This window comes from Lycium barbarum, chromosome 5, assembly GCF_019175385.1.
Source record: "Lycium barbarum isolate Lr01 chromosome 5, ASM1917538v2, whole genome shotgun sequence".
In the NCBI taxonomy this organism is placed as follows: Eukaryota; Viridiplantae; Streptophyta; class Magnoliopsida; order Solanales; family Solanaceae; genus Lycium; species Lycium barbarum.
The window spans coordinates 139,514,976-139,643,354 of NC_083341.1; the positions used below are offsets into that span (position 1 = coordinate 139,514,976).

Below are 128,379 nucleotides of genomic sequence, written 5' to 3' on the forward strand. Positions count from 1 at the left end.
TGGATAGTTCTCTAAAATGACTGATTTACAGTAGTCATTTCAAAAAATTAGATCAAACTGAAGGCAGAGGCGGAGCCAGGATTTGAGGTCTGGGGGTTCGGAATTTTAAGACAGGACACCGACTTCAAGCTAATGTATAACAACTAAGGGCGTCTCAATAAAATTAATGGCCTAAATCTAAATTTTAGTTCAAGACCTTAAATATATACACATACATAAAAAAAATCTAGTCTTGCCTTTTTTTTTTTTTTTTTTTTATAATTGTTGCATTTACTTGACATAGTAACATTATTATTAATATTTATAATAGTGAGGATTATTAAAGTTAATAAGATGTTATTCATGTGTTTTAAATACATTACCTTAGATGTTGTTGTAAAATTTTATTTAATAATATGAAGATTTTGAGTAATTTCGTTCAAAGTTCTAAAATATTTCTCTTAAAAGGTACATAATTTTTTCCCTTCTTTTATTATATAAATTTTGTACTTCTTTTTACAATCTTCAATATTGTCTAAGAAAAAAATAAAATCATCAAATTTATCCGTGAAAAATTTGGGTCCTCAAAAGTTTGGGGACTAAAGCAAAGATTTTACTAGCTTCACCCTTGAGCTACCCCTGATAACAACCATCAAACTAATGAACAAGTATTAGTATTTAATATATTTTGAAAATCTAATTTTGGGTTTGGCTCTGTGAAAAAAAACGATGAAAAAAGAATGAAAGCAGCAAGTATCGGGAGAATTCAGTTTGCTTTTTGCTTATTGATTTGTCAATTTTATATTTTGTTTTTAAAATATAAAGTGATAAAAGAAATTCTGTATAATATTATGTATGATAGCAAAAAGGGAAAAAGTTAGCCCCAAAGGAAAAGAATTACACGAGTTCAATTTAAAGCACAGGTGGAGTTTCGAGCCCACATCTCTGGAAAGAGAGCTTCTCTAATTTCTGCATTACCACTAAACCGCCCGCTTATTTGTGTATGTGGATTCGCATACCTTTACTGTTTTTTCTATATTAAAAATATAGGGTCTACGCAAAAGCTACTGGGTTCGCCCGAACCCCCTTTAACACTGTAGCTCCGCCCCTGACTGAAGGCATCAACTGGTGTGTAGCATCAAAAAACAGAATAAATCCATAAGAAACATGAGATTACTACATAATATGCTGTGAACAACAATGTTGAATTTAATCGATAAGAGTTACATAGCAGTGCTACCTGTTGAAGTAAATAAATTCATGCTAACTACAAAACCTCCTGGCAATTTTTTCAAGATTTGAGAAAATGCTTCACGATTGCTACAGTAATCTCATCAAGTAGAGAATTAACCCACAACATACTTTAAAACAAACCAGTGACAATTCATGTCATGTTTCATTTCATATATCAATAACAGGCATGAAATTTAAAAACCATTTCAAACTTAGCATTATGAAACAGATTAGTCAAAACGTTTGACCAGATTCACTTATGGGAAGGGGAAGACACAGCCTTAGCACTGCATCAACATTCATTTCTATTCACACTTTCAACTTCCAAAACATTTTAGCCAAAATTCATGATCTGATTGAAGACTTGTGATCGAGCAGGATTATGATATGGATACTAATCTACATTATACACGACTTGGGCTTTAGATGATGCCCGAGGAAAATTTGTTATCTCCGCGACTACTTTGAGAGATTTTCTATCTTCCATTCTACAAGGCTTGATTAACATTCTGACCAGTGCCGGGGACTTAGCCAATAAAACCTTGATAAGCTGCATTTCAGCCTTGGTTCCTGCTACATTGTAAATATTAACTGTCCTGAGGTGATTAAATGTCATATTTGAGAAGCTTGCAGGAATCTCATCAACAGCATCCCGGCGCACAACTTCATAATAGATCTCATCTTTAAGAACACACACCTAAGAAAGATCAAGAAAAACCCATCAGTCTGAAGTTGAAATTGAAGATCTTATGAGCATTGCAAAACAAGAAAGTCATTACATCCAAAACACACGTATAAAAGAGAGAAAAATACATCATTAACTACCTCAATTTCTATTTCTTCTAAATTTGGGGAGCTTCTTATCAAGCAAAGAGCAAATGAAAGCACAGAGAATTCTTCCAGAATAAACCAAGATAGGCAAAGACGTTTAAGACAGTTAAGAGCAGAGGGAAGCCTTGTTGGTATAACTTCGGCTTGTCCAACATAATCGTCCTAGGAAGAAAATGTCAAAAATCAGGATGACTCCCAAAAGATGGTACATCTATCAAAATGCAAAACAATTAAGTCATGAAGCAACATTACCTTGACATTGTCCTGATTCCAGCAGAGATTCTCGAGAGCAGGAATAGACTCAAAAATCTTGGCAAGATCACATTCTGCCGCTATAAAAAATGCTAAAGGCTTATATGAAACTTTGGAAAGAAGAGGGACATTTTTTAGATGTAAAAAATTTATACCGCCTATGAAGAAAAATGACCTCAGCTTGGGAGCACTAATTTCAATATGGCCTGAAACATCATCTTGTTTGTCTTGTTCCAGCACCAAATGCTCAAGCAACGGGCAATGGGAGATTAGACTTCCAACCAATTCAGAAGAAATTGTGACTTCAATTAGTTCTAGGCTAATTAACCTATCAAATCCCTTAAAGAGCGGTGGAGGACGTATTAGACAATGCGCAAGAATTAGATGCCTCAATTGCGAACAAGTGAAAATTGAAGAATGCAATTTGTATGGTTTACTCGTGAATGGAAGTTGAACAACAAGATGTTGAATGTCATTCCTAGACAGGAAAGATATCAAGTTGTCAATCTTAGGACATGTTTCCAGATCATGAATGTCGAGGGTAAACTTGCTAATTTGTCCTGTATGAAGGGTCAAGAAGTGATGGACAATGTTAGTAAATCCAATTGTAGGGGACATTAAGTCCTCAGTTGTTTTCCAAAGTGTTCTATCAAGTGTTAACTGTGGGAGTCTGCACCAATTACATCTCCATTTCTTTGATAAGATACCTGTCCTCACAGCATCTCGTAAAGGCAACCTCATTAGAATCTCATCTATTACACTATCGGGAAGGTTGCTAACTACATCAGGGGGAGGTAATAGTTGCTTTTTTCCATTTGGAGGCATAATACTAAATGACTGGCAACAACAATCTGCAAAACATAAACAAGAATACAATAGGTAAGGAATCTCCAAACTGTCCGGTCAGAGTACACAATGCACAGAAAGCACACAACTGCTATTCACATTGTTAAATTAACATGCCACAACTGTAAGAATAAAAGCAAAGGTGCATTATATTAAAATCACTCATCAATCTCTCTAATATGACTTTGCATTATTTTTATTTTTTTTGAATAAAATATGACTTTGCATTATTTACAGCAAGAATCCCATCAATACCTTATGCATCCAGAATATTATTAAGATCTATTATTCAAAAGGGAAAACCAAACAAACATAAACAAGGTCGCATTGCTTATCAATTGAAATAGAGCTACAAGACAAGGAGAAAGAAGTTGTCCAACTCGGCTAGATTTGACATCAAGCTATACTAGCTGTTTGAAATGGATCAAACTAATAGCAGCTTTACTACCTTTCTGTTTTATTTTTGATTTTTCTGTACTTATGGCTTTACTACTAAAATGTTGTTTTAGTTATTTTAACTTTAAAACGGTTACCAAAAAGTGGCGTACACTAGATTTGTGGTAAGCGGTGCCAAGCTATTGTCACAATTCGACTTATATATATACGATTTTGGTCAGGGGCTGTGAGTTCTAATTTCACATTGATGATTAGTTTGCAGTATTTTTTAACCGGTGTCAACTTATTATATGTACAGACATAATCTTTTGAAAAGATATTATTTATGTAACAATTTCTTTCAGCAAAACAGTATCATATGACACAGCTTGGTTCATTGTGCCTCTATCACTGCCTAGTCTAGTGATGTCTAGTGAGGAAGACAACTTGTTGAAGGGGCGTCATCCGACACCACTTCATCTAAAAAAATCACTAAGGATCCGTTTGGCCATAGAAATTATTCACTTTATTTGAAAATCAGCTTTTGGCCATAAAAATTCTAAATCCAACTTGAAGTTGTATTTCAAATATGGAAAATCCAACTCACTTTTTATTTTTGAAGTTGTATTTGAGTACATTCAAGCATAGATATTATCCTAAATATTCTTTGCAAAAATACCAAACACAAATCCATCTTCAACTCCGACTCCATAAATTCCCAATAAAGTGACAAGTACTGGGAATCTATGGCCAAACACCTACTATATATATACATATATAATACTTCTACCAACAACCCCATCAAGTTTTAAGCAAACCCTCAGTTCAGTTTCATCAGATTTAATAATACCAAGAAGATAAAAATACAATCTTGATTTCAAGATTCAACAGAAAGCATAAAAACACATGAGTTGTGCTAAAAATGAAAAAAGAGAGAGGAAGATGAAACCTATTTGTTGCCAAAAATAAAGCTTCAACACTTGACAATGGAAATGAGGTGCTACACACTCTAAGCTGTATAATAGTAATGTTTTTGGGCCTCAGACACAGAGCCCATGTGTTTCTTCTATTTGGAAATAACAGGTATGCAACAGCCCAGACACAAGCAAAAGCCCAATTGATGGGAATTACAATTAGAATTGACAGGTTTAACGTTGGAATAACAAAGTTTCGTGCCAGACATTAAAATAAGTTGGCGTTTGTCCATGAAAACCAAATATTTGTTACTTTATTTGGAATTTAGAAGTTAAAGTTGGAGTTGCGTTTTTGCAAATAATATTTGGTTGTTTGAATGTACCAAAAGTGAAAACAAGGTTTGGCTGTTTTTCAAATTTTAAATACAAATTGAAGTTGTATAATTTGGCATCAACGGGCAAATATGTCTTCCAACTTTGGGCCTGCACAAGTAGGCACCTCAACTTGTATAAAGTTGAACACGTAAACACAAATGCCGACGTGACACATATATTTTGAAGGTGTCTAGGTGATCATTTTGTAAGTTGGAGTATTCAACTGACAAAGTGGAAACAAGTTAAGGTGGCTATTTGTGCAGACCCAAAGTTGGAGGGCATAATTGCCAACTGAGGCCAAGTTTGAGGACCTATTTATGTATTATGCCTTTTTTTAATTTCCATCCCGGTGTTCGGTACCCGAATGGGGCCCGACTAAAACCAAGAAGTCGCACATTAGGGGACAAGGCACTCTCTAACGAAGATCACTTCTACCCAAGGCGACTCGAACTCGAAACCTGATGAAGGAGTACTTGTCACTCCGCCACAATCCTTGTTGAAAATTTCTGTAATATCCCAAATCTAAAGAGGGTCTCTTTTGATTTTCTATTCAAAACATTATTTAAATATTTTTAAACTTGATCTTGATTTAATGGTATTTGATTTAATTCAAAGAGTTAAGAGCTTGATCTTGATCTTGATCTTGATCTTGATCTTGATCTTGATCTTGATCTTGATCTTGAATTGGTGGAATGAACTTGTACAATCACGAATGTGGAGACATGTAAGAAAGGCTTCTTGATCACCCTTACGAATTAAGGAGATGCGCATTCAGGATTTGAAGTTTATGGTTCCAAATTTTAATGATCTCAGATTATAAAGAAAAAGAGAGAGAAAATAAAGACTTGCATGATTTTTTGTTAATGAAAATGATAACAATAAAAAAACAGGTTAATTATGGCGCCCAGAGAATGCAAACCCTTGTCAAGGAGGGCACATCAAAGCTTAACAGGGCTCCACATTTGTTGCTGAACCAATAACCCACTTTTATATTGGGTTTTCAACTAGAAATTTATTATATATTTAATGAATATATATTTAATGGATTCTCAATATAAATACATGACTGCAACAAAAGTTAATGAGTTCCCGGGAACCCACCATGCCCCTGGGAATAAATTTCCCAATCACCACCAGAGTGAAAGACTTCTTGATGTAGGTATTTCTTATGCCTTTTGACCAATATTTAGAGTTGTTGCATAAGGGACTTTGTGATGAACACAAACATTTTTCATTGCTTCTTGATAACCCTCGGGAAATAAGGCTAAACGAATGACTCAAAAGTCGAAGTTATTTTTATCATGAAATTTTTTAGACTTACCAAAACAAAAACTACAAATCAAAGTAGATACTAAAGATAAAGAATTGACTACTATATATCATATTGCTGTTTGTACTATAAAGAATTAAATTTTATTGAAGAATTTGCTGATTTGAAGTTCTTTTTTTGCATTTATATATCATATTGCTGTTTGTACATTCTTAATTTTTCTCTCTCTACTTGAAATGCTCTCGGCGCACGATTAGACTCCTGCTAACGTGCACCTTCGAGCTTCCATGGCTAAGAGAGGGAGACCAAGAAAAGATACACTACCTACAGAGCAAGGATGCACTGTAAACATCAGTAATGTTGATAGAGGCAAAGGAGTTACAGCTAATCCACAAGGGCATACAGTTGGGAAGACACCTATGCAAAAGGGAAGTGCAACAGTGGCGTCTCAGAACCATGTTCAACTATTGCGACGGGAAACAATCGAGACAGAGATTACTCCGATTCCAATGATGAACACATCTGTTCCTGACTCGGAGAAATCGATTCAGCGCAAGGAGGATAGATCTGAAGTGGGTAATCGAAAAACACCAGTTGAGCTGGAGATGAAGGATACTAGCCAACAAGCAACTCCAACGGAGACTGTTCAGCCTCACGAGATTCCAATTGGTGCTGACGAAGGTAAGCACAAAACGCCGTGGACTAATTTGTTCTCTCAAAATAGAGTTGCTAGCAAGGGTATGCCGCTTGCCTATGTAGCCCCAACTGTTGTCGACGGGAAACCTGTGGTTTATGTGGAAGAGGATGAAGTTAAGCAACAGACTCAGAATTGGATGAATGCTTTAGTAGTCTATACAATGGGTGACACACCGAGCTATACTTTTATGAGTAACTACGTTGCTCGCAATTGGAATACTGTGGCCTGCCCCGAGGTATATTACCATGACGAGGGATATTATATCGTCAAATTTCAAAGTCCAGAGGATAGAGATGAGATTATGTTTGCTGGCCCTTATACAATGAACAGTATACCTCTTGTATTGCAATTTTGGACTCCGGAATTTGATTTTCATGAAGAATATCCTCGAACAATGCCGTTATGGGTGAAATTCCCTACCCTGCCTATGATCTATTGGGGACCTAGAACACTTGGTAATATTGCAAGTAGATTGGGTAATCCTTTATTTGCGGATGAATGTACAGCAAAGCAGAGTAGGGTCTCTTACGCTAGGGTACTGGTTGACATGGATGTTACGCAAGAACTTCCAAGAGAAGTGCAAATTGTAGATTCTAAGGGCAATTCCTTCAGGCAGGATGTGGTATATGAATGGTGCCCTAAGTATTGTCCTAAGTGTCTAAAGTATGGGCATATTTGTGCAGATGAGATAAAGCGAGGGTCGCCAGCTCCACATAACAAACCAAAGCAGAGAGGCAAAGCACATCAGAAACCATATGTTCAGAGATGGGTAGGAAGGCAAATGCACACATCTGATCCCGGACCATCCACTAATACTCAGCAGCCCATTATAGCAGGGACTGAGCAGCAACAAGAGATAAATGATACCAGTCCGAGCATGGAGCCAATACAACAACCTGCTGATAAGGATCGATTGGCTGGTCACGCCCAAGGAGGAAACCGCAGGGGCGTTACTTATGCTTCAATGGTTCAACCTAAAGCACTAGGAGGTGAAAAGCAGCAAGCTGGGAAACCACAAACTCACATGAGTAAAAATCAGCAAGGGGTCAGTCTAATTGCACCAATACATCAGGACCATCAGGTGAACACAGATGGTCCTACAGAGGTTCATTCAGTGGGCACTAATCACATACCGAATCAGGGGACGCAGATGATCAGTGTCAATCCCTTTTCACCTTTGGCTGATAGTATTGAGAGTACACAAGCAGCAGCTAAGCCTCCCGAAGGGAGGAAGAAATCTAAATGAATTGGATCGTGTGGAATGTAAGGGGCATGAACAAGCCCTTCAAACAAAAGGAGATGAGGAATTATTTGGTGCAAAATAAAATTAACTTTGCTGGTTTGTTGGAGACAAGGGTTAAGGAACATAATGCAACGAAAATCATGAACAAAATAACTAGAGGTTGGAGTTCGGCAAATAACTATTTAAAGGCGATTAATGGCAGGATCTGGATTTTATGGAAAGCAGCTGATATCCAAGTAACTATTGAGGAAACTCATGACCAACTTATATTATGTCATGTACAGGATAGGAAGACTGATTTTCAAAGTCATATTGCAGTGGTGTATGGAAAGAATACTATTGAAGAAAGGAAGAGTCTATGGGCAGAATTGGGCAGAATAGGCAGTATAATTACCACCCCTTGGTGTATTTGTGGCGATTTTAACACTCCCCTTTCAATTGAAGATAGAGTGGGGGGTCAGCAAGTGACACAATATGAGACCAATGACTTTCGACAAATGGTTGATACATTGAACTTGACTGATATGAAGGCCACAGGCAGAGTGTTGACGTGGACAAACGGGCATGTATGGAGTAGAATTGATAGAGCCTTGTGTAATCCAGCCTGGAACTTGACGTACGGAAGGATCACAGCTGACTTCAAAGAAAATAATTTCTCTGATCATTCTCCCATTCACCTGGCATTCTCATTAGATGAAGCTAGAAAGAGGAGACCATTCAGATTCCTGAATGTATTAACTGCTGATGAGAGATTCTTGGGTATAATTGATGAAGTATGGAAACAACCCACACAAGGATCGTTTATGTTTCAAGTGTGGCAGAAGCTGACTAAGTGTACAGAACCTCTCAAGGTACTTATGCAAGCTGAGATGGGGAATCTTGAACATAAAATCCAGGAGGCTCGAGATAGGGTACAAGCAATACAAATCCAATTGACAAAACATATTGATGAAACATTATTGTTACAAGAAAAAAATGCTATGCAGGAGTTGAACAAATGGTCAGACATCCAGGAAAAAGTATTTAAGCAAAAGTCAAAAGCTCACTGGATTAATGTCGGGGATAGCAATAACAAGTATTTTTTCGCTTGCATGAAGGCTAGAGCAAATGCAAACAATATATCCACTTTGAGGAATGCTCAGGGGAGAACACTGTTGAAACATAGTGACATTGAGGAGGAAATCCTTAGTTTCTATCAAGGACTGTTAGGTACTGCTGCACCTACCCTACCTTGTGTTGATATCACCATCATGAGACATGGCCCTAGCTTGAATGTGCAACAACAAAGGGAAATGATTGCTGTTGTATCTCAAACAGAAATTCAAGAGGCTTTATTTGCCATTGATGACAACAAAGCCCCAGGCATAGATGGATTTAATGCTCACTTCTTTAAAAAAGCATGGGGAATTATTAAAGAAGATGTCACTTTGGCTGTCCAAGAGTTCTTTTTGGAGAGTAGAATGCTGAAGGTAATTAACAACACAGTGATAACACTTATACCAAAATCCTCCCATCCTGAAACCATTAGGGACTTTAGACCTATAGCATGCTGTTCCACATTGTATAAGATCATCTCCAAAGTTATCTCAGCTAGAATCAAGGGAGTGATAGATGGGCTGGTAGGAAGTTGCCAGTCTGCATTTATCCCAGGGAGGGTAATCTCAGACAATATTTTGTTAAGTCATGAGTTGGTTAAAGGTTACACAAGAAAACAGATCTCACCTAGATGTATGATAAAAGTAGATCTTCAGAAAGCATACGATTCTGTAGAATGGAGTTTTATTCAACAAGTATTACAAGAGCTTGGTTTTCCCCATAAGATGATAGCATGGATTATATGCTGCATCTCAACAGTGAGCTACACCTTTCTAGTTAATGGAGGATTAACACACACTATGCAAGCAAAGAAGGGACTTAGACAAGGGGATCCCATGTCCCCTTATGTCTTTGTGCTGATTATGGAATACTTGAACAGGTGCCTAGGGACTCTGCAGTCAATACCTGATTTTAATTTCCATCCAAGGTGTGAAAGACTAGGAATCACTCATTTATGCTTTGCTGATGATCTCCTCTTGTTTGCAAGAGGAGATACGGGGTCTGTCATGCTCTTAAAGGAGAAATTCGACCTCTTCTCGGCTGCTTCAGGATTGAAGGCAAATCTGTCTAAAAGCCAGGTGTATTTTGGTGGGGTGTCTAATAGAGTCAAAGAGGAGATTTTACAAGTCTTGGGGTACGAGATAGGGGAACTACCTGTTAAATATCTAGGGGTTCCTTTATCAACTCGAAGACTCAATATAACCCAATGTATGCCACTAGTGGATAAGATGACTGCTCAGATAACATCTTGGATGGCCAAGGGGCTCTCCTATGCCGGGAGAATTCAAATGATCAGATCTGTGTTGTTTGGGATCCAATCTTACTGGGCCCAAGTGTTCCTACTTCCACAAAAGATCATTAAGCTTATTGAAGCAATATGTAGAAGCTACTTGTGGACAGGGCAAACAACGGTATCAAGAAGAGCTTTGGTGGCATGGGAAAGAGTGTGTTTGCCTCAGGCTGCAGGGGGTCTAAATATACTCAACATGAAACTATGGAATCAAGCGGCAATTAGTAAACTTTTATGGGCATTGAGCCAACATAAGGAGAAGCTTTGGATTACTTGGGTGCACACTTATTATATAAAAAATCAGAATATGTTCACAATGGCAATACCAAAACAGGCATCATGGATGGTGAGGAAGATCCTAAATATGAGGAAGTATTGGCACACAATCATAGCTAGCCCCACTTTGGTCAAAAAAGAGAAATTTCACATACAAGCAGCTTATATAGCTTTGAGAGGACCTGTAACTGAGGTAGCTTGGAGTAGTCTGATTTGTCACTCAGTTGCAAGTCCCAGGACAGTGTTCATTCTCTGGTTAACTTTGCTTGGCAGGCTTAGAACACAAGATTTACTGATCAAATGGGGCATTGATGTCAACGGAACATGTGTGCTATGCAACAATGGGCTGGAAACACAAGAACATCTGTTGTTCCATTGTTGCTTCTCTAAGAAAGTATGGCAGGAGATGTTAAGCTGGCTAGGGTGGAGCAGAAATGTGGGAAACTGGGAACAAGAGTATACTTGGGTGCAACAGGCTGCTAAAGGAAGGAGGCCACAACATGTGCTACTGAAGGCTTGCTTTGCTACTACTGTTTATGGAATCTGGATTGAACGTAATACACGGCTATATCAGAATAGAAGCATAACCAGTGAGAAGTTAATTCATGAAACAAAAACTTCTATCTGTATTACAGTTCGAAATAATAAGAGGTTGTTTGAATATATCAGTACGTTGTAAATAGATTACTGAGAGGTATAGAAATCTTGAATTGAGGGCAGTCTAGGTAGAAAGTATCAGGGGTAATGAGTTTATCAGGTAGGGAGAAGACGAGGTTGCTTTGGTTTTGTTCAAAAGGTTGGCTGGTTAGCTAACAGTTGCTTTGTATAGACACACTTGGTGATTAATAAAATATCTCTTTAATTGCCAAAAAAAAAATGTGCATATACAGAGACATTCGATGTAAATTCATGTCTTTTAGCTGAATTTTATTAAACAATAGCATATTTAAATGGCTAGACCTCCATTTTTTGTCACAAGCTTGTGCACTCGCCAAAATGTTTAACTCCCTAATTCGTAACTTTAGTATTGCTGGAACTAGTAGCGGGACTGTGGGGTTGAAGGTGAAGTTGGTGTGCAAAACCCACCACAAATTCATGTATTTGTGTTGGGTCGGTTTTGTTGGATGGGTCGGTTTTTTTTTGATAGGTCTGTTTAATATGGATGGGTGGGGTTTGATTTGACCGAATTGTATTTGTGAGAAATAAATAGCCACTGTCACGACCCAGCCCCGTGGGCCGCGACTGGCACCCTACTTGGGCACCCAGACCGATTCACACATCCCATTTATCAAATCCAAACTGAACTCAAATTTCATATTAGCCGTTTTAAACATAATTTAAATCAAAACCTGTCTTAAGCGGTCGCACGTATCATAATATCATATCAGAACAGAAAAGAGCGGCGGAATGTACATCGCCGGTCATATGTACAAATATAACCATAAGGGCCGTGTTGGCCACCATAACAGACGGACCGCATTAAGACGCGAATCGGAAACAAACAAACTCATATAGGACCCTCGACCCACATATATGACTACAGGCCTTTACAAATCCAAAACGAAGACATATGACGGGACAGGGCCCCGCCGTACCCAAATAGTCAGATATACAGAAATATATACATAGCAAAAGATGTATGTACCAAAAGTGGACTCCGGATCAAAAGGGAGTACTCTGAAATAGCAGAAAGTGGAGCCTACAGTGGGGGATCACCAGTGTCTGTACCTGCGGGCATGAAACGCAGCCCCCGAAGAAAGGGGGTCAGTACGAAAGATGTACTGAGTATGTAAAGCATAGATGTACAGAAACATAAGCCACAACTGAAAACAAACAGGATATAAAAGGGGAAAATACCGAACAGTATTTCAAAATCTGTATCAAAATCATATATACATAATGCAAACAAAATCATGCAAAGCTCAGGAACGCGGTCACCACTCCGACGCTGGTGCCACACACAGCATAACACCAGAAGGTTCAAATCTCCGTACATCCCCGAACACACATATCATCATAACGCGTCACCAGCCATATCACAGCATAACTCCAAACGGAACCCGGCCCTATGGCGAGGTCTCGGGAACCGTAACACAGCATACAGCCAAATTTATCATAGTGCGCACGAATCATAACCAGCCCGGTAACCGGTGAACGAAGTCATAATAACGGCACGAGCGGAGTCGTGAGAAAACCATGCAATTTGTACGTCAAAATATTCTTTGGAACTTGATAAAATCATAAGTCAAATCCTTAGTCAAAGTAGTCGAACAATTAGTTAGTACGGAGTTCATTTCACAAAAGTGTTCCCGAAATGGTATTTATAGCCCAAAATATAGTTTAGCATATTGTGTTAATCGAAACATTATTTTATAATAGACAATTTCATAAACAAAGGTCTCTTATCAAAATTTTACAAAAAGAGAGCCTAATAGAGCAAACGAAGGCATCTCGGGGTTAGCGGGCCCACCTCGGGTCAAGTCGAGGTGGCGGACATGAATCACGGACCTTTGGGGTCTATGGGATCATACATGAAGGTTTCGAAGTGATCCGACTACGTTTGCATAAGTTTCAGACATTTTGTTACTTTCCAACCAAAATAAGAACTTTAAGGTTCAATGCGATTGAATGAATAGTGCACATTTTCTAATTCGGATTTCGAGGATCAAGATTGCTCCCGGGACCCCGATATTGACCTAGCATACTTAGGACATGCCAAAAGAAGGAGTGGGTAGCCTTACATACCTTATATGCGTCTTACGCTCGCCCAAAACTCAAGTACCGTTTCGCTCAGAATCTGCAAATGGTCAAAGTTACCAATTAGGGATTTCAAGGCTTAAGAATTCACTTAACCTCATTTTTGTCTACCGAAATTTCGGCAGCACCTCCTGTTGACACCCAATTTTGTCCCTCCTTTATTTAATTTTATTTACTCGGGCTTCTAAATTTAATGACGAACTAAATACTTTATTTTCACTACTCTTATTTTTAAACATTACGAGCATTACTTTATCACAAATTTTAAATGTTCGTCATCGTTTCATTTTCGGGTTTGGAATCGTTAAATTAATTACAAGACAACACTTTGCAAAATATTTATTTTTCTACATTTATTGTCTTTACATAATATATATTATACCAGTTATTAAATTAGAAGCCCAAAAATAATTAAAATAGCGGGGGAAGGACCAATATTTTTCAGCCAAATTAATGGCCCAAAATAGATACAATATTATTTCCCTACCCAAATAAACAACCCACATTTTAATACCCAACCCACATTTTCAGCCCAACTAAAATATCAAACGGACCAGCCCATTATCTATTTCCCAATGGACCAGCCCAACACCCCGACCGACCCGGTCCAACCCATTTTCTTTTCATTCCAAAACCTAATCCCTACCCTCTCTTTTCTTTTTTTTTTTTCTTTCACCACGCCGCCCCTTCCTCCTTTCTCTCTCTTCCGCTCCCTTTCTTCTTCACTCTCCTCCCATGCTCCCCACACCCGCTACTCACGACGCCTCTGCTCCCCACTTTCTCTTGTCCCCCACACCTGTCTCCTTTGTTCCCTACGCCTCATACGCTCCTCTCTCTCATATTTCAACGAATCAAGACAAAACTTGTTTCAGAAGATCAGATTCTGTTTGGCTCTGCATCAAAACATATTTTTATGTTTGTTTCTCGCTCTAGATTTGAATCCCAAATGGGACCCTAAAACCAATCTATAAATACATCTCTAATCTTCAGCAAAAGGGGGGGATTTTTCGGTATTTTGGGAGGATTTTCAGATTTTGAGAATTGTTTCAGTACTTTTGAGAGATTCATACCATTTCCCACACTTGATTTTTTCTTCCCGATGAACTTTAGCCGTGGGGGGGGGGGGGACAATTACTCTATTTCCATTTCTTCGTTTTGAAACTTTAATTACTCTAATCGAGTTCGGGTTCGTTCGAGTTCGAGCATAGATTCGAGACGTCGACACCCACTTCACTGCGCACAAAAAAGGTAAACTTCGACACATTTATCGCTTATCGTCTTTAATTTCTGTTTTGGTTAAGATTTTAGTTTATTCTGCCGTATGTCTAATGATTATATAGTTTATTTGTCGTCGCGTTATTTGTTTGATGTTTGGGGGGCTGTTAGGATAGGATATTAATCGTTAATCGAATTTGGAAGGTGTCTATTGTTGTTCGGATGCTTAAGACTAGAGTTCCAGGACTTAGGACACATTTAAAATCGAATATACATATGATATACAGTGGATTATCAAGATAAGAGAAGGTATGCATTCAATATACATCTGATATACACATCATGGTGTATATATCTTAGGTATATCACGTATATGATTAAAACAGGTAGTAACACATAAGGCCTACATGTTAAACGAGTAAAGTAAGATTTGCAGAATTGAGAGTACGAGTGCGATTTCGAACTTAGAATGGACAGTAGTCTCCTTTCATGTACTTTGATCAAGTTTAGTTTGTTTGTTTGCTGCCTGTTTTCCAGAGTTCGTTCTATATCCATTTTTACTACATGAACTTAGCTTTATGTTACTTTCTTTAGATTGGTTGCTACTGGTTTTATCCTTTGTTCAGCTATGGAGTGAGCTTTGTGTTCTCTATCTAATTTAACTATTTAATAGCTTTCTTCATCGTAAACTGTAAATCTTTGTTGAACTCCTATGTTGGGATTGTTTACTTTAGGGTTGGAATTCTGATTTTTATTTGAGATATTAACTTTGGACTAGGGAAATCAAGTCTAAAGCTATCTTAGTTTAAAGGTGGACGCATTCTTGTTGCATAATTGAATTCTATTTTCTTTTAAAATTAAAATAGATGTTGATCCTAGAGATTTAAGTTTCTTCTAGCTATAAACTAGTTAATTGAAGCCTTACTAAAGGGCCATTGTTTCTAATTTAGAATATCGAGAGAACTTTTGCACCTGCTGATTATTGAACCATATCGAACAATCTGCGTTTTCCTGGGTACTGTCCATTCAGAAATTATTAACCATGTGGATGAGTAATTTAAAGAATATTGTGCCAACATTAGTGTCCTGTTTAGTTTGAAACTACTAGAAATGTTTGGATGCTTAACTAATAGGCTTGGTGATTCATTTAATCTATGTAAGACTCAGGATTGTTATTTGATAGCATGAAGACATATCTAACTAGATATGCGCATTTGGTTCTCGGTCAGTAGAATTGGCACTTTCCACCTAATAGTTAAAGGGTCTAACATATGTATATGAAGAAATAGTGGTCACATAGATTGAAGAATATTAAATGTGATGCACTGTTTTGTCTATTGTGTTATTTTGCTCGGTACACTTCAGTTTGCTGCCACCCTTTTTTTTTTTTACATTCGCTGCTACTTTGAATTTTCATGGTGTTCAGTGTGCTGAAATGATTCTTTTTACTCCACATGTACCTACTTTGATCTTTGCTGTATATGTATCTTCTGCAATCATTTTAGAGCATATTTTCCTTTAATCTCCAATGTGTACAAAATGGGAACAGTTTCACCCAGCTGAGTGTACTGCTTCAGATGATATATTTTAGGATAGAGTATCATCATGCTCGAGTCTTGTCCTCCTTCCATTATGTGGAATGTTAGTTTACAGAATGCAAGTGATTTAAATGGTGGGACTGGTTCCTTTATATTTATAATGTCCCCTATGGTTGAAACACACGTCATTTTACTTATGTGTTATATGCAAGTCCTTTGATAATGAGAAAATCTTTCGTTCGGCATTACTTGACATGACATCTGTTGAAAGAAGGCAAGCTAGTCATTAATTTGTTTAATTTATGATTATACCTGTTTGGTGTTACCTCATGACTGCTGTGAAGCATTAGTTAAAGTCAGGAACAAAAAATGGACTGTTATGTTCAGATTCCTTCATGATAAATCTCTAGTATAAGGGAAATTATTTGCTTGTGTGCATAAGGATTAATTCCATTCGAGTTAATACATTTTCCTTAATCCGTTGCACTTACAAAGAGTAATATTCGCCTCCTTCTCTTTATTTGTTTCTCTTTCTGTTTAAAGTCGTAATGTAGATTTCAAGTTTGATTGCTAAGAGCTAGAAGTCCGTTGTTCCTGCTGAGTTTTAGTGGTTTTAGTGTTTTGTCTTGGCTTGCGCATTACTCTGTTCCTTGCAGGTTGTTATGAATCAGGTTTACTTTGGTATCTCCCCTCCCCAGTGATTAAGTGGGCTCATGCTGTGATAAATAAAGCATAAAACAAGATCATTTATTCTCTACTTAATATGGGAAAATCGAACCCTCTTCCCTTTTGTCGATGATCCTAAGCATATGATCTATTAGCAGTTTTCCATATTCCCTATCTGTTCATTGTGATTATGATGTAAGAAGGTTGGATCTTGTGCTGAGATTGTGTGTTCTTGTCATTGTTTGTTATGGAATGAGAGCATGCTCTACACTAAAACCTGAAGGGATGTCCATTACCTCCACTTAGCTTGAACATGCCTAGCCATTAATGTGAAACTAACAGTAACAAATGCCAGCCACCTTTGATGAACCCACTTTATCCTTCTAAACCATTGTGTGCTCTATTTGAGTTTGCTTAAAGATCTTTGAGAAAAAAAAAACGTTTAGTTTTAATTCATGAGTAATTTTGCTTCAGTTGCTGATTTTATTGGATCTCTGCTGGTGGTTTCATTTTATTTTTTAGGGAGAAAGCTTTCCAATATTAACCTTCTATATATCCTTATGAATGTGTATACATAAGATATATCTAAATATATACAGTATATACATAATCTACTGATTTGTGTTGAATGTATATTTGACGTGTTTAATCTTATTCATCGATTATATACTAATCCTTTTCTTTCACTTTTATGCATGATTATTGCATACGAGTCCCTCGGACTCGTCATCTCCCGCATTCGGCGTCGGGCCAAAGCCCAACATAACTTCTCTCGAGTCACCCCCATCAGCAACAATCCGCAACATTTATTTTCGCTGGGCCGAAGCCCAATAGCAGTGGACAGTGTCAATCCTTAATGAATGGGCCGAACCCACTCATTCTTTACTCTCTTCCTTATTTTTATTATTGTGTATTTTATTTGCTTTGTATGACTAACATTTTATTTTGTCTTACTAGATTAGGTGAACCGTAGTGAAGTTAATGAAACTAATGGGTTTGATTTTAGTAAAAAATGGGTAGGAAGAACCAATGATTAATTTCATAAGTTTCATGTTCCTCTTTTATGGTAAAATTAATTATAGCATCTATACCGTTATATTTTCTACTATTGGAATAATTGATTTGCAAAATGGCATGAAGATATATATTAAATCACGGGAATCATGTTATTCTCATGAACTTTCCAGACATCAATATATTAATACCTAAAAATTAATCCAAGTGTATTTTTATAAACATTTTCAAGATTTATCCAATTATACATATTGTTAACCAAAATTGGTTAAATAAAGAGTGATAAAAAATATAGAAAGAAATTCATGGACTTTTCATCATATTTAAGAACATAAGTCCAGGCATTTTTATATCATCATATTCATGTAATATCATTTTTACTTAAAGATCACTTTTGTCAAACTATCCTTTAAAAGACTATTATTCATAAGCAAATCATTCTATTTTTACCAATCTTATTTTTGAATGACATCACTATATTTTTCATTTAAGGCCTTAGCAATATCTTTCAGTCTCATTTAACATTTAGAATCTTCTTTTACGCAAATTATTATGCTTTCTATAAGTATTACTTTAAACAATACTATTATACTTTTATTTAAAACTTTAACAACATTTATAAGTCGTATTTCAAAATAGCATTAAAAGTACTCTTTTTATACAAATTATTATTTTTCTACAAGTTCTATTTTAAATGACATTCTTACATGTCTATCTATAACTTTAGCCATACTTACAAAGCTACTTTCTTTTTTCCATAATACTATATTTACATTTAGCCTAATTAATTGTAAGTCCGGTCGGTTAACCATTGTTAATGGGTCTTAAAGGGTGCCTAATACCTTCCCTTTAGACTAATTGAACCCTAATCCAGAATCTTAAGTTTCGCAGACCTTAAACAGAGTTCACTTTAGAAAATAACTTTAATAAACTTTAGGTGTCCTAATTCACCATAAATAATTAGGTGGCGACTCCTTAAAACAAATAAACAAAACAGGAATCTCCAATATGTCGTACTTCTAATTTAACTCCGGGGTTAAAAAGGGGGTGTGACACCTCCCCTATACATATGACATCCCCGAGGCTTAGCTCGACTCAAAATACATCAACCACAACAGCCCACAATACCATAAACATCATAAGTCACAACAAAATGAATCTAGCATCAATATTCTTCATTTCTACATAAAGCGACAACTTTCATTCGAACTTCACAATACCAAATTAACATCCACATTATTTTATTCATTTACTCATTCAAGATTATTCAAACACATCCCAATAATATTCCAAGCGATATACATGAATTCTAGTAGTCCGCCACTTTCCATATTCTATCCAAAACTTCTACGAATGCACAGAACTTTCCAAATCACATTGTTTCCTTCCAAATTCATCATTAACAACATTAGTTCCCATTCTAGCATCTTACTTTCATAATTATACCAAACTATATAAAAGTCGCCTAATTTCCCATAACAACACACAACCATTTTCAATACCAATTCAACTCGTTAAACATTCATTTACGTCATAAATGTCACAACGACGCAACTAACAAACTAAACAAAATCAAATTCACTATTCCTCCCTCACCAATATGGCTCACGGCCAAACACACCCTTCACACACACACACGGCCATGCTCAACACAACATAATTCCATAATCTTCATGCAACTTTAATCACTACCATATATATACCCATTTCATAACATAAAAACATAGAAATCATACCTTATTCTTGAAATTCCGACTTGCCGCAAACGTCGCTCTCTCGCATAACTAATTATATCACGTCGGAGAGCGTCTTGCATACTCTATGAATACAAGAAGAACAAGATTTTTAGATTGGAAACAAAGCTAGGAATTTTTTTTTTCTTGCTCTATAGGGTTCGGCCGAATGGGATTTTTTTGAGCTCAAGGATGAGTTTTATTTTTTGCTTCTTGAATTATCTATGGATAAGTATGCATATATACATGATTCATTAAGTGGTCACATGTATTTCACATGACCACTCAAATGGGGCTTGGGCCATGGCCTTTGGCCGGCCACCCCTAACACTTGGGCTTCAATTTTTCTTCAAAATTTTCTTGGCCCAATTCGTTAAAATCTCGTTTTTTGTAATTCCCGAGACTAATTTCCGAAATCCAAATTTGCCCTCGGCCTTCCCCGATGTCTTTACACCGATAATTTCATAAACGACATAAGCATATTAACTAAAATCAATTTATTGCCTTATAACATACAAGTCTTAATTATTTTCACGATTTTCCCAATTATGCGAAATTACGGGATATAACAGCCACGTAGGCACCACGTAGGATAATAAAGATGGGGACAAGGGAACTAACGGTGCAAGGGTAAATATGGCCCTAAAGTTGGACGAGAATGGCAAATATATCAAAAAAGTATAACAAAGGGCGAATATAACCTTTTTATGAGAGTACAGGGGCAAATATGAACCTTTTCCGAAAAATTTAATAAATTGCAATTGCCTTCTTTTTAGTTTGGTAAAGCTACAGTTAGGCCCTTATAGAATCTATTTTAGTAGGCGTTTGGACACATCTTTGATTGAAACTTGGAAAAAAAGTTTTTGAAGTTGAAGCTGAAAAAATGGTATTTGAAAGTTCAGCTTGTGTTTTAACATGTCTTTCACTTGAAAAAAGTTAGATAAAAACTAACAAAAAAAATAATTCTAAAACATAATCAGATAATGTTTTAGAAAAATAGTGATATGTCCAAACAATTCCTTAATGTTATAAGTGCATGTAAAAATTGAGTAAATTTCACTTAATTCTCTTAACCTTTGATGATTGGGAAACAATACCTCCTCCACCTTTTGAATATGAATGATAACCCACCTTAAGAAACATTTTTCAGTGAGCTGTAAAAATTTTATACAAGAAAAAAGATATTGCTATTTTATTTTATTTTTTGCTTAAATATTCAATAAAGCAAAGAAATTTTCACTAGTTTCATAAGATAATAAAAAACAGTTAGCTCTGAACGAAGACAAACAAAGGTGACCATGTCTGGATTTATATTTTTAGTCGTGGTGGAGCAACCCTTGTTCAAGCGATTTTAATTTACATCTTTTACTGGAAAATTATAGTGTACAAATAGATAATTTTTTTAAGGAGTTAATCGTTCACTCCCAATCATAAAAGATTAAGGGGGTTAACACAAATTTATTCTAAAAAAATTAAAAATATAATTAAGTGGATGCGAGATTTTATGTGTCTAAGTATCAACCATTAATTAGTACCTAGAGTTAGTAGATAAAATTAGAAGCAGTGCATGGAACCAAAGTAAAAAAGCAAGAAGAGAGACATCTAAACAGCAATATTGTGTGTTTGATTTAGTTTTTAACTACTAGAATTTCTTCTTCTGTTTCTTTTACATGATTCAAGGGTATATATATTAATAGTGTCACATTAAAATTAAATTTATAGATATTTTTTAAATCCTTTTATGTTCTTGGTTCTTTGTTTTTGTAACATTGATTTAACACTTTTGAAAAGACTTCTAAAATATTAAAGTACAGACGTATCTGAAAGTTAAAAGAAAATATTTTTCTTAATTTATATATTATTTTAAAAATAAAACAATTGAAAGCTCTTCTAATTTTTATTTTACTTAAAAAAAATTAAGATTAAAGTCTTTGATGATCCAAACCAATCTTTTTATATGTTAACTTAATCTCATTTGTTTCTTCGAATTGACCCATATTGGCAAACTTATTTTTTTACCAAAAGCTATTACAGTACCCATTTAATATAAAAAATATTTAATGCCAAAATATTGTCTTATGATGATATCAATAAAGTTAACTTATAAATAAATATAAATAATTAAAAATCTTGATACTGCAAGATACTTTTATAGATGTTCTTTTCAAATTAAACCACACAAAAAATACTGAAAAGTCAATATTAAATTGTTTATATTTTAAGCTTTCTTTTTACTTCCAAAAGATACATGTTAGAATTTTTTTTATTTTTCTTAATTTAATTAACTATTTTTTGAAATAGTCGAACTTAAATATTTTGTCCTAAATTATATAAAATATTGATTATCCGATATTTTGCAAAATAATTTAAGTGAAATCTTTGTTAATTACTTATGTTTCAGCATGCACGACACAAAATTATAGCAGAAAAAAACATACGTTTAATCGGACGAATGGAAATTTAAAATAGAAAACGATAAATGGTAATAACATCAATAAATAATATATAATATTATAAGAATAATATTTTAATTCAATAATTAAGCTTATATTAAGATATAATTTGAATGACAGGATAATTATTTACATATCTCTAATAAAAAACATTATTTAAAACAAATTAATAATATTTTCACAAAAAAGAACTCAAATATGTGTGAGTGTGGAGATCACTATAACCTTATCCATGGCATCATCATTTCAGTGGCATGAAAAAAGCCCTTAAAACTTTTAGAATTTACAAAAATGTGTGAATATTTACTAAGTCATAAAAACTTCAATTAGGGGTAAAAAAAAAAAAGACAAAAAAAATCATGTGATGACTACAAAAAATGGAGATTCTCCCTTATATATATAGTAGTAATGTACGCCAAATACTTTTTACTAATTGTTGCTACTCTTCAATTATCTAATCACACTGCATTAAATGGATAGTTCTCCAAAATGACTGATTTACAGTAGTTATTTCAAAAGATTAGATCAAAATGAAAGACATCAACTGGTGTGTGGCATCAAAAAACAGAAAAAATCCATAAGAAACATGAGCTACATAACAAGCTGCATATCAACAGAGGCGGAGCCAAAATTTAAAATTTGTGAGTTCGAGGTCCTAATTCTTCAAAGTTACTGGATTCTAAATTAATAATTTGTACATATTTGACAAAAAAATTAATACAAATATATGATTCGGACCAAAGTTACTGGATTCGACCGAACCCACCCCAAAGGGCTTGCTCCGCCCCTGCATAGAAGTGCTACCTAGTGAAGTACTAATAAATTCATACTACTCCGAAACCTCCTGGCAAATTTTTCAAGATTTGAGAGAATGCTTCATGATCGCTACAGTTATCTCATCAAGTAGAGAATTAACCCACAACATACTTATAACAAACAACCAGTATCAATTCATGTCACGTCTCATTTCTTAGATCAATCAATAACAAGCATGAAATTAAAAACCATTTCAAACTTAGCATTATGAAAAAGATTAGTCAAAACGTTCGACCAGATTCACTTATGGGAAAGGCAAAACACAGCCTTAGACTGTATCAACATTCATTTCTATTTACATTTTCAACTTCCAAGACATTTTAGCCAAAAATCATGATCCGATTGAAGACTTGTGAAGGTTAAGCAGGATTATGATATGGATACTAATCTACATTATACACAACGTGGGCTTTAGATGATGCCCGAGGAAAATTTGTTATCTCCGCGAGTACTTTGAGAGATTTTTTATCTTTCATTCTACGGGGCTTGATTAACATTCTGACCAGTGCTGGGGACTTGGCCAACAAAACCTTGATAAGTTGCATTTCAGCCTCGGTTCCTGCTACATTGTAAATCTTAACTGTCCTGAGGTGATTAAATGTCATATTTGAGAAGCTTGCAGGAATCTCATCAACAGCATCCCGGGGCACGGGTTCATAATAGATCTCATCTCTAAGAACACACACCTAAGAGAGATCAAGAAAAACCCATCAGTCTGAATTTGAAATTGAAGATCTTATGAGCATTGCAAAACAAGAAAGTCATTACATCCGAAAAACACATATAAAAGAGAGAGAAATACACATCATTAGCAACCTCAATTTCAATTTCTTCTAAATTTGGGGAGCTTCTTATCAAGCAAAGAGCAAATGAAAGCACAACGAATTCTCCCAGAATAACCCAAGATAGGCAAAGGCGTTTAAGACAGTTAAGAGAAGAGGGAAGCCTTGTTGGTATAACTTCAGCTTGTCCAACATAATCGGCCTAGGAAGAAAATGTCAAAAATCAGGATGACTCAAAGCCCAAAAGATGGTAATCTATCAAATTGCATAACAATTAAGTCATCAAGCAACATTACCTCGACATAGTCCTGATTCCAGCAGAGATTCTCGAGAGCAGGAATAGACTCAAAAATCTCGGCAAGATCACGTTCTGCCTCCAAAAAGAATGATGTAGGCTTATATGAAACTTTGGAAAGAAGAGGGACATTTTTTAGATGTAAAAAATTTATATTGCCTATGAAGAAAAATGACCTCAGCTTGGGAGCACTAAATTCAATGAGGTCCGAAAATTTGTCATTTTCCAGCACCAAATGCTCAAGCAACGGGCAATGGGAGATTAAACTTCCAACCAATTTTGAAGAAATTCTGACTTCAATTAGTTCTAGGCCAATTAACCTATCAAATCCCTTAAAGAGTGGTGGAGAACGTATGAGACACCTATGGAGAGTCAAATGCCTCAGTTGCAGACATGTGAAAAATGACGAAGGTAGTTTGTATTGGTCACCTAACGGAGGTTTAAGAACAAAATGTTGAATGTCATACCTAGAGAGGAAATATATCAAGTGGTGAATATTAGGACATGATTTAAGATCAGGAATGTCAAGGGTAAACTTGGTAATTGGTCCAGTATGAAGGGTCAAGAGGTGACAAAGAACGTTAGTAAATCCAATTGTAGGGGAAATTAAGTCCTCTACTGTTTTCCAAAGTGTTTGATCAAGTTTCAATTGTGGAAGTCTACACCAGTTATATCTCCATTTCTTTGATAAGATGCTTGTCCTCACAGCATCTCGTAAAGGCAACCTCATTAAAATTTCATCGATTACACTCTCAGGAAGGTTGCTAAGTACATGAGGGGAAGGTAAGCCTTGTTTTTGGCCATTAGAAGGTATCATATTAAATGATTGCCAACAAGAATCTGCAGAAAATAAACAAGAATACAATAGGTAAGAAATCTCCAAACTGTCTGGTGAAAGTAAACACTACATGGACAGCATGCAACTGTAATAACCCAATTTTTAAATAAGGGTTATTTGGTAATTTAGCTAAAAGGGGATTTTTTTTTTTTAAAAACGAAATTTAAAGGGGAAAAAATAGAAAAGAAAGAAAGTGGGCCAAGCCTAAAAGGAACAACAACAACAAGTCAACAACAACAACCCAGTGAAATCCCACAACGTGGGGTCTGGGGAGGGTAGAGTGTACGCAGACCTTACTCCTACCAAGGTAGGACGGCTGTTTCCGAAAGACCCTCGGCTCGGCCAAGCCTAAAAGGAAAAGGAAAAGAAAAAGGAAGTAAATAGTTATAAAGTCTGATGGACACCATCAGATGTGAAACAGTTTGCGTGTTGAGCTTTTCAAAACTTATGGCAGCTCTCTCGCCGGTTTACGAGTAATTATCCTATTTTTAGCCTTAATTCTTGATTAGCATTTCATTACTTTCTCTTACTCCATCCGTCCGTTTTTCCTCGTCCAGTATATAAAAAATAGATGTCCATTTTTATTGGTACGGTTTGGAAAATCAAGAGATCATTTACCATTTCATACATTTTTTGCCTTTATTATTAATTATTGAATTGTAAACTTCAATGAATTGTTAGTGGCTCCACAACTTAGTAATAATAAAATTGTCATTCTATTTATGGCTCCACAACTTAGTAATAATAAAACATTTGATGGCTTAGTCCATCCGACCTTATAACTATTTACTTTCTTTTCCTTTCCCTTTTGGGCTTGGCCCACTTTCTTTCTTTCTTTTCCTTTAAATTTCAATTTTGTTTTTTAAAAAAAATCCCCTTTTAGCTAAATTACCAAATAACCCTTATTTAAAAATTGGGTCATTACAGCAGCTGCTTTTCACATTGTTAAATTAACATGGCACGACTCTAAGAACAAAAGAAAAGGTGCATTATATTTAAATTATGGATCTAGTTTTCATCTGAGATCCGATGCAGATTCTTTTTTCTATTTGTAACATTATCTATCACTTGGTACTATTTGACACTTCCTTGAACATCTAAATGTTGTTTTTGATATCACAACAGTGGTGTACACTGGTTTTGTGTAAGCGGTGTCAAGTTATTGTCACAATTCGACTTATATATACGACTTTGGGCTCAGGGTCTGTGGGTTCTTATTCCACATTGATGATTAGTTTGCAGTAATTTTTAAACTTAATATGTGTATAGACCAGTGACGGAGCTAGAAATTTTGTCAAGGGTGTTCGAATTCATATAATCTATATATTAAAGGTGTTCAATATGTAACATATGTCTGTAATACGTAATATAGACATAATCTTTTGACAAGATATTATTTATGTAACTATTTTTTTCAGCAAAACAGTATCGTATGACACAACTTGGTTCATTGTGCCTCTACCACTGCCTAGTCTGGTGAGGGAGACAACTTGTTGACGGGGTGTCATCCGACACCACTTCATCTAACAAAATTCACTAAGGACTCGTCTGACCATAAAAATTATTCACTTTTTTTTTTTGGGAAAAGGGTCAAAAATACCCCTCTACTTTGGAAAAAGGGCTAAAAATATCCTCCGAACTTATTTTGTGTCAAAAATACCCCTTCCATCCTTAAAGTTTTCAAATATACCCCTGTCTTGACGGAAATTATCCCCCAAAATCATTTTTTAAACCTGCTCCATCATTTAAACCCGACCCAACTAAATAATAACTCATAAGATCCCCTTATTCCCCCAATATGTAGGTTTGAAGTTTGAGGGAATAAGGGGATGTTATGAGTTATTATTTAGTTGAGTCGGGTTTAAATGATGAAGCGGGTTTAAAAAATGATCTCAGGTTATTTTGAGGATAATTTCTGTCAAGATAGGGGTATATTTGAAAACTTTAAGGATGAGGGGATATTTTTGATCCAAAATAAGTTCGAAGGATATTTTTAGCCCTTTTTCTAAAGTAGAGGGGTAGTTTTGACCCTTTTCCCCTTTTTTTTCCAGAACATTTTTTCACTTTATTTGAAACTCAGTATCTGGCCATGAAAATTCCAAATCAAACTTAAAAGTTGTACTTCAAATTTGGAAAATACAACTCACTTTTTACTTTTGAAACTCAGCATCTGGCCATCAATATTTGGCATAGAAGATATTATCCCTAATATTCTTTGCAAAAATTATAACCAAACACAAATCCATCTTCAACTCCAACTCCAACCCCATAAATTCCAAATAAAGATAAAAATATTTGGAATCTATGGCCAAACACCAACTAACACCCCCATAAAGTTTTAAGCAAAACCAAGTACAATTTCAGGAGATTTAATAATACCAAGAAACTAAAAATAGAATGTTGATTTCAAGATTGAACAGAAGCATAAAAGCAGATGAGTTGTATTAGCAATGAAGAAAACATTGGAGAGGAAGATGAACCTGAGAATGAAGTACTCTGCGTGTGTTGCAGCTTCAACCCTCAACAATGGAGAAATGAGGCGTTACAGTGTAGTAGTAATGTTTTTGGGCCTCAGCACAGATCCCATGTTTCTTCCATCCGGCAAATAAAGGTTAATTTGCACGATTGTCCTTCCTCGGGTGGTCAAAGTTTTGCGCTCCGCCTAATATCTTTCGCCTAATATCTCGAGTTTCTGGGTTCGAATTCCAATATAATAAAAAAAAATAGAGTTTCGTAGCAAAATCAGGTCTATTCGAGCAAAACTTTTAGCCAAAAATTGGCCTTAAAGCCTAACTTTTGTCCAAAATTGGGCCTATTCAGGCAAAAGTTAGGCCTTAAGGCAAAGTTTCTTCGAAAAGTCTTATCTAGCGACATTCATTCTTTTTTTTATTTAGCAGGAATTCGAACCTGAACCTCGGAATATTTTTGGCTATTTTTTTAAGCAAATGGTAAAAATTAAAGACCAGCAATTTTAGGGGGGAAATTAAATACCAGTGCATTTAAAGGGCAATTCGCACAAAAAATAAAATGAAGAAATTGTACGAATTTCCTTTCAAATGAGATGGTTTTTAAGAGGGCATTTGGCTACGCTTATAAGCTGGTCAAACCTGCTTATACTCACTTTTTTACTTATCTGCATATTTGGTAAACATGAAAAGTGCTTATAAGTTACATAAAGTTATAAGTCATAAGTTGGTCATTCCTAACTTATTATTTTATAGCTTATAAGCACTTTTGGTTTGACCGATCCTTTTACAATTTTATCCCTAATATTCTCATGTAATCCCTTAAATATGTTTTCTTAAATCAAAACCCCTAACCCGTTAGCATTAGTTTTGCAAATTCTCCAAACAAAAATTATTCTCGAAACCTTAAACGTTAACAATAGTTTTATAGATTCTCGTTGGCATTATTTGGGGTAATAAATTTATTCTTCTTTTGCATATTGTTTTATGAAGATGCATCCTGGTGTATTTTGCAATTTCTCTTGAACCTCTCATCTCTTTTTGTCCTTCTTTATATATTAATGTCATATATGTATTTTTTTTTTACTTATGCTTTTGTTGCATGTATTCTTTTTATTTTTAGTATATAATTGCAGCAGTGATAAATAAGATACGTTTTTGTCGTGAACTTGCACGTGTGTCGTATTAAATGTTACATGTACTTAATATTGTATTTTAGCTAATTATAAGATAATTTATATATAAAAATAATTTTATCTAATCAATTTTTTATTAAAAATAAAGTGAGATATAAATTATTCCATATTTGAAATAATATAAGATTTTCTAAAAATTACGTTTTTATTATTGTAAATAACTTTAAGGACATTAAAATCATTTTAACGAAAAATATGATTATCAACACTTTTTTATCAAACACTTCAGTTGTTTCTTATCAGTTTCAGTACTTTTATTCAAACACGTAATTGCTCATTTATTAAGTCAGTTTCAACACTTAAAAGTACTTATTAGCTATATAAAATCAGCTAAGCCAAACGGGCTCTAATTTTTTCCCTTCAAAATACTGGGCATTACTTTTCAAGGGCACGCCATAATTTTGTGAGATATTATAATGATAATTTCAATAATTTACAATTCAGCATAAAATATTACATCCACGTAGCGATATTTTTTATTTACATGAGCATAGCCAACTTTTATTTTGCAACAATGTTTATACATACGATATATAATATTATACACTTACTGTAAACAATGTATAACCTTGTATAATAACGTATAAAAGGGCCATTTCGGATAATATTTCCTTCAAATAGACATAGAGTTTTATTTTCCCATATTATGATGCAAAAGTATATGTTTGTGCCGCGCGAAAAATTTATTTGCATTGAGGGAAAAAAATTAAAAGACCAGCACAAAATAAGGTCAAAAGTGCAAATGAATGCAACAGCCCACGCACTAACAAAAGCACAATTGATATAGCCGTGATACTCTATTTTCAAAATGATATACAAGTTGTAACAACAAAGTTTCGCGCCAGACTACTCAGACGATGACGTTTATTGCTTTAGACTATATTAATAAAATAGCCCTAGGTGGTACAAAGCCTAGTGGCCTTTAATTTAAAAAAAAAAGAAAAGAAAAATAGCAACAAATTGTTATATTTGAGTTCACAATTGATGGGAGTTACAATTTCTAGAATATATATTTTTTTTTTATTTTCCATCCAGTATTCGGTACTCGTATTGGAGCCCAACTAAATTCGGATTCGAGTAAAACTCGAACACGAGACCTCTAGTTAAGGATGAAGGAGTACTTGTCACAGTGTTTTAAAAAGCAGTTCCGGGACTCGCCTCGGGGCTCGTCCTGGGGCGGGGCACAGGCAAAACGTCTAGGGGCTTATGTGTGGGGCTTAGTTCTGTGAGGCTTACGCCATAAGTGCCAGACTGTACGCCCTAAGCGCCAGACTGTATACCCTATGCTCTAAACACGCTTAATGCCCAACGCTCGGGGCTCGCCTAAGAGTTCTTACACAAATTATGTGTCAAATTCCCCAGTTAACATTATTGACCCTCATAATTCTTTATTAAATGAATGATGGTTAATAATTTGCTTCATCTATAGAAATAAAACAATTGAGAATAACTCAAATAGCGAACCCTAGTATTGCATATTTATTATTTGAGAACACTGCGAGGGTAAACATCACTTAATATTTCTTTTAAAAATATAAAGTTGAATTTTACATCTTCACTTGCCATTAGTCTTCACGTTTTTGTCATGTGTCTCAAAATTATCATAGTTTATTATTTTGTTATTTGAAAGTAATTTTATTTTTATTCATGAAGGAGTGATGTTTTAATTATAATTTGATAAAGCTTATTGATTATTTTCTTTTAGGGAGGTAAATTGCATAGTATATATGATAGCAGTATGCGTTATAAATTGTGATTATTTTATTGTTTGAAAGTTAAGGAGTTAAAAATGGTTTGTATCTCATAATAACTTTAAATCATTGCAATTATTTATACTTGTAAAATCATGTTAGAAGTTTTGCTTTCTATGAGTTTCATTAATCATGTTATTAATTTTTTAAAACTATTCATATTATTTTATAATTTTTGTGTCATTATACTATTTTACTATATTATAAATAAATATTTAAAGATCCATGGGGCTCACGCCCCCTGCCTCGGGGCATACGCCTCGTACTGTACTAAGTAAAACGCCTCGCCTCACGCCCTCGCCTTTTAAAATATTGCTTGTCACTCCACTACAAACCTTACTCTTGTTGGTAATTTCTAAAATATCTCAAATCTAAAGGGAGTCTCTTCTGATTTTTCTATTCAAAAACATGATTTAAAGATTTTTAAACTTGATCTTGAATTTTTAATCAAGGAGTTAAGAGCTTGATCTCGGATTGGTGGAGTGAACTTGTTTGCCGGATTTGATCATGAATGTGGAGACATGTAAGAAAGGCTTCTTGATCATCCTCGGGGAGTAAGCAGAGACTGATATAGTGATATGCGTTCCCGATTTGGAGTTTATGGGTTCCAATGATCTCAAATTAAAAAGAAAAACAGACACCAAATAAAGACTTGCATAATTTTTTGTTAATGAAAATATATGATAATAAAAATAAAAAAAGGTTAATTATGGCGCCTAGGGATTTCAAACCCTTGTCAAGGAGGGCAAATCAAAGCTTAACAGGATTCCACATGAACCAACAATCCACTTTTTATACTAGGTTCCCAACTAGAAATCTGTTATATATTTATGGATTATTAATATTAATTCAGGGCCGCAACAAAAGTTATTGAGTTCCCAGGAACTCACACACCATGCCCTAAATCTGCCCCTGGGAATAAGGTTCCTAATCACAATAAGAGTTAAGACTTCTTGATGTAGGTATTTCTTATGCCTTTTTGCCTTATAGAGACCAATATTTAGAGTTGTCGCAGAAGGTACTTTGTGATGAACACAAACTATTTTTCCTTCAATGAAATGCTTGTTGATCACTCTCGGGAAATAAGGCTAAATGAATGACTCAAAGACAAGTTATATTTAACATGGAATTTTTTGTACTTACCAAAACAGAGACTACAAGTCAAAGTAGATACTAAAGACAGAATTGGACTACTATAACGGCGAACACCTAAATTACGAATTAAAAGTGCAAAAGATTAATATGTACCACAAAATTTTAATTTTATATATATGACTGTTTGATTCAAAATTTTTTGAGTAAAAACCAAAAAGGTATCAATTTTTTTTTTTTATCCAATTTGATTCGATTTTTCTTGAACACCCATAAGCACAACACTGTTTTAGAGAAGGGGATTGCAGATGTCATAGCTAAGGGAGCAAGTAGGACTTTAAAATGAACAAGGCACAGGTGCCTACTTCCGGGATCAGATAAGTTAAAGGGAGGTCTGGAAATATTTAGCACTCTTGCTTTTGTATTTGTTGATTTTGTACAACACATGTTCTGTCTTTTTACTGGGGGTAAGTTGCCCTTATTTATATTTCTGTTACACAGCCAAGGTGGTAGTTTAGCTCTAGGAACTAATGTATATACTGTAGTATGTAATAGTTGCACTAGTTTAGACTTTATTTTTTGGAAGCTGCACAGATATAAAGAGTTGAGCCTGTGTCCAACACTAAAATAGGATTTGAGGAGGTAATAAAGGTTGCATAATTAGTTATCTTGGAACAGTACATTATGGCATAAAAAGAAGAAGGGATAAACTCCAACCTGAAGAATGAGATGAAAATATTACTAAATGAATAATGATTTTTTTTGCATACAGAAAACTTGCCATTTGGAATTTGATTAAACCAGAGAACTAGTAATACACAAACATAACTTTGAGATAAACAACCAAAATTTGTCATTCAAGATCTTAAAAGCATGAAATGTAAAAACCCTTGGCGTTATGAAAAAGACTTAGCCAAAACATTCATCCAGATTCATTTGTAATTCCCAAACTAAAACAGTCTTCACACTATTTAATGGCAAAGGCATAACACAGCCTTACACTACTGCATCTGTATTCATTTCTATCAACGTTTTTAACTCAAAAACATTTTTGCCAAGGATCACGGTCCGGTTAAAGGCGGCTTATGATCAAGCAGGATTGCTAGATCGATAACAATCTAAAATTCATACATCTACAAAAACTCCTGGCAGCTTTTTCAAGATTGTTGAGAAAATGCTTCATGACTGTTACAGTGATCTCTAATCAAGTAGAGAATTAATTAATCCACAACATATCAATCTATAGCAAGCAGGAAGTTTAAACCCTGAGAAATGTCACAGTGACAAACAAGCTAAGTCAAAACATCCAAGTCTTCTCTCAATCCGTTTAATCGTCAAAGAGGAAAAACCACAACATTTGACTACTGCCTAGACAAATTTAATCTATTTCATCTTTAAATGCCAGAGCATTCTTTAGCCAAGATCATGGTCTGCTAAAAGATAAATGGAGATCAAACAGGATTGCAGTCTAAGTTATAGACCAGAGAAATTTTGTTAATTCTGCAAGTACTTAGTCTTGATTGTGGAGAGATCTGATTGAAGACTCATGAAGATCAAGCAGGATTGTGATACGGATACTAATCTATATTATACACAACTTGAGCTTTAGATGACGCCCGCTGAAAATTAGTTATCTCCACGAGTACTCTGAGAGATTTTTTATTTTCCATTTCACAGGGCCTGATTACCATTTTGACCAGTGCTGGAGATTTGGCCAATAAAACCTTGATAAGCTGCATTTCAGCCCCGGCACCTGCTATATTGTTAATCTTAACTATCCTCAGGTGATTAAATGTCATATCTGAGAAACTTGCAGGAATCTTATCAACAACATCCTGGGGCACAGGTATGTCATAATAGTCCTCATCACTACTACCATGCACCTAAGAAAGATCAAGAAAAACCCATGAATTTAAAATTGCAGACACATAAAAGAGAGAGAAAATAGACATCATTAACTACCTCAATTTCAATTTCTTCTAAATTTGGGGAGCTTCTTATCAAGCAAAGAGCAAACGAAAGCTCAAAGAAATCTCGCAGAGTAATCCAAGATATCCGAAGGCGTTTAAGACAGTTAAGAGCAGAGGGAAGCCTTGTTGGTATAACTTCAACTATTCCATTATCCACGTCCTAGGAAAAAAATGTCAAAAATCAGGATTACTCAAAGCCCAAAAGATGGTACATCTACGAAAATGCATTACAATTAAGTCATGAAGCAACATTACCGTAAATAGATTCCAGCAGAGATTCTCCAGAGCAGGAATAGACTCAAAAATCTTGGTAAGATCATGTTCTGCCTCTACTGAAAATGTTCTAGGCTTATATGTAACTTTAGAAAGAAGAGGAACATTTTTTAGATGTAAAACATTTATATTGCCTTCGAAGAAAAACGACCTCAGATTGGGAGCATTAATTTCAATGTGGTTACAATTACGTAAATCTTTCAGCACCAAATTCTCAAGCAACGGGCAATGGGAGATTAAACTTCCAAGCAATTCAGACGAAATTGTGACATTACATAGTTCTAGGCTAATTAACCTACCAAATCCCTTAAAGACTGGTGGAGGATGTATTAGACATCTTAGGAGAGTCAAATGCCTCAATTGCAAACATGTGAAAATTGAAGAAGGCAGTTTGTATGGGCTATAAGTAGGAATTTCAAGGGCAAGATGATGAATGTTATTCTTGGAGAGGAAACATATCAAATTGTCAATATTAGGATAGCTGACAAAATAAGGAAGGCAAAGGGCAAACTTTTTAATTGGTCCTGAATGAAGTTTCAAAATGCTGGAGATAATCTTAGTCAAGTTGCTTCTACAGTAAACTACAACATCCTTGGTAGTTCCCCAAACAGTATCATCAAGCATCAACTGTGGAAGTCTGCACCACTTATACCTCCACCTTTTCGATAAGATGCTTGTTCTCGCAGCATCTCGTAGAGGCAAACTCATTAAAATGTCATCGATTACATTCTCAGGAAGGTTGCTCAGTACATCACGAGGTAATTGTTGCTTTTTGCCCTTAGAAGGCATCATATAAAATGATTGCCAACAAGATTCTGTAGAAAATAAACAAGAATACAATAGTTAAGGAATCTCAAAACTGGCAGGACAGAGTACACACTAGTACACTACAGACAACACAACTGCTTTCACGTTGTTAAATTAACATGCCACAACTCTAAGAATAAAAGAAAAAGTGCATTATATTTAAACCACTCATTAATCTTCTCTTAATGTCCATGACTTGTATTATTTACAGGAAGAATTCCATTAATACTTCATGCATCCAGAATATTATTAAGATCTATTATTGAAAAAGGAAAATCAAATGAATATGAACAAGGATCACATCATCTTTTGTTGCTAATAAGCATAAGATTACCAAATGAAATCACTAGCTGCAAGAAGAAAAAGTTTTCCAATTCAGCAATATTTGACTTCAAGCTACAGTAGTTTCACCAACTTGCTGCTTTATTTTTTCTTTTTCTTTTAATAGCTTTGCTATTAGAACTCTTAGTGGCTTTATCTCAGTACTTTACATAATCTTGAGGTGACACGCTACGTGTATAGACTATAAACATATCAAAAATGAATAATCCTGTCATAGTGTCATACCTAGCTTTATTGAGTTCCTTTAACCATAATTTTAGAACCTATAGCCGCGCAAACATCAACAGCAGAACAACAACAACAACAAGCCCAGTATAATCCCACTATGTGTAGCCGCGCAAACATCAATAGCAGAACAACAACAACAACAAGCCCAGTATAATCCCACTATGTGGGGTCTGGGGAAGGTAGAGTGTACGCAGACCTAACCCCCACCTTGAAAGGTAGGGCGGCTGTTTCCGAAAGACCCTCAGCTCAAGAGAGGAGAGAAAGAAAGACAAGACAAGACAAAAGGTTAGATATGCTCAAGCGTATCGAAAACAATATGAAAGCAAGGAATAACAAAGCAAGAAAGTCATGGTAAAAGGAGAATTAACTGCTATAAATAACTATGAAAATGAAAACAATGAAGGTAAATAAGTCATTAAAAACCAACAGAAACTCGCAGAAATCAAGAGACAAGAAACTATATAACAACATAACTACTCTCAAGGGAGGATAAATGCGACTACCTACTATCCTTCTACCCTAATATGAGTCCTCCATACCCTCCTATCTAAGGTCATGTCCTCCGTAAGCAGGAAATGCGTCATGTCCTGTCTAATCACTTCCCCCCAATACTTCTTCGGCCTACCTCTATCTCTTCTGAAGCCATCACTGGCCAACCTCTCGCACCTCCGCACTGGGGCATTTTCATCTCTCCGCATCACATGCCCAAACCATCTCAGCCTCGCTTCCCGCATCTTGTCTTCCACTGAGGCTATTCCAACCTTGTCTCGGATGACTTCATTCCTAATCCTATCACTCCTAGTGTGCCCACACATCCATCACAGCATTCTCATTTCTGCCACTTTCATCTTCTGAACATGAGATTTCTTGACTGGCCAACACTCCGCCCATACAACATAGCTGGTCTAACCACCACTTTGTAGAACTTGCCTTTAAGTTTCGGTGGCACCTTCTTGTCACACAACACTCCAGAGGCAAGCCTCCATTTCATCCATCCTGCACCAATACGATGTGTGACGTCATCATCAATCTCCCCATTTCCTTGTATAATAGACCCAAGATACTTGAAACTATCTTTCTTCTGTATGACCTGGGTGCCAAGCTTCACTTCCACGTCAGCCTCATGTACTATATCACTAAACTTGCATTCCAAGTACTCTGTCTTGGTCCTACTCAACTTGAACCCTTTAGACTCCAGAGTTTGTCTCCAAACCTCCAGCTTAGCGTTAACCCCGCTGCGAGACTCGTCAATCAGGACTATGTCATCTGCAAATAACATACACCATGGCACCTCACCTTGAATTTGCCGCGTCAATCCATCGATCACCAAGGAGAATAAAAATGGGCTAAGAGCTGATCTCTGATGTAGCCCCATCACCACTGGGAAGTGCTCTGAGTCTCCTCCCAAAGTCCTTACCCTGGTTTTGGCCCCATCATACATGTCCTTGATCACCCTAATGTACGCCACAGGTACACCTCTAGCCTCCAATCATCTCCATAGAACCTCTCGGCACTTTATCGTATGCTTTTTCTAGGTCGATGAATACCATGTGCAAGTCCCTCTTCCTCTCCCTGTATTGCTCCACCAGTCTCCGTACAAGATGAATAGCTTCTATAGTTGAGCGCCCCGACATGAATCCGAACTGGTTCTCTGATACCCTAGAATCAGAGAGGTGATCGGCTCCTATGATACCCTATTCACCAGTGTTTTCATGGAGGTTTCATGAGCTTAAACCAGTGATTTCTTTGGTATTCACCTAGATTTCAACACAAATGAACTCAATAAGCAACCTAGAATCAGATCCAAACTCCCACAACCCAAAAATTCTAAGTCCGGACTTCCCGATCTCGAAACTCCCAAAAATCAGAAGAGAAAGAAGAAGATGCTGATTTTATTTTCAAATTCCCAAATTGTCCAGCTTTCTCTTCACCGTTGCTGCGAATTTTGCAAAATCTTAGTAAGCTGGAGAAGTTAATCTTTCTGAGAATGGCATGCACAATTTTGAGTTTTGAGTGGAATTCAAAAGGGGGAGAGAGAAAAAGGCGGGGGGGGGGGGGGGGGGGGGGGAACAGCCATGGTGGTGGTTAGGAAGACGGAGAAGATAATTTTTTTAACGATCAAGATGTTGGCTATTTTTTCAGACTGGTCGGGTCAAAGCACTGGTCTAGGGTGGTTATTTCATTTGAGAAGGGTATACATTTGGGCCAATCATCATGTAATAAATAAATACTATTTAATTATTTTATTTTAAGGGGACCGTTAGCAATAAGGGCAGATTTGAGCCAGAAAGTTAACGTCGATGGCATTTTTAGCCCGATAGATGGACAGGGGGCAATATTGCACCAAATCATAGGAGTACTTCACATTCATCCTACACATAAAAATAACTTTCAACTGTAACACTTGACACTTCCTTCAGCACCTAAGGGTGTGTTTGGTATGGAGGAAAATATTTTCCAATAAATCTTTTCCATTTTCACATGTTTGGTAGGTCAAAATTTTTGGACAATATTGTCTGTACGGAAACAAGTTACTTAGAAAAATGAAGTGGCATTCCACATTAATTGTCTCCTTCCCACACTCCAACACATCCACCCATAGCCCACATCCCCAGCACTCCCACACCCCAACCCCTCACTCCCATCACCCATAGCATTTGCATAGACTATATACAAATGCTTTTCGGACAATATTTTCTACTTACTTACCAAATAGAAGAAAATAAGTAAGAAAACCACATAATTTCAAGGAAAACATTTTTGGTGGAAACATTTTCCTTCATATCAAACACACCCTAAATGTTGTTTTAGTTATCACAACTTAAAACTGTTACCAAACCGTGGATCATACCGGATTACTTTGACTAAGAGGTGTTAACCTATAGTCATAAACCGGCTTATATATACCCGCAAGGGTGGCTCAGTTGGTTGAGCATGGGGCTTCCATAGGAGGTCTCAGTTCAAAACCCCCTGCGTACAACAGCAGGGGATTTGTCTTCTGGGTCAAGCTCGTCACACGAGCTTGCCTAGTTTGGGTTATTTCTCCTATGTGGTTTGCGGGCTATTGCAAAGGAGCGAGGTTTACCTTGTGCGAACCCCAAGGGTAGCGGCTGCAAGTTCCATTGTCATTTAAAAAAAAAAGAAAGTAATCCGGCTTATATATACTTCGGTTGTGGGGCTGTGGGTTCTTATTCCAAATTGATGTTTAGTTTCCATTATTTTTTACGGAAAAGGGCCTAAAATGCCCCTGAACTATGGGATTTGGTACAAATATTGCCCTCCATCCACCTATCGGGCTAAAAATGTCCCCGACGTGGCAACTTCCTAATGGCTGCTTTAGTGCACTTCTTCAATGGAGTTTTTCTCTTTCAAGTACACTCAATCACACTTGAGCGTAAGAACCAAATTCCATCAGATTCAGGTTCAAATCGACAACAAATCTCGAAATTAAATTTTCAAATCGATGTCAAAGTTCATCAATGGATGACCGGATATTATGGAGATTTCATGAGTTTAAACCAATGTTTTCTTCAGTATTCACCTAGATTTCAAATCGCATAGTTCAGGGGCATTTTAGGCCCTTTCTGCGTATTTATCACCACATTCATGACAACGTTAACCCCATCAAGTTTTAAGAAAACCCCAATACAGTTTCATCTGATTTAAGTATACGCAGAAATTAAAAATGCAATCTTGGTTTCAAAATCCTACAGATCCAGAACCATAAAAGCAGACGAGTTGTGTTAACAACGAAGAAAGCAGTAAGTGAAAAAGAGCAATAGTGACGAAGATGAACCTGATGATGAATGTCAAGTACTCCTATGATGCTCCGATCGATGGCTAATTCATTTTGTCGGCTCAATGGCGGTGTTGGAAGAAACTGAAGAGAGAAGCTTCCAGAGTTCACGCTTAAATAGTGAAAATCCAAAAGGCAGGATAAATTGCAATTGCCTCCTTTTCCTTTTGGTAAAACTACAGTTGGGCCCTTATTATTAAAAATATTCTATTTATATTTCAACGTTTTCTGTTTGATGTTAGTATATAAGTATAGGCCCAACTATAAGTGTCATCAGAGGCGGATCTACAGCATTCAACAGAATGCACCATTTTGCAGTTTTGAAGCATGAGAGTCCAATAATATTAGATCAATTATAGGAAACATGTACATAAAATAACTAACTTGGCAGAGAGACCATGGGTTGACGACTTCACGTGCACCGCAATTTAGAGAGTAAACCAGCCCGAGTGCGATAAATAGTTATTGGGTCGTATTTATTGCAATGTTGAGTGTAGGGTAAACCCGATGAGACCATAATAGAAGGACCCGTCAGAGTTAAACTAATTGCAGTTGTATTCCCTCTCTAGCTCTTATATAAACACACTATCAGATAATTATAACTTAGTCCTTCATCAATCCGTAGAACGGCTCAAATAAGCACACAATTATCCTTACTAATGTAAATATATTTTGTTTCCTAATATCATGTTTGATCATGATTTTATTGTGTTAATGTTTTTGCCATATATTCATCTACAAAATTCAAGATTTAACTAAGTTGACAGAAATTTTATGACTGTCAAGTAATGTATCAGCCATTAATGAGAATCTACAGTCCGGAGATAAAATTAAAAGCAGAAAATGGGAACCAAAAGTAAAGGGTGAGAAGAGAGACAACTAAAGAGCAATATTGTTTGTTCGATTTTGTTTTTAACTACCAAAATGTTTTTTTCCTTATGATTCAAGAGTATATACTAACGTCAAATACTCTTTTTTAGTCATGGCTGCAAGCTTAACTTAAATACACATTTGATTCCCGATGCTTCTTGTGATATCATACAAGATTTAAGATATTAGTTTGACTTATATAATAGTTTCTTTGTCCCAATTAATGAGATTCATTTTCCTTTGTCGTCTGTCCAAAAAGAATGATATTTATATGTCTTGTTTTATATTACAAATTTTAGAAATATTATTTTTCCTTTCTTAAACTCTGTGGGCATGGGGTGATTTTTTTATCAGGGCATGGGCGGATTTATAGAGCAATTTATGGTGCCTGTGAACCCATGGTCTTTCCGCCAAAGTATATATCTTATGTATATATTTTTTAGAATTAATTTAATATTATCTTCTGCCAGCCATGCTCCAGAAAGGCTAAATGGTGAACTTGATTAAGTGCTAAATTATTTACCTAAAAGAGCAAGGATTAATTCCCACTTGATGCTTCTTTTTTTCTGCTTTTTTAGTGGTGCATCCATGTTATAGAAATGCTAGATCCGCCTCTGTCTGTGGGGAGTATATAAGTGGTGGTATGAGGTAAATTATAGCAATAGTAACTGAAAAAAATAATTAAAAAGAAAATGTCATAAAAAATGTCCTTCAACAGAGGCATAGTGATGATGGTGATTTTAAAATCATGCAATTTCTCTAAAATAACAGATTCACATGCTGTGTTTATCAAAGCATTAGATCAAAATGTAAGAGGTCAACTGGGATAAGCATTGTGGGGCCAACAAAATACTAGTTTGGCATAAAAAAAGAAGAAATCTATAAGAAATGTATGAGATTTTTAGCCATATACTACTAAACACCATAAAGCAACAACAACAACAACATACCCAACATAACCCCACTAGGTGCGGTTTGGGGAGGGTAGAGTGTACACAGACCTTACCTCTACCTTTTGATGGGTAGAGAGGCTCTTTACTGTAGACCCCCGGCTCAAAGAGAGATGAAAAAGCATCAGGAATAATAAGCAGTAATAACAACAAGATAATAGGATAACATAGTACAAGAAATAATCAAAGAGTACTAGAGATAAGAACAAGCAACTACCAAACACCATACTGAATAATTAATAAAAGCTGCATAGCAGTGCTAGCTGGTAAAAGAAGTAATAGACTTGTACTACTAAAAAACTCATGGAAACTTTTTCAAGATGAAGCAAAGGAAAAATGCTTGGCTCTAACCTTGGAGGCATAAAATTGTTGAGAAAATGCTTCACCATGCTAAGGTGTTTAAGACAGTTAAGAGCAAAGGGAAGCCTTGTTGGTATAACTTCAGCTGGTCCAGCATTCATGCCTAGGAAGAAAATGTCCAAAATCAGGATGACTCAAAGCCCAAAAGATGAATTAAATTTAAGTCATGAAGAAACATTACCTGGACATTCAAGTGATTCCAGCAGAGATTCTCGAGAGCAGGAATAGACTTTAAAATATTGGCAAGATCATGTTCTGCCTCTGTCGAAAATACTGTAGGCTCATATGAAACATTGGAAAGAAGAGGGACATTTTTTTTTTTTTTTTGAAACTGGTACTATTAAGAAGAGGGACATTTTTTAGATGTATAAAATGTATATAGCCAAAGAAGACAAATGATCTCAGCTTGGGAGCACTAATTTCCATGGGGTTTGAATTGTCTGGGCCTTTCAGCACCAAATCCTCAAGCAAAATTCTCAAGCAACGGCAACGGGAGATCAAACTTCCAAGCGATTCAGAAGAAATATTGACATGTCTTAGTTCTAGGCTTATTAACCTATCAAATCCCTTAGATTGGTAAAGGACACAGCAAATATCTTTCGAGAGTCGAATGCCTCAAACCCGAAGTTAGGAAAATGAAGAAGGCAATTTGTATCGGGTTACCGAATAGAGGTTCAAGGACAAGATGTTGAATGCAATTCACTGCGAGGAAATATATCAAGTGATCAATAATAGGACATGTTTTTAGAACAGGAATGGCGAGGGTAAACTTGGTAATTGGTCCTGTATGAATGGTTAAGAGGTGGCAGGGAATGTTAGTCAATCCAATTGTAAGGGATATTAAGTACTTTGTAGTTTTCCAAAGTGTTTGATCAAGTTTCAGTTGTGGAAGTCTGCACCAGTTATATCTCCATTTCTTCGATAAGATGCTTGTCCTCATAACATCTCGTAAAGGCAACTTTGCTAGAATGTCATTGATTACACTATCAGGAAGGTTGCTAAGTAAATCGAGGGGAGGTAAAAGCTGTTTTTTTTCCCACTTGGAGGCATAACATTAAATGATTGGCAACAACAATCTGCAAAAAATAAACAAGAATACAATAGGTAAGGAATCTACGAACTGTCCGGTCAGAGTACACACTTCAGGAAGCACACAACTGCTATTCACATTGTTAAACTAACATGCCATAACTGTATGAATAAAAGAAAAGGTACATTTTATTAAAAGCACTCATCAATGTCTTCTTAATATCCATGACTTGCATAATTTACAGAAAGAATCCCATTAATACTTCATGCCTTCAGAACATTATTAAAATCTATCATGAAAAAGGGAAAACTGATTGAACATAAACAAGGATCATATTCTTTTACTCCTGATAAGTAATAGATTATCAATAGCTACAAGGAGTAAAAAAATTTCCAATTCGGCAAGGTTTGACATCAAACTACAGTAACTTTGCTAACTTTCTGTTCTGTTTTTTAGTTTTTGTACTAATAGCTTTACTTAGAATTTGCACAGCCTAGTTAATCTTAGTAGCTTTATCAGCAATGTACATAATCTTGAGGTGTCTTGGTACATGTAAAGACACAAAACACAACAAAAAACTAATGATAATGTTATACTAGCATTATGGAGTTCATTTTACCATAATTATAGAACCTATAGCTGCGCAAACATCAACAGCATAAAACTTAATTTGAAGAGGCGATCGACTTCTATGATCCCCTACTTGCCAGCTAGATTTGATTTACTAATCACCCTAACAAATGGCGGAACTCTAACTGCAAATCTAGTTTTGCTGACAAAACAGTCTTCTCCTAAACAGAAAAATAATTTTTACTGTAACATTATACATCATTAGGTAACACCTGACACTTCCTTCAACACCGAAATGTTGGTTGAGTAATCACAACTTACAACAACAACAACAACATACCCTGTGTATTCCCACAAGTGGGGTCTTGGAAGGGTAGGATATACGCAGACCTTACCCCTACCTTTTGGGGTAGGGATGCTGTTTCTGTAGACCCTGGGCTCGACAGAACAAAGCAAGATAAAAGGAAAAAGAAGCACGATATCACGAAAAAGTGGTGTACACTGAATTCATTTGAGTAAGTGGTGCCAACCTATTATGACAATCCAGCTTATATATATGACTTTGGGTCTGGGGCTGTGAGTTCTTATTCCAAATGGATGTTTAGTTTGCATTAACCCGTCTGGAACGTGGGGCCAGAACTACCCTTGTCCAAATGGAGTCAATTGACACCTTTCCTCAAAATAGTACAGTGTAGATAGGTCAAAAGGAACTTTTTTTTTTTTTTTTATGTATATAATATTATATGTTGAATACCTTTGCTTCTTTGTGAGTTTACTTCTTTATGTTTGAACCTTAGTGAAAATCTTCACTACGCCACTGCTGAACTCACCATTAGCCCCATCAAATTTTAAGGAAACCCCAATTAAATTTCATCTGATTTAAGTATACCAAGAAAATAAAAATGCAATCTTGATTTCAAGATTCTATAGAACCCCAGAACCATAAAAGCACACTAGTTGTGTTTAACAATGAAGAAAACAGTAAGTTAAAAAAAAAATAGAGAAGAAGAACCTGAGAATGAATTGTGAAGCACTGTTGGAAGAAACTGAAGAGTTGCGCTTACATTATGAAAATCCAAAAGGCAACACCAGATTGTAAAATGGATAGATTGCAATTGCCTTTTTTTTTTTTTTTTTTTTTTTTAGTTTTGTAAAACTACAGTTAGGCCCTTATAGAATCTATTTTTTTGTGTCATGCATCTTAAAATTTTAACCAAAAGTAAGAAACATTTTTTTTTTTAATCTTAGTTTATGAGATACATTTTTTTTTTTTAGTTTATAAAAATGATATCCTTCCGTTCTAATTTAAGTGTCTTAGTTTGACTACACACGAAATTTAAGAAATAAAAAGAAACTTTTAAATTTTATGATTTAAAATTAAAGATATGTATAATGTAATAAAATATTCTTTGAATCTTGTGGTTATAAATATGTCACGTAGGATGTTTGAATTGTGAAGTACTGTTGGAAGAAACCTCAGAGTTGCAATGCGAAGGGTAAAAATTAAAGACCAGCAATATGAGAGGCATAATTTAAAGACCACAAATATGAGAGGTAAAATTTAAAGACCACCCCAAAAGAAGGGTAATCCGCGCAAAAAAAAATGAAGTGATTTTGTGCTTAAAATAAGCTCAAAAAAATAATTGAACCCGTTTAGCTTAGCTTATCTAAAGCAGATAAGCTTTTTTTTTTGGCTTATCTGTTTTTTTTAAGCCCATCCAAATAGGCTAACAGTCACGCAAACATTTATGACTAATTTTAAAATTCTTTCTTTTAATATTCTTAAACTTTTCCAAATCAAAAACCCTAATATTTTTTTAAATATTTTTTTTATTATGTAGGGGTAGAAAAAGAGAAAATAGGAAGGAAATTATTAATTGGGTATTCCAAACCTTACTAATAATGGATTAGGCAGCCCACCTGAACTACTCTGTGCCTACAAAACCCAAATCCAAAGACCTAAAAAGAGGCAAAATTGGTCAACACTTGAAGACACATACAAATTAGTCCTCAGCTTCAAGACTAAAGTACACATAAAAGTATTTGATTCTTTCTTTTTTGGATCTTCCAATATTAGGTCTTGATAACCTTAAGTTTCTGTTTCCCTGTTCTCTTTTAAGTAAAAATCAAATCTTTCTCACTTGGGTGTTGTTAGTTTTATGAAACAAAGGCTGTATCCTCCTTTTTGTTACTGTTTTTTTAGATGTTGGTTTTCTTGAATCTTGGGTATGTAAAAAAGCTGCTTAATTTAGTTGATTTAAGCATTTTTTGTGCTTAACTTGGTTTTTGCAAGCATTCTTGATTTGCTTGAAATTTGTCATTAATGTGGATTGCTTAAAATGTTTTCCTATGTGAGCTTAAGTATCTGCTCTTTTTAAAAATCAAATCTTTATCATTTGGGTGGTGTTAGTTTATGAAACAAAAGGTCTTATCTTCCTTTTTGTTACTCTTTTTTAGATGTTGAAAAGCTGCTTTATTTGGTTGATTTAAGCATTTTTATCCTTATTTTGGTTGATGCAAGCATTTTTGTGCTTAATTTGGTTGATATAAGCATTTTTATGCTTAATTTTGGTTGATGCAAGCATTTTTAAGCTTAATTTGGTTGATATAATCATTTTTTTAATGCTTAATTTGGTTGATTTAAGCATTTTTTTTTATCTGTTTGAATCCTTAATGTGATTTGCTTAAAATGTTTTCCTATGTAAGCTAAATAGAAGAAAATAAGTTTGTTTAGGGTTTAAGTTGTTTTCTCATTCAAACTATTTGCTACTTGTCTGAGCTGTTGAAAGAGTCGGCCTTGAAAGCCGAAGTATTTGTGGAAATACTGGGGATTCGAATCCCTTTCCATCCACGAGGTCTAAGTTGCCTCTTGCGTTATCTATAGATAAGAACGAATTGGAGCGACTCGACTGATATGATAAGATGGAATGAAAGTTTGTGTTATATTTAGTTAGGACCTTGCCTCCCTTTTGTTAACTTCCGCTCTCCTTGTATATGTTTCCCATAGAGAAGACCGTAATAGGGTTATACGCATTCTCATTACGAGGAAGGGTCATTGCTGTTGTTCATGCTATAAGATATGGTTTTAGTTCTTACAAATTTTGTGGGACATGTGATTTGTGTGTGTCCGCTTATATGGGGTGGGGTGAGTGGGTTATAGTTGTGTGAGTAAAAATAGGGCGGATGCAGAGTAATATTACCAGGTTCATCTGAACCCAGTGCGTTCGAGGAGGCACATATATTTATATGAAAAAGTCCACAAAAATTGCAACAAATAGTAGTAGATATGAACCCATAATTTCAAAAATCCAATGGGTTCAACACTAAAAACCTTAAATATAGAACCCTATAAGTTTAAATCCTGTATCTGATCTGTCACTCTGTGTAAGTTTTTTGTAGGAAAAGTCTCTTTTGTCAGAGGAAGCTAGATCTACAATTGGAGTTGTACCATCAGTTAGAGCAGTGTTATCAAAAGCGAAAAGCGCAAAAAGCTCTAACGTTAGCTGGGGCTTTAAGCGCAAAGTGCAAATAAAGCGTGATCTTTAGTGAAACAAAGCGCAATGGTGCATTAGAAATATAAGTATGTTTAGTCCAAGACTTATAATAGTAAGCATGAATAACAAATATATGGACAAAGAAATTGTAAAACCATCACGATAAAGTGAAATATCAATCATATAGTGTCACCTCTTCAAGAGAGGCTCAATGGCAAGGAAAAGTATGTCTTGGAGCCTTGATGACGACACTGAAGCGCACATAAAGCGAGGCGAAACGCTCAACATGTTTTGAGCGTTGCTTCAGGGCTTAACCGCGCCTTTGACAACACTGAGTTAGAGTGTTAGTATATAAAATCAAGTTAGTGAGTATAAGGATCATAGAAGTATCCGCCCTCCAACTTATAAAAATCATGTTTAGATGAACATACATATTGATGTAAGGTGTGATAGGATTTGCATATGTAAGGTGTAAAATGTAATAAAGCTACTAAGCTTAAGTAGGCTATTCAAATTATAGTTGTAAAAATTACTAGCTTGATGTCAAAACTAGCCAAAACTGTGAAACTACTAAGCTGATTTTATGAGTGATTACCAAATATTTGATAATGATTTGTCCCTCATCTGTAACTGTAGATGTCAGTTGATGAAGCTTATTAGCAGTAAAACATCATGTCATTCGTTCTTTCCTTTTTCTTTTGATTTTCCGTTTTGAATAATGAATCTTAATAATTACTACATTCATGAAGTATAGATGAAAGGGGTTCTTGCTGTAGATTCAAGGATGTTATTAGGACTAAGATGAGTTGTTTCAGTTAGAATGCAGCCATTCTTTTTATCTTATTGTTATAGCGTGTTGACTAATATTGCGGATAACTGCTATGTGATCCCTGTTACTCTGTGCAGATAGTTTTGCCATTTGTTACCTTTGTATTATTGTGTATTTCATGCAGGTTCTTACAGGCTATTATTGTTATATCATGCCTCCAAAGGGCAAGAAGCGTAGTTCTCGAACTGTACCTCCCGATATACTTAGCAATCTTCCTGATAATATAATAGATGCCATTATGATGCATTTGCCTTTACGTGATGCCGTGAGGACAAGCATCTTATCGACGAAGTGGAGGTATAACTGGTGCAGACTTCCAGAGTTGACGCTTGATCAAGCACTTTGGGAAATGACAGATAACGGAATATCACCTACGATTAGATTTACAAACATAATCTTCCACCTTTTGACCCTCCATGTCGGACCAATTTCTAAGTTTGCACTCTCCATTGCTACTCTGGGAAACTGTCCGAAAATTGACAACTTGATATGCTTCCTCTCTAGGAATGGCATTCAAAACCTGGTTCTTCAATTTCCGAAGGATAATCTATACAAGTTGCCTTCTTCATTTTTCATGTGTTCGCAAATGAGACATTTGAGTCTCAATAATTGTATATTAAATCCTCCACCTGCTTTCAAAGGATTTGATCAGTTAGTTAGCCTGGAACTTTGTGAAGTCACAATTTCTTCCAAATATTTTAGAACTCTAATCTCTTGTTGCCCGTTGCTCGAGCAGTTGGTGCTGCACTCAAGTATCACAAACCACATTCAAATTACATCTCCCAAGTTGATATCCTTTGACTTCAGAGGCCGTATAAACTTTATTTCTTTAAAAGATGTCCCTCTTCTCGCAAAACTTTCACTTGTAGATACCGGATATTATGAGAAGGCAGGAAAATGTGGTATTGCCAAGTTTCTTGAGTCTTTTCCTGTTCTCGAGCATCTCCACTTGGATTATTATAGTGTCCGGGTAAATGTTCTCATGGTGACTTCATTGTAGTGCATTTTCATTTATGTCTTTTGTTGCCAAAAAATATGTGGCTTTGATTCATCCTGCCTTTTGCATTGTCTTTTCAGTTCTTTGCAGGCGAAGTACCAGGGCAGCTCCCCTCTGCTCTTAACTGTCTTAAACGTCTTTGCCTATCCGATATTTCTCTAGATGAACTAGATGTGGCTTCATGTACTCTTTACTTGATAAAAAGCTCCCCTTATTTACAACAAATCGAAATTAAGGTCCTACTTTCTTCTTTCTCTTATATATGTTCTTTTTGTATGTAATTGTTCTCTTAGTTTAAAGTTGATAGGCTTTTGTTCTTTTGCAGGTGTATGATGAAGATGAATGGGTTGAGCGAACGGTGGATGATGTTATCGATGCTATTCTAGAGCAAGTTGAAGGCTTATCAGATGTGACATTGAATCACCTCAGAGCTGTTAAGCTTACCGGTATATCAGGCACAGAACCCGAAATGGAACTTATCAAGTTTCTCTTAGCCAAGTCTCCGATTCTCAGTAGAATGCTAATCAAGCCCGGGCTTGGAGATGGATCTCCTGAAACAAGACTCGAGGTACTCGCAGAGATAACACAATTTCGGCGGGCATCACCTAAGGCAGAAGTTGATTATAAACTTACATAGATTACTATCGAGAATATCACAATCCTGTTTAACTCTACTTGTCTTTTTGCAAGACCATGTTCTATTGAATATTCCTGTTTAATTTCTTCTTTATTCACTATTGAAGAATCTTTTTAAAAGGCAATCAACTGCATTTCAATTCTATGACTATCCTTGTTGCGCAATTCTGGTGGTTGACTTAGCGCAAAATCGTTCACAAAGCAAATAGAGAAGAAGATGTTCAATTACGATCCCCTTTAAATACTCCAAGTGTTTACCAACCCACCGAGCCAATGGGCAACAAGAAATGAGAGAATATAGACTTGGAATCGCGATATCGCTCTGGTCACGCAAGGGTCGGGTGCCAATTCAGATCCACCAAACTTATGACATGAAGTAACGACTTTCATTTACATATTATAGAACTCTAAATTTACCTTAAAGTAGTTGTGTTAATACCAAATTCTACAACTTCCTACTTTTAGAAGAAGATTTGAAAAATGTAACTTCTTTGTAAGCTAGAATATCTTGATAGCTACGGAGGATTCTGTTCATTTGGCTATCTCCTCCCTTTTAGATTGTTTTTACAATCTCTTTTGTAGACTAGAGGCAAGGTTCCATGTCCCCCTCTAGTCATTGTAAATTACCTTTACTTATATAATACATGGTAGGGGTCAAGCCAAACCCCCCACACTATAGGTTCACAACCTAATGGCGATGGCTTAATATAAAAAAAAAAAGTGGAATGGAGTAGTACTAATTTTAACCTAGTACATTAGTAGTCACAGATACTAGGTGAGATTCTAATGAAATCACTAATGACATTTATAGTCTTTTGTATATTTTTCATGCTCTTCTGTTTACATGATTTTTGGAGTGACCTTAGAGAAAGCAAATGGGAAGAAACATGATTTCACAATACAATACCTTATCGACATAAAATTGTTAAGAAAATGTTCCACGCACTTCGACTGTTCCACCCCGGTACATGCTACCTGCTACAGACATAAGTACCGGTCAGCTATGTTCATCAGTGCTTACCTATGGAAAAAAAATCACTTCAACCTTTTTTTTTTGTCTTTGCGGCGAGCTTCAAGGTTTTCATCTACTCATTAACCGTTAGGCCACACCCTTTACAACAACTATGCCTAAATCCCGAATAAGCCGGGGTCGATTATATGAGTTCTCACTTCTCCGGCATAACTCGTCTCTCCTCCCTTTGCTGCTGTAAAAACCATTAGCATTGGGATGATGAAAAAACAAATTAGTCAAAACATTCATCCACATACACTTATGTTCTCGAACTGGAATTCTGTCTGTTAGATCTCTATCATAAGGCAAGGCCAATATACAGCCATAGAAAATTACAACATCCTGATTCATTTCTGTCTATTCACCTGAACTTGCAAAATTTTCTTAACCGAAGATCATGGTGTTATAAAAGACAAGTGTAGATACACAGGACTGTGATCTGGATAGTACTTATATAACTTTATAGACAACTTCTGCTTTAGGTAATGCCCACGGAAATTTTTATTAGCTCAGTGAGGAGCTTGAATCTTGTTTTAGGAGATTCTTTCCAGCGCTCGATTACCATTCTTACAAAGCATTAAGAGACGTGGCTAATAGAAGCTTAGTCAGCATCATTGCAGGCTTTCTGCCCGTGATCTTTAACTTTAACCGCTCTGAGGTGATTCAATGGCACATCCGAGAAGCCTTAAACTTCATGAGATTCGAGAGCATGAATCTCATAGATAACAGATTAACATCACCCGCTTACCAAGACTTAAAGAGTTAAGATTGCTGGAGTTGGAAAATCTAAAAAAGATTGAAGTTTTCAAGTCTTCATTCAAGACTTGAGAGTAATATTGCTTAAAATTTGCATGACTCTACCTTGTAGCACAATATAATTAAGACAGAGATTCGCACCATGGTGAATTGATCACAAATGAAGAATCAAACGGCAACAAAAATCTGAGTAAAATAACCAAAAATATGAATTCTGATACTAAATCCAACTTCATAGATCATTCAAGATGAGGCATCAAAACATCTAACAAGATTTAACTTATGTTCGCAAATTGCAAAACACAACCATATGCTGCTGCATCCACCTTAACTAACATCTATTCATCTTGGCTTACAAAAACTTATGCTGGTATGATGGTCTAATAAACGACTAGAGACCAAACAGAATTGTTATCTAATCATAGTCAACTTCTGCTTTAGGTGATGCCCTCGGAAACTTTGTTATCTCTCTAAGTAGTTTCAGTCTTGTTTCAGCAGATTCATTCCCAATCTTAGGCTGGATCAGCATTCTCACAAGCATCGGAGACTTAGCTAATAGAAGCTTGACAAGCTCCATCTCGGGCTTTGTGCCTGCAATACCTTCAAGCTTAATAGACCTGAGGTAATTCCATGTCACATCTGAGAAGGTTGCAGGAATTTTATTGACAACATCATTGGGCACAGGAAGAGAGAATTTATCACCATAACCAATCTAAGAAAGACCAAGACAAATTAATCCATCTGAACTTAAATTGAAATGAACATAGCAAGTCACTACATACAAAATAAAAAGACGCAAAAGAATTAAATTTCATTAGCAACCTGCATTTGAATATCTTGTAAATGCGGGGAGCTTCTTATCAAGCAAAGAGCACATGAGAGCTCACGTAACTCATCCAGACAAATGATAGATCGGCAAAGACATTTAAGAAAATTAAGAGGAGAGGAAAGCTTTGCTCGTACGCCACCTGATCCTGCAGCCAAGAGCTAAAAAAGAAATGTTGAAAATCAGGATGACTCAAATCCCGAAAATTATACATGTATGAAAACGTATTACAGTGAAGTCAAGATGCAACATTTACCAGGGCACCAGAATAATCTAAGTGGAGATGCTCGAGAACAGGAAAAGACTCAAAATACTTGGCAAGATTAGGTTGTCCAGCCTTCACAGAAGTTTGTGTATCCACAAGTGAAAGTTTCAGAAGAAGAGGTGCTTTCTTTAGGGAAAGTAACTCTATATTGCCTGTGAACTCAAATGATTTCAACTTGGTAGCATTAATTTGAACATGGTTAAAAATACTTGAGATATGCAGCGCCAACTTCTCAAGCAACGGGCTCCAAGAGATTAAACTTCCAAGCAATTCGGATGAAATTGTGACTAAATACAATTCAAGTCTAACTAACTCATTAAATCCTTTGAAAGCAGGCGAAAGCTGAAATGAACAATTATGGAGACTCAGATGTCTCATTTGCGAACATGTGAAAAATGAAGAAGGCAATTTGTATGGGTTATCCTTCGGGAATTGAAGAACAAGATGTTGAATGCCATTTCTTGAGAGGAAAGATATCAGGTTGTCAACTTTAAGGTAATTATCCATACTAGCAATGGAGAGGATAAACTTGGTAATTCGTCCGACATGGAGAGCCAAAAGGTGGTAGATAATGTCTGTAAACCTAATTGCAAGGGGTATATATTTATTTGTTGTGTACCAAAGTGTTTTATCAAGCGTTAACACCGGAAGTCTGGACCAGTCAGGCCTCCATTTCATCGATAAGATGCTTGTCCTCACAGCATCTCGAAAGGGCAAACGAATAAGAATATCATCAAGTACATTCTCAGGAAGGTTGCTAAGTAAATCAGGAGGTAAGGTGCTACTACAATTTTTTTTGTCCTTAGGAAGCATCATATATGACAATGTTCTCCCCAACAAGAACCTGCAGACGATAAACAAGAATAAAAAGGTGAGGGATCTCCAAACCTATCTGGCTAGAATTGTTCTTCATACAGTCAAACTTATAACAGAAAGTGCGGGTGTGTTCTAATTGAATCTCGATAAACGAAAAGTGCCAGTTTCAAAAAATGCCACATAAATTAGGACGGAGGAATCGGAGTAGCGATTTAATAATGTGACATTCAATGTTTGACAATAAAAAATAAAAAACATAAAATATTGCAATTTAAACTAAGATAAGACACCTGATCTTGAATCCGACCCGTTTTACCTTTTTTATTTTTTGGTCGTTACAAAATAAAAAAAAACTGATATGCAAAAAGTATATGCTAACTACTTTCTTATATATATTCTTCTTTCAATACATGACATCTCTTAATTATAGCCAAGAATTGCATTATTTGCAGAGGAGTATTCAGATTGTTATTCTAAAGGAAAAAACAAATGAGCAGAAAAAGGAATCACATTACCTTTTGCTTCTATTGAGCAATTAAACTGACAATTAAGTGACTAAGACGGATGACCATAAGCTTGGCTAGCAAGTACAAACATAGCAGAAAGTGAAAAATCATGTAAAAAATCTTGTCACCTTTAGCATTACTACATAACTGTAGGTAAACATAATTATAGAAGCTATAGCTGCAACAAAAGCTGATTTCAGTTACTGAACTCATGATCATATCCAAAAAAGCTAGCTAACATCTATTAAAGTGTACATATAGAAAATGAGAAGAAAAGATGAGAAGCACTTGTTATAATGCTTACCAAGATCCAAAAATATGGAGTTTAACTTTTCTCTTGCTTGTGCTTAAGAAATTTTCAGATGTTAGGCACTCACTATTTGTAGTTTTCAAGTTAAGTAACTTTCCTTTTTAACTCTTTGGCTTCACCACTCTTTAATCAATTCCCTCTTTTAAAGATTCAATAGCTATAATAGAACGTTTCAGTTCCCCTAGAAAAGAATGAGAATTAGATTTCCAATATCAAACTAACAATGTAATAAATGACCTGATTTGTATGCACACCTATCCTTAATTGAAAAAACAAAACTGTCATTTTTAAGACTTACACTGCCAGTAATTAATTGGCCTGCTTTTCTATTTTTGATTTTGCTTATTCGACTACGTGAAAAGTATTTTGGGATACATTTTTGTCTAAAGAATATAATTCAAACTCCTCGGGATGTGATTAACTTCCTATCAACTCTTACCACTTACTCCCTGCGTTTACTTTTACTTGTCCAGTATTCTAAAAATAAATTTTCACTTTTACTTGTCACTTTTAGCATATCAACAGAAGACAATTTATTTTTTCCTATTTTACTCTTAGTATTAATTACTCATTTCAAATCATTTTTTAAATCCAATAAAAATATGCATAAATTAATCTGGATATATTGGTAAATTATGTACTCCATTTATTATTTCTTAAATAGCGTGAAAAATCTAAAGTGGACAAGTAAAAGTGAACGGAGGGAGTATAATTTAAATACTATACTGAACTCCAATTTTTACCTTAACAAATGTGTTTATATCAATTGTGCACCTAGGTGGGGATGGGAAGAGTAAAGACTGTAAAATTCTTGTATTAAAATTGCTAATGTGAAGAATTACCAATGGCATTAAGTCGTTTCAAATAATTTTCTTGCTTTCCTGTTAACATGATTTCATAGTGACTTTACCTGGGTAGATGATGTCTTGTTTCAAGGATTAGCGGGGAAGAGAAATCTGAACTTCCTCTTTGAATGGTACCTAAGTTCATTACCTTTTCCTTCCAGTAATTAAAATACCCTTCAGTAGTTGTACTTAAACAAAATATCATGAGAATTGCAACAAAAACATTGCTTCATATCTAGCAGTTGCTCTAAATTCGTTAATTAGATCAACTATAAGACATCAAAATTAAGATCCAGGCTGTTTTACAGCCAAAATAGCACGCGAACATACCCACAACATAACTTTACAATAAAAATCACTTGACTGAACAAGAACAAGCATGGAACATCAACACTGCATCAACAATTGTTTCAATCTATTAATTTCATGGTCTGTAAGACTCGTGAAGATTAAAAGATGACGTCAACTTCTGCTTTAGATGATGCAGCCTTAGCTTTAGATAACCTATTGATTATTTTAGCTCTTGTAGATTCTCCAACAGGCCTGCAGAGCTTGATTAACATTTTCACCAGCACCGGAGATTTGACTAAGAGAAGCTCCATAAGCTACATCTCAGGCTTTGAGCCTACAAAACCTTCCGACTTAACTTCTCTGAGGTGATTAAATGTCACATTTGAGAAACGTTCCACGTGAAGAGATTCAGGAGCAGGAACATCATCGTAAAAGCTCACCACCTAGGAAACGTTAAAAAAAGCTCATCATTGTAAAAGCTCGCCACCTAGGAAACGTTAAAAAAAGCTCAAAGACCTTTATGACTGATGGAACAAGAGATTGTTGTTACACAAGAAGGATAACTTTAATATGATGTCAGTCTTTACCATTACTATAATAAAATAGGATCAAATATGACTCAATTGGGGCTAGATAAATGAAAATTTTAAACCTTATGAAGTAGGACAAAAACAAATGGTTTCCCTAAAGGATTTGGTGTATTATGTATGCGCCCTCTATTAGTTTAATTAATTAAAGACCTTCATTTTTTTTTCCTTTTTGTTCTTCCCGTAAATTTGAAATTAAAGGAAATGACCTTAATCGACCTGGGAGGATGTAGATTGTCGATCATAGGTTGGTGTCCCGCCTACTTAGCCATTCATACAGATGGCATTTTTTCACCAAGAATGAGGGTGATGGTCATCCAAGAAGGAGGTTGATTAGAGATCATGAGTTGATTAACGACCAAGAAGGAAGTTGATGATAGACCATGAAGTAGGTCGATTTATTGACTATAGGTTGATAATAGACCACAAAGGGTGGTTTATAATACGAAAAAAGGAGGGCCGTTTATCGATAATAGGATGATAATCGATCACGAAGGTGGTTGAGTATTGACGATAGGTTGATAATCAACCGCGAAAAAGGTCGATAAATGACCAATAAAGAGAGTTGATTACAAACAATAGGTTGACATTCATCCAAAGGAGGTTGATTTTAATCGAAACAACAAGAGAACAAAATTAGATATCTTACCTCTTTTTTTATTCTTTAATGCAATAAAAGGGTCATCCACCTAATTGAAAAACTTTTTCCCAATTGAAGACTTAAAAGCGGTCATTAACCGGATCATCCTCTTGTATCTAGGATAAAACGGAAAAAACAAAACAAAGACTCCCTCAATTAAGTTGTGATAGATCTGGAAATTCAATATTTCTAAATATAAAATTGTTGCACTTGATAAAAGACCACATGGTTAACCCTGCACAACAAAAACTATATCCAACCTAGCTGTTAGTAGGATGACTAGGATGACGCTTGCAACTTTTAGGATATTTGATGGATGCTTTTTTGTTCAGTATGGTAGAACAAGAATGTATTTTAAGTTTAGGGTGTAGTTGAGGAATGACCAAAAAATTGTACAAATGACTTTGATAACATTATTGAATATAAGAAAAAAAACCATTTAATCAAAAATAAATATTTGTGTAGCATGAAAAACAGGATAAACTCCGTATGATTGATCAAATAAGTACCATCCAACACATTAAAAAAACTAAAAATGAAGTTGCATAGCAGTGCTGGCTAATGGAAGATTAATAATTTTGCACTAGTATATATCAAACTACAACATAACAGAGAATAAACAACCAAAGTGTTACTAACAACTCGCGACGGATAAAAAGGATCAATAGCACATATGAAGCTCACCAAGATCCAAAGATAAATACCTTCTGCGTAGCTTTGCAGGCAACTTAATCCTATACTAACAGCAAGAGATGAGAATGAAATTGATTGGACAAATACTTGTAGTTCTTGCAGCACACAAAGTTTTAGAGGGACTAAGAGCTCATAAACAAAAGGAATTGACCCCTGAAAATATGTCTGAATAGCAGCTTATAATCAAATTTGAAGATAAGTAACATACAGGTTTCACAACCCACATACAAATAAAACCCCTGAAAATATGTCAGAATAGCAGCTCAAACGCATTATTTGTAAAGATCAATTCATTCAAAGCATCTTTTTTTTCCGGATATAACTAGTGAAATGTTTCTTTGGCATCATCGAATTAAACACATGGTCAGACCAGCATATAGAAGTTTGTTGAGCATCCCAACTTCAGCAGAAATTTAAAGCTGCGACGGTGCTTGAATAGCACTACTATAGGGTCACACGGTGTCACTGCTATTGCCCTGCTCTATTCCCACAATATGGATGACATCAACCAAGAAGTTTTACTACGTACTGAAAAATAATGTCATATTTAGCATTACTAAGTGTACTTCAGAGGGAGAAGCCTCGGGTTGAGCCTTGTGAATGGAGTCATCTTTGGTAGAAAATACTTTATCCCCAAAGTGGGACTTCCGGCGCGAATCTGGATCAGTTGACCTCTTTTTGGGTACCGGACACCGGGCGGAATAATAGTAATTATGTAACCAATAGCTGCACGAAATGCCAATACCAATTACTGAACGCATGCACATACCCAACAAAAGTATCTCATATAAAAGAGTACAGAAAAATAACATGAAGCCTTTGCTTCGTAAGCTAAAACAGAGAAGAAGATGAGGAACACATATTAAGCTTATCAAGATCCAAAAAAATGGAATTAGCTGTTAGGCACTATTTATAGTTTTCCAGTCTTCACCAAGTACCTTTTTAAATGAAATCATACTAAAGCATTACTGGTAGAGGATAGAACAAATGTCCATTGATCATAAACAATTCAGTAGACTAAGTAATAATCAGAAAGGAATGAACAAAAATATAATGCAGAATCCTTCAATTACCAAGAAAAACCATACATTTAAATGATCAAACATAAAGGTGACAGACAGGTTTCACAACCCGAAAACAAAAAAAAAAAAACTCCTGAAAATGTCTAAATAGCAACTAGAGTGCATCATCAGTTCAAGGCATATACTAATATTTTTTTTTGCATATAGCTACTAGAATCGTTTTTTTAGCATCGGCATAACACATGGTCAAACTAGAATACAAAAGTTTCTGGAGCATCGCAAATTCAGTAGAACTAGAACTAGTACTCTATACCTGCTCAGATTGCTTTGGGGAGTACTTCTCCATCAGCTTAGCCAGGTCGAGGTTGAATTTCTTCTCTAGTGCCATCTCCTCTTCCCAGAGTTTGCGTTTTCTCTCTTCATGTGCTCTTACCAGACTTTCCTTCTCTTCCACAAATGCTTTCATTTCTTTTTCCTGGAGTTTGATAAATTTCTCAACTTTCCCTGCCCTGACTCGATAATCCTCTACGGTTGAGGAAGCATTTGCAAAATATTGTTTGAACATCTCTCGCTGTTCCTGCTGCATCTGCTTAAATTTGTCCTCCTCAAGAATCCTGGCATCATAAATCATTTTGAACTGATTCTTGAAAAATTGCTCTTGATACTCCATCTCTTCTTTGTTCTGTTCATAGTGCATCTTCGTTTTCAGCCTGATGATCTTGTTCTCTTCCACTGTCTGACGGTGCTTTTCATTCACCAGACTAAGAGTTTCTTCAAGAGCTTTAGCTTTCTTTTGGTTCTTAGCGGCTTGGTTCTTGAACCATACGAGCAGTTCATTATCCTCCGACATCTGCCTTGTTGGATTTCGAACAGTTGCATTATACGACTTCATCTCGAACTTCAACATTGATTTCCCATGTGAATGCTGGTTGAAGTTGTCCATGTCTCTTTTCTGTGCCATGTAACCATAAAGCTTACGTATCCCCCCAGGATAAAAGTGAACTGGATTATATTCCCATGCGTCTCTATCTCTTCCTTCTTTAGAAAACTGCTCACTGAGATGCAGAGCCTCCATGTACCCCACGGCAGTGGCCTCAAAAACCAATACACTGATGCCACGATGGCCTCGTGGACCATATGAATGTCGAACATTCTTGACAGAAGCATAATGGCTGAAATAGTCACGCAGCTCCTGATTTCCCATTCCAATCCACCTGTCATTATAATCTTTCTCAAAAGCCGTGTTCATAATAATAACCATTGGTGGCCACACTATTTCCTTATCTTTGGATCCGATGCCGTCCCAACTTCCGTACATCTCACCTGGAGGTACACCAGAAGCTCCCCTCTGACGTAACTCCTCCTCCAAAAGTTGAGCTAGATCTCTGTGTAACTTAATCCTTGATCCACATTTCGTTTTAGTGTGGGACACCAATGAGTGTAACCCTGTAAACCACGCAATTGCACCCGGACCACCTTTGCAGGCAGGGCAGTGCCACTGTCGTTCAGGATCATTAATCTCAGTAACAGTCAAACTATTGAGACATTCAAAAAGTTTCTTAAACCAACGACTTTTCTTTCGTGCCTCATAGCTCATTTCTTTAACATCTGAGTGATCATCAATGTTGGCATCACTCAGAAATTCATCTTCATCACTATCGTCATCAGGAAAATCCAATTCATCAGACTCATAAGCCTTAACATCATCATCATCAGGGACCGGGGAATTAGAAGATGATCCAACATTGTTACGGAATCCCAATTTCTGGATAATATCTGGATGACCCCAAGTACTATTCTTGTTTTCAGACGATTCTGAAATGGGATTCTGAGGAATCCATGGCTTCTTGCTAGGACTGCTACTTCCATCCTTGTTCTTGGACTTTCTAGCACACACAACCCATCCATCATTTTGTTCGGAGTTGAAGCCCAATTCTCCAACACCTATGTTTATCTCATCAACTACACTTGTTTCAGAGATAGCTTTCTGCTTTGCTGATGAATCAGAAGACTTCCAGGCACCTTTGTTGTTGGAACTCATATTTGGAAGAAACTAAAATGATGGGACAAATTTGCTGGAGAAGGAAAAGTGAGAGTATGGCTTGCTGTTTCACTACTTTCGCTTATATAACTCTTTGGGTGCATCACTCTTAAATACATTGATTAATCGCCCAACTACTTCAAATCTTAGTTTACAAGAGCACAAATAGTAACAAATTATTCACAAATAGTAACAGATTAATTATGTAGAATTAAGAAAAGGAAGGTTATAAGATTTTGTGCATCTAAAGCTAGCGTTTGGTCGACGCTACAGTTTCATAACAGTAATATACAGATCAGAGGCAAAAAAAAGAAAAACAATATGTATAATAGATTAGAGAGGATTATCATAAACATTAGTCTATTAATTGATTTTTTCCTTTCATGACGCACAAATTATGTTAAGTGACCTATTTTCACTTTACAAGTGTACCTGATTTCTTTGACTCCTTTAAAAGTGACCTATTTTCCTAAACATTAGTCTAGAGTTTCCTCTTAATATTCTCATTTCTTTGACTCCTTTAAAAGTGACCTATTTTCACCAAATTAAAATTTATATTTTTGTTCAACAACCATATTGTTCAGAAGCTTGTATTATCATATATTCACTTTCCTATTTAGCGTAAATATATGTGAATTCCATTATCTTTTCTTTAGAGTTTTACCTGATGTATTAGTTCACATCGTCCTAATTGATTTACTTCAAGAGACATTAGTGATTACAGTGTCGTGAATACAACAGGGACAATAAGAACTTTGATTCAGCTTCAATCTCATACAATGGTAACTGAAATAAGAAAATTTATACACTGCTGTAAAGTAAGGAGATGTGCAAAACCGATCCCTAAAGCAAATACTCAGAATGTATACCCATTCAGTCTCACTTTTGTTCAACTACAAAAGAATGATCATGAACAATATATAGTTTGACAAATCGATAGGATTACTAGAAAGAGTAAAATCAAACAACGCAAAGATTGATGAATTTGCAGATTCAATATTAAGCTTAAAAATATAAAATCAATTCAGTTAATCAATAAGTCGTAATAGTCACTTGAGTCAGTCTAAGTGTACCTGATTTCTTGGGTTATGCTTGATGATAGCTTATCAACTCCTTCGAAAGGTACTTTATTAGATCTGTTCAATGACTATCCTCGCAAGTTTAGGAGAACTGGAAAGGATGACTTTTATTAAGTACATTTCAGTCCTTGTCCCCTTGAATTTTCTTAACTTCACTCTTCGAATCATATTCAGAGCTTCATGCACCTGTTTTCTGTCTTCGACAAGTAATCAAACAGTTCCGTTGTATCTCATCAACCTAACAGAAAGAATCATACTGTACCAAGTCAGTCAGCCTCCACTTCTGAAGATACATATATACATAGAATTGTACTTAGTGGCGAAGTCAAATTTTTTATTAAGAGTGTTCAAGATTTAATGAAATATGTACAGTAGAAATGTACCGATAAGTCAGAAATTTCAATAAGGGTGTTCAAGAATTGATATGTTATGTATAAGAAGTACTCCCTCCATCACAATTTTTAATATACTTTTCTTTTTCATTTGTCCAAAATGAAGAAAGGATTTGGCTAAGAGAAGCTTGGCAAGCTGCATCTCAATGATTGAGCCACTAGCTTAATTTCCCTGAGGTGATTAGTCATCATATCTAAGGCAAGTTGCACTCGTTGATATCGATGATCTGCTATCATTTTTGCAATAAGCCTCCTAAGAAAAATTAACAAAACTTAATTCTCTGAACCTTTTGATGATTTAAGTAGTATGAAAATAAAAAGCCAACAAGAAAGAGAGAGAAGAGTACCTGAATTTCCATATCTTGTAAATATGGGAAACTTCTTATCAAGCAAAGAACAGATGACACCCCAGACAAGCCATACAGATCAACATTTATGTAAACCTGTTTGACGGAGTTGAGATTAAAGGGAAGCCTTGATACCACTTCACCTGCTACTGCAGCAAATAACTAGGAAGATTTTTTTTTAAAAAAAATTAGGATGACGCAATCCCCAAAAGGTTGAAAATGGGTCACAATATAGCATATTTTTGTGAACTCACAGTGTACCAAAAAAGATCGCATGTACCAGCTTGAGGTACCAATTTCATCCCGAAGCTCTAGGAATTTATCCTATGCAGGAAGAATGCAACCAATAAGCTCAATTTGCTGCACATTCACACCTATATATTGGTCCTAAAGAGAATTACTACAATTTGTAGAAACTTTCTCTGGGATGGTTAGGAATTGAAGTTACTAACAGAACTCCTTGGTTTGCAGACCCAAGAGGGTGGGAGGACTGGGAACTACTTACTGTATAATATGGAATGAAGCAGCCGTGTCAAAATATGTATGAAATATTGCTCAAAAAACAGAAAATATGTGAGTTAAGTGGACTAATTAGTCATATCTACCTAAAAGGAAGACCTTGGTGGCACTACACTCAACTGACTCTTGTTGGTACTGGAAAATGATATGCTCCATCAGAGGTAAATTTGCACAGAATGGGAAATGTTCAATCAGTAGTGGATATATACCAATGGAGAAAGGGAAGTATGAAAGACTGGCCTTAAGTCAGGATTGTAATTGGTCGAATAGGGAAAAAGGTAAACAGGTTGAGTCTGGTCCTGTATTTTACATTGAGATAGAAATATTGGAGATAACACAAGAAGTGATGCGCCAAATGACCTTTAGAGCGGATTAATTTGAGTGAACTGTACGTCTATGCTTTATAATAAATATTGCACCGGTCTATATATGATCCGCTACATGAATGTTCGAGCTTAACCAGCAGATTTGCCTTGGGATCAATTAACTTGATGGTTCTTATGAGGTACATCGAAAATCATAAACTAAATGTGCTTGCACTTTTATTTGCTGAGTATTATTCCCCCTGGTTTAAAAAGAGTGTCCACTTAGTCTTTAATTCTTGGTTAAGAGGAGTGTCCACTCGGATCAATTTTGAAGCAAAAACGTGTAATTAAAATCTCTATCAGCAAGTTACGGTGATTGTCAGGATTTTTGGCGAAATCTTGATTAATTGTCAGTATTTTCAATCACAAATGCTGAAAGCAAAGGAAGAAAAAGTTTCCAATATTTGTCGTCAATAGTTCATATACAAGGATAGTTATAGTTTCTTCTTGCAAGAAAACCAAGAAGAAAGTATACAGACTAACACATTGGTTAACTTACCAAATGAATGGCAAGCAAACATATATTGGTCAATATAATATCACAAATTTTGATCGCTAGCTTTGTAATATGCACGAGTGAGTCCTTAGGCGGTTTTAAGATTTGAAATTTGGGGTTCAATATTTTAGCTGTTTTAAGTTATCGGGGGTCTACGTTAATAATTTGTACATATTAAATGATAATCTTAAACAAATGAGTACACGATTTTAGATCAAAGTTACTGGGTGCTGCCGAAGCCGTACCCGGAACTGTACATATGCTCATGTGATTTAGTTTGCAAGATAGTTGCTATATATTGATGTTTATACTGACTGATGGAATAAGAAATTGTTGTTACACAGGAAGGGTAACTTTTACATGATGTCTTCTTTACTGTTACCATTATATAATAGGATCAAATTTGAATGGATTGGGTGTATTATAACGGTGGTTTATAATACACCAAAAAGGAGGGTTGGTTATAGACAATAGGTTGATAATCAACCAAGAAGGTGGTTGAGTATTGTCGATAGGCTAATAATCAACTACGAAGGAGGTCGATAAATGACCAATAAAGATGGCTGATTATAGACAATAGGTTGATAATCATCCAAAGGAGGTTGATCCACCTGTCGATTTTATTCGAAACAATAACAAAAGAAAATTAGATATATAATATTTTTTTTGTTCTTTAGTGTAATAAAAGAGTCATACACCTAACTTGGAAAACTTTTTCCCAATGAAGACTTAAAAAGGGGTCATTAAACCAGACCACCCTCTAGTATCTTGGATAAAACGGAAAACAAACAAATCAGAGACTCCATAAATTAAGTTGTGATAGATCTGCAGACTCAATATTTGTTTTAAACATGAATCGATGCGCTGATAAAAAACGACATGGTTATACCTTCATGAAATAACAGAGTTAACATCTTGACAACAAAAGCTATATCCAACTGAGCCGTTAGTAGGATGGTGCTCACAACTTTTAGGATATTTGATAAATGTTTTATTGTTCACTGGGGTAGTACAAGAATGTAGTTCAAGTTTTGCGTTTAGTTGAGGAATGACGAAAAACTCATACAAATGACTTTGAATACCTTATTGAATATAAGAAAAAGATCATTTAACCGAAAATAAATATTTGTGTAGGATGAAAAAAAGGATAAACTCCATATGATTGATCAAATAAGTACCATACCCAAATTAAAAAACTAAAAATGAATTTGTACCGCAATGCTGGCTAATGGAAGATTAATAAGTTTGCACTAGTATATATCAAACTACAACATAACAGAGAATAAAACAACCAAAATGTTACCAACTTGCAACAGATAAAAAGGATCAATAGCACATATAAAGCTCACCAAGATAAATAATTTCTGCTTAGCACAAAAAATTTTACAGGCAACATAATCCTGTACTACCAGCAAGAGATGAGAATGAAACAAGAGGATTAATAGCTTATTTATTATAACATGTGAAATTGAATGGACAAACACTTGCTTCCTGCAGCACACAAAGTAGTAGAAGGAATAAGAGCTTATAGACAAAAGGACTGACATGAACTAATGTTGGTCCTGGTTAGATTCAAATGAATTCTAACACCTCCAAGTCTCCCTGTCTTAACACTGCAAGATGGATAACGAGGTGTTAAAGAACAGTTGAGCAAGGAAACATGCCAAACCATTTGCTTGATCTCTTACTCGGATATCGATATCCAAATATAAGAAAACATGTCCATAAAGCCAAGTAAAGAAATGACTCAAAGTTACGGAGTAAAGAAAAATAAAAATAAAGAGCAAATCGTCCTTAAACAGAAATGATGAAACTCCGATCACACAAACACAGGATAACTGCAACAAGTGAGCTCGTCACCCCAAATAAATCAAATTTGAAGGATAAGGTAACAAACAGGTTTCACAACCCACAAGCAAATAAAACCCCTGAAAATATGTCTGGATAGCACCTCGAATGCATCATTAGTTTTAGATCAATTAGTTCAAGTCTTTTTTTTTTTTTTTGGGATATCGCTACTGGAAATTGTTTCTTTAACATCATTAAAGCACACAGTCAGACCAGAATATAAATGTTTTTGGAGCATCACAACTTCAGCAGAATTAAAGCTGTGACGGTGCTTGAATAGTACTACTATAGGATCACACGGTGTCACTACTATTGAACTGCTTTATTCCCACAATATGGATGACATCAATCAAGAAGTTTTACTACGTACTGAAAAATAATGTCATCTTTAGCATTACTAAGTGTACTTCAACATAATTGTGTTAAAGCCAGAGGCCTTGGGTTTGAGCCCTGGGAATGGAGTCATCTTTGGTAGGAAACACTTTATCCCCAAGATGGGACTTCCAGCACGAATCCGGATTAGTCGACCCCTTTTTGGGTACCGGACACTGTGTGAGATACCAAAAGAAAAAAATTATTATGTAACCAATAGCTACACCAAAACCCAATACCAATTACTGAATGTATGCACATACCCAAGAAAATTAACTCATACAAAAGAGTACAGAAAAATAAGATAACTCCTTTCTTCATAAGTTAACATCTTCCAACGGAAAAAAAAGATGAGAAACACATATTGAGCTTATCAAAATCCAAAAAGATGGAGTGAGCCTTTCTCCTGGTTGTGCATAAAGTCTTCAGCTGTTAGGCAGTATTTTGTAGTTTTCAAGTCTTCAGTAAGTACGTTTTTTCATGAAATCATACTGAAACATTACTGGTAGAGGATAGATCAAATGTCCATTGCTCTCTCACAAAAGTAGCATACTTGTATCAAGTTGATCATAAACAGTTTCAATAGACTAAGGAATAATCAGAAAGGAATTAGCAAAGATATACTACAGAATCCTTCAATTACCATGAAAAGCCATACATTTAAGTGATCAAACATAAAGGTGACAGGCAGGTTTCACAACCTGAAAATAAATAAAACTCCTGAAAATGTCTAAATAGCAACTCGAGTGCATCATTAGTTCAAGGCATATATTAATATTTTTTGGATATAGCTACTAGAATCGTTTCTTCAGAATCAACATAACACATGGTCAAACTAGAATATAAAAGTTTGTGGAGCATCGCAACTTCAGCAGAAGTAGTACTCTATACCTGCTCAGATTGCATTGGGGAGTACTTCTCCATCAGCTTAGCCAGGTCGAGGTCAAATTTCTTCTCCAGTGCCATCGCCTCTTCCCAGAGTTTGCGTTTTCTCTCTTCATGAGCTCTTATCAGACTTTCCTTCTCTTCCATAAATGCTTTCATTTCTTTAACCCAGAGTTTGATATATTTCTCAACTTTCTTTGCCTTGACTCGATAATCCTCAACAGTTGAGGAAACATTCGCAAAATATTGTTTGAACATCTCACGCTATTCCTTTCTGCTCAAATTTGTCTTCCTCAGCAATCCAAGCATCGTAAATCATTTTGAACTGATTCTTGAAAAATTGCTCTTGATACTCCATCTCTTCTTTGTTCTGTTCACAGTGCATCTTCGTTTTCAGCCTGATGATCTTGATCTCTTCTACTGTCTGACGGTGCTTTTCATTCACCAGACTAAAAGTTTCTTCAAGAGCTTTAGCTTTCTTTTGGTTCTTAGCGGCTTGATTCTTGAGCCATACAAGAAGTTCATTATCCTCCCACATCTGCCTTGTTGGATTTCAAATAGTTTCATTATACAACTTCATCTCGAACTTCAACCTTGATTTCCCATGTGAATGCTGGTTGAAGTTGTCCATATCTCTTTTTTGTGCCATGTAACCATAAAGTCCCCCCAGGATAAAAGAAAACTGGATTACATTCTCACGCGTCTCTATCTCTACCTTCTTTAGAAAACTGCTCATTGAGATGCAGAGCTTACATGTATCCCACGGCAGTGGCCTCAAAAACCAATACATTGATGCCATGATGGCCTCCTAGACCAAATGAATGTCAAACATTCTTGACAGCAGCAAAAGAGCTGAAATAGTTGCGCAGCTCCTGATTTCTCATCCAATCCACTTGTCATTATCATCTTTCTCAAAAGCTGTTTTCATGACAATCACCTTTGGTGGCCACACTATTTCCTTATCTTTGGATTCGATGCCATCCCAACTTCTGTACACCTCACCTGGAGGTACAATAGAAGTTCCCCTCTAACACAGCTCCTCCTCCAAAAGTTGAGCGAGCTCTCTGTGTAATTTAAGCCTTGATTCACCTTTCGTTTTTGTGTGGGCTTATTTATGTATTATGTCTTAATTTTATATTAAACTTAATATTGAGTCTGCACATTTATTGCAATCTTTGCATAGTTTCGTTTTGTTTTTTTCTAGTAATCCTATCGAATTGTCAAATTAGACGCTGCTCATGATTCTTTTGTAATTGAACTATAGTGAGACTGAATGGGTATGCATTATGAGTATTTTCTTTAGGGATCGTTCTTGCACATCCCCTTACTTTACAACAGTAGATAAATTTTCTTATTTCAGTTACCACTGTTTAAGATTGAAGCTAAATCAAAGTTGTTATTGACCCTGTTGTATTCACAAAACTGTAATCACTAATGTCTCTTGAAGTAAATCAATGAAGATGTGAACTAATACATCTGGTAAAACTCTGAAGAAAAGATAATGGAATTCACATATATTTACGCTAATAGGAAAGTGAATATATGATAATACAATATTTCCTAACAATATGGTTGTTGAACAAAAATATAAATATTAGGTGAAAATAGGTTTCTTTATTGGAGTTAAAGAAGTGAGAAAACTAAGAGGAATTTTAAAAGTCTACATCATTTGTGCGTCATGAAAGGAAAAAATCAAGAGACTAACGTTTTATGGGAATCCTTTATACTCTATTATAGTTATTATTTTCCATTTTTTGCCTCTGATCTGTATATTACAATTATGAAAATGTAGCGTAGAATAAACGCTAGCTTTAGATTTACAAAAACTTATAACCTTCCATTTCTTAATTCTACATAATTAATCCATTACTATTTATGGTCTTGTGAACTAAGATTTGAAGTGGTTGAGGGGATTAATACAAAGAGGTATATAAGACAAAGTAGTGAGGCCAGCAAGTTCAATTCTCAATCTTCCATCTTTGGCACCGGACCATCACTTTAATTTCTTCCAAATATGAGCTCCAACAGCAAAGGTGCCTAGAAGTCTTCTAATTCATCAATAAAGCAGAAAGCTATCTCTGAAACAAGTACTGTTGATGAGATAAATGTAAGTGTTGGAGATTTGAGCTTCAACTCTGATCAAAACGATAGATGGGTTGTGTGTACTAGAAAGTCCAAGAATATGGGTGGAAGTAGTAGTTCTAGGAAGAAGCCATGGATTCCTCTGAATACCATTTTAGAATCTTGGGGAAACAAGAATAGTACTCAGGGTCATCCAAGTATTATTCAGAAATTGGGATTCCGTAATGATGTTGGATCGTCTAAATCCCCTGTCATTGATGAGGATGTTAAGGCCTATGAGTCCGATGAATTAGATTTTCCTGATGACGATAGTGACGAAGATGAATTTCAGAGTGATGGCGACTTTGATGATCACTCAGATGTGAAATAAATGAGTTATGAGGCGCGCAAGAAGAGTCATTGGTTCAAGATCTTTTTGAATTTCTCGACAATTTGATTGTTACCCAGATTAATGATCTTGAATGACAGTGGCACTGCCCTTCTTGCAAAGGTGGTCCAGGAGCAATTGTGTGGTTTATAGAGTTGCACTCATTGGTCTCCCACACAAAAACGAAAGGTGGATCAAGGCTTAAATTACACAGAGAGCTCGCTCAACTTTTGGAGGAGGAGCTATGTTAGAGGGGAAATTCTATTGTACCTCCAGGTGAGGTGTACAGAAGTTGGGATGGCATCGAATCCAAAGATAAGGAAATAGTGTGGCCACCAAAGGTGATTATCATGAACACGGCTTTTGAGAAAGATGATAATGACAAGTGGATTGGATGAGAAATCAGGAGCTACGCAACTATTTCAGCTCTTTTGCTGCTGTCAAGAATGTTTGACATTCATTTGGTCTAGGAGGCCATCATGGCATCAATGTATTGGTTTTTGAGGCCACTGCCGTGGGATACATGTAAGCTCTGCATCTCAATGAGCAGTTTTCTAAAGAAGGTAGAGATAGAGACGCGTGAGAATGTAATCCAGTTTTCTTTTATCCTGGGGGGACTTTATGGTTACATGGCACAAAAAAGAGATATGGACAACTTCAACCAGCATTCACATGGGAAATCAAGGTTGAAGTTCGAGATGAAGTTGTATAATGAAACTATTTGAAATCCAACAAGGCAGATGTGGGAGGATAACGAACTTCTTGTATGGCTCAAGAATCAAGCCGCTAAGAACCAAAAGAAAGCTAAAGCTCTTGAAGAAACTTTTAGTCTGGTGAATGAAAAGCACCGTCAGACAGTAGAAGAGATCAAGATCATCAGGCTGAAAACGAAGATGCACTGTGAACAGAACAAAGAAGAGATGGAGTATCAAGAGCAATTTTTCAAGAATCAGTTCAAAATGATTTACGATGCCTGGATTGCTGAGGAGGACAAATTTGAGCAGAAAGGAATAGCGTGAGATGTTCAAACAATATTTTGCGAATGTTTCCTCAACTGTTGAGGATTATCGAGTCAAGGCAAAGAAAGTTGAGAAATATATCAAACTCTGGGTTAAATAAATGAAAGCATTTATTAAGAGCTCATGAAGAGAGAAAACGCAAACTCTGGGAAGAGGCGATGGCACTGGAGAAGAAATTTGACCTCGACCTGGATAAGCTGATGGAGAAGCACTCCCCAATGCAATCTTAGCAGGTATAGAGTACTACTTCCGCTGAAGTTGCGATGCTCCACAAACTTTTATATTCTAGTTTGACCATGTGTTATGCTGATTCTGAAGAAACGATTCTAGTAGCTATATCCAAAAAATATTAATATATGCCTTGAACTAATGATGCACTCGAGTTGCTATTTAGACATTTTCAGGAGTTTTATATATTTTCAGGTTGTGAAACCTGCCTGTCACCTTTATGTTTGATCACTTAAATGTATGGCTTTTCATGGTAATTGAAGGATTCTGTAGTATATCTTTGCTAATTCCTTTCTGATTATTCCTTAGTCTATTGAAACTGTTTATGATCAACTTGATACAAGTATGCTACTTTTGTGAGAGAGCAATGGACATTTGATCTATCCTCTACCAGTAATGTTTCAGTATGATTTCATGAAAAAACGTACTTACTGAAGACTTGAAAACTACAAAATACTGCCTAACAGCTGAAGACTTTATGCACAACCAGGAGAAAGGCTCACTCCATCTTTTTGGATTTTGATATGCCTACTTGTGCACACCCGAAGTTGGACGCATACATAAAAAATGAGGTCAAGTTTGAGGGCCTATTTATGTATTATGCCTTCCTCGATCTGGTCAATGACCATCTTCGCAAGTTTAGCACAATGGACAAGGATGACTTTTATTAAGTACATTTCAGTCCTTGTCCCCTTGAAATTCCTTGACTTCACTGTTCGAATCATATTTAGAGCTTCACTCACTTCGTTTTCTGTCTTTGACAAGCAATTAAACAATTCCGCTGTCAACCTAACAGAAAGAATCATATTGTACCAAGTCAGTCAACCTCCACTTCTGAAGATACATATATACATAGAATTGTACTTAGTGGCCAAGTCAAAAAATTTGTCAACTATATCCAAAAAATTTGTTAACAATCCAAATGCTCGCTGTTGTATCAAGATTTTGGCGTGCACCACCTCAAATAGAAGTTGTCTCATTTTATGCTTAATGGGTTAGCCACAAATATCTCTGGCTAGTTTTCAAGCACAAGTTTCAAAAGTCTTTTTTTTTTCTCTTGATGTTCATGTCCTGTCAATCAGTGTCATGTAAATTGGGATGGAGGGAGTATTACTTCTTTTGTACTACAACAACAACAACACCATACCTAGTGAAATCCCCCAAAGTGGGCCTACAAGGGTAGAGTGTATGCAGACCTACCCTGGTGGGGTATTACTTCTTTTATAATTAAAAGCTAGTAATTGTATTGCGCAATGCGCGGTATAATTCTCAGTTAATTTTCAATTGTCAAATTCGTTTTCCATATGATTTTATTAAAGTTTAAAACATTGTAATTTAATATCAAAAAATGAAAATTAATATGTTATACTATTTGGTGATAATGTATAATTTATGTTTAGAAATTAAATTAGACAAAAAAGGTTTTTGTCATTTATTCATGAAAATAGACAGTTCGGAGTTTTCTTCAAAATTTACATACTTTCAAAATAAAATCATACCTTATACTAAGCAACCAACCTATTTACTTAGAAAATTTTAATGATTAACTTTCACCTTTATTTATAAGGATTCAATTTCCCACTTTGTGATTCGCTCTCCCATTTTTTCTTCAAATTTAACCTACTTATTTGGGAGCCTTAATTTGCCACTTTCTAGGATAGGTAGTATCTTCCTCGTCCTAACTCACTTTTGGAAACTTTGTGACACAAATATCCCACTTAAGCAATCAATTAATGATTTCTAGATTATAGGATCATATGTGCATGTTTCATAATTTTAAAGCAAAAAATTAAGAATTAAAAGAATAAAGAAAAATTCATGAAGAATTATTGCTAATACTTACTCAAATTATCCTAGGGTCATTGTAGCAAAGTCCAAACCCTTTGTTTCAGGATGATAATAATGATATGCTATCTGGGGGACATAAGCATCTCTCCAAATGTTATGATGACTGCGACAAGAATCTCTTATTAGTAAATTAGTAAATGACATGAAATTAGAAAAAAAATTGAAGGCACTTGCATGCATACTCATGTTTTAATGTGCAAAAACCAATCTACGAATACCAATCAAGAAGCTACAGAGATGCAGCAAAATGTACTTACTTAAACCATGTAGGAATAGGACTATAAATCTGTCAATCAGGACAAAAGCACTTTTGGAAGTCTGCAAGAATTCTGCAAGCGCCAGTCCAAGATAATGCTTGAATTGCAGCAATGCATTTACTATCTTTTATCAACTCCTGCAATTACGATAAAGTGGGATCAAGTTGTAACCATCTAAAAAACTGTAAGTTGTAACTACAATTTTTAATTTTTATGTTAATCTCGTTTTTTCGGGATTGGCAGTTTTTTTTTTTTTTTTAAACTTTTTTTGGTGATGACACTTGGCATCACCATATTGTTTTGCCCCTCCTATTCTATATAGATAGATAGATAGATTTTTGGGGATGTATTCCTTGATACATGATAGTGACTAGCTGATCATTTGTTGGCCGCAGCAATTAAATTCTCCTTTTGATTTAATGGCTTTGGAGTAGGCTGCTTGTGAAGGACTCAGTTTAGAGACCGTTATGCATGGTGGTTAGACAAGGGTAAGATCTGAAAGCTAATTTACATTGTGCATAAAATGATTAATAAAATACTTAGTTTAGTTTAATGACATGTAAGTATCTCTTACTCCTTATAAAAAAAAAAGTATTTCTTACTTTATTTGATAAAAGTAAACTATACGACTTTGAAAAATATAATACACATGTGAATAATAAGTGGAACAAAATATTCATCATGCCACGAAAAACAGAATACCTCCAGCAGAAAAATGAGATTAAGGAAACAAAATATTAAAAACCATAGTGAATAATAATAAAGGAAAAATTCATATCACTGCTGCAGACATAAAATTCTTAAGAAAAGAATCCAAGTTTGCCACAGGCACATGACCAAGGTGAGGATTAACACAGAGCAACTCTTTGAAATAAGCAACCACATAATAATTCATGTCGAATTCTCATTGCATAAATTAGCAAAAACATGCATTAAATGTAAAATTCCTTACCATTGTAAAAAGAAATTCATAAAGAGACAAACTAGTCACCTTAACAAGTATAAACAACTTCTACTTCAGGGGATGCGCGCCGAAACGAGTTTAGCACATCGGAGATTTTGAGTTTGTCAGCGTCATCAACTTCTAGATATGGCTCGACTAGCATTCTCACCAGCATAGGAGACTTGGCTAATAGAAGCTTGATAAGCTGCATCTCAGGCTTTGAGCCTATAATACTTGTTAGCTGATCTTCCCGGAGGTTATTAAATGTCACATCTGAGAAAGCTTCCACTTCAAGGCATTCTAGTGCTGGAATATCATCGTTTTCATTATTCACCGAAGCCCCGACTCAAGTTATTTGAGGATACAAAGTATGAAAATAAGAAAGAAAAAGGAAAAAGTCGAATGATTTAGAACCTGGATTTCCAAATATCGTAAAAATGGGAAGCTTCTTATCAAGCAAAGAACACATGAGATCACATCCAATTCATCAATATAAAAATCAGCTGGGCAAAGACGTTTGATGTAGTTAAGATCAAACGGTAGCCTTATCGGAAGTTCCCCTCCTGCAGCCAAGTATTAGGAAGAAAATACAAATGACTCAACGCCCAAAATAGATCACATCTACTATGAAAATTTGCATAAAAAGTAAGTGTTGAAAGCAGATTTACCATCAAAATACCGTGATTCAACTTGAGATGCTCGAGAGCAGGAGCAGACTCAAAAAACTTGGCAATATCACATATTCGTTGGCCCTCATAACATTCCATATCCGCAAGTGGAAGTTCTGTCACAAGAGGAATATACTTCTAATAGATGGAACTTATTTCACCTGCGAATTTAAGCACCTCAGCCTGGGAGCATTAATTTCAACGACGCCACTTAAATCTGAGATGTCCAGCACCAACTACTCGAGTCACACACAATGAGAGATTAAACTTTCAAGAAATTTGGATGTAATTGTGACGCGACGTAATTCCAGGCTAATTAACTGATCGAATCCTTTGAAGGCTGGTGGAGGAATTATTGAACAGTATTGGAGAGTCAGACGCCTCAATTGAAAACATGTGAAAAGTGAAGTGGGTAACTTGTAAGGGTCACCCTGCTAGAAAGTTTAAGAACAAGATGCTGAATGCCATTTCTAGAAAGAATATATCAAGTTGTCAATGGTAGGACAAGGCATCCCTTTAGAACTAAAGGAGAGGTCAAACTTAGTAATTTGGTTCGGTATGAAGGGTCAAAGGGTGGTAGATAATGTTAGTTCATTTGAACATAGGTGGTATTGAGTCCTTCATTAATATCAATTTTTTTTAGATCAAGCGTCAGTTCTGGAAGTTTGCACCAATTATACCTCCATTTTTTTGATAAGACGCTTGTCCGCGTAGCATCTCGTAAAGGCAAATACAAAAGGATATCATCTATTACGTTCTCAGGAAGGCTACAAAGTATATCTAGAGGTGCAGTTTGACAACCATGCTTGTCACCCCTAGTAGACATTGAGAAACAATGAATCTCCAAGAAATATCTGCAGAAAGTAAACAAGAATATGAAGCAAGGAATGTCCAAATTAATCAGGACAGAAAAGTAACCTCAACATGCTACAACTGAAAGAAGGAAAAGAAAAGACTGCTAGCAATAACACAGTACACATATACAACCTCCTAGATTATTAAGATTTATTATTCAAAAGGGAAAACAAAAACATCAAAGTTATTTCTTTTGCTAATACTAAGCTTTAGAAACTCAAAAAAAGGGCAGCCCGGTGCACTAAGCTCCCGCTATGCGCGGGGTCCGGGGAAGGATCGAACCACAAGAGTCTATTGTACGCGCTTACCTTCCATTTCTGCAAGAGAATGTTTCCACGGTTCGAACCCCTGATCTCCTGGTCGCATGGCACCAACTTTACCAGTTACGTCAAGGATCCCTTCAAGCTTTAGAAACTCACATTTACAGAAAACAAGATTGAAAGAAAAAATAATAATACGGAAATACCAGTTGCACAAGGTACCTGCTATCTCCCACCAATACAGGTACTGGGTAATTTTGTTCACAAAGTAACAAATGAAGGACAAGAACAAGTGAGAAACTTATAGAACCGAATCGAAGGTATGACGTTGAATTTTTTTTACTCAACACTCAAATGTGAGAATTAGTCTAATTAACTCTCAGAAAGCAAAACCTGACAAATATTTTGGCACAGAGGTAATTAACTCTCGGAAAGGGAAAAGTGACAAGTATCTTTGGACGGAGGGAGTAACTAGGATGAAGTTGTATAAAAAACTTGGCTTAATTAATTTTCATAGCATTTCTTGTGCTTTATTACAATTAACAACAACAAGTTCAATGGACATGCCTCTCATGCTTTATTGAACAGAAGATTTCTATAAGTTTTCCCATAAGAAACTATAAATCTGACAAACTTGTACTTAGAATTCGATAACAAAAACTAGAAAGATAAAAACTCAAAGAAATTTTTAAAAAAATTCTTAGAGAAATATTATTGGAGGACATAAGAAAATGGTTTAACATAATAAAAGAAAGAAATTACGTAGAGATGGAGGGAGAGAAAATCGTACAATTTGATCTGGAAAGACAATGTGAGGAAACTCATTGCATAAAAGTGACGGAGAAAGAGAGAAAATTGAGGCTTAATGAACTAAGGTGGTTACCAGATAATTAAGGTGGTTATAATTAATTAGGGTTTGTTTAATTGTAATTATTACATTTAAAATCTAGTACAAGTTTATAGCCCACAGAGGTCTATTAGTTGGTTATACAACTTTTACCTACTTTTTGGTGGGAAACAGTTGTGTTTGGCTAATTAATTTAAAAAACACTTTTGAGCAGCAATTAGTGTTTGACCAAGTTCTTAAAAGAGATTCTAATTATATTTTTCTCAAAAGTATTTTTCAAAAAAGTGCTTATAGGGAAAAAGCACTTTTTAGTTTATGAAAACAACTTATGCTTCTCCCTAAATGCACTTATTTTCTCCAAAAACCTGGCCAAACATGTCATTATTTAAACTAAACACTTTTTGAGAAAAATAAGCACTTTTGGAGAAAAATAATTCTAGCCAAACTTTTTAATTGCTGCTTAAAAATGTTTTTTAAACATTTGGCCAAACACAAAATACTTCTCTCTAAAAAGATTTTTTTTGAAATAAGCGCTTTTCAAAATAAACTACTTTTAGAAGTTTTGTCAAATAGACTATCAAGGTGCCGCGTGCATATTCTGCCTAGTTGTTTCTCATTCCTTCCACAACAACGGAATTGGTTCCTTTTTTTTTTTTTTTTACTAGTCACCCGCATTGAATCAAAAAAATATAGGTTAAACAGGTCTTAAATATTTGTTAACCATTCAATTGTTGTGACACTTTCTTGCGGCTTAAAAATTAATGGGGGAATGAGACAGACCTCTTCTTGTATGTTTGTGCTACAATTGACTGCTAAGTTTTTTTTATCAACAACCAGTTTTAATGGCAATCTCTCTGATTTGTGCATATGTTTCTCCTTAATTATTGCTTTGGTTGCTTCTGTTATTGTTCATACGGACTCTTGATCAATATGACTAACTGTTCTAAGAAAGTTTGTTAGCTAATCATATGTTGCATAGTGGATGCAAATAAAAAGTGAAAATGTCAACACGACCTGGCCCCAAATGAGCTTGATATGGTTGGCTGAATGTTGCACAGAGGAAACCTGGTTCTCAGAGGGAATATCAATTACAAGTTTGTCATTATCAAAAAGGGAGAAATTGATGAGCTATGACATTTCATAATTTTGATGATTTGACAAACATGTCAAGGATCAGGTCCCCTGGGTACTGTACGTTACACGACGGCTGTAAAGTTGTGACACTGTTTCGACAGGCAGTATCACAGCAACACAGCTACATGCATGCTAATAACAAAAGACCAGCGTAAACGTCTCTATCCAGGTCACATGCCTCTCACATGATCCTCACATGCTCTCATTTGAGTTCCTATTTAAACAACATGTTGGCATTGTTTAACCCATCACTAGAAAACCTAGAAATCTAGATCTATACAAGTGTAGCCGTCATAGTTCTCTTGGTGCTTTCAAGAACAAAGCTAAGACAAGTTCAAGGACTAGATCTCAACAACGGAAGATGTTTTGAGTCCTAGAATAGTCTAGTCTTTGTCTTTGTGATCTCTACATTGTAAACCTACACTTCTTCAAGAAGGGCTTTGTAGGTGTTTTGTTTATATCAAGCTTTTGTTGTAAACACTTGACTAGAGTTAGTCATAGTAGTGTTAAGGTTCAGCTAGAGTTAGTTGAATCAGTTTGGCGCTTGACTAGAGTTAGTCAAGGGTGTGCTTGCAATAGAGTTATTGGAAGGGGAAAGATTAGTGGTCTAATTCCTAAGTTGCAAAAGCTTGTAATCTGAAACATTGCTCAGTTTAGTAAAGTTAGAAATCCTACTGAGGTAGGTCGTGGTTTTTAATCCATTGAGTAAGGTGTTTTCCACGCAAATATCCTGCCTTATTTACTTTCTATCTTTATCTGTAAAAATAGTTCAGGGACCAGGTCCCTTAGGCTGTTTTGGTGAACTCATAGGTTCTATCAGCAGCAGGAAAAAACTAATCTTCTCATTATTGACGCATCACATTTTGATTGGTGAATTTCTCATAATTGCTGTTGCCACGCAAGTAGTCATTTTTATGGAATTGATTATTTGCGTAGCTTCTAATTCTCCAAACATTAGTACTCTTGGCAAAAGAGGAAAACTGACTTTGGAAACAAATACTTGCTGGCATTCACAGTTCCAAATTACTCTGCAACGAAGAAGTTTTTAGAACTTAATGAAAATTTTCTCAAACGGTATACCATATGCATTGAAATAAAACGTTAAAGAGACAACTATAACTAGACTAAATTTGGCTCGAGCTCAGTCATACTGTAGCAAATCTCAGATGGAATTGGCTCGAGTTTGGTTAGCAACATAATTGAACTTTACTGCAACTCAAGTCACCTCTAAGAACTGCAGCAAGTTCGATTGAGCGAAGCTCGATGTCAGGCCTCTCAAAATGCGAGTTGACTGATAACAGAAGTTAAATCGACAATATTATTAACCTTAGTCTATTGATTTATTAATTAATTTAGTTTACCAAAACATGCATTCCAATGTTTTTTTATTTTTAGTACATACAACAATGTTTTCCGTTGGTTTTTCATTTAATTTTAAATCTATGTTGAAAACCAATATATCTTGTTTGATGTAGATATTGTCGCTAACATGATCTCACCGTTTACCAATATCTCGATGATTCGATTATCAGAAGCATCCTTAGATGTCAGTCTCTCCACTGCAAGATTGAATGCTTCGACACAATCTACTCCAATTAGATCAAAATGAAAGAGATTAAAACTGAGGGCAGTTATATTATCGCATACAATGGATAGTTACTGTCAAGTGATATCGAAGAATACACCCAGAAAAAAGTAGATAAAATAACTTAAAAAGACCATAACGTAATACATATTTTGAAGTCAGTTAACTGGAAGGCTACATATGGGCATGGAAAACAGAATAAACTCCATTAGATATATACATATTTTAGTATTCAATCTCGTGGCTCTACCTTAAAGACATGAAAATATTTGAAGTTTGAGATAAACAGCCACAACATCAATTCATTGTAGCAGGTCTCATTTCAAGCACAACATGTAATGTCAAAACACTTGGCATTGTGATACCAAAGTTGAAGAAACCATCCACATTTGCTTACGGCAATTACACAAAAACACAACATTATACTGCTATACTACTGCATCAGCATTCACTTCTACATGTTAAAAAATTAAGATCAACATCAAAAACATTTTACCCAAAGATGATGACTTGATTGAAGAAGCGAGAGGATACAACAACTTCAGCTTTAGGTGATGCACGCTGAAATTTTGTTAGCTCTCTATGTATTTTGATTGTTGCAGGTTCTTCAAGACACCAAGAGGCGTCAATTATAATTCTCACTAGCACAGGAGACTTGGCTAACATAAGCTTGATAAGCTGCATCTCACGCTTTGAGCCCATAATATCTATTTGCTGAACTTCCCTAAGGTGATCAAATATGACATCTGAAAAAGCTTCCACTTCAAGACATTCTCGTGCTGGATTATTATTATCAATGCAATCAACCACCTAAGGAAGATTAACAAAGACCCGCCTCTGTAAACTTATTGAGGATAAAATGTAGTATGGAAATAAGAAAGACAAAGGAAAGTCAAAAACCTGAATTTCCATATACTGCAAACATGGGGAGCTTCTAATCAAACATGGGGAGCTTCTAATCAAACAAAGAGCACATGAGATGATGTCCAATTTATATAGATACGAACAATGTAGGAAGCCTTTTTGATACAGCTCCACCCGCTCTTGCAAAAATCTAGGAAGATGATGCCAAAATCAGGATGACTCAAACCAAAAAAAATGTGCAATCATTGAAAATGCATACCAAATAAAGTGATGAAGCACATTTACCTCGACACAATGGTTATCCAAGTGGAGTTAGTCAAGACCAGAAATAGGCTCAAAAAACTTGGCAATATCAAACTTTCCCGACCTCTCACGATATTCGCAACACCGAAGTGAAAGTTTAGACAAACGAGGAATAGTTTTCAAACAGATACAACTTATATCGCCAGTGAAATCAAAGTATTTCAGCATGGGAGCATTAATTTCAGTAACACACGAACTTTCTGATATTCCCAGCACCAACTTATCAAGCAACGGGCAACTAGAAATTAAACTTTTGAGAAATTTAGAAGGAATTTTGACGTTAGATAATTCCAGGCTGATTAATTTATCAAATCCTTTGAAGGATGGTGGAGGAAGCGACATTAAGCAATTCTGAAGAGTCAAATTCTTCAACTGCAAACATGTGAAAATTGAAGAAGGCAACTTGTATTTGTCAGCCCGGACCTGAAGTTCAAGAGCAAGATGTTGAATGTCATTTCTAGAGAGAAAATATATCAGGTTGTCAATCTTAGGATAGTTCTTAAAATTAGGAATGGAGAGGGTAAACTTAGTAACTGGTCCTTCGTGAAGGGTCAAAAGGTGATAAACAATGTCTTTAATCTAGGAGTAGGGTCAGAACTTTGTGAAAGGTTCCAAAGAGATTCATCAAGTTTCAACTGTGGAAGCCTGCACCTTATATATCTCCAAGTCTTAGCTAAGATGCTAGTCCTTACAGCTTCTCGTAAAGGAAAACGCATTAGAATGTTAAGGATACTGAGTATATCCAGAGGAACACTTCGGCAAGCACGTTTTTGACCACTAGGAGACATCTTGAAACAATAATTTCCAATTGAAATCTGCATAAAGTAAATAAGATTATGAAGATAAGGAAAAAAAATCCTAACAAGATAGAACTGTTATTCACATAGAAATATCAACGTACACCAACTGAAATAAAAAAAAATGGAAAAAAGACCACTGCTAACAATAACACACTACATTAATAGCTATGTTGCTCGGACTCTTCAAAAATGTTGCCGCACCGATGTCGGATTCTTAAAAAATGTACTACTTTGGAGAATCCGACGCGCACCTGTCAATATTTTTAAAGAGTCCGAGCAATATAGAATTTCAATAGTTCAAGAATCTAGGAGATTATTAAGATTTTTTTTTTTATTTTTTTTTTAAATAAGGAGAAAACAACTCTTCTTTCTTTCACTCTGTAGTATACTTTAGAAACTCACATTTATAGCAACAAGATTAGGAGAAAAATAATATTCCCTCCGTTTCAATTTGTTTGTCTGATTTGACTCGGCACGGAGTTTAAGAAAGTAAAGAAGACTTTTGAATCTTGAAGTCTTAAACTAAAGATATGTAGAATGTACTAAAATGTCATTTAACCTATGGTCTTAAACACACCATATGGAAAGTTGAAATTAATGAGTTTCCAAAAAGGAAAGTAAGACAAACAATTTGAAACAGAGGGAGAAATAGTCATACCAGATAAAAACTCAAAATTTTCAAGTCCGTATGTTACTAAACAATTAGCTTTACTTTTAGTTTTGCTTCCTCGCTAACTTGTACTAATTTCAATAAAAGCATCTCTTATTGGTGGAGTTTAAAATGTTATTGCTACAATACTTTCAATACGACTTCTCCTACGTGACAATGATTTAAGAGTTCTTGGCTGCCAGAGCAACTGAAGTACCAATGAGGCTTCCCTTTGATCTAATTAAATGTGTCAAACATTTTTATCTAGCTGATATTTGCCTGGAAAAAATTGATTTGGTCTCATGTTCTCTTTGCATGATAAGAAGCTTCCCATTTCTACAATATTTGGAAATTCAGGTTCTCTTTCTTATTTACTCACTTTCATAGACCTTATATCCTCAATAAATGCTGACATTTGTTGTAACACCTCGTGCATTCGGGTTAAGATTTGTATTATAAGATGGGGGTATAATGAACCCAATTTTAGTAGTGTATAAATGGTGTTTGAAACCCAATCAAAACTTGAGAAGAGTCTTTGGGCAAAACAAAGTTGAAAACCACTCTACGGGGCATGTTTGCAAGTGAGTTTATAGATGGCCTTACTTCCAACGACCATAACCCTATTATTAATTTGGAATTTGGGAAAACTTTCTTGATGAAAGTTGTAGCCCTTTGAAATAGCTTTCCAACGGTATATTATGGCCCTCAAACGGACATCTGTGCAAAGAGTTATGCCCATTATACGACAGACTGTCCGAGCAGAAGAATTTTGACGGACCATTTGACGGTCCGTAAAATATTTATACGGTCCGTCAAATGGTCACAGAGAATGATATTTCGTTGGTCAGTTTTACGGTTCAATTTTACGGTCCGTAAAACAATTATACGGTCCGTAAAATTGACTCAGACCACCGTAAAATGAGCACAGAATGTCCAAATCACTGGAATGGTTTTACGGTAAGTTATACGGTCCGTAAAACCATTATACGGGACGTAAAACACACCGTAAAATGAGCACAGAATGTCCAAATCACTGGAATGGTTTTACGGTGAGTTATACGGTCCGTAAAACCATTATACGGAACGTAAAAATGGGCGTAGAATTGCCCGATGGGTCAGATTTTAAGATGTTAATAAGAGACCCAAACCCATTTTTTTTCATTCCCATTTCTCCTACACGACTCAAGGGTTCTCTAGAGCCATCCAAACACTTCATATGCAAGAATCCAAGTGAAACAAAAGATCCACTTCATCAATCCACCAAAACTAAGTGTGAGAAACACATCAAATCCATTCAAGTCAAGAAATTCCATAGAAGGTGGAACTAGGGTTTTGTTCAAGTGAAGCATTTCAACTCAAGGCTTATTCCTACAATAACTAAGGTAAGTTTTATGATGTTTCCTGATGATTAAAGTGTTGATAAGTTCTTGGGAGAATAGTAAATGGGTTTGATAAAGAAAATTATATGAACTATGCTAGGGTTTTTGGATTGTTGACTTGGGATTGTTGTATTCATATGGGTGATGAAGAATGATGTCAATTACATCTAATTGAGATTGTAGAATCAGCTAGAAGTAATAGAATGGGGATTGGGGGAAGAAAACACCATTAATGAAGGTTGTGGAGCTTCATGCCCACCAAGTGTTTGATAAAATGCTTAGATGAACAAAACATGAATATTGTTGCTAATATAGAGTCCCTATGACCTGTATTGCTATAGATTAAAGTTGAAGGGATTGAAGGACATTGTGATACACTCAAATGCAGGAAGTTAAGGTATGTATAACTTCCATCCACATGTGGGAATCTCTATGTTCTTCCCCATGATCCGTTTCGTAAAATCCATGAAGTTCAAATCCTAGGGCATTAAACCCAACATATTGGTAGCCCGTAATTATGTATTTATGTGCATGAATTTTGTATCTATATTAAAGGTGTCAACCGGTTAAACTGTAACCGGTTTAACCGGTAACCGGAACCGGTTAAACCGGAACCGAACCGGAACCGGTTATACCGGTTAACCGGTTCCGGTTAACCGGATATTAATTTACCGGTCCGGTTCCAAATTTTTTTTAACCGGAACCGGTTAAACCGGTTAAACCGGAACCGGAACCGGTTAAACCGGTTAAACCGGTTAAAATTAAAAAAAAAATAGTATATATATTAAGTATATATTGTATATATAGTAGATATGTATACATAGTATATATATTAAGTTATACTTATATATATATATATATATATATATATATATATATATATATATATATATATATATATATATATATATATATATTAAGTTATGCATATATTTAGTATATATATTAAGTTATACATATATATAGTATATATATTAAGTATATATTGTATATATAGTATATATATTAAGTATATATTGTATATATAGTAGATATGTATATATAGTATATATATTAAGTTATACATATATATAGTATATATATTAAGTTATATATATGTATATATAGTATATATATTAAGTATATATTGTATATATAGTATATATATTAAGTATATATTGTATATATAGTAGATATGTATATATAGTATATATATTAAGTTATACCTATATATATATATATATATATATTAAGCTATACCTATATATAGTATATAGTACATATATATACATATATATAGTATATATATTAAGTTATGCATATATTTAGTATATATAGTATATAGTACATATATATACATATATATAGTATATATATTAAGTTATGCATATATTTAGTATATAGTACATATATATACATATATATAGTATATATATTAAGTTATATCTATATATATATATATATATTAAGCTATACCTATATATAGTATATAGTACATATATATAGTATATATATTAAGTTATACATATATTTAGTATATATATTAAGTTATACATATATATAAGTATATAGAGTATATAGTACATATATATTAAGTAGTATATATATTAAGTTATACATATATATAGTATATATATTAAGTTATACATATATTTAGTATATATATTAAGTTATACATATATATAGTATATATAATAAGTTATACATATATATATAAGTATATATAGTATATAGTACATATATATATAAGTATATATAGTATATAGTACATATATATAAGTATGTATAGTATATATATTAAGTTATACATATATATAAGTATATATAGTATATAGTACATATTTATATATAAGTATATGTAAGTTATACATATATATGTATACGAAAAGCACTATTCTGTATTGGTGACTTGCTGTTAGGCTGTTAGTCAGTAAATATTTAAACTTTAATTATAAAGTTGTATAACATATGAAAATATAGCTACAATATACAAATAAATACTATAATATATATATATAATACAAAAAACAAAAAAAAAAAAGATTTTAATCACTCCAAACCGGACCGGTTCCGGTTTGAGGTTTAAAACCGGTAAACCGGAACCGGTTAAACCGGAACCGGTTAGGCGGTTCCGGTTTTGGAACCGGAACCGGCCGGTTTTCTAACCGGTTCCATAACCGGTTCCGGTTCCAACCGGTTGACAGTACTAATCTATATTCGTTATTGTATTCCTAATCTTCCATTACGGTTATTAGGAAATCCTAGCTTAATCCATGAATCATGAATTCTTCCTCATGTGTTCTCATTATGTTTATATGAAACTTTATGATTTCATCCAGCTAGTTACAAGCATGTTTTCAAGACAAGTATATATATATGATTTCGAACTATTGTTATTACTCATGAACGAAAAACATGTTTTGCAAGACTATGACAAGTTATCTTATGAAACTATACAAGCAAGTTATGATTCATGAAAACCATGTACAAGCAAGTTATGATTCATGAAAACCATGTACAAGCAAGTTATGATTCATGAAAACCATGTACAAGCAAGTTATGATTCATGAAAACCATGTACAAGCAAGTTATGATTCATGAACACTATGTACAAGCAAGTTATGATTCATGATATACCATGGGCAGCAAGTGTCACTATTTTTCATGTTCATGTTTTGGGAGTTGCATTAATTACCGAGGAGGGCTTCAGATAGCCTGAAACTACGTAGCCACCGTAGGATGAGGATCGCTCCACCCATGTTCCGGACGATCTCTCATAATGATTGGATCCTTTCATATTTTATCAAATCTCATGTTCCCTGGCAAGGACTGAGTGTTCTGCTGGCGGGACGCAAGCACCAGACCATGGATCGGTTATAAGTTATTGCTCTCCCTACTTATCATGTTTTTACTTATGTTATATATATACATATGCACTCATGCCCATGTTCATGTCCAGGTTTTCAGTTTCAGTTCTTATCATGTTATTTCATGTCCCATGTTGTTTCTTTCGGTTGCTTTACATACCAGTACATTCAATGTGCTGACGTCCCCTTTTATTGCCCGGGGGACTGCATTTCACGATGCAGGTACTGATATACAGGACGACACATCTGCTCAGTAGGACAACATTCGTATCAGCTTATTGGTGAGCCCCATCTCATTCGGGGTTTAGTCAACGTTTATTTTATGATTAATTATGCATCTAAAGGTATGCTGGGGGCCTTGTCCCAGTAAGTATGTTTTCCAGTCAGACTCATGATAGAGGTTTCATAGACTAGACAAGTCAGTTATATCATGTCAGACATTTGGAGTCGTATAGCCATTTTGGCTCACTCATGTTTAAACAAGTATTTTATTAAGTATTATGACTTAACATGTTTTATAAAGGCTCATCATGCATTCACGTTATATTCCGCATATGTTATGTATCATGATGATTCAGCAAGCCATGTGGTTCGCTCGGTCACATGCAGTCAGGCACCGAGTGCCGTGTTACGTCCAGGCCATGGTTCGGGGCGTGACATTTGTTTCTTGTTAATCCGATCTTAGACTGCTGATGATAATGATGATGATAACAACGACAACAAGAACAACAACAACCATGACAATGATGATGATGATGATGCTGACGATCCTGCTCTAGAAGTGGAACATTTCGCAGATGTAACATTTGATCACCACAGGGAAGTTAGGCTAGGACAAATTTAGGGAACAAACCCTGAGAAGCAGCTTATCAAGCTTTTGTCAACCAAGTTTGCGATACTAGTGAGAATGCTAATTGAGTCATGGCTAGAAGATGACTCTCTTGATACAACAATCAACATACTGACTAAGCAAACCAAATTTCAGCAGGCATCACCTGAAGTAAGTTGTATATAACTTGGATAAGCAACCATATTAAGAACCTTAATTCTCTTGAGCTAAAAGTACTTTTTCTCGACAACTTTATGCCTATAAGGTAGAGAGATATGGTGATCTGAAACTAGTATGAATTTAGTAGTTCGTCTTCTGCCTAGTACTGCTATGCAAACTTTTTTAAAGAAATTATTCAATATGTGTGTGTGTGTGTGTGTGATTCATTTACTATGAAAACACCGATAGACGGCCTTACTCTTTTACTATGAAAACAAAAACTTACAGCCACTCTAGTTTTGCTGCTTCAATCTTATCCTTGCATTGTTACATAAATAGGAATATACGAATTGACAGTAGAAATAGAAGAAGATAATTTTTTTGCGTTGATGTGACAGTTCATTGAGAATCCTACGTACACTCATGATATATAGTTCATGTGCCTTTTTTCAAGTATTCCAGCATTGATTTGTTACATACTACATAAGTATATTTTATGGAAAAGAACAGATAGAAAGTTCAACAAAATGTCCTTTCAAGAACCCAAGAAAGAGGCTCTTGATATTAGTAAAGAGGTTTGAATGATAAAGTCTTTCCCTAAAATTTTGTAGTATTTCAAAACTGCCTTTTTTATGAACCTTAATTATTGGATGCTAAGTAGATATTATAACTGCAACTGTTCCCTGGAATGCTTTTATATGCTACACAACTGTTCTGTATCTGTTGACATTTTCTTCAAGTAACAAGAGCACATTAAAAATCAGCTTTTCCATACTTGAATTTTCGAACTAATCATAGAAACAATGGTTCCAGACTTGGGAAGTTAGTTACGTTCTATGACAATAAAACTGCATTGAAATAAAGAGATCGCAGGGGGTTAATCCAAAAGTTAACAGAAAACAGGATATTCTACTACGTTTATGCAGACTTAAATTCATCATGCATTGCTCCTCAATAAAAAGAGAACATTGAGAACATTGCTCATGAAGGAACACTTTGAGCTTCAATCCTAGTAGGATTTTGTGCAAGAAGTGTCGACTTACTACAATTTAACCAGAACATGAATTTGATTCAAATTGATGTACGAGCACACACGCAGAGTAACCAAAAAAATAACTTGAAAGAAACAACCACACAAATTAATTCATTTCGCAAGTCTCATTTCATAGATCAGTCAAGAACATGCACTAAATGTAAAATCCCTTAGCATCGTAATAACAAATTCATAACAAAACAAATTAGTCAGCAAAAATCATAAACAAATTCTACTTCAGGTGATGCACGCCGAAACGAATTTAGCACAACAGGGATTTTGTTTTTGATTGTTTCACTAGCATGATCATAATCTAACAAGGTAAAGATTAGCAGTCTCTAGCATGGGAGATTTGGCCAACAAAAGCTTGATAAGTTGCATCTCAGGGTCTGAGCCTGTAGTACACCTTAGCTTAACTTTCCTAAGGTGACTAAATGCCACATCTGCGAAAGCTTCCAATTCAAGGCATCGTAGTGTTGGAATATCATCATCTTCATCATGCATCTACGAAAGATAATCAACAACCCAACTCTCTAAACTTAGTGAGGATTAAAAAAAATATAAAAATAAAAGAAAGAGAAAGGAAAGAGTCAAATGATTAAGAACCTGGATTTCCAAATATTGTAAATATTTGGAGCTTCTAATCAAGCAAAGAACACACAAGACCGCATCCAATTCCCCCAGATAAATATCTTCTAAGCAAAGACGCTTGAGACAGTTAAGATCAAAGGGAAGCCTTGATGGTACTTCACGTGCTGCTGCAACCAAGAACTAGGAAGAAAATACAAAATTACTCAAACCCCAAAACATATTCCATCTATGAAAATGCTGAATGAAGTGATAAAGCACATTTACCTTGAGACTATGGCCTATCAATTCGAGATATTCAAGATAATAGAAAGACTCAAATCAATTTCTTGACCCCACATGATAATTTTTATGACAAAGTGAAAGTTTTGCAAGATGAGGGACACTTTTTAAACATATAGATCCTTCAGCTTCGGCGAAGTCAAAGGCTCGCAGCATGGGAGCATTAATTTCAATGACATTGGAGTAAACATTATGATTCAGCCCCAACTGATCGAGCAAAGGGCAATTAGATATTAAACTTTCAAGGAATTTGGAAGAAATTGTGATGCTACATAATTCCAGGCTAATTAACCTATAAAATCCTTTGAAGGCTCGAGGAGTAAGTTGTATTGAGCAATATTGGAGAGATAGATGCATCAATTGCAAACATGTGAAAACTGAAGAAGACAATTTGTATTGGTTATAATAGGAGAATGTAAGATCAAGATATTGAATGCCATTCTTAGAGAGGTAATATATCAACTTGTCAATCTTAGGAATGGTCCGGCATGAGAGGTCAAAAGATGATAAATAATGTCAGTAAATTTGATTGTAAGAGGTATCAAGTCCTTTGTTGTTCCCCAAAGTGTTTGATCAAGTTTCAAATGAGGAATTCTGCACCATTTATATCTCCATTTTGTGGATAAGATGCTTGTCCTCACAGCATCTCGTAAAGGCAAACATATAAGAATATCATCAATTACATTCTCTGGAAAGCTACCAAGTACATCCAGAGGTACACTTTGACAAACATGTTTTTTGCCATTAGGAAGCATTGTGAAACAAGAATCGCCAATTAAAATCTGCACAAAGTAAGCAAGAATGTGAAGATAAGAAATATCCAAACTGAAAGCAGAAAAAGAAAAAGCTGCCCGCAATAATACATCATCAATCTAGGTGACTATTTTAAATGTTATTCAAAAAAGAAAGCTCAATATAATAAGCTTCAGAAACTCACATTTACAGCCAATGCCGAGGCAGAGGGGTTTAATTGAACTCCCTTTGATGAAAAAGTATACATATATATATATATAGGGCAAATATGATTTATATATATATATATATATACATTTTTTTTCCTTTTTAATCTGCTCAGTTTATTCCTTGCTCCGCCACTGTTTCAAGAGTAGGAGAAAAAATAAAACCAATATTTGTCATATTTCAAACACAAGATCGGCAGTACAACTTTGGCAAGATTATGTAGGCTTGCACAGTGTTCATAAGACAAACCTAGTAACAAGAGTCGTAATTCAAAAGTTCTTCCATAGTACGAAGACTCTATTTGTATCCACACTAAGATTGATCTTTGCTATCAACTTCTTGATTAGCGAAACTCACAAACAAATTGGATCAACAATATTATGAGGATTTTTTCTCAAAAAATATCAAATCACAATAAACAGAACAAGAAAATAATTTTTTTTGTCAATGATATCTTCTCTTTTGATACTAACACACTTTCATAGTGTTTTTCTCATAATAAACTTGCTATGAACTTTTCCATCGCCCTTTATGTAACATCACCTATCAACCTTTTGTTCTATTAAGTTAAGGTGTCGATTTGCTTGAGGCAGGAGTTTAATGCCAAAATTAAACTAGGAAGTTTTCGTTGAAATTTCGAATCTCAAGGCCAAGCCTTTTTGGATTTTCCATAAAGTTCATCCAATTTAGAACTGGATACTTGTCATGTTGTCTTTTGCACGGTTTTTTAAGGAAACGTCAATTAGAATTAGAATTTGACTAATTTACCTTATTCATTATTTGATCTCCATTTGATATTATTTTTTCTTTTACGATATTAATCTCTTTTCACATTTATTAGAGTAAGAATAAAAATGAAAAAGTAATTAAATTCTATCTTATTTTAAAATATAAATATTTTAAGTATATTTTTTTAAGTAAACATAACAAATAAATGACATGGCGAAATAGCAAATACAACAGTTCAATAGCTAGATTAGATCTCAGGCTAATATAAAAAAAGAAAGAAAATTGTATGGTTTGGCTACTTAACCTTTTGAAGAAAAGCAATAATATGGGGTCCATATTTTTTGTTGTACAATAATTCCATTTGCTCCCACTAATGGATTGTTACGCATGTGGCAATAAATCCGTCATTATTGACTTAATGGAATACTTTGAAAATGTCACGACCCAACCCCGTAGGCCGTCGCCTTTTTCGGAGGCATCACTCAAAGAAAAACAACAACAGATCAAAACAGAATCATCCTAATAGCACAGTTCTATCGCACGATCTAAGATCAGAAGAAAAGACAACATCCTAAATGTCCTGTAGCCTCCTGTTTATAGATGTGGAGCACAACACACCGATAAACAAGACTCTACTAGACACGATCTGTGGACACTCCGAGGACAAACCTCGCTCTGATACCACTTTTGTCACGACCCAACCCCGTAGGCCGTGACTAGTGCCCGATCTGGGCACCCGAACCCATCTATCAAATATTATCTCAAATTCTATCAACTCATTCTAGTATATGGCGGAAGCCGACAAGACTTTATTTCAAATTTAGGTAATTTCCAGAAAATTTCGGCCGAGTTTCCTTTGTTTTATGGACTATCCAATATACCCTGCATGCAGAAAATACCAACAAAAGCCACACAGGGCTAACCAAGCAATATATAAACATATGCGGACCGGCCACCTCGGCGTATAGGATCGCCCAAACAACATATGCGGACCGGCAACCTCGGCGTATGGGATCGCCCAAACGACATGTACATACATCTATACAGAAAGACCCTAACCCACAAACATGTCCACAGACCTCTAAACAGACCGACAGAATCATATGACGGGACAGGGCCCCGCCGTACCCATGAACGAATATATACAAATGCACTAATAAATATATATACCAAAAGTATAAGCTCCGGAAAGAGAGGAGCACTCCGAATAGCAGAAAGGGTGTCCTAAACAGGTGGATCACCAGGCTGTGCGTCTGTACCTGCGGGCATGAAACGCAGCCCCCGGAGAAGGGGGTCAGTACGAAATATGTACTGAGTATGCAAAGCAGAAGGTACAGAAATAAATCTGAATAATAATCAAATCAGATATACAGAAAATAATACATATCAAAATGTTTATTTCCAAAGTATAAATTATGCATAGGGCACTGGAAAATGTGGTCGCCCGCCTGTCGATGGCGCCACAACACAGCATAACACCAGAAAGTTTCAAAACTCCGAATCCCCGTCACACATCACAACACAGCATAACGCCAAACACAGCATAACGCCAAACATAAGTGGAACCCGGCCCTCGAGCGAGGAGCACGGTGAACCATAAACACAGCATAACACCGGAATGTATCAAAAAGCGCACGACAACAGAACCGGCCCGGGAACCGGCGAACGATATCATAGTAGGCACGAGCGGAGTAGTGAGGAATCATATGCATAAAATCATTATTATAAATCCGAAGGATAAGTAAAATTCCTTCTTTGCTACAATTTGGAGGCTATATGTGTAGTGTAGCCGTGTTTATAGCCTCCAAATTGTAGCAAAGAAGGAATTAATCTCGCTTAGCGTCGTAATGGTTATGGTGATGACTTGTAGGTTAGAAATGAGAATTTAATGTCCCAAATTGACATAGTAAGCGTTGCGGACTGATTTGGAGAACTTTGTGCATTGAATAAAATTTGTATATATAAGAATCATTAACATGTGTATGTGTGTGGCGCGGGCGAATGTGAGTTTTATAATGTGTCGAAGATCGTAATACTATCGCTTAGTATTTTAGTTATCGTCGAAACGAATTCTAGTTGGAAATAAGTGTTTAAGTGGCTCAAGATTGATGTTGAGAAATTGTGGGCTGTTTTGAGGCTAGTTGTGCGTTTGACGTAAATTGTATATTTTATGAAAATCATATCGTTATATTGTGGATTGTGGTACAAAACATGACTTGAAAATGAGGAATGGAAAAGGGGACTGTTTTCGGCCAAACAGTGGAAAAAATTTCGGGTCGTTGGAAATATTATGTGGATTGTTTAGAATGTCCTAGAATATTGTGGTAAAGACTCGGGTGGATAATTAAATGTGTGAGCGATGTGGTGGCTTGAATGTGAGCCGTTGAATTGAATATTTGGAAAGTTGTCGAATGATGAAAAAGAGAGCTATTAATGTTATTTTGTCTTCCGAATTTATTATTGATGTTGTTAGGTTGGTTGTTGTTGTTGTTGTTGATTGATACGGCCGAGTTAAATTCTCGGGGTAGCCTATTTACAGGGGAAATGCTGCCCAAATTTCTGTAGAATTAAGGGCGAAATTGGAATTTAATGCCCAAAGAGTCTTTAGCTAATGTTTGGCATTTTATGGCTTATTTTTAGATCGTGGGCAGCCCGAATCATAGTTTGGACTTAGCTTGAGTTGGATCATATTGGAGAGCGTTTGAGGTATGTAAAGCAACCTTCCTTCTTTTGGCATGCCTTAGTTTCACATAGGCTAGATTAGAGCTTTAAGGGAATTCCAAATTCGAGATCCGAGCATGTTATGATCCATATATATATTCTTTGGCACTCTTATGTATGTTTTTATGAAATATGAACCATGATGTATTTGAAGTAATCGCTTTCCGAAATTCGCATAGAAAATGTTCACTTTAAGGAATTTTGTAATCTCTGAATGCCATATTTTTCGCATAGAGGCTCGGATCGCTCCAATAATTTTTATAGGAGTTTGCTTGATGTATAATGGGTATGTTTTTCATAGGCGGGCTCAGTTCGGGTCTATACTCGTCCGTGGGTCCCGCGACGCCCTTTATGTAAATTCGACAACTTTGAATCAAAAAGTGATAATTATTATTCCGATTTCGAATATGACTATTTTACTTATCCTTCGGATTTATAATAATGATTTTATGCATATGATTCCTCACTACTCCGCTCGTGCCTACTATGATATCGTTCGCCGGTTCCCGGGCCGGTTCTGTTGTCGTGCGCTTTTTGATACATTCCGGTGTTATGCTGTGTTTATGGTTCACCGTGCTCCTCGCTCGAGGGCCGGGTTCCACTTATGTTTGGCGTTATGCTGTGTTTGGCGTTATGCTGTGTTGTGATGTGTGACGGGGATTCGGAGATTTGAAACTTTCTGGTGTTATGCTGTGTTGTGGCGCCATCGACAGGCGGGCGACCACATTTTCCAGTGCCCTATGCATAATTTATACTTTGGAAATAAACATTTTGATATGTATTATTTTCTGTATATCTGATTCGATTATTATTCAGATTTATTTCTGTACCTTCTGCTTTGCATACTCAGTACATATTTCGTACTGACCCCCTTCTCCGGGGGCTGCGTTTCATGCCCGCAGGTACAGACGCACAGCCTGGCGATCCACCTGTTTAGGACACCCTTTCTGCTATTCGGAGTGCTCCTCTCTTTCCGGAGCTTATACTTTTGGTATATATATTTATTAGTGCATTTGTATATATTCGTTCATGGGTACGGCGGGGCCCTGTCCCGTCATATGATTCTGTCGGTCTGTTTAGAGGTCTGTGGACATGTTTGTGGGTTAGGGTCTTTCTGTATAGATGTATGTACATGTCGTTTGGGCGATCCCATACGCCGAGGTTGCCGGTCCGCATATGTTGTTTGGGCGATCCTATACGCCGAGGTGGCCGGTCCGCATATGTTTATATATTGCTTGGTTAGCCCTGTGTGGCTTTTGTTGGTATTTTCTGCGTGCAGGGTATATTGGATAGTCCGTAAAACAAAGGAAACTCTGCCGAAATTTTCTGGAAATTACCTAAATTTGAAATAAAGTCTTGTCGGCTTCCGCCATATACTAGAATGAGTATGATAGAATTTGAGATAATATTTGATAGATGGGTTCGGGTGCCCAGATCGGGCACTAGTCACGGCCTACGGGGTTGGGTCGTGACAGAAAATTACACGAATATTGTTTTTTTTTTTTAATATGGGGTGCACTTTTTTTTATATTATTTGTTTTTTAATATGGGGTCCACTTTTTTTTTTTTTTTTGATATTGCTTTATTTTGTTAATATGGGTGGAGATGATGGGTTCCACTTTTTTTTCTTCTTTTTTTATTTTTTTTATTTTTAATTGCTTGGTGTTTAGTATGGGGCCCACCCTTTTTTTTTTTTTGGGAACGGACGACGATCCACTGTATAGTAACTGATGTTTCTATATAGTAGTAACTAGACGGGCCCAACACTTTAGAATATAGTGCATCTATAGTGTATATATATATATATATATATATATATATATATATATATATATATATATATATATATATATATATATATATATATATACACACACTATGTTCAAAACACGATTAATATAACATTGTAGTTTGTGCTCCGTATCTAAAACTTTATTATATTAGTGTTTGCTACGAATACAAAATCGGCAAATTTATTAATATTTTTTAAAAGAGAAGACTTGTTTAAAAGGAAACTATTTTCCTATCTTTGATATAAAACAATAGCAATAATTAAGCATCAATTGATACTTTCAATTTTAATTCGATTAATTTAAAGGTGTAAAATACTTATTATTTTTTATCAAATTTTGATTTGGATCATTCTAATTCAAATTATTAAATTAATTTTACATGTTTAAAACGAAACAAAATAGAAATTGAATTTCTATTTAAACGAAGAAATACTATTTTTTTAATTTTTGGTAAATATTCTCGGTTTAGCTCATTTTATTTGTCATGTTGTCTTTTGCATGGTTTTTAAGAAAACGTCGATTAGAATTATAATTTGACTAATTTACATTATTCATTATTTGATCTCCATTTGATTTTTTTTTACGACATTAATCTCTTTTCACATTTATTAGAGTAAGAATAAAAATGAAAAAGTAATTAAATTCTATCTTATTTTAAAATATAAATATTTTAAGTATATTTATTTTAGTAAACATAACAAATAAATGACATGGTGAAATAGCAAATACAACAGTTTAATAACTAGATTAGATCTCAGGCTAATATAAAAAAAGAAAGAAAATTGTATGGTTTGACTACTTAACCTTTTGAAGAAAAGCAATTTCATTTTGCTCCCACTAATGGATTGATATGCATGTGGCAATGAATCCATCATTATTGACTTAATGAGATATTTTGGAAATTACATGAATATTGTTTGTTTTTTAATATGGGGTGCACTTTATTTTTTTGGACATTATTAGTTTGCACTATTTTTATGCATATATCTATATATATATATATATATATATATATATATATATATATATATATATATTATGTTCAAAACACGATTAATATAACATTGTAGTTTGTGATCCGTATCTAAAACTTTATTATATTAGTGTTTGCTACGAATACAAAGTCTGCACTTTTTTTTCTTTGACATTATTTGTTTTTTTAATATGGGGTTTACTTTTTTTTTTATATATTGCTTGATTTTGTTAATATGGGGTCCACTTTTTTTTTCCGTGAGTTTGAAGATGGTGGGTTCCACTTTTTTTTCTTCTTTTTATTTGTTTATTTTTTATATTACTTGGTATTGTTTAGTATGGGGCCCACCCTTTATGGGGTGCACTTTTTTTTTGACATTATTAGTTTGCACTATTTTTATGCATATAATATATATATATATATATATATATACTATGTTCCAAACACGATTAATATAACATTGTAATTTGTGCTCCGTATCTTAAACTTTATTATATTAGTGTTTGCTATGAATACAAAATCTGCACTTTTTTTTATATTATTTGTTTTTTTAATATGGGGTTCACTTTTTTTTTTTTTTTAATATTGCTTGATTTTGTTAATATGGGGTCCACTTTTTTTTTCCGTGAGTTTGGAAATGGTGGGTTCCACTTTTTTTTTTTTTTATATTGCTTGGTGTTGTTTAGTATGACGCTCACCCTTTTTTTTTTTAAGGGACAACGGACGACGAAGCATGGGTCTAAACCCATGCTTCTATATAGTTATAATTCCAAAAGCAACGGAAATTTAGATCTTTCATTAAATTAATAGTTAACATACTTTGGTGCCTAATAATTACAAAGTATAAAATAAATTGGAAGTTCTTTAAATTTAATCTTTGGATAACCATGTTTTTGATGACACTATAACGAAGAAAATAACTAATAAACATCCGATTTAGAGCGCTATGTTCTTTTGTTTAATCACATAGAATTGTATGAATTCTTTTGATTCAACAAAATAGATCAAAGTTTATAATATTTGTCAAATAACTAGTCATAAATTACTGTTTAATTTTATTTAGTTATTTGTGTTAGGGGGAAGTATAATTACAAAATCGACTCTCACTAATCACCATATGGTGAAGAATGAACTACCCTCCAACACCTATACTTTAATTTATTTTATATTCTTGGTAAATTTACTTAGTAAATTGTATAATAACGTGCAAAACATACATGCTTTTAAGATTCTTTCACTTCTAGATATCAAGAAACTACTATATCAGCTTTCACGTCAACCTCTGAAGACATAAAGTTCTTTTTTGGGTAAAATGTAAAGCTAATAGAATTATGAGTACGTGAAATATCTACACTATCAAGAAAAGAGATAACGTTGTTATCATCTTGAAATCTAAACAAAAGATGCACAAATTAAATACTCCCTCCGTTTTATTTTATGTGAACTCATTTGACTGGGCACGACATTTAAGAAAGAATGGAGACTTTTGAAACTTGTGGTTCAAAATAAGTCTTGAATATTTGTGTGATTGTAAATCATTTCATAAAGCGAATTTGTTTCCAAATTAGGAAAGAGGTCATTCATTTTGACACGAACTAAAAAGAAAATACGTTCACATAAATTGAAACAGATGGAGTAGGAATCAGTAGTGGATTGATTTTATATATTAACGGAAGTTGTAATGTAATTACAAGTAATATTACCCAAAAATTTTTTTGTCATGATGACAGGGAATAACGTGCAAGTAACTTTTAAAGGTACTAAATCTATATCAATATTATTTTAAAAGCATGAACATAAAATGTTGGTTGACCAAAATATTCTTCAAATATTGAACGACTTTTATGCCTTCTAATTTATTTATTTTTTAAAAATCTTACGTAGGATATAATTGTAATTAAGAGCTTAATTCGAACTCAATTAATCTAGAAAGGTAAGTTGAAGTAGAATTAAGTTTGATGTCAAACTCTTTCTTTGACTAAAATTTCAAGCATAAATTCTTCGTTAAAATAAAATTTACATATTTGAAAATACATAAAAAGTATTATAAGTCTGCATAATTAATAATTCACAATATATGAAAAGAGTTGGAAAAAATAGTAGTCAAGAAAAAAAAAAATTGATTCCCCAAATAAATCAACCCTCATTAAAATTGATGGGGACTATTTATTTATTATTATTATTATTTTTGCCGTTGACCATTTCAGTAATGCGAAAAGTATGCATGGACGCTCTACAACCACGTCAAGCAGCAAACACTCTTGGGATGTCAGAATACAAAATTTAGAAAGTTTTTTTATTCCTTTTGGAGAAATTAAGATACGTTAAAGGAACTAATTATTTAAGTTTCTATTTTTAATAGGTTAAAAGAGACGGAAGGGAGTTCTTAAATATTTGGAAATCAACGAGAAAAAAATTGCAGTTGAAGGTTTATATTTTAGGTACGCATGTTGCATTATTTAAAACAAGATATATTCGTGCAAAGCACGAACATAGAGGCTAGTATTAAAAAAAACAAATAAAGCAATTAGAAGTTAATAAGAATTGGGTGGGTTGAATTATGATTACCATCTTAGCCCATTTCGGCCAAACCAATTTCAGCCCAAGTAACTTTTGAGCGGGTCAATAACTCGGTCATTTGCACAAATGTCCTATTTTGGGGGTGATCTTTAATTTTTGCCCCTTAAATTGCTGGTCTTTAATTTTTACCCTTTGGTACTTTAAGTGACCAAAAATACCCCTGAGATATTGGGTTCGAATCCAAAAAAAAAAAAAAATCGCAAGGCAGAATTTTGTAGCAAATTATGCCTATTCGGCCTAACTTCTGTAGAAACCTAGCAAAATGAAAAAAAATCATAAGGCAAGATTTAGTAGCAAAGTACGATAATTCGGGTTAAAGTTATGCCTTAAGGCATAGTTCTGTAGAAATTAAGTTATTCTATAGAACTATACCTTGAGGCATAGTTTCTATATAGAAGTTATGCCTCTGATAGGGTTCGAACCCGAACTTATGGTTTCATAGACCAACGAATAAGGTTACTTTTGTTACATCCCGTATTTTTGAACGTCGGATTATTTGTAAGCTGGGGTGGGGCCCACACATCGAGATTTTTTTTTGGAACATCTGAAAAGTCATATGAATCACATATGTAGAGTTAAACACAACTCATGAAGTATCCTTGGGCCAAATCAAAGTGGAAGTCCTCCAAACGAATATTTTTAAGAAAACGTTTTCGGGTGACCTGACTTTGGGGGGCAAAAACAGTATTATAAGTTTGGAATTTGGAAAACTACCAAGAAATAGAAGTTGTAGATAATTGAATTATCTTTCCATCCATAGGTCGTGGGTTCCCAGGTGACGTCGGTACAAGGAGATATGGACGTTTTAAGGTCGAAAGGTCAGTGGGCTAGGCCCAACTCGGGACCAACCGAGTTGGCCCAAAAAAATGAAAAGAAAAATTTAGGCCCAAAGTGAGGGGGTGGCCGGCCATACCTGGTCCAAGCCCACCAAATTAATTAATTTCCATGTGGCAAATTAATATAAAGGACCATATATGAGTCATAAACTCATAGAAGATTCAAGAGAAAACTTGAAACCAAGAACAAAACACAAAGAAGAGCAAAAATATAAGGCCATTAGGCCATGGCTTGAATTTTTGCCCCTTTGAAATCTTTCTCCAAAAATTGTTTTCTTGTGGTATTTCCACTAATTCAAGGGTCCTTTACAACTTGGTGTAGTTGTTTTGGAAGAAGGAGCACTTATTTCTTCAAGTTGACAACTTGTTCAAGTGAAGAAATATGTAGAAAAAGGTAAGAATCAATTCCTTTTTCTTATGTTATGTAGGTTGTTTATGTTGTAGTATGTAGAAATGAGTGGAAATTATGGAAATATGGAAGTTTGCAAAGTGGGTATGTATGTGTGTAGAAGGATGAACCAATTTTATTTGTTATGTTAATTGTGTTGTTGAAGCCTTGTAATGGAGATGGAAGGAAATGGTTCAAGTTGGTATGGAAAATTGTTGAAAATGGTTATAGGAAATTATGTGATTTTAATGTAGTTTTTATGAAATTATGGAAGTGAAGTTCTAAATGTGAATTATTATGTTAGTTGGTGGATTTGGAGGGATGTAAGTCCATAATAGCATGAAAGATTGGTTGTTAAGTTGTTATGGGAAGTTTTGTGATTTTATGGTAGATTTATGTAATTGTGAAAATGAAGTTGTTAAGATGTAAATTATGATTATGGTTGATGAAATTGGAAGATGGAAATATGTTATGAATATGTAGATTGAAGATTAGAAGTTTTGGATGGATTATGATTTTGGTGGAAAGTTTGTATATCTTGTGAATATTTTGAAGAAATGATATGAAATGCTTCCGAATTATATTGTAATGATCTTGATTAGTAATGAATGTAAAAACATTGAGATTGGTTTGGAAATGTGAAGTTGGAATGAAAGTTATTGCACTATGTTGGAAAGAGGACTAGTTATGCTATATTGTGTTGTGTAGTGATTGTTGTTGTTGTTGGTGTTGTTGTTGGGTTGTTGTTGAATTATTTTGGCCGAGTTAAATTCTCGGGGATGCTATATGTATAGGGGAGATGCTGCCCAAATTTCCGTAGACAAGTATGAATTAAGATTGAATTCTTAAAGGCTTGAAGTTGATATTTGGTAATTGTGACCAATTGTAGATTTTGAAGGAAACGGGAATTGAATTTGGACTAGCGTAAAGGGCGAAAAAGGTATGTAAAGCTATCCCGATTCTTCTTTTGGCATGTCCTAGATGTACTAGGATCGGATTCGAGCCTCGGAAAATATTCTGTCTTTCGGAATCCGCGTTTGAAATTGTCCCTTTTTCATTCAATGGAATTGAACCCTATAAGTATGCTTTGTTACAGAATTGTGTAAACTTCCGCAAATTGTCTAGAAAGTTATGAAATGTCCCTAGGACCTCCGTAGGTGACACCATAAGCTTAATATACGTAATTTGAGCCCACCGCTTCGGTTGTCCCGAGGTGGGCCCACTATTTCCGACTTTACCCTTTTTGTGTTTATAACTTAATTTCAAGCGGTTCTAAAGGAAACGCCTTAACTACTCTCCTAACTACCAATGATACTTATTCTAAATACTTTATTGAATCTCTGTAAAGGTATGATATTTTGTGTCTCATTTAGTCTCCCACTATTCCCGCTTTGCCTTTTAGTGTACTATTGCCTTATTTTCGAACAATATAAAATGAAACGTTTTAACTATCTTTTTAACTACTAAGGAAAATTGTGTTAATGATTCCCTCGAGTCTGGTAAACTATTTTGGAATATGAAAATGATCCCAGAAGGATTATTCTTCCGTAACTCATTATGACATGCGACATACACTTACTATGATTCTGTCCGATTTCATTGGTTTGATTTGTCATTCGATATGCCTCATTGAGTCTCTGGAAATATATGGTATTTTTATTGCATTTAGTTTCTCACTACTCCATTCGTGGATGCCTCAATGTTTCCCACACTGAGCCCGGGCCAGGATATGTTGTCAAGCGTATTCCACTGCATTGTTCGTCGTGCCTCGATGTGAGGGGGCAGGTATATATGTACATGGGTTGTGGAGTATGTTGTGCCATGTACACACATTTTGATATGATATGATCTGATATGGCCATCTGATATGATACGTTATGTTACGGGGTTATCCCCTATTCTGCTCCTTATGTGTTGTGGCACCAGCGTCGGGGGGGTGGCCACGTTCTGTTTGCCGAGTCCCTTGGCAGGGGTCGGGTATGCTATGGTATATGTTTCTGTACACACTCCTCATGTTTTGAAAATATGCATTTGATACTTCGGATGTTACACTCACTTCTCTGTAAGTTCTGTTTCGGTTATGATCTTGTTCCGTAATCGGACCAGGTACGACATATGTTTTCAGCGAATACTATTTATGCTATATGATCAGCATTTTGCTAATCTGGATATTCAGTTCATTTTCTGTATCTTCTGCTTCGATTATGACTTTGTTTACTACGTTCCGTGCTTTACATACTCAGTACATATTTCGTACTGACCCCTTCCTTCGGGGGCTGCGTTTTCATGCCGCGCGGGTACAGACGACAGATTTGCTGACCGCCTGCCTAGGATATCTATTCTGCTATTTTGGGAGTGCTCTTTTGTCCAGAGCCTATATGTTGGTACAGTCTGCTGCTATTGTATATATGTATGCTATTCAGGGGTATGACGGGGCCCTGTCCCGTCTTATGATTCTGTTATGTTCTGTAGAGGTCTGTAGACATACTTGTGTGGGTTCTGTATATGGTTTGGGATGATATGATCTGTGACAGCCTTATCGGCTTCCATGTACTATGTCGGTTCATTTATGATAATTACTAACGCCAATTGACTTTTACATTTAAAAATATTATGCTGATATGCTAGTCTGGGTTATTGGGTACGTTTGGGTGTCCAGCACGGACACTAGTCACGGCCTACGAAGTTGGGTCGTGACAACTTTAGCCCACAAATTTTCATTAAATGAGAAGTAGGGGAAAAAATTAAAGATCACATATATGAGGGACAAAAATCAAAGAGCAGTGTGTTTGAAGGATAATCTGCGCAAAAAATGTCAAGAACCCACTCATTTATTAACTCAGCCTATTTTGACCCACTAAAATTCAGCGCAACTCGCCCATTTGACACCTCTACAGAGAAGTAATTTGAGATCCATTCTTGTCTAAAGTATTCTAAATTTCCATTTTAGCTCAATGGACGTCTTCATATCAACTTGTGCACTTAAGTTGGCATGGAGGGACCCTATTTTTAAAACTTTCAACACTTGCATTAGATCTGTATAGAATTTTCAGTAACATTATACTAAATCGGTTCTATATGGTAGTAATATTTTTCATGCTTCTATTTACTAGTACATAATTTCACAATGACTTCACAAATAGCGATAGGAAATATTCCCTTCTTTTTAGTTATATTGCAGGAAAAAACAAATCTTCTCGTCGAGTGTAAAAAGAACAATGGAATATATTGGTGGCAAGACATTGCAAATCCGCCTGTTTAGAATGGCACACGACTATTTCTCTTAGACGCATCACATGATGAAGTCATTTTTATGGAATTGATTATTTGCCAAATTGACAATGAAAACGAATACTTGCAGGCATTCCAAGTTCCAAATTACTCAGCCACGAAGAAGTTTTAAAAGGTGTAACATATGCACTGAAACAAAACGTTGAAAAAGACAGACTATGACTCGACTTGATTCGCCTCGAGCTCAGTCATAGAGCAGGGCTCATACTGTAGCAAATCTCAAATGGAACTGGCTCGGGTTTTGCTAGCAACATAATTGAGCTTTGCTCCAACTCAAGTCACCTCTCAGAACTGCAGCAAGTTCGACCAAGCTCGGCTCGATGCCAGATCGAAAAGATTATCAACCTCAATCTTTTGTCTGACTATTCGTTAGACATGTTAATACAACTTACCCCAATTTTAATCTCTTTCAATTTGATCTAATTGCTCTGGAGACAGCAGTAGTCAAATCAAAATATTATTAAACTCAATCTACTCTAAATCCATTATTAGATCAAAATGAAAGAAATTAAAATTGGCGTCGCCAGTATTAACTCGTCCAACAAATAGTCAGACAAGTTACTGTCATATGATATCAAGGAATGCAAAAAAGAATACATAAAAATGTAAAATGACTTTAAAGACCATAAATGTAATAAATATTTTGAAGTCAATTAACTGGAACGTCACATGTGGGCATAGAAAACAGAATAAACTCTATTAGATAAATATACTTTATCAAATTACCTTGGTGAATAACTGGAAGGAAAAAAAATAAAATCACGGCAGTGCTATTCAGAAATTACATGGCTTTACCTGAAAGTCATGAAAATATTTGAAGTTTGAAATAAACAACAACAACATCAATTCATTGTAGCAAGTCTCATTTCAAGCACACATTTCTAAACACTTAGCATTATAATTACAAAGTTGAAGACACCATCCGATGCTTATCGATAGACAACTTCAGCTTTAGGTGATGCACGCTGAAATTTTGTTAGCTCTTTCAGTATTTTGATTGTTGCAGATGTTTTAACAAACCAAGAGGCCTCAATTACCATCTTCACCAGCACAGGAGACTTGGCTAACAGAAGCTTGATAAGCTGCATCTCACGCTTTGAGCCCACAGTATTTCTTAGCTTAACCTCCCTAAGGTGATCAAATATGACATCTGAAAAAGCTTCCACTTCAAGACATTCTAGTGCTGGAATATTATTATCATTGTAATCAACCACCTAAGGAAGATTAACAAAGACCCATCTCTGTAAACTTATTGAGGATAAAAAGTAGTATGAAAATAAGAAAGACAAAGGAAAGTCAAAAACCTGAATTTCCATATATTGCAAACACGGGAAGCTTCTAATCAAGCAAAAAGCACATGAGATGATGTCCAATTTACCCAGATATGAACAATGTAGGTAAAGATGCTTGACACAATTAAGATCAAAGGGAAGCCTTTTTGATACAGCTCCACCAGCTCTTGCTAAAAACTAGGAAGATGATACCAAAATCAGGATGACTCAAACCAAAAAAATGTGCAATCATTGAAAATGCATGAAAAATAAAGTGATGAAGCACATTTACCTCGACACAATGGTTATCCAAGTGGAGATCGTCAAGACCAGAAATAGGCTCAAAAAACTTGGCAATATCAAACTTTCCCGACCTCTCAAGATATTCACAACACCAAAGTGAAAGTTTAGACAAACGAGGAATAGTTTTCAAACAGATACATCTTATATCGCCAAAGAAATGAAAGGATTTCAGCATGGGAGCATTAATTTCAATAACATATGAACTTTCTGCTATTCGAAGCACCAACTTGTCAAGCAGCGGGCAACTAGAAATTAAACTTTTGAGAAACTTAGAAGGAATTTTGACGTAAGATAATTCCAGGCTGATTAACTTATCAAATCCTTTGAAGGCTGATGGAGGAAGCGGTATTAAGCAACTCTCAAGAGTCAAATTCCTCAACTGCAAACATGTGAAAATTGAAGAAGGCAACTTGTATCTGTCACCCGGGACCGGAGGAAGTTCAAGAACAAGATGTTGAATGTCATTTCTAGAGAGAAAATATATCAAGTTGTCAAGCTTAGGATAGCTCTTAAGATTAGGAATGGAGAAGGTAAACTTAGTAACTGGTCCTTCGTGAAGGGTCAAAAAGTGATAGACAATGTCTTTAAATCGAGGAGTAGGGTCAGAACTTTGTGACAGGTTCCAAAGAGATTCATCAAGTTCCAACTGTGGAAGCCTGCACCATATATATCTCCAAGTCTTGGCTAAGATGCTAGTCCTTACAGCTTCTCGTAAAGGCAAACGCATTAGAATGTTATCGATTGCTTTATCAGGAAGGATACTAAGTATATCCACAGGAACGCTTTGACAAGCACGTTTTTGGCCACTAGGAGACATCTTGAAACAATACTATCCAATTGAAATCTGCAGAAAGTAACTAAGAATATGAAGATAAGGAAAAAAAATCCTAACAGGATAGAACTGTTATTCACATAGAAACCTCAACATGCAACAACTGAAAAGGAAAAAAAAAAAGATCACTGCTAGCAATAACACATTACATCAATAGAAACTCACATTTATAGCAACAAGATTAGGAGAAAAATAATACTCCCTCCGTTTCAATTTGTTTGTCTGGTTTTGACTTTTGACTTGGCACGGAGTTTAAGAAAGTAAATAAGACTTTTGAATCTCGTGGTCTTAAACTAAAGATATGTAGAATGCACCAAAATGTCATTTAATTCTGTGGTCTTAAACATAACGTATGGAAAGTTGAAATTAATATGTTGCCAAAAAAGGAAAGAGACATTCCTTTTTAAAGGGACTAAAAAGGTAAGTAAGACAAACAAATTGAAACAGTAAGAGTACCCAATTTTAGGCATATTTCAAAAACAAGGTCAGCTCAGTGGCTGTTTCCACAGCTATGTCAAGATTGGGCATCCAAACTAGTAATAGTTTTACAGCTAAAATTTGAAAAGCTAAATATGCATAGTAGCTTAAAAGAATCTGCGCGAAAGTGATGAGTTGAAAAACCTTACCAGATACAATCGAGGACAATCAATGAATAGGTTTCAGTTTCGAGATTTGGTATCAATCATTAGAGCTGTTATTCACATGGAAACCTCAACATGCTACAACCGAAAGAAGAAAAAGAAAGGCTGCTAGCAACAACACATACATAACGACTTCAATAACCTAGGGGTTTATTTAAGATTTATTATTAAAAAAATGGAAAAACAACAAAAACAAGTTTTTCTCTTTAGCTCGTAATACCGCTCAAAATAACTACTCTCTTGAAAACCACATAAAACAGAGAAAAATCCACAATGAACGGTAAATAACAAGTGAAGCAGAACACATGAAAAATGAATAGAATTTGCAGGAAAATCGAAGGGAAGAAGTTGAAAAAACTTACCAGACAGCCAGATTTCAGTTCAAACAATGCGATGCGGATACAATTACAAATGATGGCAATCAACGGCAGGATTTGGTTTTAAGTTTTGGCATCTCTCAGTTGGAAGCTACAAAAACCCTCTTCTGCACCTTTGCTCCTGTGTTGGTTGTTGTTCTCAGAAAGTTAATTAAAAACGGCAGCCCTGCAAAGATTTGCAAAGATTTGGTGATATGGACAGATTGATCAAGAAAATGTATACCCATACATAGAATCTAGGAAGTAGAAGTAGTATTTTGTAATGCCTACGATTTATGGGCTTCTTTTTACTCAACGTTATAAATATTGTTTATTTTATAACAGAGTAAGCTTCATACTACTATACTAGACTGAGTAGAGTCTATTAGTAACTGGTGCAATGACATGTTATTTAGATAGAAATAACAGTTCTTATATCAATTATCTCACTGTGCCATGCTTTTCACCCTGTGACGGGGTGACTAGAGGTGTATTTGATAAAGGGGGAAATTCACTGATGAGTCCCGCTACTCAAAAAAAGAGGGTGGTGCCGCTGTGATTTCATTTTCTGAATCATTTGCTGTGAACAATATTTGTTTGATAGTATAATATTTCGGACGAAGATAGATTTAGTCATGGTTGTCGCATTCAGTAAAAATACATACCATACCGGAATTAATTGGTGCTCCATTTTAGATGTTTCATTCTTGGAATAGGGGAGTGCATTTGTCTTTCAGCTTATCCATCAATTCTAACATTTTAGTTATTTTTTATAACAATTGCGACCATTTGATTATTAGAAGTAAAGTTTTCAACATATGATCATGGAGATCTTCCTCCCATGAATTTTAATTGTTGACTAAAAAAAAAATTTCTATATACGGAATTAGGTTATCCACAATTTCTTTGCATGTATATGGAATTTACTTAGAATCTGTGAATACTTAGCTTTCGTATAGTCTTTTGGTTCTCCAATTATCTTTTTGAATTATTATGAGTTTCTTTTCATGAACGAATGTCATTTATTGTTGTGTATGAGTTGATGCTAATATTAATTATTGTTGTCAGTAAAGTGTTAACACCACAAAAGAATTTGGCATGGTCAATGACAAATTCTTATACAATTTGCTTTCCATTTCTAATTTATTCCGTAATAGGAAAAGATTAATATGTAAATCCAACGAGGTTAACATGCCCGCGCTTCGCGCGGGACAAACATGCATCGAGTTGAGAGAGCCCAAGGCTATATAAGCCTCGCATCAACTCCCCATTTAACCGATGTGGGACTCAAGTCCCATTCCTTGCAATGATATCATTACAAACCACCACGCCCCGCACCAGTCGTCCTCGACGGCTGTGTGCTAGACCATTTCTAGCCCCGCGCCAACACTGCAATACCGGCGTCGCCATTCAAGGCACGACGGGATGTGGGTGGCTCTAATACCATTGATACAACCTTAGGAGAACCACACTCCAAAGTGGTATTTGTTATGATATTATTGCAAGAAATGAGACCTGAGTCCCCCATTGGTTAAACGGGGAGCTGATGTAGGGATTATATAGCTTCGGGCTCTCCCAACTCAATAACTAGCTTTTGGGGTGTGGTTCTCCTAAGGTTGTATCAACACAAAAGTGATAAAGTTTGAAAAAACTTACCAGATACAAATGAGGACAATCAATGGCTAGGTTTCAGTTTCGAGATTTGGTATCAGCGGCTAGAGCTGTTTATTCACATAGAAACCTCAACATGCTACAACTGAAGAAGAAAAAGAAAAGGCTGCTAGCAACAACATATACATAAACACTTCAATAACCTAGAGGATTAATTAAGATTTATAATTCTAAAAAAATGGAAAATCAAAACAACAAAATCAAGTGTTTCTCTTTAGCTCGTAATAAAACCACATAAAAACAGAGAAAAATTCACTAGTGAAGCAGAACACATGAAAAAAGAAAAGAATCTGCAAGAAAATCGAAGGGTTGAAGTTGATGAAAAAAAGTTACCAGATACAGAGGACAGCAATCAAAAACCCTCTGAAGGGCTGAGTTTTGTTGTTCTCAGAATGTTTAGTAAAAATGACAGCACTTCAAAGATTTGCAAGAGTAGAATAAGCACTAATATATATATATACTGTCAAATTAATTTGTGTCATTTGCACTTTTGTCCCTGTTTTGTGTGCTCCTCTTTCATTTATGCCCTTCATAACACAAAAAATTCATATTTGGCTGTTGCTACTGCCTTTTATTACTGTTGACTTTTACTAATGCTGCTTTCTCATCTTTTCTTGAGCCGTGGGTTTATCGGAAACAATCTCTCTAACTTTCAAGGTAAGGGTAAAGTCTACGTACACTCTACCCTCCCTAGACCCCACCTAGTGGATTATACTGGGTATGTTGTTGTTGTTTAGTATAAAAGAAAAAGTTTTGCAAGTGTTTATATTTTCGCATCGTAATATCCCATAAATTATATCGTGACATGTCTTTAGTTTCTAAAGAAGTTATATCCCACTAGACATAAGTTCAGTTATTAAAGGGCAAAAATTAAAGACGAAACTATTTTAAAGATAGAAATTAAAGACCAGCTCATTTCAAGGATAAAAGGTACTACAATTTATTTCAGGTAGCAAGCTAGCTGATGTGAAAAGTGGTTTTAATTTGCAGCAGAAACAGACGTGTTCTACTTGTCCAAATTTGTCAGAAATAATAATAGCCTTTACATAGAAAGCTTGTAATGAAATAGTCCCTCCATCCCATAGTGCTCCTTTTGTCTCATTTTAAGTGTCGTTTTAGTTCTTTTCATGCTTATTAAGGAAAAAAATACTCTCTTTGTTTTAATTTATTTGTTTTACTTTGACTGTGCATGAAATATAAGAAAATAAAAAAGATTTTTGAATCTTCTTGTCTTAAACTAAAAATATGTATAATGTATCAAATGTCTTTAATCTTGTACTCTTAAACATATCATGTAAGATGTTGGAATTAAAGAGTTGTCAAATTAGGAAAGAGACATTCTTTTAGAAATATACTAAAAAGGAGAGTAACACAAACAACTTGAAACAAATGGAGTAATAAATATGAGCAGACTGATTTTTGCCTATTAGATATTGTGCATGCTTCTATAGTGTTAAAGAGTATAGTTGGAAATAATTGTCAACTTTAGTCTCGATTCTTGAATTTTTAAAATGACAATTTTTTCAGCTAAATGACAGTTAAAACGGGATAGTGGTAGTAATGGTTAAAGTTATTAAGAATATTCGTCGCAAAATACTTGTCATTTATAAAATCAAAATAGAATTGATTAATTTCTTCTTATTTTTCCCTTACTATTAATTGTTTTTAAAATAAACACTATAGATTACATTGCATAGAATTTTTTAATTTTAAGAGTTCAAACAAGTACTTTGTTCAAATATGTTACACCTCAAAAACTTTCGTGTCATTGCGTCGTAAGTAAACTAGCGTAAGCTCGGAGAGGTCATGGAATCCCTACAAGGTTAAGGAATACTTTGAACAAGTGTTAAGCAAGTGTCTAAAGGTTCCGGGATCAAGTGCATTGAAGAAATTAAGTTTGTCAAAATTTTGGAAAAACTTGGCAGAATTTTGGACAGGAAACTCTGGTCCAAATTGAGAGAGGTCTATCTCCTAGAATATGATGAGTTATGGAATGCATGTCGTATGTAAATTGAAGTTCAGTGAGTCTTCTTTCCAATTCAACTGACAGATTGCAATTTGGAGAAGTACGGAGTAAGTTATGAGCCATCGAAAAACGACGGAACTGTCATTGTACATCGACGGAACCGTCGAAGTGAGGCAGTGGAAATTGTTTTCTTGCTATAAATAGAAGGGGCCAAGACTTGGGGCTCATTATTATCAAAAACCAGATTCTTCTAGACCCTATGAGCTCTCTCTAACTCTTCCTAACCTTCTACAACCAAATTAAGTGAAGATTAATCTTAAGAATCATAAGATTAGTGAAGGCATCCTAGTATTAGTATTGCTAGAGGACTTGGCTACTTGCTTGGGCTTGAAACGAAGATTGGACTGGATTCTCTGGGCATACAAGGTATGTTTATAATCTTAACTTTAATATTAAGTTGTTTATGGAGGAATTTCACGGTTTAAAGTGAAGGAAATCATGGTATAAAGGTTGCAAGTTGACTTATCGATGTTGTTGGAGAGGGACTGAATTTAAAGGAGGTTTTTTTTGGATAGATTTGCACTTGTTTACCTTGTAATATATTGATTATGTTGTTGTTGGTGTTGTTGTTGATGTTTGAGAGTTGTTTTGGAATTGGTTCGAAGTAGATAATAGAGGGGAAATGTTGTCCGATTTTCGTTAGCTCATTTATTAGTCTAAGTTTGATCTTATGAGAGTTTCAATGGCTTGACCTTGGTGTGAATTATCTTGAATGTAGATTTTCAAGTTCGGAGGGATAAGCGTTAAGTAATTAAGGAGATGACAATGTATGTTAAGGCCGTCCCTTTCTTTCTTAAGGCATGATTCCATTGTTTCGAGCTTACAAAGGATGTCCATAATGATTCTTCTCATAGAAATATTATAAGCATATGTTCTTGATGTTCTTATGATATTGTTGATCCTTATCTCATGATTATTGGTTATTGATCTCATATTATGGTTATTGATCTTATTATTGTTGTTGATCTCATCTTATGATTATTGTTCCTTCAAGGTGAGATATGTCCATGATAATAGTTCCATAATGATAATCGGAGGTTTACCGACCTTAGTCACTCTGATAGAGTCATAGAATTCTTTGGGCTCTCATGCATGTTTTATATATATGTATGTAATTTCTCAAGCGAGCCGTACTATAGTCGGCCGGACAGGTGATGAGTCGTGAAATTACGGCTCATTCGATGCCAATTACTTAGTCTTTTGCAAATCCCCAAGTGCTTTTGATGTCGTTTCTCGTGTTTTTGTGTCAATTTGTAGAATAACATGTGCTGGAAGCAACTTGAAGCAAAACGAAGCAAAATGAAGCAAAAACCCAGCAGAACTGAACAATGGCACGACCTGCGATTCGCAGGTACCACACGCGAATCGCAGGTGGTGCAGCACTTGTTGACAGAGAGGATCAAAGAAGACACCACAGGTGACACCACCTGCGACAACACCTGCGAGTCGCAGGTGTAACATGCGAATCGCGGACGGTGCAGCACTTGTTGACAGAGAGGATCAAAGAGGACACCACAGGAGACACCACCTGCGAGTCGCAGGTGTAACATGCGAATCGCGGACTGTGTCGCGGATGGTGCCCAACAATTATCTGAAGAGGCGACACCTGCGATGGTCTGGTGAAATCCGCGATTCGCGGGTCGAACATGCGACGCTAGGTGCGAATCGCACCCTATGCGCAGGGGCAATTTCGTCTGGAAATTGTTCCCGTTTTGGACATGCTATAAATAGATTTGCTAGGGTTTTGGTTTATTTTATCCTGCAGTTTTTGGCATAGACTCTTGTGAAGTCATTTACTGTTGGGTGTTGAAGCATTTAAGAGATTTCTTTTAGCTTTGTCATCTTCTTCATCCAACACTTTTGTAAGCTTTATGAATACATTTTACTTGATTGATTTACTTTTAATGAATATTAGTAGCTAATCTTTCAGCTAAGGTTGTGGTATCCAATGTGTTAGTTATGTGATTGGGTTTCGTATTCATACTATATTTATATGCTAATGGTGTTTTCTATTAACTCTTCAAGCATAAATGTCTTGTGATGGTGTACAACATTACTTGTGCCTTAATACCATTGCTTTGCTTGGAAAAGAAAGTAGAGGTTAGGAAAAGAGTTAATAGCAACAATGTGGGTCATTAAATCCATCTAATAGCTTGAGCTAGGAATAGGAAAGCTAGTTGAGGCTACATGGGTGCTTTCTTATAAAACATCCTAGGGCTTGGAAAAGCTTAGGATGAAATTTGCTGATTTGGTTGGAAAACTTTTGGCAAGAATCGCGTAACCTTTGGCTTAAGGCACCTAGGCAAATAAATAAGTTGAATTGATACCCAAACGCATTACTCTCCATTGGAACCACAACCTTAGTCCCGTTTACCAATTGTTTACATCCTATAATCATTCTCAGTCTTTAATGAACAACCAACAATCAAACTTTTATTATATTTCCTTTCCTCTTGAAATATAGACTAATAGTCAGGTGTTACACTTATCGAGTATATTTCTTCATTGTATTCCCTGTGGGATCGACCCCGACTCATAGTTGGGTAAAATATATTTGCATACGACCGTGCCCATTCTAATTAATAGGGTGGATTTGGACGTTAACAAAAATGGCGCCGTTGCCGGGGAATACGGTCTAGAAATTTACTAACTAGTGTAAAACGTTACTCTTAGTCTTTATTTCATTTCTTATTTCCTTTTTATTGTTGTGTGTTGTGCAGGCAATATGGAGGAGGAAGGTATCCAAGTCCAAAACCCACCAATAGCGGTTGGTGAAGAAGCTGTGGGGGCAGGCTATGCAGCTGCAATTCAGTCCCCACCTTTGATTGGAAATTCGAGTTTCCATATAACCAACACAATGCTGCACCTGCTCAACACTAAGGGCCTGTTCGGTGGTCTACCCAAAGATGACCCGAATAGGCACCTTAGGAACTTTCTTGGGGTTTGTTCTACCAATGTGCATCCGGGCGTCTCAATTGAAGCAGTCAGGCTACGACTCTTCCCATACTCCCTAACGGGGGAAGCCACGGCTTGGTTAGACGATCTTCCTTCCGGGTCCATCACTACTTGGGAGGAACTGACCGAAGCATTCCTCAAGAAGTTCTTCCCTCCATCGCGGATGTTACAACTCCGTGACAAAATCAACAACTTTCGTCAACTTCCGGATGAGGCTCTCCATGAAACTTGGAATCGTTTTAAAAAGAAAGTCAAAAGCTGTCCCAACATGGGTTGCCCGATGGTGTGCTTCTACAAACATTTTATAGATCTCTAGATTCGGTCAACAAATCAGTGGCGAACAACATTGCAGAGGGGTCTCTTATGGATAACTCTTATGCCACCGTTTGTGAATTGTTGGATAAATTGACCGAGACTAATGAAGCATGGCACACTAGGGATTCGGAAGTGGGTGGAGGAAGTTCCTCCAAACATGTGCTCACTCGTGAGATGATTAAGAAGGAGGAAGAGAGAGATGAGTCCATGGCCAAACTTGTCACCCAAATGGACCTTCTAACAAAACATGTCATGGGTGGCGGAAGCAAAAAGGTGAATGCGGTAGAATCCTTCGAAGGGGGTCCTCCGGATGAGCAATGTTTCCAAATGTATGATGAGGAGGCAAGTTATGTCAACAATCTGAGGGAGGGTTCCCGTCCGAACTACCAAGGTCCAAATCAAGGATCTTGGCAGCAAGGTCAAGGGAATCAAGGTTGGAACAAAGAACAAGGTCACTCTAATTGGAGAGATAATCGTGACAACAATCAAGGGGGGTACAATAGCAATTACAACAATCATCGGAGCACAAATCCGTATGTCCCTCCGAAAGGAAATCAACCAAGCTCTGGCCAACCGCCAAATAGCGACTCCTCTAATTCAAAAATTGAAGATATGTTGTCAAAGGTACTTAGGAAAGTGGAGTCCACCGACACCTTTTGCAAGGAAACTAGAGATGAGGTCAAATCCATGGGTCAAGTTGTAAGTTCACACTCCACCTCCATTAAACAGTTGGAGTCTCAACTTGGCCAAATCTCGGCAATTCTAAACCAGAGGCAGAAAGGCTCACTCCCTAGTGACACAGTTGCTAATCCAAGAAATGATGGTGAACATAAATGCAATGCAATTACTACTAGGAGTGGCAAAACAATTGGGGAAAAGGAATTGGCGAACGAAAATGTGTTGGGTAATGAAGAGAAAATGGTTGAAGAACCCATGGTTATTGAAGAAGAAGCAAACCCAAAGAACATGCGGGCTGGTATTGAAGAGCCCATCGTTAACAAGGACCTTCCGGAAATCAATGATGCCTCGGAAAGCAAGGAAGCGGCGGAGGAGGTACCAAGGGCTTCACCGCCCGTTATGAGGCCTTCCCCTCCTTTTCCTCAACGATTGGCAAAGAAAGCGGAAGATGGAAAGTTCCACAAGTTCATCGAACGATTAAAGGATCTCTCAATAAATATTCCATTGGTTGAGGCACTTGAACAAATGCCCGGTTATGCGAAGTTCATGAAAGATCTAGTGACCAAAAGAAGGAGTCCTGGCATTGAAACATTGGGGGGCACTCATCATTGTAGTGCAATCGTCACCAAAGCTTTGGTGCACAAAAAAGAAGACCCTGGAGCATTCACAATTCCATGCACCATCGGTAAATACAAGTTTGCTAAAGCTTTATGTGATCTTGGAGCAAGCATCAATTTGATGCCGCTTTCTATCTTCAACAAGTTGGGATTGGGAACCCCCCGTCCTACTACGATGAGATTACTTATGGCGGATAGAACAGTAAAGAGGCCCATTGGTATTCTTTATGATGTGCTTGTAAGAGTGGATAAATTTATTTTTCCGGCCGATTTTGTGATCTTGGATTGTGAAGTTGACTTTGAAGTTCCCATAATCTTGGGAAGACCATTCTTAGCCACAGGGCGTGCCCTTGTGGATGTGGAAAGAGGTGATCTGAAATTTAGAATGAATGATGAAGAGATCACTTTCCATATTTGCAAATCAATGAAACAACCGGCGGATATGAGTGTTGTGTCGGTTATTGACACAATTGATGAAGCAATGGAGACAACCATAGAACATGAGCATATAGGTGATATGTTGGCTGCGGTGATAATGAATTATGAATGGGACAACGAAAAAGAATTTGAGGAGATGGTCAATGCGTTGATTGGAATGGGGTCTTACCACCTCAATCCAAAGAGACTCGATCTTGACCTGGAAAACCGAGCAACTCCTCCTGCAAAACCTTCAATTATTGAGCCTCCTACTTTGGAACTCAAACCTCTTCCTTCACATTTGAGGTATGAGTTTCTTGGACTCAACAACACATTGCCCGTGATTATATCTGCCCGGTTGACGGATGAGCAAAGAGGGAGGTTAATGGTGATCTTGAGAAGATACAAAAAAGCTATCGGGTGGAGCATTGCGGATATTCAAGGGATTCCACCCGGTATTTGTACGCATAAAATTCAGCTTGATGAAGACTGTGAACCAAGCGTTGAACATCAAAGGAGGTTAAATCCTCCCAGGCAAGAGGTTGTCAAGGTTGAGATAATCAAGTGGCTGGATGCCGGGGTTGTGTACCCCATATCAGATAGCTCATGGGTGAGTCCGGTTCAATGCGTACCAAAAAAAGGTGGGATCACTGTGGTTGCGAATGATAAAAATGAGTTGATTCCCACTCGCAAGGTTACCGGATGGCGTGTTTGCATGGATTATCGGAAGCTGAATAAGTGGACCAAAAAGGACCACTTCCCAATGCCATTCATGGACCAAATGCTTGATAGGCTTGCGGGTAGAGATTATTATTGCTTCCTTGATGGGTATTCCGGGTACAACCAAATCACCATTGCCCCCGAGGACCAAGAGAAAACTACCTTAACTTGTCCTTATGGGACTTTTGCTTTCAAGAGAATGCCTTTTGGGTTATGCAATGCACCCGCAACATTTCAACGTTGCATGATGTCTATTTTCTCCGATATGGTTGAGGAGTCCATTGAAATCTTCATGGATGACTTTTCCGTAGTTGCGGATTCCTTTGATGAATGCTTGCAGAATCTTGCCCAAGTATTGAAACGATGTGAAGAGACAAATTTGGTTCTGAATTGGGAGAAGTGCCTCTTCATGGTTAGAGAAGGCATCGTCTTGGGGCACAAGATTTCGGAAAAGGGGCTTGAAGTCGATCAAGTTAAAATTGAGGTTATTGTTAAGCTTCCTCCTCCAATTTCCGTTAAAGGTGTTTGTAGCTTCCTTGGGCATGCTGGGTTTTATAGAAGATTTGTCAAGGATTTCTCAAAAATAGCCAACCCGTTATGCAAGTTGTTGGAGAAGGAGTCGAAATTTGTATTTGATGATGCTTGCTTGAAGGCATTTGAGGCTCTGAAAGAGAGACTCACATCGGCTCCTATCATCATTGCCCCGGACTGGTCTCAACCCTTTGAGCTTATGTGTGATGCAAGTGGCTTTGCCATGGGGGCTGTTCTTGGCCAGAAGCGTGATAAGATCTTTCACCCAATTTACTATGAAAGCAAGACTCTGAACAGTGCCCAAATGAATTACACTGTCACAGAACAAGAGTTGCTGGCTATTGTATTTGCTTTCGAGAAGTTCCGGGCTTATCTTTTGGGCACTCATGTGATTGTTCACACCGATCATGCAGCCCTACGTTACCTCATGACAAAGAAGGATGCAAAACCGAGGTTGATACGTTGGGTCCTTCTTTTGCAAGAGTTTGACTTTGAAGTCAAAGATAGAAAAGGGTGTGAAAATCAAGTGGCGGACCACTTGTCTCGTCTTGAAGAGGGTGGGCGTCCATTGGATGGCCTAGAAATCAATGAATCATTCCCGGATGAGCAGGTAATGGCGGGGTCGCATGACATGATCCCTTGGTATGCCGATTTTGCTAACTTCCATGCAAGTGACATCATGCCAATGGATTTGAACTTTCACCAAAAGAAGAAGTTTTTGAGTAATGCCCGGAAATTCTATTGGGACGAGCCATATCTATTCAGGGTTTGCGCCGACAACATCATAAGGAGGTGCATACCCGAAGTAGAAATGATGCCCATCATCGAAGCTTGTCACTCATCACCGGTTGGTGGACATCATAGTAGCTTAAGAATGGCTGCTAAGGTTTTTCAAAGTGGGTTTTATTGGCCGACAATCCATCAAGATGCTCATGACTTTGTGAAAGCTTGTAATCAATGTCAAAGACATGGGGGCATAGCAAGAAGGCATGAGCTACCAATGACACCAATTCTGGAAGTTGAATTGTTCGACGTATGGGGCATTGATTTTATGGGTCCATTTGTAAGCTCCTACAACAACAAGTACATTCTGGTGGCAGTAGACTACGTATCCAAATGGGTGGAAGCCGTCGCGCTCCCCAACAATGAAGGAAGAAGTGTCACTGCATTTTTGAGGAGGGTGATCTTCTCAAGGTTCGGAACTCCAAGAGCAATCATTAGTGATGGAGGCTCTCATTTCTGCAATAGATTGTTCAAGACTCTTCTTGAGAAGTATGGGGCTAAGCATAAAGTTGCCACTCCGTATCATCCCCAAACAAGTGGCCAAGTTGAGGTCTCAAATAGAGAAATTAAGAGCATCCTTTCCAAAACAGTGAATGCTAACCGGACTGATTGGTCAAGGAAATTGGATGACGCTCTATGGGCATACCGAACAACCTACAAGACACCAATTGGCATGTCTCCATATCAACTGGTATTTGGAAAAGCTTGTCATCTTCCGGTGGAACTCGAACATAAGGCATTGTGGGCCTTGAAAAAGTTGAATCTAGAATGGGGTGATGCCTCAAACTTAAGGTTGGAGCAGATTAACGAACTTGATGAATTTCGACTTAAGGCATATGCGAGTTCGTCACTCTACAAGGCCCGCATGAAACACTTCCATGACAAGAAGATCTTGCAAAGAGAGTTCAGCATCGGAGATCGGGTATTGCTGTTCAACTCCAGGCTCCGGTTGTTTCCCGGAAAGTTGAAGTCCAAATGGTCCGGCCCGTTTGAAATCACACAAGTGTTCCCATCTGGAGCAATTGAACTTGTTTGCCCAAGTGGTAACAAAATCAAAGTGAATGGGCAAAGGGTGAAACATTACTGGGGATCTAAGAATGAAGCAAAGATTATCGAGGTCTTCATCCTCAACGAGCCATAAAAGGGTTAAACAGGTACCAACGTCGTGCTGCGACGTAAAATCAAGCGCTTCTTGGGAGGCAACCCAAGTTTTATTTTCATGTGTTTATTGTTCTTACTTTTATGATGTTTTGAAGTGTGTCCAAGTGTGTAGGAATAAAATGTGCATACAAAGAAGAAGATTGCGAAAAATGCCAATTGGCATGACATGCGACATCATCTGCGATTCGCGTGTCATGTCCGCGATTTTCATCCACGAATCGCAGGTGGTGCCAAATGCAGCCCATGAAAGCTGAAGTCTCTGTCAGCATCCGCGAAGGAACGACACAACATGCGACTCGCATGTTAAACATGCGACATAATACGCGAGTCGCATGTTGTGCAGGTAAGTGAAAAGTCGCGGGTCGACCCGACCCGACGCGGTTCAGTTTCCTTGAAATAAAAGAAGGTAACAGCTGTTCTTATCAGTTATAATCTTACTCTTGGTCTCTCCCTTCTCCTTAAGTCCTCCTATAACCCCCATTTCACTTCAAGCATCCTTAATCACAGATCAAAACCCTAACTTCCCTTTTATTTAAAAAAAAAACAAAGGAGTTCAAGGTTTCCTACTTTCATCTACTCTCAAGGTATGTTGGACTTTTCTCTTCTCTACATTAGGTGGTATCTACTAATTGTTCAATTACATGTCATTATCATGCCATACCACTTGTTGTAATTAGTTATTTGGGTAGATTTATCTTATGTGTTAAATGGGTTGTTTGGAAATTGATGAACAATGGGGAAGTCTTGAGTACCCATGCTTGTGTAGTCCTTCTAGGAAGTGATTGTTGATGCTAAATTAGATAGCGACTAGGGAATTCTGGGGTACCCATTTGTGGTAAGAACTAATAGTGACGCACTCTCACCACGTGTTTGACGAAATGCCTAAAAGACTATGTGAGTGTTTAAATGTTGTGGAAATATGATCAGTCGCCCAAAATCATTACCTGTAAAATAGGACCCGTGATACCTTCTGAGTCACAAAATGTCATTGTCGTTTGTGAGGAACAACCATCAAACATAGGTGCGAGTAATGGAATAGATTTTCCCAATGATTGACGGGGTGACAATGCGCTTAAGGGAGAAAGTTACGTAAATATGTTCTTGTGTGTGTGCAGCTGTGTTGCGTAATTTAAAAAAAAAAGAGGGAACTGTCTCACCTGCGAGCATAATCCGCGATTCGCATGTTTGACATGCGAATCGCACATTATGTCGCAGGTGTTGACAGTAAAGAACATGTTTACTGGCATCATCCACGACACAATACGCGAGTCGCAGGTAAAACATGCGACTCGCATGTGAGGTTTCGCGGGTGGTGCCATCCTTCAATGTTTTGTTTTTGTAAACATGCCAGTAAATAATGGGTATATTTTTGTATGTTGTGCAGGATGGTTCGATCAAATCAACCTCAAAGTGGAGGAAGACGAGCAACACGAAAAACCTCCACCTCTAGGAGAAAAGAAAAGGCACCGGCTGATCCCGTCCCCCAGTCTGAAGAGGGGACACATGGGGCTTCCTCTCCTGAGCCCGAGGATGCCGTCACTAGAGGTCAGCGAAGAGAGGCAATGGAGCAACGATTCACCGTGCCTGGATCCAGGGAGCTGTATAAGACTTGGAATACAATTAAGTCTGATGGGAATCCAGTCCGGGGCCTCATTGTCGAAAAGAGGGTCACTCTACAGGGGCTGCAAGATCAATGCCCGGGCATCATTCGCAAGCTTGAGGCCTTGCGATGGACCTACTTCATGCAGCCTGCTGAATACTGCCCGGCCCTGGTAATGGAATTCTATGCAGCTTATGCGGCCACATTAAATGCAAAGAGGACGCGCCGCACACCAAAGAAAAACTTGGAGCACCTCTGTTGGGTTCCGGTTCGGGGAAAGGAGATTGATTGTGCTGCCGATACCATAACATCGATCTTATATGAGCAACGCAGCGAAACAGACCCTGTTGAAGGTTGGCCTCCGGTTAGTTCTGAATATGAATTGAAGATGGAAAACCCGGAGGAGCAACACGAGTGGGTAGCTTCAGTGATTGCCACAGGGACTCCACCATGGCTGGATCTATCTGTCCCGATTGAGAAGAACACTTTCAACCGCGAAGCCAAATTTTGGTTATCCTTAGTATCATCGCAGGTGAGTCCGTCCAAGCATAGCACTGACATACCTATTGCCAAGTGTATTCTCATTGCTTCACTCATGTCCGGGTACCTTGTCGATGTGGGGGTAATTATCCGAGACGAGATCAAGAATCGGTCCACTCAAAAGAACACATCACTCCCTTTTCCTTGTTTGATCACTACATTGTGCCGCCGGAAAGAGGTTCGTGATATTCCTCGAGTGGACAGGAATTTAACGGCTGATCAAATGATTGATTACACCAAATTAGAACCGGGGACTAGGAAGAGAAAGCGGGTGAGCACAGAGCCGAGAGCTTCGGGAACAACACTTGATGCTCATATTCTTGAGCCTGAAGACTTGGCCACCGATGATGAGGAGACAGCTCCCACTACTGCCCCTCAAGTACCGAGGTCTGACCCTCCAAGTTCTTCCACTTCAGTTCCCACTGACACGGTTCTGCCATCCACCACAGCAGCCCGTGGAGTGTCTACCGAGGGTATGCGAGTACTCCGGGCAGCAGATGCTAAAGTTAATTGGTTGGTTGAGAGGCTTCCCAATTTTGTGAAAGAGGCCATTGAGGCAGCCATGGCACCCTACACTCAGGCAATCACACATATTAGGGCGGAGCAGGACAAAATTAAGGAGCATGTTCGCCGCATTGATCGTCGGTTGGAGCAGATTGAGGGGGGCAGTGTAGGCGGCCTTTCGGCCATTCGGGCAGACCTAGCTAAGGTTAAGGAGGACATTTGAGTATTACAGGTCCCCGACATTGAGCTCAGTGCACCCATTCTACCTTCCGGTGCCTCCTTATTCTCCACTGGGCCCACAGCGTCTGCCATGCCTTCGGGAAAAGGAGTGGTGGAGCCAACTGGGGAGGAAGAAGACACTGAGGAAGAAGAGGAAGAAGAGGAGGAAGAAAGTGATGAAGAGTTTGATGAGGAGCTAGAGGTTGACCCAGTTGTTGAGGAGGCACGTACTTCCGCCCGGGCTGCTGGTATCGCTGAGGATGAGATTGACACATATGTGGCGATGCAGCAGTCCCTAGAGGCAAGCAGGAAATCCAGGGTGGCATCTCGACCCCCGAGGGCGGGTGAGGCCAGTTCATCCACCGCTCCTCCAGCTGATACACCATTGCCCCCATCTGTGGGGCCTGAGATACTAACACCCGGGCAGGAGGGTGATGATGCACCGCTCCCATTGATCGTACCTCCGTTGGAGGTCCTCCCTGCTGATCAGACACCATCGGACGCCAGGCGTCCATCGTGAGTTACTCATCCCTTGTACTACATTTGATGCATTGGGGACACTGCATCTTCCTTTTGTTGGGGGTAGGACAGCTCATGCGGCATATGTTTGTTTTTATTGTTTTAGGATAGCTCATGTTTAAGTTTGTACACTTGTACTTTGTCATTGCCAAGTATAATAGTGATGGTTGATCAGTTTATAAATTTTTCTTGTTTCGCCTTTCCGTCGTATTTTGATAACACCCCTCCCAAAATTCTTGCATATGTACTCAGAAGGGGGGAATAACACTAACATGACTCATTTGGTGACACACAAATGTTTTGCAAATCTAGAATGATGGGTTGAGGAGTAGTTAGAAGTTAGCAAAGTAATCCATGTGCCATGTGTGTGAAAGGTCATTGTTGTAAGTCTTGTGCATAATTGTGATCTAGAACTTGCCCGGAAAGTATCTCAAGGCGAAATACTAAACTACACTTGTTTGAAAAAGGATATTAGGCTCTCCTTGGACCGCCACTAAACCTAAAAACTCCTACCCATTGCATTGATATCCTAGTTAACCCATTTTTGAGCCGTAACTTTGTTTTTACTTTCTTTCATTACAACCATGTGACAGGCCCCATTCCTTTTACCCTTGTTTATCCACCTTTTAGCACCCTATCTCCCTAAGCAAATCGAACACGCTACAATAGGCTAAAACGCATAAGTTTGAGGGTGGTAGCTAAAAAAAGAAAAAAAAATTGTATATGTAAATATTTGTGTAAAGAAAGGTGTGTATATGTATGCATAAATCGTAGGTTTAGCAGTGAACGCAAGGGTGTGAATAATGGTTGTGACGTAAGGAATAAGTGGGGAAACTAGAGGAGAAATAACGATATTGGCAATAGGAGGCGCGAATTGGCGGATAATGCTTAAATGCTGAAGAAGGAACGGATTAAGTGAAGGAAGCGTATTCGAAAATGCTTAGGGAGACGTCAAGTCACTCTTACCCAAATTTCACCCTACCTTAACCCCGAACCTTAACTATGACCCGCAAGTCCTAATTGATTTTGAACAAAGTGTGTTCATATTAGTGGAGAAATACTTAAAGGGCAAGCTTATGGCACCACATTTTTTGTACTTGTACATTTTACTTTCTGAGTGTGAGTGGTTCTCTCCTTACTCGTCTTTTGTCCCAGTCGCTATTCATGACTATGTGTGTGTGGGACTTTCTTTGGTCTTATTGTGAGGGCATGTGGATTACTAAGCTCAACGAAAGAATTACTTCTTGACGCCTTATTTGAAGCTGGTTCTTTTAAAATGCAGAATAACATTGTGTCATCAAGTGCATCAGTTGGTTAATGCTTGCCTATTGAGGAAAGGCACCATGTCTCGCAACGAGAGGGAGGGGAACTCGTATTTTGAACAATTATGTTTTGACTGATCATGAACATCATTGTAGTACTTAGCAATTGGCATATATGGTAGTTCTGTTTTAAATGCTTGAGGACAAGCAAAAATTTAAGTTTGGGGGTGTTGATAAGTCGTGAAATTACGGCTCATTCGATGCCAATTACTTAGTCTTTTGCAAATCCCCAAGTGCTTTTGATGTCGTTTCTCTTGTTTTTGTGTCAATTTGTAGAATAACATGTGCCCGAAGCAACTTGAAGCAAAATGAAGCAAAAACCCAGCAGAACTGAACAATGGCACGACCTGCGATTCACAGGTACCACACGTGAATCGCAGGTGGTGCAGCACTTGTTGACAGAGAGGATCAAAGAAGACACCACAGGTGACACCACATGCGAGTCGCAGGTGTAACATGCGAATCGCGGACGGTGCAGCACTTGTTGACAGAGAGGATCAAAGAGGACACCACAGGAGACACCACCTGCGACACCACCTGCAAGTCGCAGGTGTAACATGCGAATTGCGGACTGTGTCGCGGATGGTGCCCAACAATTATCTGAAGAGGCGACACCTGCGATGGTCTGGTGAAATCCGCGATTCGCGGGTCGAACATGCGACGCTAGGTGCGAATCGCACCCTATGCGTCGTCTGGAAATTGTTCCCGTTTTGGACATGCTATAAATAGATTTGCTAGGGTTTTGGTTTATTTTATCCTGCAGTTTTTGGCATAGACTCTTGTGAAGTCATTTACTGTTGGGTGTTGAAGCATTTAAGAGATTTCTTTTAGCTTTGTCATCTTCTTCATCCAACACTTTTGTAAGCTTTATGAATACATTTTACTTGATTGATTTATTTTTAATGAATATTAGTAGCTAATCTTTCAGCTAAGGTTGTGGTATCCAATGTGTTAGTTATGTGATTGGGTTTCGTATTCATACTATATTTATATGCTAATGGTGTTTTCTATTAACTCTTCAAGCATAAATGTCTTGTGATGGTGTACAACATTACTTGTGCCTTAATACCATTACTTTGCTTGGAAAAGAAAGTAGAGGTTAGGAAAAGAGTTAATAGCAACAATGTGGGTCATTAAATCCATCTAATAGCTTGAGCTAGGAATAGGAAAGCTAGTTGAGGCTACATGGGTGCTTTCTTATAAAACATCCTAGGGCTTGGAAAAGCTTAGGATGAAATTTGCTGATTTGGTTGGAAAACTTTTGGCAAGAATCGCGTAACCTTTGGCTTAATGCACCTAGGCAAATAAATAAGTTGAATTGATACCCAAACGCATTACTCTCCATTGGAACCACAACCTTAGTCCCGTTTACCAATTGTTTACATCCTATAATCATTCTCAGTCTTTAATGAACAACCAACAATCAAACTTTTATTATATTTCCTTTCCTCTTGAAATATAGACTAATAGTCAGGTGTTACACTTATCGAGTATATTTCTTCATTGTATTCCCTGTGGGATCGACCCCGACTCATAGTTGGGTAAAATATATTTGCATACGACCGTGCCCATTCTAATTAATAGGGTGGATTTGGACGTTAACAACAGGCACGTAGATGTGCACACCACTGCAGTGGGCATGTTATGATGTTGCTCCGGACGCGGAATGCCCCGGACGTGGGATGATGATGATATGATGATAACACCGAGCCTATATATATATATATATATATATATATATATATATATATATATATATATTGTGTGTGTGTGTGTGTGTATATATATATATGTATATATGTGTGTGTGTGTGTGTGTGTGTGTGTGTGTGTGTGTATGTGTGTGTGTGTGTGTGTGTGTATGAAAATGTTTTTTTTTTTTAAAAAAAAAAAAAAAAAAAAACTAAGCATGCATGACATCCGCCTTAAGAGGCATTCAGAGGTACAGATTGATCTCTCTTATCTTATGTCATCCTTATATTTTCATTATGTTGTTATTCATGCCTTGCATACTCAGTACATTATTCGTACAAACTTCCTTTTGTTTGGGGACACTACGTTCATGCCCGCAGGTAGACAGGGAGACGGTTCAGACTCATAGGCTGGCTTCTCAGCGGTTGTATAGGAGCACTCCATTTGTTCTGGAATTGCAGTCCAGTTGGTATGGTTCTTTTGTGTACAAATGGGTATGGCGGGGTCGTGTCCCGTCCTTATTATGTTATGCACTCCAGTAGAGGCTCGTAGACAGATACGCACAGTCAGATGTTCCATGACCATCTCGGTCTATGTTTTGTTGTATCACCGTTTTGATAGTCTTGTCGGCATGTATACTTAGATCAGCTCTATGATGTATGTATATTATGTTTTGGGCTTATGTCCCATACAGTTTATGATATTTATGAGTTAGCATGATTGCCCACTCAGGTATGGATATGAGATGCATGTAAGTGTTGTGGTGCTCGGTAGGTTAGCTCCGGGTGCCCGTCATGACCCTCTGGTTGGGTCGTGACAAAATACCAATATAATTAGTTTAGCTTTATTTATGAAAAGAAATAAGTGTAGATTAGTATAAAAGATATTTATGACTTCTTAAAAGGTGTACAAAAGAGAAACATGACAACAAATTATAAGATAGAGGGATCATCAAGTGACCTAGAAAAGTGAAATAAATTTTTTGGAGAATGGTGAGAATCAAAACAGAAAAAAATTAAATATAAGCGGTATATATGTCAATGTCAACTTTCAAAATGGAGCGTTGGAGACCAATTAAATCTGAGTTTAAGTTATCTAAATAACTTTTACCTATTATTTTACATCATCAAGTTATTTTTACCTGTTATAATAGATAACTTGTCTTATTTTCAAGATTATAGATTTTACGTGATTACAAAGACGATGGTTCAAGCTAACTGATACACATTTTGTCTAATGCGTTACAAGGACAGATTGTCAATGATTTGTTCGAAAATTCAAATAGTGGGAAGACGATGGTTCAAGTCGCTGTTGAATTCTAACATGTAAGTTTGTAATATTCTTTGCTGATGACTGGATGTTTCAGCTTCAATCCTTGCACGTGTTTCCACTTTTTCGGTTTTTTAAATAATCATATCCAGAATCAATTGGTCTCACTAATCCGAATTCGCACCGCAAAAGACCAATTAAAAGTGGTATTTCATATCATGATTATTTTTTCATTTCCAGGAGTTGAACTCGAGATCTGATTTAAAGTGGAAGGATGTCTATACCAACATAGATATATGATCTACTTTTGTTCCAGCATTATTTAACTTTGAGATTATGATTGTCTCTAAGATGAAAGGATCATTGTAACTTACACCTGGTGAATGGTTAGATTGTAACTGTTAAGTGGTATCACTGAGCACACAGCAAAATTTAATCAAAACAGTAACGCAGCCAAATTGGCATTTGTGCATCTGGTTAACTGGAATACATTATGGGAGTCCGGAGCCTATGCCTGTCAACCGGTTCCGTGTAACCGGTTTTAACCGGTAACCGGACCGGTTAAACCGGAACCGGAACCGGAACCGGTATAACCGGTTAACCGGTTCCGGTTAACCGGATATTAGTTAACCGGTCCGGTTCCAAATTTTTGTTAACCGGAACCGGTTAAACCGGTTTAACCGGAACCGGACCGGTTAAACCGGTTAAACCGGTTAAAAAAAAAAAAAAAAAAAAAGAAAAGAGCCGTTGGACTTGGGCCTCGGTAATGGACCGTTGGCAACGGTCCATTTGCAAAAATGGCCGTTGCCAAACGGTCATTTTCTTAATTTTTGGCCCCCAAATTTTTTTTTTTAACACTTTAACCCCTCCCCCACCCCTATATAAACCCTTCTTCATTTTCATTTCAATTCACTCTTCTTCATCTTTCTCTCAAATCTCAATCTCTCAATTATAGTTACTTTGCAATAATTAGCCACAAAGTCTTATTATAGTTTGAACTTTCAATTATTAATTTTGCAATTATAATATTGTTGGTGGAGTTGGTGATTTTGCAACAATCCGAAGTAGCTTTGGTGGATTTGCAATTCTAGCCGCCTTCGCTTTGTTGGAAATTATTCCGGCAATTTGGTACCTTCGTTCCAACTCTATCTTTAATTTTTGCAATTTAATTCTAGCAATTTATTTTTCGAAATTTAATTTACGCAATTTAATTCTAGCAATTTATTTTTTGAAATTTAATTTACGCAATTTAATTTGTTGTAATTTATTTTATTGTGATTTAAATTATTTCTATTTAATAATGTCAAAGAGATTAAGACGTGGTGCCGGTAGTAGTAGTCGTACTGTTAGGGGTGCGCTTAATGAGGAAACATTTGTGGAAGAAACACCTAATTTAGGTATTGATGTTGGTGGAAATAATCCACTTTTAGGTCATGAGGCAATGCAACAACATTTTACCGACACTTTTAATGAAGACTTAGATGATGATGATGATGATGAAACACAACCCCCCGAAAATCCTATAGGAGATACAGGTCCTGCACAATCACATACACAAGACAAACCGCCTAGAACTCGTAGGCCAACAGCTAAAGTTTGGAAATTTATGACTAAGGATAGGGAAAATCAATCAGTTACATGTACCCTATGTGGACAAGTATTTAGTTTTAAGCAAGGAACTGGTAAGGATGGTGGAACGGGTACACTAAATGCTCATATGAGAACCAAACATATGGATGTTTGGGGAGAGCAAACGGGTTCAAATGTGGGGGGGATTCAAATGACGATAGACCCACGAACTGGTAGAAATTTTAAGTATGACAAGAAAAAAGAACGCGTAGAAGTAGCTAAAATGGTAGCTTATGATTGTTTACCATTTTCCTTTCCCTCGGGTTTAGGGTTTGTTACTTACATTCAACGTTGTTATAACCCGTTATTTGAGGGTATTCCTAGAAGTACTTGTAGAGCCGATGTTATAGATTTGTTTAAAAAATATAGATTTTATTTGCGTCATGTATTTAATTCTTTAAATTGTAATGTTTGTCTTACCGCTGATTTGGGTCTTAGTATTAACCATTTAGATTTCTTTGCTATTACATGTCATTGGGTTGATGACAACTGGGTTATGCAAAAAAGAATTATAGCTTTTTTATACGACGAAGGAAAAGGTCGTCACGATGGAAAATTTTTAGCCGATTCAATGTCTACTATAATGAGATTTTTTAACATTTATAGAAAAACACTTTGTATTGCTTTAGATAATGCTTCTAATAATACAAAGGCAATTGGTCTTTTAAAAAGAGAAATAAACCCTCCTCTAAGAAATATTTTTCATGTAAGATGTAGTTGTCACATTTTAAATTTAATTGTTAAAGATGGTCTTATGCATTTTGATGATTCTGTTCAAAAAGTTAGAAATGCTGTTGCGTTTCTTTTTTGTAATGCTAATAGGGGAAGAATTAGAGATTTTAAGAATGCTTGTGTGGAAAATAACCTTAGACCTAGGAAAATTCAAGTAGAAATTGAGACTAGGTGGAACTACACTTACATTATGCTACAACAAGCATATGAGTATAGGATTCCCATACAACAAGTTCACAACAAATATAATATTGATAGTGAGGATTGGTTAACTTATAGGCATTGGGAAGATGTTAAAGAATGTATTGAACTCTTAGAAAATTTTTATAATGCAACTCTTGCTTTTTCTAGACAATTCTATCCCACGGTAACCGGAATTTTAGCCTACTTAGCGGAAATAGCTAGAGTTTTACAAGAGTATAAATATAAACCCGATTATCAAGTGGCTATTTTTGAAATGATAATCAAATTTAAGAAGTATTTTTTTCCCATCCCAACTTTATTTATATTGGGTTCTCTTTTAAGAAGCCGATCTCGCTATTGATGATGAGTTTAGAAGAGTTTTTACTCATTATTCTAGTTTGGAAGAACGTGCTACACCAGTTGCTCCACGCCCTACTACTTCTCATAGTAGCAAAAAGGGCTTGTCGGGTTTAAAAGTTTTACATTCACAGCCTCTATCTTCTTCTACTGCAAACTTTGATGAATTTAACTTTTATTTGATGCAGCCAAATGTGGATATCAGCCAACTGGATGAGGTGGACGTCTTAGCATGGTGGAAGAAGTACAAGGCAAGCTATCCGATACTTTCAAGAATGGCTCGAGATATCCTTACGGTTCAAGTATCAACCGTGGCTTCGGAGAGCGCATTTAGCCAAGGAAGACAGCAAATTGGAGACCATAGACATTCATTATCCGGCTTTAGCTTGCAAGTACTAGTGTGCATTCGAGATTGGATTAGATCGGAGCGACGCAACCAAAACTCAGAAGCGGAGCAAGGCGAAGACGAAGAAATTGAAGATTTGATAGCTAGTGGACCGGACCAAATGGAAGACTTTGAAGATATTTCCATGACCGAATATGATGTGGGGGAAATTAACGAAATGGTTCAAAATTGGTGATTTTATTATTCTACTATTTTTGTATAACTCATGTATTATTTGCAAGTTAAAAAAAATACAACTTGCAAATAAATGTTATCCAAGAATGAATAAAATATATGGCTCATTGAGCTTTCTTCTATTTATTTGTGTTTATATTTTTACTTTTATTAAGTTAGGAATATACCTAAAATATACTAAGAATATACTTAAGTTATATAGTATACTTAAACATATATAAGTATATATAGTATATATAGAAAAAATAGTATATATAGTATATAAGTATATATAGAAAAAATAGTATATATAGTATATATAGTATATTCTTAGTATATTTTAAGTATATATAGAAAAAATAGTATATATAGTATATAAGTAAGTATATATAGTATATAGTATATAAGTAAGTATATATAGTATATAGTACATATATACAAGTATATATACTATATATATTAAGTTATACACATATATAAGTAAGTAAGTATACTATATATACTTACTATATATACTTACTTATATATA

The 128,379-nt window shown here is 36.1% G+C and overlaps 7 protein-coding genes, 3 long non-coding RNA genes and 4 pseudogenes across 19 annotated transcripts; 2 read left to right on the top strand and 12 right to left on the bottom strand.

Annotated features, from left to right (window-relative positions):
• Nucleotides 1–1,338: 1,338 nt before the first annotated feature.
• LOC132641877 (F-box/FBD/LRR-repeat protein At1g13570-like) lies at nucleotides 1,339–4,568 on the bottom strand. Its single transcript, XM_060358969.1, has 4 exons — nucleotides 4,466–4,568; nucleotides 2,296–3,146; nucleotides 2,038–2,205; nucleotides 1,339–1,909 (listed from the first exon to the last, which is right to left on the bottom strand). The coding sequence occupies exons 2-4, from the start codon at nucleotides 3,118–3,120 to the stop codon at nucleotides 1,607–1,609; spliced, it is 1,296 nt and encodes a 431-aa protein (XP_060214952.1). The 5' UTR covers nucleotides 3,121–3,146; nucleotides 4,466–4,568; the 3' UTR covers nucleotides 1,339–1,606.
• An 18,518-nt stretch (nucleotides 4,569–23,086) lies between these two features.
• LOC132641878 (F-box/FBD/LRR-repeat protein At1g13570-like) lies at nucleotides 23,087–28,294 on the bottom strand. Its single transcript, XM_060358970.1, has 4 exons — nucleotides 27,265–28,294; nucleotides 23,948–24,786; nucleotides 23,686–23,853; nucleotides 23,087–23,555 (listed from the first exon to the last, which is right to left on the bottom strand). The coding sequence occupies exons 2-4, from the start codon at nucleotides 24,761–24,763 to the stop codon at nucleotides 23,253–23,255; spliced, it is 1,287 nt and encodes a 428-aa protein (XP_060214953.1). The 5' UTR covers nucleotides 24,764–24,786; nucleotides 27,265–28,294; the 3' UTR covers nucleotides 23,087–23,252.
• A 4,128-nt stretch (nucleotides 28,295–32,422) lies between these two features.
• On the bottom strand, nucleotides 32,423–43,617 carry LOC132641879 (F-box/FBD/LRR-repeat protein At1g13570-like). Of its 5 annotated transcripts, XM_060358972.1 has the most exons (7): nucleotides 43,497–43,617; nucleotides 41,066–41,960; nucleotides 40,876–40,987; nucleotides 38,705–38,788; nucleotides 33,514–34,346; nucleotides 33,251–33,418; nucleotides 32,423–33,171 (listed from the first exon to the last, which is right to left on the bottom strand). In XM_060358972.1, the coding sequence occupies exons 5-7, from the start codon at nucleotides 34,321–34,323 to the stop codon at nucleotides 32,866–32,868; spliced, it is 1,284 nt and encodes a 427-aa protein (XP_060214955.1). In that variant the 5' UTR covers nucleotides 34,324–34,346; nucleotides 38,705–38,788; nucleotides 40,876–40,987; nucleotides 41,066–41,960; nucleotides 43,497–43,617; the 3' UTR covers nucleotides 32,423–32,865. The 5 variants fall into 5 exon arrangements, with proteins under 5 accessions (XP_060214955.1, XP_060214956.1, XP_060214954.1 ...); XM_060358973.1 differs by lacking the exon at nucleotides 38,705–38,788; XM_060358971.1 differs by having other exon boundaries at nucleotides 38,705–40,987.
• Nucleotides 43,618–44,368: 751 nt separating this feature from the next.
• On the top strand, nucleotides 44,369–48,591 carry LOC132641881 (F-box/FBD/LRR-repeat protein At1g13570-like). 3 transcript variants are annotated; one of them, XM_060358977.1, is made up of 4 exons: nucleotides 44,369–44,523; nucleotides 46,932–47,777; nucleotides 47,885–48,040; nucleotides 48,130–48,591. In XM_060358977.1, exons 2-4 carry the CDS (start codon nucleotides 46,959–46,961, stop codon nucleotides 48,439–48,441), a joined length of 1,287 nt encoding a protein of 428 aa, XP_060214960.1. In that variant the 5' UTR covers nucleotides 44,369–44,523; nucleotides 46,932–46,958; the 3' UTR covers nucleotides 48,442–48,591. The 3 variants fall into 3 exon arrangements, with proteins under 3 accessions (XP_060214960.1, XP_060214961.1, XP_060214959.1); XM_060358978.1 differs by having other exon boundaries at nucleotides 44,403–44,710; XM_060358976.1 differs by having other exon boundaries at nucleotides 44,403–47,777.
• A 1,837-nt stretch (nucleotides 48,592–50,428) lies between these two features.
• Nucleotides 50,429–90,128, bottom strand: LOC132642825 (uncharacterized). The gene is made up of 3 exons (XM_060359850.1): nucleotides 90,038–90,128; nucleotides 51,031–51,195; nucleotides 50,429–50,920 (listed from the first exon to the last, which is right to left on the bottom strand). Exons 2-3 carry the CDS (start codon nucleotides 51,034–51,036, stop codon nucleotides 50,624–50,626), a joined length of 303 nt encoding a protein of 100 aa, XP_060215833.1. The 5' UTR covers nucleotides 51,037–51,195; nucleotides 90,038–90,128; the 3' UTR covers nucleotides 50,429–50,623.
• Nucleotides 51,069–54,998, bottom strand: LOC132639911 (F-box/FBD/LRR-repeat protein At1g13570-like). The gene is made up of 4 exons (XM_060356298.1): nucleotides 54,933–54,998; nucleotides 54,386–54,510; nucleotides 51,291–52,143; nucleotides 51,069–51,182 (listed from the first exon to the last, which is right to left on the bottom strand). Exons 1-4 carry the CDS (start codon nucleotides 54,996–54,998, stop codon nucleotides 51,069–51,071), a joined length of 1,158 nt encoding a protein of 385 aa, XP_060212281.1.
• LOC132642823 (uncharacterized) lies at nucleotides 56,142–60,997 on the bottom strand. Its single transcript, XR_009583351.1, has 3 exons — nucleotides 60,869–60,997; nucleotides 60,124–60,774; nucleotides 56,142–56,713 (listed from the first exon to the last, which is right to left on the bottom strand). It is a non-coding gene; the product is annotated as an uncharacterized LOC132642823 (long non-coding RNA).
• Nucleotides 57,016–59,153, bottom strand: LOC132642096 (protein SUPPRESSOR OF GENE SILENCING 3-like; annotated as a pseudogene).
• On the bottom strand, nucleotides 65,155–67,194 carry LOC132639912 (protein SUPPRESSOR OF GENE SILENCING 3-like; annotated as a pseudogene).
• Nucleotides 67,368–69,115, top strand: LOC132639913 (protein SUPPRESSOR OF GENE SILENCING 3-like; annotated as a pseudogene).
• On the bottom strand, nucleotides 69,117–74,756 carry LOC132641883 (uncharacterized). Of its 2 annotated transcripts, XR_009583015.1 has the most exons (8): nucleotides 74,103–74,756; nucleotides 73,929–74,018; nucleotides 72,766–73,619; nucleotides 72,512–72,660; nucleotides 72,146–72,403; nucleotides 71,155–71,291; nucleotides 70,893–71,000; nucleotides 69,117–69,838 (listed from the first exon to the last, which is right to left on the bottom strand). It is a non-coding gene; the product is annotated as an uncharacterized LOC132641883 (long non-coding RNA). The 2 variants fall into 2 exon arrangements; XR_009583014.1 differs by having other exon boundaries at nucleotides 69,118–69,838; nucleotides 73,929–74,755.
• On the bottom strand, nucleotides 78,602–79,604 carry LOC132641882 (F-box/FBD/LRR-repeat protein At1g13570-like; annotated as a pseudogene).
• On the bottom strand, nucleotides 86,415–87,954 carry LOC132642824 (uncharacterized). Its single transcript, XR_009583352.1, has 2 exons — nucleotides 86,915–87,954; nucleotides 86,415–86,812 (listed from the first exon to the last, which is right to left on the bottom strand). It is a non-coding gene; the product is annotated as an uncharacterized LOC132642824 (long non-coding RNA).
• Nucleotides 90,129–102,121: 11,993 nt separating the features above from the next.
• LOC132641884 (F-box/FBD/LRR-repeat protein At1g13570-like) lies at nucleotides 102,122–107,010 on the bottom strand. Of its 3 annotated transcripts, none has more exons than XM_060358980.1 (6): nucleotides 106,857–106,959; nucleotides 106,509–106,608; nucleotides 104,859–105,039; nucleotides 103,013–103,867; nucleotides 102,754–102,918; nucleotides 102,122–102,663 (listed from the first exon to the last, which is right to left on the bottom strand). In XM_060358980.1, the coding sequence occupies exons 4-6, from the start codon at nucleotides 103,838–103,840 to the stop codon at nucleotides 102,379–102,381; spliced, it is 1,278 nt and encodes a 425-aa protein (XP_060214963.1). In that variant the 5' UTR covers nucleotides 103,841–103,867; nucleotides 104,859–105,039; nucleotides 106,509–106,608; nucleotides 106,857–106,959; the 3' UTR covers nucleotides 102,122–102,378. The 3 variants fall into 3 exon arrangements, with proteins under 3 accessions (XP_060214963.1, XP_060214964.1, XP_060214962.1); XM_060358981.1 differs by having other exon boundaries at nucleotides 106,509–106,629; nucleotides 106,857–106,953; XM_060358979.1 differs by lacking the exon at nucleotides 106,509–106,608 and having other exon boundaries at nucleotides 106,857–107,010.
• Nucleotides 107,011–128,379: the final 21,369 nt, after the last annotated feature.

Bases quoted from the DNA above. Each gene is read 5' to 3' on its own strand.
- LOC132641877 (XM_060358969.1), bottom strand. From the start codon at position 3,120: ATGCCTCCAAATGGAAAAAAGCAACTATTACCTCCCCCTGATGTAGTT. The intron at 2,206-2,295 runs GTAATGTTGCTT...TTTTCTTCCTAG, and splicing joins GGAATCAGGACAATGTCAAG to GACGATTATGTTGGACAAGC. The intron at 1,910-2,037 runs GTAGTTAATGAT...GATCTTTCTTAG, and splicing joins TAGAAGAAATAGAAATTGAG to GTGTGTGTTCTTAAAGATGA.
- LOC132641879 (XM_060358973.1), bottom strand. From the start codon at position 34,323: ATGATGCCTTCTAAGGGCAAAAAGCAACAATTACCTCGTGATGTACTG. The intron at 33,419-33,513 runs GTAATGTTGCTT...TTTTTTTCCTAG, and splicing joins TCTGCTGGAATCTATTTACG to GACGTGGATAATGGAATAGT. The intron at 33,172-33,250 runs GTAGTTAATGAT...GATCTTTCTTAG, and splicing joins TAGAAGAAATTGAAATTGAG to GTGCATGGTAGTAGTGATGA.
- LOC132639911 (XM_060356298.1), bottom strand. From the start codon at position 54,998: ATGATCTCTAATCAACCTCCTTCTTGGATGACCATCACCCTCATTCTT. The intron at 54,511-54,932 runs GTATGAATGGCT...AACGTTTCCTAG, and splicing joins TTGGTGAAAAAATGCCATCT to GTGGTGAGCTTTTACGATGA. The intron at 52,144-54,385 runs GTAGCTTATGGA...TATCGTCTGCAG, and splicing joins GTAGGCTCAAAGCCTGAGAT to GTTCTTGTTGGGGAGAACAT.
- LOC132641884 (XM_060358979.1), bottom strand. From the start codon at position 103,840: ATGTCTCCTAGTGGCCAAAAACGTGCTTGTCAAAGCGTTCCTGTGGAT. The intron at 102,919-103,012 runs GTAAATGTGCTT...TCATCTTCCTAG, and splicing joins TGGATAACCATTGTGTCGAG to TTTTTAGCAAGAGCTGGTGG. The intron at 102,664-102,753 runs GTTTTTGACTTT...AATCTTCCTTAG, and splicing joins TGCAATATATGGAAATTCAG to GTGGTTGATTACAATGATAA.
- LOC132641878 (XM_060358970.1), bottom strand. From the start codon at position 24,763: ATGATACCTTCTAATGGCCAAAAACAAGGCTTACCTTCCCCTCATGTA. The intron at 23,854-23,947 runs GTAATGTTGCTT...TTTTCTTCCTAG, and splicing joins GGAATCAGGACTATGTCGAG to GCCGATTATGTTGGACAAGC. The intron at 23,556-23,685 runs GTTGCTAATGAT...GATCTCTCTTAG, and splicing joins TAGAAGAAATTGAAATTGAG to GTGTGTGTTCTTAGAGATGA.
- LOC132641881 (XM_060358976.1), top strand. From the start codon at position 46,926: ATGCAGGTTCTTACAGGCTATTATTGTTATATCATGCCTCCAAAGGGC. The intron at 47,778-47,884 runs GTAAATGTTCTC...TTGTCTTTTCAG, and splicing joins TGGATTATTATAGTGTCCGG to TTCTTTGCAGGCGAAGTACC. The intron at 48,041-48,129 runs GTCCTACTTTCT...GTTCTTTTGCAG, and splicing joins TACAACAAATCGAAATTAAG to GTGTATGATGAAGATGAATG.